Consider the following 121,896-nt stretch of genomic DNA (forward strand, 5'->3'; position numbering starts at 1 on the left):
ACCCAAGGGCTACTTTTATAAGAGCTTACCGAAAATCGGTAACACACAAGGGAAATTACAGCATGTTAACCTAATTCTGAAACAATTAATGAAAGAACAGTTAATTTGAGGCTAGCTTCACGTCTATGCGAACAAATAGTAAACAAAGTAAATAAATATTATAACGATGTAAATAATACGTTCTGCAAAATATTTTTAATCAACACAATTTTACTTATTATAAACCTCTTTGCTTCGTGGTTTCGGACTTTTTGGTGGCTTTCTAATAGTGAAATAATATTGTGGAGTTTTTGTAAAATAAAGTACAAATAATTATATTTAACAAATCAACTTAAATATACAAAACGTGTACCTGTTTAATATGTGTTAAGACACACCTTATTTATTGATATAACTAGCTGTTTCCCGCGGTTTCACCCGCGTAGTATGTCTTTTTTCTTAGCCGCAATTTTCCAGATTTTCTCACCGTTTAAACTACCTTCTCTAGACTGGTACGAATATTTCAAGACTAAAATTAGCCAAATCGGTTCAGTCGTTCTCAAATTTTAGCAAATCTAACGAACAGCTATTCATTTTTATATATAAAAAGAAGAAGATTTGTACCTTAATTTGTCTTAAAAACCTCTAAATTTAATATGAACTTGCTTTTTCTTGCGTCTTTACCCCAATCCCGAAGATAACACGTTCCGAACTAAAGGCAATCAACGTAGCTTGTACACTACTGATCCCCTATGTTAATGCATGCGTGATGAATATGTAGAGTAAGTAGGCTTTCCTTAATGGACACAGGATCTTGAAATCGAGAGACGTCCATTGTTGGACGTAATCCGCTCAAGGGAAGCTACAGTAAGCCGGATATTTCGCCATATTCAGACGTATATAACCTTACTATACTACACGCTATGTTCATCCTCGCAATATAAAGTTTGTGAGATTTTGAGACTGATTGTATTGATTTTTATTTAATTCTTTAGAAACAATTGCGCTCATAAATATATAAACATTTATTATAATATATACACGTCACCTTCTTAAATAACTATATAGTGAGTCTATTATATCATAATACTGATATTAATAAAAAGGTCAGTAGGCATTTTTATGAAGTTAAAACCATGCCTAATTTTCCAGCGAAAATTGTAATTTATGTAAATTAAACCATTTTTAAGGTGACGAGTTTACGATCTGTTTACGATTACATCCTATTTTTTTTTTCAATATAACTGCTAACGCATTAACAAATTTAATCATTGTGTTTCGTGAGTTTCACAAACATTCAAGTTAAATGCACAAAGACACCCAGACTCAGGACAAACATATTGATCACACAAATGCTTGTCCAGCGCGGGGCTCGAGCCCGCATCATGTCACGCGTTGTGACTTCAACCATTCGGCTATCCATACAGCCTTCACTTAAAAAGCATTTTCTCTTTTCATATTATAGAGCATTTTCCACGAAATATCAAGTACCATGCCATAATGTGGTTAATAAAATTGTGTCGTGTCGTTTTGAGACATTTAGCTCAGTGCAAATAGAATTTCGGCTGTGTTTGCGACAGTACCATGAATAAATGATACAAAGCGGTGTGTGTTTTGTTAAACAGTTTTGTTATCGTTAGTACCAAGGCCTTGTAGGAAGGCCGGCGATGTAAAACTCAATTTTCAGTCATTTGCTTACCGATGACTTTATGTAGGAAACCTTTTTGTTGATTAAATGTATGTAGAGCTGTTTAAAAAATTGCTTTGTTGTTTGCATTGGAAACGCGTCGTTAATGTTTAAATATTTATGAAAGTATTTTTTAGCTACCAATAAGTTTCAACGCTTTGTAGGGTTTAGTACGCTACAAAGCGTAGTCTAGTCAGTAGTCAGTCTAGTCAAGATAGAATAGTAGTCTAGTCTAGTCAAGATGGAACCCTATTTCACTGTCTGCTTGTCTGTCCGTCCATCTGTAAACAAGCTGTTTTTCAGTATATTTCAGAACAGTGACGGCTAAACAATTATTTTTTTTGCACATATATATCTCTCTCTGTTACTGCCATAGCAACAAATTATGAGCTAACACAGTGGTTGCCAAGGTGATAAACTTGACGGGTTTTTTTTTACTTTGGGAACATGGTCACAGTTTCAAGAAAGACTGAATTCAAAATGTGTGTTCCTTTCATATGTTTTCAAAGTTCAAAAGTACGAAAAAGATCGCTTTTTCAAATGCAAACGTCGCAAAAAATTAGGATTCCACGAAAAGAGTTCCGTTGCAACTTTACAGCTGGCAGCAACATGTTCCAGTTTAAAAAATCTGACCACGTTCTATTTTTTTGCTACAAAAATGCAACATTGTGAACTTTCGAATTTCAGTACGTGATAAGCTTTGGAATTTTATACATGCGAAAATGAGTCTTAAAACTTGGGAATAAAGCTTTAAGTGTAGGTATGTTACGTGTGAAATCAGTGTGTATTCGCTAGACCACAGAAGTCGATAGTATTTGTCATATTTTATATTGTGCGAAACCGCTATATTGTTGCGAGTTTATGATTTATTGAACTAAATTGTGTTAAGCTTAGCCCGGTTTTGTTAAGCGGTCGCTGCGAGGATGTAGCCAAGCTGTTTTATTTTGTCCCTGTGTTTGTTGAATAAACGTGTTTGAAAATGAAAAAAAATATGTTGGAAATATATTTTGAATTGTATTCCTAGATTTCGATGGCGTGAGATAGGGGAGGCCCATGTGCAGTGAATATGGGCTAGTCATGGATAATTAAAGTTACTATTTTGCTAATCATTTATGAGAGTTACGAGGATATAACATTTTAATTATCGCTGTACTCTTTTGTTTCTTGTCAACACGTTGTATCTCATGGACCGTGATGGCTAGACAGCTGACATTTTGACAGATGATGTATTTTTTCTGCTGCTTAGCATATAGCAACTAAAAATAAAGATCTAGTTACGTACATCTGTTTGTGGGTGAAATAAATTTGAGGTTTAGGACTACCTGCAAATTCATTTGTTTCCCTTCTGCCTATTTTCACGGAACCGTCAATGTGGCCATTAACCGGTTTTTTACTTTTGTCATTGTTATGAATATAAAACATCAATTACTTAATTATTAGTATCAAATATCAGTGATTAAATCGTCATAACGAAAGTAAGGAAGAAAACCACTTCAAACGCATGGGAATCACAGGAAATTACCCGAGCTTAAACATCCTCAACATACACGAATATCCCGAGCGAAACGCTCATAATTAAACATTCGTACGCCCGAGTACCACGACATTCCCATTCTAACCAACCGTTACATCCGTAAGAGAAATTACATCCCGAATCACGGATAAAAACATGACCGTATCCCGGGGGGGTGCTAACGATGCATTCACATTTAAGTAAGTTTTCCAACCTTTAACTTCGTACAGGCCGCCACACACATTCAAAAAGATATAACCTTTATCCCTTTTCGCTAAAGTTCTTTTTTCGGCTGTAGTTGCACGCTGTACGGTCGACCGTACCAAAAAGTTCATAGCATAAAAGAACACTGAATTTTTCTGTTTCAAAAGTCACATTATTTGGGACCTGCTTTCTAAAGGTTGGCAAACGTTTGTGCAGCTTTTTAATAGTACTCCTCGGTGCTACTTAGCCTTTGAAACTTTTACTCTGATTGTGTGTTACTTGGAATTCTTGATTTAAGATTTTTTTTAGATTCAGTGCTTAAATGTAATTACTTTAATTACTAGCGCGTTTTCCGTAAATTACTTTTGTTCGAAGAAAAAAATGTGAAAGAAAACCTCATTATGCGTTCCTGTCTGAGAAATGTTGTATTCAATTTCAATTGTTGTTTTAACAATTTCAAACATATCAAACCTTTTTTTGTATTTAATAATTGAATTGTAGTTTTGTAAACGAAAGATTGTTATCTAATTACAACGAACAAATTCGTTCGTTCGGCAATTATTTTATCATTTGTGACTCTGAAAGTTTAGAATCGATAATGATTATATTTATCTATCTACTGGCTGCAAACGTAAGTAGGTAGGTATGTAAATTTTTTTTCCTTTCCCTGCTTTTCTGATTTTTCCTTCTCTATTTGAGGAAAATAGAAGAAGTGTGTTCAGATATTTTAGAAATGTGCAAATAGACACGTCATTATTTTATCTAGCTCTCTGTGTCCCACGGCTGGGCAAAGGCTTTCCTCAAATCCTTCCACGATTCTCTATCCTGGGCCTAATTGAACCAGCTCGTGCGGTATCATTACATTAAAATAATAATTTATGTTAGGGTAACAAAAACAACAGCATTTTTTTATCAACATAACAAATACATCATAAATCTTTTACTTCATATATAACTCAATTCCTGTTAAAGACGAATCAATTCGCAAACTCTAACCAAGTAGTTTCTCTCTATTTACAGCGAGAATCTAAATCTCAACTGAAACACAATTGTATTCAATTTTCCGTATCTCATTAGTTACAATGTTCCGAGCAAGAAGTGATTTGCTCCATCGCCATCCCATTTCCTTATGTAATAAAGTTTCAATGTAAAACAAGGATTGCAAGCGGGGTTCGAGCAAAATTAATGTTCGTCTGATCCCGAGAGACAGCTGTCTTTAGCAATAATTAATTAGTTCTATAATATATCTTCAATAACTTGTACATTATGCATCTTGCATACTATGTGAGCTACTAGTTTTGCTCGCTAATAAAAATCGAGGGTGTCAGCAAAAGCAGACTTCAAATAAAATGAAATCAGTATTTATTTAAACTCTGCCGTATTTCAGGCATTTTTAATACGTTATAGTAGTGGAGTGACATATAGTTAAGTGGCCCAGTTTGTAGGCAATCACTCTGCGCGGTTACAAAACGTTATTCCTTTCGAAAAGAACCGAAGAAATTCCATAAGTAACCGTTAAAAAAAATATTAAAGTATAATCTCATTAATTGTTGTTTAAGTGATTTGATATTTCTGCGTTATTCCTATAGAATTGTGTGTGGTAAGCAAATACATTCTCTCTCAACTCTATTCAATGTTAAGAGAACTAAATTTGTAATTGAACAATACAAAGTTTCGTATATCGAAAAGCGAAATAAATAACTAATAAAGTATAAACAGAGCTCTTCCTCTCTCCTGCCATTATGCTGTATCCTACGGGGTCCATAATTGATCATTGTACCTAAAATTACCACCTGTAACTACATTATGGAAGCAATAAAGTATTGAGTATTGAGTACATTACGATTGCAACATCGTTTGATAGTCGGATTAAGTATTTAGCGCTCAGTTGAGTGTTAAGTATCTTTTGAGCGCTCTAAATGTGTATTATATGCGAAGCTTAGGCTGACATGTTGTATTAATGTTTTTCTAAGCGCAAATAAGTATAAATTTCAATGTTTTATTGTAAATAGTCGGCATCCCAGGCAGTATCTATCTTTTGTAAGGAAACGATCTAGGAATGTGTAATTAAATTTGGCCATAGTGAGGAAATTACTATCCAAATATGACGAGCATTTTTCAACATTTCTTATATTTTGTTATAAGTTTGTTTACTTAACCTATCGTCATAAAACTTTGCACACAAGTTCTAGGAGGGATTAAAAGAAACATAGGGTTTGCAGGATTATTATTTACAGCGATATCCCACGTGGGCGGAGCCGCGGGCTGCTGTTAGTATAACTATAATTGAATCGTTCTTGTCTGTTCGTTTTCAATCTACGATACTCATCTTGAACATTTATCTTAAAGAAAACACTTTTTAAAATATTTCATTAAATTTTAAATTGAAAAAATTATATGCAAGAAGGTACGTAATTATGTAGATATACATTGCATTCTATACTCATACGGCAATTTAATCACGGCAGAATAGTTTGTAACTGAAGCGTCGAAGTTTCTCATAATATAAAACATTTTATTTATGAAAGATTCTTGGGATCTCAAAAGAAAATTTCTGACATAATCTTGAAGGAAGCTCGATGGGGACACCGACTTGATTAACTTCGAAGAGTTTTGCTCTACGTAAATTGAAATAACAAGCTTATAGCTGCGGCATAGGAAGTTTTAAAAGAGTTCTTATTATTAAAAAGATGTGATTTGTTGTTGAAATACAGTAGCAGGCACTGAGGTGCCGCCGTATGGAGCTATCGTTTAAAGTGACAATGTTTCAAGTGTTTCAACTCATTGACTAGCTTTTAAAATTATCTCTATTTACATTACTTTCATTTGAAGAGACAAAAATGAAAAAGGTCACATTAATATAAGCTGAATAATTCGTTGTTGGTGTGAACGCGTTAATTTCGGCAACAACTGTTCTTAATTAAAAATTCGCTCGTTATGTAATGCGCTCAACATAATTAGCGCGTATTTGATAATTAATCAATTAGATAAAAGTTATATAAATTTAACACAAATATTTAATACCCATAATAATAATCAATTTGTGGTAAGTACGGTGGTTTGTAAACAATTTGAATTCGTTGATAATTTGATTTAAATATCGTATTTTAAAAGCTGTTCCGATTTGTAAACCACATTGTTAACAAAATGCTTATAAATATTTTGCCTTAATCATATATTCCTAGTTCCAACTATGTAGCATCACAACAGTGCTGAGCCGGAGGGTCTTTTCTTGGAGGCTTGAAAAGCTGATGCTTTCAACCTACGCCGAGGGCGTGGAGATATGCCGGACTCTCTTCTATTAAAATCACCCTGAGCCCTTACAGTTGCCTAAGCTAGAGTCACTTGATCGCTTACTCCTGCAAACCTTAGTCCTTTTGGTTTTCTTACCTTAACTTCTATATAGGTGGAAGCAAGAAACGCCTTGTCTCGCTCCCACAAGTACAACATTCTGAAATACGATGTTATGAAAAAAAAATTAACAAAGTTGATTGAAAATAATGAACAAAATCGTTTGTAATTTTATTTTTTTAATTCTAAATTTGATATTTTGTAATATAGTATCTTTTAAAACATTGTAACAGCGTTTGCATTGCATAATTGCAATATTTAGTTTAACTAGAGCACATGAAGCAATAATTTCGCTCACCATATGGCACGCCGCGCGCCGGTCTGTATTTTGTATTGCATAGGATAAACAACGATGTTATTACATAATTTGTAAGACAACGACAATTTTGCGTAAATTTGGAAGATGGCAAAATTTTTTTTGCAGTGTCCGTCTTGTAGTTATTTGTATAATAATGGATACGTATTTTTTTATTTGTCCTGCAAACATAAATTTACCAAATTACAGCGAATGAAACTTACGCGTGACGTCACGATTGAGTATAAATTTTACTCTATCGTTACGTCACAAGCCCCCTCTCCTAAATTTTAAAGCAGGTAATCTTTGTCGGTTCTAGTTTTTCTAAAAAAGGAAAAAATACGTGTCTCATTCTTTTCAATTATCTAACTGAGGGACTAATGAATTTTTTTCCTTTTATACCCAGTCATCATCCACATTGCACAAAGATTTTGACACAACGATTTCAAGCGACCGTGTTTTTTGCCAGTGACGTTGCATTATTTCTGCAAATCGGATGATTTATTTATTACCGTTTTTTGTTAAACTTCTTTTCACGTTTGTCTTAGTACTGCAACTGAACGTTGATAATCCTTTGTTTCGCACTTCTAGTTTTAATTTAAAAGATTCGATGAAATCGAGTCGATATCTGATTCAATAAAACTTTAAAACAAGGTTCGAGATTCCAGTTTAACATGACCCCCACTATAATCTGGTTGGTCGAAGGAAAAAATTCTATAAAGATAGTCAAGACATTCTTATCTATCCTAGGATGTAAGTTTATGGCCATATAACACATTTTTGAGTTTTCGATTTAGTGAACTCAAATTTAGTTTTTGACACGAAAATCAGATGATTTTAAGTTCCAACAACTTATGCAACTAAAAACTCAACTGATAAATTGAAGTCACACTGGTACATTTCGCATTCCCGTTTTTTTGTCTACGTCACTCGAGTATCTATCGACCGCCATCTTGAACCGAGGCTAAAGCGATAAGCCGCGAAAAGTCAAAAACGTAGCGTGGATTCATTTGAAGGAGGTCATAAGTATGCTAAATTGTTGTTTATGTTTATGATAATGTTATGGCTGTACTTGAGGCTTTTTGTGCCTTCGATTGCGGGCCTATTGAGGGCAGCAAGTGGCCTCACGCTCGTTGTTGCATGTAAATTGTGGACGTTTAACAATTTAGAACGATTTGTGAATATTTTTATATTAAGATGCGCAGTTTTCGTTTTGGTAAATGATTAATTTGATATGCTTAAACCTTTTATCTTTTGTTGAGATCTGTTCACTAAGTTAGCAATGTATATGTACTTGCATACAGTTACTACTTGTGTTTAACATACGTATTACGATTAGTTATTGTCATGACATAATTACGATAATAGAACAGACTTTCAAAAATGACGAATTTGTTACAAAATCTATTTCTGAAGTAATAAGATCATGAAAGGAGAGTTATGAAAGGTCAACATTTTTTATTCAGGTTAAACTACTTAAGTGTCGAAGACTTATTATAATATGAGCGTATTTAGGCGGTACGTGTGTGTAATTAGTAGCTAAATTAATAGTTGGTTACGTGAAAAGTATATTGTTCGTAAATTGTAGTGAATTAACTTTATAGGGTCAAACAGTTAAATATAGTAATTAGCTTATTATTTGTGATTTTTCAAGGGTTGATTTTCGACTGAAAAATATTTTATACACTAACTAGACTGCTGGTCTAGGTTTGAAAAAATTATCTGATAGTCCACAATTGAGTACCAAACTTTAATTTTTCCTTCTTAATGGAAACATTTGTCCTAAGATGATGTTCCTAAAACTCTTGTTTTAGACCTCTTCAATATAAATAGCGTTTATTTTCAGCCGACTTCAAAAAGGAGGAGGTTCTTAATTCAAATGCAAATTGTTTTTTTTTAATATTTGTTACTTCTGAATTTATGACTGGTTGAACGGGTTTTGTTGATTGTTTTTTTGTGTAACAATTTTTTCTACTTTTCCTCCATAAGTTTTAAATATTTTAAAGGTTTTAGAATTTTAGACAAAAATTTGCTAAATAAGTACATTATATTGAAAGTAGCGACCGAGCTATCTGGCTCGCTAGCCAGGGCGGTCGGTTCAGACTTTAAATAAAATCGCACGCCAACACCTTACCGTAAGTGCTTTCTTTACAAAGATTAATGGCCCTTATATGCAAAACGGTATTATACCGGAACAATTCTATAAAGAATAAGTTATTAGCGCATTTTCTACTTTTCTGTTACGTAAGCCAGTTTTGTGATGGCCACTTTAGTATAAGTGTAATTTATATGGCATTTTAAGATTAAATTAATTAAAATATGTGACACACAGTGAAGCACTAAACTAATTTGTATCTTGCAGGTTTACCTTATGTTCTTATTTAGACAAGTTTCTTGCCACAACTTTACTTGTAGATCAGTAATACTTTCTTTAGTACGTACCACATGTGCTGTTTAATTTATTATAAGGGCTGTTATAGCCAAAAGAAGAAAAAAAATATGTTTAAATTAATTTAAAAATAACTTTCGTCAGTATATTTTTTCAATTCCTTGCCAATGTAAAACAAATGGAGCCTCCAGAAGTCACCATCAGGCTCCATCACTATATTAACTTCATGACCTAATTATATTGCAGAATCTTTCGAAGGCACGTTAAATTATAGGTCTCGGCTGTTATTCATACATCTTTGACAGTTGTTTCAGGTAGTTAGAAGCTTGGAAGTCTGAAAACCAGTCTAACCAAGGGGTATCGTGTTGCCCAGGTAACTGGTTTGAGGAGGTCAGGTAGGCAGTCGCTCCTTGTAAAACACTGGTACTTAGCTGAATCCGGTTAGACTGAAAGCCGACCCCAACATAGTTGGGAAAAGGCTAGGCCGATGATGATGAATGTATGACGATGAATATGTATTTGTTATTTAGCGATCGGTGTAATTTCAGTTACTGTAGTCTAAACTCTATGGACTATCATCATCTTGTAACTTGTCAAATGTTTCGGGCATTCCGAAGGTACATTATAATGATGTTGAAGATGTCACTTAAGTGCTCGCTTGGGAGTTTTTGATACCCCGAAGTCTTGCATACCGTTTGGAACTCGACCCACTTACATATACATACAAACGTGTAATGTATCTTTACGAGCTTTAGCCCACAGATGAAAAAACCGGTCAATTGTGAGTCGGATCAAGAGTCAGTGAGAATGCGAGAGAGAGAGTGATTTGAGTTTGGTTTTGGTTTTACACCGGCAACATAAATACATCATCTGTAAACATTTAAACTGTCTAGCTACCATGGTTCCTGAGATTGTACCTAGTGACGGACGAACGGACAATCAGCGGAGCCTTAGCAATAGAGTTCCCTGTGAACGAAATTTAATAAAAATGATTTTGAAAATTAGGTCATTAGTAAAACTTCATTATTAAAAAGTGATAAGGCTACATTTGAGCCCTCTATTCTTAAGATATCAATAGCTATGCAGCTGAAACCGCAGGGTACGGCTCGTAAACATATCGGTATACCACAAAATTGTAACCAGGGAACTATTTGAAAATAACCTCATATAAAAAACAAATTCATGTTCTTAGCTATTTGTGACTTATTACGAAATAACACTTGACATTCCGATGTAACAACCAAATACGTCAGTCAACGTTTTCATTTCACATGAAAATGTGAACAATTACTATAAGGTTAAATTGAGTCACTGAATTTAGTGGCAGAAGTCAGTGTTAGTTCAACAGTGCTGTTTGAAGTGGGTGTGTGAGTTAAGATTTAAAAAAAAATGTTCATATAGGACTTGGATTTTGACAATCGTACGTGAATATAATCGTACTCTTCTTCTTCACCTTGATATTTCAGTGAAAAAGGTCGTGACCTCTTTGCTCTCTCGTTCCTGTTTGACGCGGAGTGGAGATCATGGATAGTTATGACGAGAGTGGTCTGGTTAGTTCAGTGTCTCGGGCTCAGCTCCGCGGTTTCTTATCCTCCACTTAGTCGGCAACCATACAATTTTCTTTGTCTTGTAACATGGCAGAAAATATGATTTTTTTTTTCGGAAAATGAAAAAAAACAATCTATGGGTATTTAAAAAATTGCGTAAACCATAGAAATAAATAACTTAAAGGTAAAATATTATAAACATTATTGTAATTACGTATTTATGGGGATATTCTTTTAAGTCTACCTAACCAAGTTTTTTAAATAAACATACCATTATACCTACCATTGTACAATCTTTTCCGTTTAATCAATAAATAAAGTTAGTAATTCAATATAACCACGCACTGAGCGTTGTAATATTGATTTATGATATCGTAAATTCCAATTTAATTGCAAACTACAAACAAGTAACATGAGCCGTCCGCCCTTACATAGATCATAACAAAGCGGTATTTATCTGCGCTCCATTAATTCCTGCAACGATTACACCGACCGCAGACGACAGGGTTACTACATATCTCGCAAAAGCAAACGATTAGCAAAGTTTGTACAAATATTACTGTTGCTATTTCATACTATACGTAAACGCTACGAAATGTTAAGAATAATATTGTTTTTATTGTATCTGTTCAAATTTAAAACTATTTGAAATATTTTCGCAGTCAATTGTTGTTTAAAATTGTAACTCAGTGGGTTAAAACAATGACATCATATAAAGGAAATTTGACAATTTATTTTGGAATTTTCATTATCAATTGCTGTGGCTCTGCTTTCCCAAAATACATAATACCATAGCCGGGTCGGAAAACATCCGCGCTCGTAATGACCTGGATTTATAGCACTAGATAGTATTAACTCCACTTGCGAGGAATGGTTAACTAGGGGAATGTATGTGTTTTACTTCCAACACCAGTGGATTTTGGACTTTCTAGAAATACAACCATATCAAAAATATATACTCCGTGATTTTTTAATCGTCTTACAAAAGCAGCCCAGTTCATTTATCCAATGACTAGAACACGTTCATGATTTAAATAATAGGTAATGAATAAATTTAAAATGCAATTTTTATTCAATATTATGATGCAATTCGTAGTGTTTTAGAAACACAGCTCTGTTGCGAGCGCGGTCCGAGCCTTGTAACAATGGTGAGGGGCGCGGGCGGCGGCGTTTTTATCATTTTTAAGAATATATTTCATATTTCTCTTGTTTAATTTTTCTTCGTACTTATTATCTTAGTTGGTGATATTAAAATAATAATCGCGCCTATTTTACGTCGGATACATGAACTGGGCTCCTTTTGTAAGACGACTAAAAAATCACCGTGTATAGATCGTCATAGAGGCTAGACCTCTATGACGTTAATGGATTTTTTGACTTATCAGATAGATTGTCGAAAAAATAACTACTTACCAGATTGATTTGGAGTTTGAATACTTAAGTTTAAATCTTGGCATTAATTTATTTTTATTACATTCTACAAAAGCGAAAATATTATTGCGTGCACTGCGTGCCTTTATTTTATTATGGAATTTAAATGTTTGTATTTTTAAATGTCATAACCTCCTTTACTATTGGATGTTTCGAATATAACGATATTGGACTTTCTTAAAGCATCAGACCTATGTTGTTAGACGGAGTTATTCTATAGCCTAGTCCCCAAAATATAGAACACGCAATATCTTAGCCTGCAATATCCACAATAGTTCCAGAAACCAAGTCATATTACATAATAATAATAATTTATGGAACATAACTTTTTTTCGTGTAGTCACGTGACTTAGACCTGTCAACGTTTTCAATTGTTTTATTTTTATCAACAATATAAATTGTCGAAATGTCACTTCGCTAAGAGCGTAATAAAATCACGAATCATTTAGCTTGTACAGACAGTTAAAACTCGTAAACGTTAGCTTTAAGTACACTATTAAAACGAAGACAAAGTGCATTTCCTTGCTTCTAGAGCAATCCTTCAAAAGTTTGCAACATTTATCAATAGTGTTAGGAACAGTCCAGTGGACGGCTCCAAACTTCGAGTACTTCGCCGTTCACTTTACTTAGTACTACTAGTTACGTTTCGGTATCTCTATCCATTGGATTTAACTTAGGTATAGGAATATTTTGTCGTATATTTCTTTGGGAAAATGTATGAAAACGTGATAGCTAGAAAGTTGCAACTTTTACAGAAGGTGTATTCTAGCTGCCTCTATTAAAAATCATAGTCGAAGTTAAGCAACGGGGAGAAAATAAATAACTGTCAATTTTTTCGATATTTTGTTTTTTTAGACCATTTAATTCATTGACCACGTTACCCTTAAGGAGAGAGGCACTTCGAGACAATTACTCGTAGTTAACAATTTGTTTATGATATATGTAAGATGTCAAGTGTTTTTTTTCATTTAAGATATTAAATGATCGTAAGTTATAGGTATAAATGAAGCTCACTAAGTGTTTAATACGGAATTTGAGGAACTGGATGTACCTCAAAACTGTTTATGTTATGTTAATTTAGTAGAGATTAAAAAGAGGGTGAGCAAGTTTATAATTTAAAATTCCAAAACACCTACGTATTAATCAAAAAATGCAAATATCACAGTGTGTCGTTAATGTAACCTTTTTAGAAAGTTAACCTCGGCACGTTTAAAAAGACTCTCTATTTGAATGAAACCTTCAACGATCTTTGAAAGAAAATTGGCATATAACGAAAGGAAAATTAAGCTCTCGAGTGAATGAAAAGGTGTGAATGATTCAGTTTCACAGTGCGCTTTAATTGCTCAGCTTTCAGGGATTTCAGATACTGACTCATTCTCACCACAGAAATAAAAGTCAGTAGGTCAACTCTGAATTGACTTAGCAAGTTTATGTCATGATATTTTAAGTGTTGTTAAAAGAGGTTAATTGCAATCTTTCCGTTTACATTGCCGCTAATGTCTTGTTTTTATATGATGCCTTTGCAATAATCATCTACATCCAGCATTTTCAGACGTACATGTATTTAAATGAATAAATACTGGAAGTGCATGAATTGTTTCATTCATAATTTATAATTTTTAATTTTTAATTATTATCTTACAAAACAATTGATTTGCGAAATGATTTAGAGTAATTCTGGTGCATTTTGATATTGAGTATTGAATATCAGGATAGACTCTTTCGTCGTTCAACACTCTTTATCTTTACATCTGAATGTATTTGGGTAAACTAACAATATCTTATCAGTACTACTAACAAATGGGTTAGTGGCTATTGTCAATTGTTTTTGAACACACAATGTATACCCTTATTCGTTTACATTAATATTATTACAAAACCGTTTCAAAATAGGTTAACTTAAAGGACATATAGTGAGCCCAAACAGCTTAAACATGTATTGTTCTGATTAAAAAATATTTTTCTTCGTTATTGTAATTATAAAAATGAAATGCGCCTTTTAAAAGCATATTTTTGTGGTATACTTGTAAAATGTCTGCGTTTAAATATTGTATCAGATTTTTATTTTACGATTACAATCTCTAACTCTCAAACTGCCTGAGCATAATGAGTCAAAACATGCCGGACGATAAATTAAAATAACCTTAAATATTAATTCATATTATACAAAAAATAATACTTACTGCAATTGACCTACTGCTTATTTTGTTCTGTGTCCCATCACTAACGAGTGACGGGCTCCATCGCGCGGTGACTCATTTTCATTTCGATTTTTACCGATGACGTCACTACCGATGTCACTCCAAACCTTTTACAATAATTGGTTTTCGTGTTAGTTTTCTGTTACTTATAATAATAATTATCGACTCATTTGTTATTGTAAGTTGTATTGGAAATAATCGTTTAGGTAACGATTTTGTGCGTCTAGTTTGTTAGTCTACTTATATTGTCGTCATAATATGCGTATATATCTGTAAAAAAGTAATGAGCCTAGCTATCACCGTTCATGAGATACAGTTTAGCGACAGGCGGATAGACAGCTATGATTTAGGATATAGGGTTCCGTTTTATCCTTTGGGCAAAGAACCCTAAAAAAGGGTGTTCTTTCCTGGTTTCATCGAAGATTATTTTGATGCTCGTTTAAAAAAAATAGCTTTGTGTGTCTCTTTTTTCAGTAAATAATAACTAGATGGCCTGGATCATATTAAAATGTATGAAAGTCGTGCTAAAAAAATATTGACATAAATTTATGTCTGCTCGTATTTTCGACTGCGTGCGTTCATGTTGCATGTAATTTGTTTAAGATTTAAATTATTCAAGATGTTTTGACAAATGTCAATTGTTCTGTAGGCGTATAATTTAGTGTGTTATTTATGTGTTTTTAACTTTCTTTCTAAGGTAAAAAATAACTACGTGCGTTTTTTTATTTAACCGATACCTGAATAAATTTGGGCTAGAACTTGGTGAGAAAAAAATCTATGGATATTATTGTATATTCTTGCAGAAACCTAGACAACGCACTACACGTAGAACGGCGTTCTCTTTCACTACTGTTATAATACTGCTTAACGAAGTGATGACAGTCCTTCGAAATTTAAAACAAAACACAAAACTCTTTTAAAAGGGCATCCATTTAAAAAAGTTTTGTTTTTCAAACGGTTTCTGAAACTCATGTTGTTACATTAAAAAAAAAGGAATAACTGAAAGCTTTTAATGAGTCCCTCAGTGAAGAGATGTTTCAATGTAATTAAATTGTCATTGGGTAGCGGTCGGCAGGGTATAAAAAGGTATTTCCGGACCTACAAGGTTCATTAATACTTTTAACGCATGTTATTACATAACTCCTTTGGAAACAAACAATGTTCTTTTTCGTATTTTTGTTGCTTAGTCATTTTTAACATTGTTGTAATACTAAAGATGTGAAAAAATATGTTTTTTTTTTGGAAAAGGAAACCGTTAAAGCGATGCCGACAGTTTTTATTCGTTTCAACAATATCTATTAAAGTGTTTTTCTGCTTTCAAGGACAAGAAACCAGGTTGACTCCTGATTTCTAGAAGGCTCATCAAATCCATTAGAAATTGTGAACTTGGCTACGAAAGTTGGCAACAAAAATCAGTAGATTATAATAATTAAAAACACAACATTAGATTTCCGATTTTCCGATAAACTTCTAAAGATGACGAAGAAGGCTGATATTATGATGGTAATATGAGCTTAAGAGGACTGCAGGTTGGAACTTAAGGAGGGGTTTTGACAGAAAAATTTATTTTTGTTAAGTGTCATAATAAAACAACAATACATTAACGACCAAATATAGTCGCATTTGTATTCATTAATCTTTCTAATAGTATAGAAACTATAGTTACCTACATAAATTAACCTTTAAAAGTCCACGGCTAAATATTGCCTTTTGATCGAATGCTATAATGAAAAGCCGGCGGCGAATATTGCCATAATTACGACGTAGGCAAACGTGTTGGAAGCATCATTAGAGCGAACGGTTAACCCGCAATACCAACGGGAAAAGAGAAGGGCCACGGGATATTGGGACCGCAGACCCATTTACGGAGAAACGTTTTAAAATCGACTAACTGGGATTGTAAAAAAGAAAGGCGTAATCAAAAAGAATTTCTATTGATTGATGCGGACACTCTCGCATTTTAAACATTGCACTTATTTAATAAATGTACGCGTAGAATTTAAAATCCATTTTGTTTTGAAATTGTTTGGAAATTAAAGTTCTGTTTACTCAACTTAAAACCACAAATCGTTATATGTAATTGACCAGTGTATAATGAACCGCAGTCAGTCAAAAACGCAATTTAATAAGGACATGTCAGTTTCGTTAACACGTAACGTACGTTGGACAAATTAGGAAACAATTCATTAATTTTACACAATGTTTACGAAAACGGTAGCTACTCGTATTTTCCAAAAAAAATCATCGTTTTCTATAGTTTTATTGAGAATTCATAATTTTTTAACAGAAACCTCTTTTTATTTAAAACATGGAACGAGTAACATACTTCTAAATATTCATTTCTTTTTTAAATCATAATTTACAATATTATCATAATACCTATATCAACTAATCAAAAGCCTATCGTAGTGTTAATTCGGAAAAGACAGTTTAAGAGAAAGGTAAATACTTTTTTAAATTCCATGCACATAAGTTATAGTTTAAAAAAACAATGGGTTTGTCCAAAAATAATGTGTAGAATATTTGTAGGTGCTTTGATATGATGGAATAAACGACAATTTAAAGTGGTTCTCCTTTTCTTGGACACCTTTTTAAGTCGTCTTCGTAAGTTGGCCCCAGCGGCCGACTGCTCAAGAAAAGCCTATTCATTCACGATGAATGAAGCGTTGAGTGAACGTTAGCAAAAGTGAAAGCTCCTCACGTTTAGTTGTTGCATGTAACACGTGAGAACCTTGGCCATAGACCTTCATAGGTAGAGATTATGGTGTAGAGCGCAGCGATAAGCGGAGCGAGTTTTAAATATTATAAGTTGGAATTTTTAGATAGTTTGGATATTCTTGCAGTAGTTGCAAGAATTTGCTTCGTAATATATTTCTTTGTGTTTTTAAATGTAAACGTTCTTCAAACTGTATTGTGAGACGATATCAGTTGATAGCCATAATTCGCATTTGCCAATAAAATCGAAGTTTTATTTACTAACTTACTTACTAGTTTTAATTACTGCAAAATATAATGAAACTCTTACCAAACAAAACATAAAATATGTTAGAATTAAACCAATCAAAATCAAAATAAGAGATAAAAATAATAATGATTACTGAAAATTCCTCCTTTTTTGTAATTATTATTAAGAAATAATTATTAGGGTAGAGTTGAAAGCGTAACCAACAAAGCTGTTGCAATTTGTGGAGTGACAACAATAGTCACGGGCGTTGATCTTGTTGCAGGGAAAAGCTTTGTAATAAGATCAGCGGATAGCAAATTTCTAAGTAAATTTTAATACATAACGTAAGGAATAAAGTTCGAACATTTTTACATATAAAAGTCATTTCTATAAAGCGCTATACATGAATTGCAAGATAAACAAATATGATAGTAAGTAACCAGTGCAGTGAGTTGATAAATGTTTGTCGGTCGGTATCGTATCATTGTGCAGTTTTCAAATATCTTTAAATTTGTAATCACGTAGCTTCGTAGCAAAAGCTCTTTAATGCTTTGTTAGTTATATTTTACAACTTTAAGTGCATCATTATGTGTACTTATTTACTACAAAGGGTCTTGATAATATTTGAGCTTTATTCAATAATCAATCTCAAGGGCATAGGTTTGACACGTTAAATCTGTGATTGAATCCTAAATATGAAAATACCAAAGTTTTGTTTTTGTGCTTTCTTTGAAGTTAAAACACCTCAATAAGCAATTGGTTTCTAAGATTATGATTTATTGATTTAATAAAAAAATCTATCATCACAGTCACCACACAACTAGATATATGAAAAGCGATGCATAAATCAGGTGGTTCTGCAACAGAGCATTCACATCTCATGTTGCTGAAGCGTATGAATTGTGTAACGAAGTCAGTAATACTGCGTTCTCCTGAGCATGCCCCGCCACACACGGTGTTTTCCATCTGCATCGGAGATAGTTCAATAACTTCTGCGATGTTTATTGGAACGAGAACAGGGATTGTAGTTACGTTATCTATTTCTTTTAAAGAGCATGAGCTATTTATAACAACCCAGTTATGTACTATTGCAGACTCATGTCGTTTACTTAATGTATTATTTTGTAATTGAACATTAATAAATGATAACTGGAACTATTCATTTATATATGTTTATATAATAAACGAAAAGTTTTATGACAAACTGCAGACTAAGTTCTGGTGTTAATAATAAGAATTTGAGGTACTTGTGTTCTTATTTACGTATGTATGAATATACATATCGATTTGACAATTCGCTGAAACAAATAAATTATGACTGTAATTTATTGAAGTTAGCCTATAAAAAAATATAAAAGCAAAATCGCTCCTCTCGTCGCTCTGCTACCTTCCTATATCCATGGTCTAATGTATGCAGGGGTGCCAACCGCGCGGCCCGTGTAATTGGCAGTAATAGACGGCCGTGCCTTCATTACGCGCCGAGCTGCCGAGCGGCCCGGTCGTTTGGCGTATCAAAAGTGAATTGAACCCGTTTGTGGTCACTCCTGATATGTTTATTTTGCTCTGATTAAATTAATTGAAGGGAAGCCTTTGTAAATTGAAGTTTACTGGTTGATGATTGCTTCTGATAGGAACAGGTTGAGTTTAAGAGAGTTGTTTCATTGTTTACGTATTTGGTATTTATTAGAGTTTCAAATGTAAAACAGTTTAGGTAGCTAACGAGGTTTTTTAATGGATTGGTTTTTCATCATTTTACTTTGAATTAATAAAACGTAGATTTTGCAATTCAATCTACTAGTAACTAATTGTCCTATTTGGGAATCGATTGATTAGTATCTACAATATTATCTAACAGTTACAGCAATCATTCGCATAATTTATCAAACATTTATTTGGCCATGCAGATATGCGTTAATTATAACAATTAATCAGTTCATTACACTTTTACGGGGAATGTAACGGTTACGTACATAAACCAATTGAACCGTTAAACTTGTTAATTAAAAGTAAACCGGAAAACGCTAATTTGTATACCCGGCTTGACGCTACAGCACGCTAAGCGACAAACATACTACGTAAAGCTGACGTCACGTTACTTGTAAATTAATGCAGTAATGGTTTTGTTCATTCCCTTTTGAAGTACCCCAATAATGACATCACAGTATGTCAAAGTGGGATTTTGGTGAAATGAGCTCGATTTTTCAATAAGACACATTATACGAAGGAGAAACTGTAATAAAAAATAAAACATTAAAATGAAATGATATTATTAGATGATAAAATATTGGCGAAAACAAGGGTTTGCATAAAAAAAGTTAATGTATCTACTTCTTAACTAAAGTAAAATTCGAATGGAATACATATTCAGAAAGTAAATGCTAAAAGTTCTCGGTTAGTTCGGGAAAGCTGCAACAGATGGCGTTAGCGTTATGAATGTAGAGGTGAAAAAGAAATGTTTTGAGTTTACAATCATGGTTGAACTATTTATTTATGTTATGCTAGTTTTTGTTGTTGTTACTCTTTAAATGGTTCATTTTCTAAACGTTGTTATTGGGTGTTTTACATTACATGTATTTTCAAATCGTGAGGTGGAAAGATAAGGATAGGACAAAGTGCAAATGAACGAGCCAAACGAAAAAAAAATCTGTTCGTCCATTCATCTGTCACCAGGATAAAATACGTATAAAACACGTAATAGCCAGATAGTTGAAATTTTTACAGATAAGATTCCGTAGTCGCTATAAGTGCTGTAACAAATACATAAGGTCATGCGTTTGATAGGTGACTAATTTTGTTTAATATTCTTCTTCACATATACTTCAGACCCATTTTTAAAACGCCCTTTAGTATCGGAATATTGAAGTGAGACGGTAGTGACAAAGGAATATGCTATGCACGTATTTTAATTTGAAAAAAATATTTTGAATTGTCCAGAAGGGTATATTTCTCGATAATTCTGTATCAGTCAACTTTAACCTATAGCATGATACTCCACCATACTCCCACGATTCGCCAATACTGGTGTAAATTAGTTACATTGTTACGATTCCATTGAAGTAAATCAAAGCCTCAAAATGAGGGTCATCGAACAATAGTGGTGTTTAAGCTGTTTTGCATGCAGCGTGGGACGTCAGTGACGCATTGATACTCTCGGTAAAGGTAGGTAGAAAGGGTCATCAGATAGTGTGTGAAAAACCTTTTTTTCCGCAGTAAAGGATTTAATCCTTGTGTCGCGGGTTTCACAAACAAACAAGTCACATGCACAAAGACACTCAGAACAAGCATTCGTGGATTACACAAATGCTTGTCCTACGCGGGGGTTGAAACCGCGACACGACGCGCACAGTGGATACTTGCGTTTTTTTAATTGTTTACTTATTTTATTTGAATGGAACAGTAAAATTAATTTCTTTACTTAACAGTACACATAAAATGTTCATTATTAACAAAATAATTGTAATTTATGCCTTGTAGAAACACAAATAAAGACATAAGGAATAAAAATAAAATAACAAATATTTAATTTGATATAAATGATAATTTCATTAATTTTCCTTAATAGTATTTTTTATAGTATTTTATTTTAAACGTCTGGCCTTTGTTTCGTGGTTGTAATTCGCTGGCTTTTTCTGTTAGATGCTCTTTTATTTCTCACAGGCATGATACTTATTAATATTTGATACTTTTTGACTGTCACTTGCAATAATAAAATTTATTGTTGCCAGTGACCGATGTCGTGGTACTAATGGTCGGATAATTAATTATAGGTAACTTACTTTATAGCCACAGCCTTTGTTTTTTAATATAATTAAATCTATTTTTAGCCGTAAACACACACACATACACTAATTCACACGCACACACACCCACATACAAATTATTCGTATACAGTATGGAAAAATGCGTGTATATTTTAATAGTGTTAACATATAATTTTACTGTAAATACCAACGTATATTGGCTGGTGTAACACAATTTTGTGTAAGTAACATGTGGCTTCAAAGGCTATAATTGAGGATTGGATTAACTTACCTAAGTGACATCCAATCGTAATTTTGTGAAGGTTGATCTGAAATATAATTGATTAACAGAGTAGTATTCCCATTCGCTACTGTGTGGCATCGCGAATTTTTTGAGAGAATAAAAAAAAAAGTTTTTTAGTCTATGGCAACTCACAACTAAACGTCACTGATTTAGAGCTAACCATGATTTTGTGGGTCCCATTATGCCAGGGTTCAGCTATTGATGCTGGGGTTGGGGTGGGTGATTATATTTCAGATCAACCTTCACAAAATTACGATTGGATGTCACTTAGGTAAGTTAATCCAATCCTCAATTTTATTTCATGTTGATCTGAAATATAATTGATTAACAGAGTAGTTGTTCAGAGATTGAGGCATAATGGGTACATCTTATAAGCCTGGATATGATGAATAACGGTTAAGGCTTTATAATTATTAAGATATATATTTATAGTGGCATATTATCCTAATATTAGTATCTATATTTGTTTTTATCCATATATTCTGTCATACACATTGATTATTGATCAACTATTAATTTTCATTTTTTATAAAATTAGTCTGTAGTAATTAACAAATTTTTCTCAATGCCAAATTTGTAAGCCAAAAGGGCAGAACATGTTGATGCATATATTGTCCTTATATTTTCACCACATCAAAAAATGTTTAATACATATATTCTGTCATACACATTGATTATTGATCAACTATTAATTTTCATTTTTTATAAAATTAGTCTGTAGTAATTAACATTTTTTCTAAATGCCAAATTTGTAAGCCAAAAGGGCAGAACATGTTGATGCATATATTGTCCTTATATTTTCACCACATCAAAAAATGTTTAATACATGTTTTAGGCAAATAAATACTTCTTTATCTTTGTTCTATTACTGAGATTAATGTAATATGAGTTTTTAAGTGGAACAATGAACAAATTTTATGTTATGTTACACATGTTTATGCAAATAAATATATCTTTATCAATTGTTCCACATATTGTGGAGACTGTGTCCACCAATTTCATGATTGACTATTAATTACCAATTTGTACTCTTTTTGACATCAATGTAACTATGACTTTTTTTAAGTCATACAAATTTCCTGCACCTTGTGCAATTTGATACTTAACCATTAGCTTTTAACAATGTAACTATGGATTTTGAGTAAGACACATTTCCAATACATAGTGATATTGTGTACAGTTTGATAATTAATAGAGATGCGCCGAATAGTGGTTTCACCGAATAACCGAATGCCGAATACTATTCGGTTTAAAGTTTACCGAACCGAATATTCGGCCGAACTATTCGGTTCAAAATTTTATTACAATTTTTTTATTTTAATTTATTAGTAAACAGGTTTCAACATGTCCTTAGTTGCCGCCCCCAAGATCAAATATAAAAAAAAATGATATTTTTTAAGTTTTAACTTAGTTTAGTTTCAGAAATTAATATTACTAGCTTTTCGCCCACGGCTTCGCCCGCGTCGATGTCGGTTATACCGCGTTTGCAAGAGAACTCTTCAAAAATCCGGGATAAAAACTATCCTATGTTCTTTCCCAAGGTCAACTTTATATCTGTACCAAATTTCATTAAAAGCAGTTCGGTGGTTTAGACGTGAAAGCGTAACAGACGGACAGACAGAGTTACTTTCGCATTTATAATATTATAGTAGGGATTATTATCTTGTTCTATGGTTGAAATATTTTGTTTGGAGGTCTAAAAGTATAATTTATGATTGAAGACTGATTAAAGCGTTTTTAAAATTAAAATAAATATTGACTAGAAAGTTGTAAGTAATGTGTTGTTGTTTAAGAAATAAATATGTTGATTTTTGGTTAAAAATAAACACTGAGTTAAAGTATTTTTGAATTCAACAATTTTTTTATAGTATTCCGTAGACTTATAACAGAATAAGTTATATCTTTTAGTTCTACATCGGGTAATGTGGCGGAAAAAAAAAGAACCGAATATATTCGGCACCAAACCGAATAATTCGGCCGAATACGAATAGTGAAAAAATTGCCGAATACGCCGAATACCGAATACCGAATAGTTATTCGGCGCATCTCTAATAATTAATTATTCATTATTAACAATGTAACAATAAATTTTTAGTAACAAATTTTCTACACATTGTGTTAATTGTGTCAAACAATTTGATAATTATTTTTAATTATTTACAATGTAATTATGATTTTTTTAGTAATACAGATTTTCTTCATATTGTTTTAATTTTGCCATAAAATTAGATAATTAGTTACTAATTTTTGCTCTTTTTTAGCGCATTAATAATAAGAGTATTTAAGGTACTGCAAATATTTCTTATTTATAAGCTATTAATAAGAAATAACAAGATGATAATGAGATATTCCATTTACTGTCAGTTGCAGTTTGTAAGTCACTCAATTATGATTAAAATTAAATTAAAATTTTTGTCACTGCAGTTGTCGGTTCCTAAGACATGAGCTATAAGGCCTTGCAAAGGTAGTAGAACCTACAACCAAACTACCTTTTTCCCTGATTAAACTCAAGAGCATTCCTGCTGCTCTTGCAGATGTACTGCTGGAGTGTGGGATACAGCTGTCAGCACGTATAAATTTGATACCTGATTAACTGTTTTGAAGGCCAAGGGTAAAACTTTTAATATGGTAAAGTTAACTTATTTCAGGTATTGGTTAAGGCTACAAGGATCTTTAAATCTTAGAAGTTAGCCATAATTTATGATCTTAAAAGTAAAAAGTACATTATGGTTCCTTTCCTTTTTTACTGAGAGTAAGCTTGGTTATCACAATTCTCATCTTATTAATTGTCAGGGTGTGACATGGGCTATGTTATTTAGTTTAATGTATGAGAGGGCGGCTAGTACCCATTGAGCAGCTATCCAAGCTAGGAGTTAGAAGATTTTTGTGTCTTGGTTCAAATAAATAACTAAATAATTCTGTGTCTTCAGATACAGGTGTATTGTATGTTTCATTAACATAATATATGTATGTTTGTGTATATTGTCAACAGAGTTATTCCTGTGCCATATAATTATGTTCTAGCCTATTTTGTCATCATGTTGCTTGTAACCAGTTGTTGCAAGTTCTATTTAATAACCATCTATACTTTCTTAACCGATAAGCAATATGTTTATAATATTGTGTTTTGAGGCAGCTAGCAGATGAGTTAGCTGGTTCAATACAAAATATGGGTTCTGGCTTTCTGTAATACAGGCAAATCTCAATCTGAGTAAGCCTCTCAGAAATCCTTTGTTATCCATACCTAATTCCTCTCCCATCTTTAGAGTCAATGCTGATTTGTGGAAATTTAGGGTTTTGAAGCTAGCTCCATTCTCTAAACTTTCTATTAATGTTTCCTAATTAATAAGGGTGAAGATCAAAATAGGATCCCGGTTACTGCTTTGTTGACACAGATGGTAACATGATGGTTAATGAGCTATCTAACGTTGGCTTCTAACTGCTTCCCTTAAGAGATGCTTTTTGTCAGGGCACCTAGTCTGCTCAGTGTGTGTTGTCGGTTAAAAATCCCAAAATTGGGTGAATAAGAACTTAGTGACTTTTTGCTTTGTCATTATTAATATTCTGAAACATTTAGTAAGGTAAACAAATGTTGGGAATGCTTAAAAAACATATTCATGTCCACTAAGTATTGATGCATATACATTTAGTGTTTAGTAGCATTAATGTTATTGGGTGCCTCACTTCTTAGAGATGTGTGTGTCACATTGTTTTTATTGCTATAGATAAACTTGTGGGGCCCAAAATCTATTGATAACGAAACAAGTATGGTTTTTTCGTTGACTTACATGTGGAACTGAGCACTATTTATCTTACTTATGTATTTGCAGCCATGTTACTCTGGCTGTATAATCTTGCAATGTGTTTTAATCCAGTTAATATTATGTTCTAATTGATGTATTAAATGCAAGTCATCATTCTAAACAAGGCACCACACTACAATTGTTTTCGCCATTACAATGTGTCACCATTCTATTAGAAAAGCTTTAGAAACTAGTTCTAGTATACATTTTCTATAATGTTCTTATAGTTTCGGATTATGTAATGGGGCCCCATCTTAGGTCAGTTGACAGCATCAAGATTGCTATTGTTATGCAACAAGGCTAAGTACTTAACTTGTTCTATTATTTTTTGTGTGTGTTTGAACATAACCTCTTGGGCAGGTTCACAGAAGGTTCCCAACAATCTTGCCAATTTGCTGATTGGGCAATGTTTAATATCATTGATATTTAGTATCTCTATAGGAGTTGCATTCTTGCTGTATTTCTGATGTTAACTACTCTCTATTCATAGTAAACCTAAAGTATTTATTGCACTAATATACTTTAATCATAGTTAACAATGAGGGAAAATCATTTAGATAAATGTGAGTGTAGCCCCTCTGTCAGCCAGACATTTATACTGATTCTAACCAATGGGTGGTCATTCAGACAACAGTGTGTTAAATTTCTAGTCTGTAAGGACTGTGGGTGCTGTACATGGACTACATGGAATTGCAGTAAATTTATATGACATTTTCAAACTCAAAGCGGATTAATTTTTCTGAGTTTAGGTGTTATTGAACCTAAGGAATCAGTTTTATCTTAAGACTGTGCAAGACATGTGATATTGATGGTCCAAGGTTCCCATATCCACAATTTGAAAACTATAATATTTTTCTATATATATTTTTGGTTTTCAGTTAAGAACAAATCTGATCTGTCCGTTGAGTTTGGTGGTCTTAAGAATATTTAATCTTTAGACATATATGTATATAGATAGAAATTTTTACTGTGAGTGCATATTTGTACAGCCCCTAACTCATGAGTTATTGATGGTCTGACACATATTGTTGATTTCATTTATATGTATATTGTTTATGTAAACAATGTTATGTTCAAGTATTTTAAGGTACATTAGTGGTGGTATGTTCACAACATGAAAGACAGATATATTACATATACCTGGTTGACAATTGCCTGCTGGATGCATGGCATGGTGTACCCTCTCGGGGCCACCCTTCCTGTGTCCTGTTCAGCGAGGGTGTCACAGTTGTATCATACCACTCTTGGGTCCACCTTGCTGTGCTAGCACTTTGGTTTGATGCCGGACCACTTATGTTTTCCACAGTCCTTGCTTAGGTTTAGAGGTGGTATTCGGTTATAACTTTTGTTATACATTCTTGATAGGTGCATTGGTCTTGTTTCTATCTTGAGCCTCGAATCCACCTCGAAGAGTGTCACCATTGGTTCCTGTGGTGGACTGTGAGAACCAGTGAACGTAGTATGTTCTTCATCAAAACTGTCGTATCTCGTACGAAGTTTTGATCTTCGAGCTGTCTCGCGTACAAGCTCGGTTATACTTAATGCATGTTGTTCTATCAAAGTTGCGGGCTCGCGTCCCGAACTTTGTAGTAATGCATGTTGTTTGTGTACCATCAAAGTTGCGGGCTCGCGTCCCGAACTTTGTAGTAATGCATGTTGTTTGTGTACTGTCAAAATTGCGGGCTCGCGTCCCGAACTTTGCAGTAGGGTTTATCAGAGCTACGACGTCTCGCGAAGAGCCCGATCTTCGAGCTAGAGTCTCTCGTACCCGCTCGGTTCATGCATGTCTTTAGTACTTCGCATCATCTCACATCATATTTTTGTCCTTGTTCACTGAACCTAAAATCAGAGAAAACCTCACCTGTTGGCCCCCCTCTTTGAGGTTATGGGTCAGTGTTCCATCGTTTATATTCCGTAATTTGGGGGCGCCCACAATTTAACATCGAGCGTGGAGCATCGCGTACTAGCTCGGTTATACGTAATGCATGTTGTTTTGTGTACTATCAAAGTTGCGGGCTCGCGTCCCGAATTTTGCAGTAGGGTTTATCAGAGCTACGACGTCTCGCGAAGAGCCCGATCTTCGAGCTAGTCTCTCGGACCCGCTCGGTTCATGCATGTTTTTAGTATTTCGCATCATCTCACATCATATTTGCGTCCTTGTTCGCTGAACCTAAAATCAGAGAAAACCTCACCTGTTGGCCCCCCTCTTTGAGGTTATGGGTCAGTGTTCCATCGTTTATATTCCGTAATTTGGGGTTCCATCCCACGGCGATGAACCTAGGGCAAGGGCTGCGTACACGCATCCTGCATTAACTCCGCAGCGCCTTTATAGTCTCGAAGATCACTTTTAAACATCTTGGCCAGTATTTTCAAGGCTTTTGTATCACTTGGCAATACTTTTTCGACTTGAAATATGCCAAAAACTATTTAAATAACGTAATTAAAGTGTAATTAACAAAATCACCACGATGCCGTTAAGTCGCGAAAAAAGAAAGTGACGTTTAGTTGTGAGTTGCCATAGACCAAAAAACTTTTTTTTTTATTCTCTCAAAAAATTCGCGATGCCACACAGTAGCGAATGGGAATACTACTCTGTTAATCAATTATATTTCAGATCAACATGAAATAAAATAGTGTTACTGTGATAGTTTACTGGCCCCTCGCCAGATACTACTATTAAGTGGTCACTGTCAGTGATTCACGACGTGATGCGAAAGAATTTTAGAGTTTGGCTGTGAACCTAGAAAAACAGTTTAATATTGTATTAGTGCAAGTGTGTCAATGTTTATCTTGTTTGCTTTGTCTGAAACGCATACAATTATTTCGCGTAATATTTTTTTTTTAGGGTAATTAGTAAAGTTTGGAGTTTGGACTGAATGCCGCAAGCTAATAATGCTAAACATTATTCCCGATAAGCTAAACAATCAGTCATAAAGACTACAAAATAATCACGAAGTAACAAAAATATTTACTTATAAAATAGCTATCATAAACAATTAGTTATCAAGAAAGTTAAAATGCTTTTTTGATAACTATCGTTTGAATGATTAATTATGAAATGATGCAACGGTTTACTCATGCGGGAGTGTATTTATCGGGAGTGCCCGACTAGTTTCAGACCCAACCGGAGCGCGCTGAATACGCCGCGTCCGCGTGCTTAGAAACTTGTCGTTCACTCCCGATAAATGCGCGAGAGAAAACCGTTGCATCATTTCAGCATGATAATTGTTTGTCAAAACAAATAACTCACACAAAGCAAATCACACATTTCAACAGTGTAAAAGTTTTCAGTGTTCCCAAACATAGCCTCTTTAATTTCTATTGTTATCTGTGGACTTACAGAATGTAGGAGTGTAGGAGTGTTGGGGTGAAGGCTACATGTGGCTTTACAGTGATGCAATTAAAGTTGATCCCGCACCGAGTCGCGCCTCGTTTGTCGAACTTACAGTAAATTAGGACTCAAAAGAGTTTGAAATTGCAGTTTTAAATTTAACGCTTTTCTAAATGGAATGTTTTATTTGAGAGTTTGGCTGTCGAATTGTATTTTATTGAATTGTATGAAGTAGTTTTTTTTTTGCATTTTGAAAAATTTATTCTAATATTTTCTGTTACTTTGAATTATTGAATTAATCCTGTTTTTCAACATTCTGAAGAAAATGACTTGAAATTATCTTATTTAAATGTTAAAGGAAAGCTTAAAAATCATCAAATAAATACGGGGCACTATATTCAACGGATTCAACTGAATTCACTTAAAGCATTCAGCTTTTAAGAGTTAAAAAAAGAAATACGCAATAAAATAACTTCATCTCTGTTTACTCGTTGAAATAAATGTCCAGAATATTTTAAAACGAGAATCGATTGACTTGTAGTAACATTGGCAAACAATAGCTGTGTTTGAACAAAAGCCGATCGCTTCGTGATCGACGATCGCCGACAACGTAACTCCACCTTGATTGATTGACTCAACTGTTGATTACCGAACCAAATACAGCATGACCCATTCTCAGTAAGCGATCTTTAATGTAGACGTGTCAAGCTGTATTGGACGATACCTTTTGTGTGGTAAAATAATGAGCAATGTCAGAATGTCTTTTGGAATTTTGCGGTGTATTGGTATAAATGCGATATCTGTAAGTTGATGATATTTTTAAATATAATAATAAGATAATTTTGCTTCTGAAAATAATATAAATATAAGTTAATGAATTAACCGAAGTCATTAACTTAGATTTAAATTACTTTAATGTGTTTTCGTAACATTCGTGAAGAAAATATACCTATAATTTCTGAATGAACTTGTTTTAAAATGCAATCGCAATAAAAACGCATGGGCTTTAAAACGTACATGGAAAAGCCAATTACACATATTGGGAAAATATCTAAATAGCGTTTATTCATAATCCGAACGAAACACATCACAAAAATCACACATCCATTTCCATAAAAACCGCGAAAGTCAAAAAGTTTGCGCCTCAAATCCACGCATGTGCTCACTGCTCATCAATATTCATCTAGGACATTCAAAAGCTTTTAGATTTGAACGAGAGCCCAATATTACATGAATACACAATATTTCGCGCCATATAAAATCAACTAGCTTGTCATTCATCACCGAGACCGGTGGTAGCTGACAAACAATACAGTTCGATTATTTTCCGCCAATTTATCTCTAAAACGGGAGTTGCATCTTTATTCCTTTAAAATAGAGTTTAGAATAGCTTGGCAGTATTTTGTTGATGTTTAAAGTAACATTGTTGATAAAACGTGCAGTGTTAACAGTGGAGCTTGATTGATGATGCATGATTGTTTGCAAAGCCTTTTAATGGTGGAGCTCTTTGTGAGGTGTGTTACTGGAAAATCATGATTTAGATACTTTTTCGGGTGCATTATTTATGAATACGCAGGTTTATAGCTGTTTATTAGAATTTACGTGATTATTTACCTATTTAAATAGTTTGTCACCAAGCTGCTATGGGAAAATCTGAATATATGTAATTTAGATTTTTCTTAGAGTGGAAAGAAGAAGTGGAATCTCTATTTCAATCCTTCAGATAAAACAAAGAAATCTTCTCTCGAATCAAATGTACAAACAAAACTTAACAATAATAATATAATGAAGGACTTTGGTTTTAGGTCAATTAAAAAGGTCAAACAGTTTGATTAGAGCCGAATAAATAAATAATGTTACAATGAAAGGTCAATTACTTAATTGACCTTTAAGTCTGGGGTTACCGGGTGGTTGTATACAATTGTCTATGTATGATTAGTTGTAGAGAGTTAATTAGGCTTATTATTTTTTCAATGGCACTTTATGATTGAGTTTATTTATTTAACAGAATATTTTTGAAAAATTGACATCTAGCGCTTTGGAAATTAGCTTTTAAAGCTGCTACCTAAATTCTTCTTTCAAAAGAACCAATGGTACCTACTTCGTATTGAAACCAAACATATTACCTACGTAGACAACTCTACAATGCGTTATAGATAGAGATTCTCATTACACACCAAATGAGGTTAGGATTTAACAATAACATTAGGTATTTTAGTTCCATGGCCCCACAATTCCACATGTCCAATCGCACATTTTTGTTACATCTTATCGCGTGATTTCGTTTGTCTTTTTTTGTTTTGATTGCGATATAAAATTCGACGCGTATTTCTCGCGAAAGACGTGCAATTGTGTGATCCGAAAATTAATACTTATACTAAGTCTGGGTGTCTTTGTGTTGGTGATTCAAATGTTTGTAGAACCCGCGCGATACAAAGATTAATTGACTCTAATGCATTTTTTATTTATTTATTGTTGCTTCGTGCGGGATTCGTTAATACAACTAGATATAATAAAGCTTGGTCTATGTACCAAGTTCAGTTTGTTTTCTTCACGTATTGATATTAAATTATTAAGTATCTATACAGTATTATCGTATTAATGACTAGCATTCCGTATTTGTTTTGGTTTAAACTGAATCAAATGAAAATCATGTTAGAAGTCTTCGGGTGCCTCCACTGTTTCTAGTTCGCGCCGCACGACATAGGTGGCGCTAGCTTTCTGTTCTATGTAAATAGGTGTTTATAATTTTTTTGATACATATGGTATTACTGTTTATTTCTGTAAGCATTTTATTGTATCGTTTACTTTAAGAAATGGATTTTGACAATTAAAAAACTCATTAATTGTCTTATGTCGATTAAGAAACTGGCTAATGGTTTTGCATGGATGCAAAAAAGGCAAAAGAAAAAAAAGTGATTTGTGTGATAATTATAAATAAACTTTCTTCGTGAGGTCAGATAGGCAGTCGCTCCTTGTAAAACACAGGTACTGAGCTAAAACCGGTTAGACTGGTAGCCGACCCCAACATAGTTTGGAAAAGGCTAGGCCAATGATGATTTAGGGTCTCTTGACTAAACATTGCATGCATAGATACTATGACTGCATTATGCAAATGTAAATTAATGCGAGAATGGACTCGTAACCAACCTTGTTCCAAGAAAAAAATATTTTAATTCTCTAATTATTGCAATTCATAAGAATGACGCTATGAATTAAAATTAGTTTATAATTGAATACAGCTGATATTACTTGCAATGTTCACATAAGTATCTATGTAGGAATTTATCCATATTCATATTGATATTCTTTATTGCCAATCCACAATGTAAGATAAGATGGTAATACAATTATGATGGAAACAATCGAGGACCCTGATGGGCACAGCAAATGGTAATTTACAAAATGAGTATGCCTCCACCTTTTCCCCAACATTGTTACAAAAGCTATGTTTACAGATTTCAGTTCGCAAAATGTGTTTTTTTTTTTCAATTGCAGCAATCATGATGAGGATTAATATCCTTAAAATAAAACCTGCCTAAATACCTAAACTAATAAAGAGATGGCTCTAGATAGTTTTCTCGATATAATTGTCTGCAAGGATACCCGAGTGGTTGAGGTCTCCACGCCAAACCCACTGAGCGCGAAATGTTGCGAGTTCAATCCTCGCGTAGGACCAACATTTGCGTGTTTAACGAGTGTTTGTTCAATGTCTTTTTCACGTGATGTAAATGTTTGTGAAACGCGAGCGATACACGGATTAAATTTTACATTGCGGGAGTAGTTTCAGAAAAATCCCTCCAATGGTACACATAAAAAAAAAAACATCATATATCACACGAAGCGACTATCTATAAAAGGTAGATAAAAATACCGCATCAATCAAATAGCCATCAACATAGCTTGTTCACAAGCTACCGTTAATATTCACTTGCCCGCCTCATATCGGCGCAAACATTATTTAATATTGAGCCAATTACTGCCTGTTGTCCGACACCGTATCAGCTTTGTCCGGCGATGACAACCGCGATCCGGCGACGATACGGGAATTAAATTATTGCTCGGTGTCTGTGTTATACGTAGACGCGAATCTTTCACGTTGTTATTCAGTAGTGACTAATAAATGTGTTGTCCTTAGTAAGGGTTCGATTAATGGGTATTTTATTCCAACTTTTCAAGATACTAACATAGTAAGGATTAAGTTTATAAATGCGAAAGTGTATCTTCGTTTTCAATTCGTAAAAAAATCTATCCATTTTCTTACGACACCTTGTACTTTACGTTAGAAATCGCTTAATTCCTGATACCTGATAATACAAGTCTCGATACTCGTACATGTAACCCTCGTCGCCAACAGATGGCGCTAGTGATCCGAGTTCTCAGGCCGATCCGTATTTATTATTTACTCGCTTTTAAGTAGACGGTTAACGTGTTTTGTTGTTGTTTCGGCTAAATTGTGTGTTTTTAAAATGACTCTTGGACCTACCCGGTGAAAAAAGTAACGTGAAGCGACTTAGGAGAGGATGACGACGATCTTTGGATTATACCTGTATATATTAAGATTATACCGTTAAAAAACTTAATAGTACGCTCAAACGTAATAGCTATTGAAAGTACCATAATGAGAAATTAAGGAACTTAGTCTTCACAAAGACACCCTTTAAACTGCAAGCTATCAGTACCGCAAACCTTAGTTAAAAACGCTCACAAACAGATACATATAGATAAATTAATCAATTAAATAAGGTTCTGCAAAACCCATAATCAGATTTCTTTTACTACAGCCCACGGTGAATGGCGTTGATTTTTTAACAACGTTCCACCGCTAGCCACCCCTGCTCGGTCACCTGGTTAGCCACCTTATAAGATTTTACAGAAGTTTTAGAATTATTTGATTTTTTTTAAGTGTGAATATATTTCAATTCTATTCTTCATTGCATACTGGTTGCGAATAGTTTAAAATGGTTGGCGATTTATATAACGCCTTTTTTCATTTTTCAAAATGATGTTCTTTATGTGAGTGATTATTGTTAAATAAAGCAATGTGTTGTTTATATTATATTATAAATGTTCATATGGAACATCACCAGTCTGGCTTTAATGGTACCTGAGATACAGTCTGGTGTCAGATCGACCGACAGACAGCTTATTAATAGGAATATGCTTTTACCCTTCTGGTAATGAAACTAATTAAATGTAACATTAATAGAGTAGTTCTTCTGAACAAAAATTAAACGTTGTTGTACCGTGTTCTATCCACCCCTTACTGATATACCGATGCATTTAAAATGCAATCGAGTTATACCACTCGGATTCGATTCCAATGAAACCGATACGCCCCCCTCGACGGAATGTCATTTTTGTCGCGTTGTAATGGCAAATGAAAAATTGTGTCATACGTGCGCTAAAAATTAAACGTCTGTGGTTCTCTTTTGTTCAATAAATCGATTTATTCATTGAGTCGTAGATTAATCGGATTGCGTTCTCTCTTCCGATTTCTAATTGAATCTCGGATGGGGGATCCTATGAAGTGGGTATGGCAAACTGTTTGAATGTCTATAGTTTACCATAATACTCGTATACTCTATATAGTTTATGATATTGTGAATTGAATGTTTGTGTAACTTCTGCAGCAAAAGTATTTAATTCCTGGATGCAAGAGTCGTTTAAAATAAATAATTTTCTCATGACAAAAATATTTTTGTACCAATTCAATGCACGTACAATTAATGTGCTGTATTGGAACAGGGTTTAAAAGGACATATATTCAGCATTATGTACTATTAACACACTGTTAAACTAATTTAACAACAATTTCTTTTAAAGCTTTATTTCCGTTTTATTGACTTTAAATAGCCTTGTAAAATACCTAAACGTAGGTTAAAAATGCAAATTAGAGGTGATTAGATACTTAAGTATAATCACTGAGGTAACAGTAGACCTTGACACCGACCGACTTGTGACGTATTTATCATAGTTAGGTTCTATAAAATAAGAGTGTTTTAATAAATATATGTAGGTACGAAATTGTAATATACATCTTTCTTCATAAAGCTATCGCAAAACTATAATGGCTTCGATACTTATAGACTACAGTAAATAAATAACACATTTTAATTAAATAGTACTTTTTGGACTGCTCGCTAAAAATGGAAAATGATCGCACAGGAACATAAAATCAGATAAAACTTAGGTATACTATAATGATAATCCTGGTTATAAACTATCTTTGTACCAAGTTTTGTCTAAATCCGTTTAGTGGCTTTTGCGTGAAAGAGGAACAAACATCCATACATGCAAACTTTTGCCTTTATTAGTTTTTTTAGCAGGATTTTCGTTCGACCCCATTTATTTATTCCACTGATAAACAAAGGCCTCCCCCAAATCCTTTCATATTTTATTATTGGTTTTAAATCATCCTAAATGACACAAATTTTATTTGGTAAGACAAACAGTATACACGGTGATTTTTTAATCGTCTCACAAAAGCAGCCCAGTTCATCGTGTATCCGACGTAAAATACCCCTAGGCGCGATTATTATTTTTTTATCATCAACTAAGATAATAAGTACGAAGAAAATTAAAAAAGAGAAATCTGAAATATACTCTTAAAAATGATAAAATTACCGCCGCCCGCGCCCCTCACCATTGTTACAAGGCTCGGACCGCACTCGCAACAGAGCTGTGTTACAAAAAAACTACGAATTGCATCATAATATTGAATAAAAATTGCATTAAATTTTTTTTCAAATCTCATAAATACCTATTTTTTATCATGAACGTGTTCTAGTCATTGGATACATGAACTGGGCTGCTTTTGTAAGACGACTAAAAAATAACGGTGTATAACTAACTAAGAGTAAATTTTAATAAAATTTTCACTTGTAGTCAAGTAAATTGCTGGAAAAAACAACAACTATACAACGTAAAGTTATTAACACATTAAAGTCCGTAATTTGAAAGTTACGGGGATATTCTGAAAGTAATGATGAGGTAAAACGATAGTTATCCACAAGCTTGGTGTACAAACTGGCCGTGATACCCTTCTCCCGAGACCTTCAATTATTCACCAGTCATTTTGTAGCCTCTACTAATGGTGTTTCTTTGAAGTGAGATAAATGTGAGTTGCTTTTTTATTTATCGCTCATCTTGCATCCTTAAGTTCTTGCATCCTCCTTAGTAGTTTTATATCTAGATAACCTTCAATTTTAATTACTTAGACGAACACATATTAGTAGGTAAGAGATATAGAAAAACATTTTTATTTATTGGCGTCCCTTGCTACTTGCTTACCTATTCTCACAATTCTATGTTTGGATTGTTTATTGTTAATATAACCATTTTAACTCTAGAGTTCAGGGATTTATAAATTTATATTTTTAAATATGCAAAATAATAGATACTTTCTCACTGTTAATCATAAATAATTCAAAACCTTATTGATTTCACCTCATGCAATTCTCACTTACAAAACATGAGATGAGATCTCGTAGTAACGACTCAACCCTCTCACGTCCCTTACAGAAATGGACTTGTATCCATAATTTTATAACTCAATTTAAATTTACTGAGCATTAAATCGCTTTATTTTGTGACGGAGCCATTAAGTCATTTGAATTAAACAGCGCGACAAATTGATCATTCGAGATATCCTCTATAATTCAACAAATGTGATAATAGGACTGATGATTGGGTACAAAACAAAAAAAATATATAGTCTCCCTCATTTAGATAATTGAAAAATAGACACATATTTTTTCTTTTTCTAAAATACAAAATATGACAAAGAATGCTTTATAGTTAAGGAGATATTTTTGTAACTGATTATTACAAGAAAGTCTTCGAGTGAAAATTTGGAAGGGGAATCTAGTTGCTGTTGTCTGCCTTCACTATACATTGCTAAAAGAAAAGAGGTTTTTACCATGGACTGAGACAGGTCAGTATGAACACTGATATCTTATCATTATTCACATCGTTTCAATCGTATAATGTAGCTACTAATTGAAATTAACGAGTAAACGACAAAAAAACGCGCGTGGAAATCAAAATCTGTATATTGTAGTGATACTAATTTAGTTACTAAGCTGCGGAATTGTACCGCAAATTATTTTCTATCCTTTATTCTATTTTAATTGCAATTGTATTCAACATTACACGTAACATTTCCAGAATGGACCACCTCATTCGTGTGAAGAATGTTGAATAATTAAACATTTCGCATTACCGGCCGGCAATTGTTTTCATCTTTTGTAAGGAATTTAATTTCATTAGAGCGGTCATGCCAAATATACTTTTGATACTTCTTACTTTTTTTTCGGAATTCCACTTTCGTTTTTTTTTTTACTTTTTTATGACTACATCAAATTAGTTTCTATAATGAATGCCGTGTGAAACATGGACGTATACCTAACATGTAATTCAGTAATTATTCGCTAATTATCAGGCGAACTAGAAATAATAAACTTTTTAGGCTACAAGTAGTTTTAATTTTTGTATGATGTAAGATAGGAATAAGATGGTTGGTTTAAGTGTATTAGGTTTTTTCATCTTTAAGTTGACATTTTCGCTTTGTTTAAGTGTATTTTTTTTATCTTTAAATTGTCATTTTGCAATAAGATATTGATTTAGACCCTTGTTTAGTCCTAGCTACCGCATTAGGTTAAGTTACCTGTATACCTAGAGTAGAGTGATAATAAAATAAATAAATAGTTGTTAATAGAATTTCTAAATAAGATTTTTACTGACAAACTATTTTCTAGACCAAGTACAATTTTTGAAGCTTTGTTCAAACACTAGTTAAATTCCCATCTTATCCAATTAGGCTATCTATTACCATGTTGCAGACGAATCTTCTAAATACCTATATTTAACCTATAAAATTAACTTATAGGTAACTCTATATACCATTGAGAGAGTGACTAAGCTTACTAAGCTAGCATGTTTATATACTTCTAGTGGTTAATTCTCCAATCACTTCCATAAAACTCATAATAAAACCTTAAACTTCTTTAATATTAAAATTGCACATAATCATTTGTTATAGAATGTATTATTATCCAAGGTGAATTGTCGTATGTCGTGTCCGAGTCGGTCACAATGCCGGTATTACGTCATCGACGTGTAACGCCCAAACTTTTTTCACAAATGTATTAGTGAAATTATTATAAAGTAGGGTAAGGCGAATAGCAAATTAAAAGTAGTCGATTAAAGAATAATTAGAGTAAAAGTGTGATGATTCTTCTGCGTAGTTTCTCTCAGTCTAATCTATTACAAGGTATTATAGTATATGAAAAACTTGTATATTTGTACAAGGCCACCGGCAATGTTGTCTGCGTGACAATGTAATATTCTGAAAAATATGATGTCATTGATCCTAACCTAACTATGCTGTCTTCATTTTTACCGTTTTGAGTGAGTTTGAAAGGTGATGCAGGTATATTTTCATTTTTTAGCTACTATGTTTATTTATATTTGGTAACAAATAATTTTTATCCATATAATCTTACGTTCTTAGACGAGGACGTATTCAATTTCGATTTCAATGTTATTTTTCTACCATGTACAATTTTATTACGAAAAGTTAAAAAATCACGAATAATGTCTTCCTTGTGGTTGTTACATATTTAACTCTCCTCCAATCTTCTTGTCCACTTTATTAACAACCAAAACCACTTCCAATACACAACGCTCTAAGAACACTTAAACAAACAAGATATTGCAACACGTTACGTATCGTGACGCAGAACAAATGAGTTCGGTAGCGTTGCACTGTTGCAGCTCGCCCGCTCGCTCCCCTGGCGCTCCCGTGTAAACTCGACAGCGAATTGACTTGAGGCTCCGCTAACCGGTTTACGAGCTTTCGGCTATACATTTGTAGAGTACAATTTGGGCTCACAAACGGTCATAATGGAATTACTTAGTGGACGTAACACTGTAAGGGATATGTCATGTTTGGGACGTAACTGCAGGCAGTTTCTCTAATTTCCTAAACGTTTTAAGAGCTTCTGTTGGTTTGTTACATTTAGTTTTGGTATGTTTGTTTAAGAGTTGATCTTACACCAGAATATGCTAGTACGTTGCGTAGTCATGTATGTAAAATATACTAGAGATTTCGACAAAATGACATAAAAGTGCATGATTTCCACTGTATATGAGACGAGTAGTAAGAATTTCGACAAAACTTTTGTTTTTAAATTTGTAGTTTTGTGGTTAATAATTGACCAAATACGTTTTAAATTTTAGTGTCTTTGTGCACGTGACTTGAATTTTCCTTAAGACCTTTACGACGCAAAGATTGAATTAAAACTCCAGGCGTCGTCCAAAAAGAAAAAGTTAAAAATAGAACACTGTCTCCATCAGCTTGAATTTTCAAAAACTATCACTAGTAGGAAGTTTATATCTCAGTTTAAAGAGAGACAGAGCTATACATTTGGCAGTCAGTTGTCTCGCTTCCACATTTCCAAGTCTTGCTTTAACAGGTGGTGTTAGGCTACAGATTTCGTACTGTTTGGATAACAATTTGAATCCTGAACAAAGTCGTGTAGTTTGTATTGCGGTCTCTTCGGATAGATAAACATTACCTGTACACGGTACTAACTAAATACACCTTTGGGACTGCTGTTTACAATTTTACTTATCAGCTTTAACTTAATGCTGGGTTTTATTGCAAGGTTTGTTTAAATAGTGTTTCGATTAGTAGGTAATTATTTTAGTTTTTTCGAAAATGCTTTTAGAATTTCACATTCAATTACTGAAAATCTTAAAAATCTTTATTAAAGGAAAAACTGCAGAAAAAGTACGGAGCCCTCAATGTCACGATTCCAACTCGCACATAACCGGTTTTTATGTCAATAGCACCTATGTTTACACATTTCAGGACTGTCCAACATAAAATTGCGTTTCAACAAACAAAAGGCACTAAATTGAACCGTTGGACTTTTTACATGCAAACCATTGTTATTTTAATAAAGTCTCGAACACGTCGACCAATATTTTTTTTAGCACAAATATCCCGGCAGCCTTGTATTGGCGCCCAACGTGGGGCAGTGGATCGCAATTTTTGAATTCAAGTATGAATAAAAAAAATGGACTTTGACTGACCGTGTACTGAAAAATGCTTTATATTTACCATATTGCTGCTGTGACGTAGTAAAATGAAAAGTAATAGGTTAACTACAATTTATAGCAATTTATACATACTTATAGGTTTTTTTTGCAAGGTTAAGGAAATTGTGTCTAGTTATTATACTTTGTATTGTTTTGATAAATAGAATATTCTACATATTTATGTTTTATTTTTATTTCAAATTATCATATTGGTTAGCCAAATAAGGAATTAAAATTGTTACATCTTAAGTTAATGCAATTTCATCAAAGATACGTTTTCTTTAAGAAACTCCTCACATTATGAAATAAAAAACACAAAATTCAACAAAATTAATAATCAGCATATAACGATGCTTTTAAAATACATACATTAGTAAAATTAATTTTTCAAACGTGGACTTTACGGAACAAAACAAATGCTTGAATACAAACATGCTGTTTGGGAACTCGTAAACTTCTCGCGCTCACTGACATCACCGCTAAAAGGCTGCCACAAAACTAAATAACATTCCACTTTCAACTGCTTTTTACTCACAAAGGGAACATCAGAAACATACTAAATACACTCCAAACATTTCAGCAAAATCATAATTATAAAAAACGTCCCAAAATTTCGCTTCACATTTTCATGAAAAAACTTTTTGTTTTATCGTCGCAACTTTGTTGGCAATTAAATTTTCCACGATCGCACCAAGCTTAAACATATTGTAGTTTATGAAATAGACTTAAATAAAAATGTTATTTGATCGTAATAGCTTGTAGTACACAGTAGCTTGGAGATTTGCCAGCTCACTGGTGTTTAAGGAGCGAGTCATGATACCGATGTAATGTAGATTTAAACTGTGTTATTTGCATATAATGTATGGCCACCTTCATTGCTCTTTCATTCGTGGCTGAATCGGATGAAATTATAGTTTCCTTTGCCAAAGAAAAAAATGCAATTTCAAATTAAGAGCAATATATTTTTCTTTCACCTGTACTCAGATTCTACCACAAAATCTTAAAGTAAAACCGTTGCATTTGTAAGAGCAAGACAGCGCACTACAAGGAGTAAAGCGATGTCTCGTTTCCACGCAACAGTCTTATGTTAAGAAGTGTCTGTAGGCTGAGCTATTATTTTATATTTATGTGGCGATTGCTAGTTTTACCTTCACGTGTACATAAGTGGAATACCAGTGCTTGGAAAATTGTGTAATGCATAGAATATTAGGTAGTTCCATGCATTGCTGTGCATGTGAATTGGTGCGAAGTCTTTTGCGACATAATACTGTTATAAAATGCATGTTACACGTATTTGATGGCTTGTTTTGCTATCTTGCGTATGATTTTGAATGCATGGTTAAGAGATAAAGAGGAAAATTCACTGTGACATCTTTCTTGAGAAGCGTTCTTTTAGTGAAAATATTTTTAAGGCATCTTAAATGTTTGCATTTCGTCAAATTTGTTATGGTGTATTAACAATGTTTCATTAAGTACCGTATTCTAAACAACCATGATAATAATAACCCACTTGATATCAATAAATATTATCTTCACGACAATCAAACTCAGTATATTACTTACACAAAGACTGGCAAACAGTACTAGAAATAAATTCATACCAAAAACCCAAACAGACGAAAACCTACAATTTTAAAATCCCGTTGCCAACTCAAACTCCAGATCACCACACATTACGCGGCATAAATTCGAAAGCTACACTACTTAAACAATAACAATAAAGCTAAACGGAGTTTAAACTGGCGTTACCGCCGTCAAACTTGTCTGCGAGTGTTGCCAACCTACGGCTATGAGTACCGGCTTGAAGATTTGGCATCCAACCTCACTATTATGAAACGTGATAGCGTTTAACTGTCTTGAGGTATAACGGTCGTCATGTACGATGATATTCGAGGTTATTGCTGTTTTATTTTGTTTGAGCTTACTAATTATATTTGAGATGTTGTGTTTGTAAATCAAAAGATTTTGTTGAGTTTTGACGTAATAAAATTAAAGTATGATAAATACGAAGAAAACAGGAAAATGGCATAAACCAAAGGCCAAAAGCATAATCCTAGCAGTGGTTTATTCAATGCTAATGATGAAAATATCAACCGATGGCTACAGAGGCGAGGATGTGCAAAAATCAGTACTGTTTATGATAAAATATCTGTTTCAAAAAACGCACCTGCTGGAGGACAAAATATCGTTGAGAAAGACCTTATGTTAGGTCTTGTTCAACAGGTACAAGTTAACTTTCAAATACGAAGCTATTGTAAACTAATCTCTAACAAACAAAAATACTTGCAAATATTCTAAATATTTTTATATCATTAACAAATACTGCCTTCTATTATCAAATGTGTTATAATACACTAGCTAACCCAGCAAACGTTGTTTTGCCTAGTAAAATATTTCTAGTTGTACCTATGTATTTTTTAATGCTATTATTAACAAAACTTTAATGTTATTTCCTTTATTTCATTTAAATACATATAAATTACATTTTTAAATATATATAAAAAAACAACATACATTTAAAAATATAAAAAATAGTGTCCAACCGGCAACGGGAACAGGGCCCAAGCTGCCGGTGGTCAGGGCTCCAGAGAGAGGAACCTCCTCACGATGCGCGCCGTGTCCAGAAGTACCGCATTCTGAATCAAACCCTTGACCCAGACGCCCAACGAGAGCCTCCGAAGATGTTGATCGAGGCTCTTGGCTATTAAGCCATTGGCACTTACGACTATCGGGACAATGATTGCCGAGTCCACCTCCCACAAGTCGACAACCTCGTGAGCTAAATCCAAATATTTCAATTGTTTTTCTTTTTCTGCTTTCACGAGGTTCTCGTCATGGGGTATGGTGATATCAACAATCATTGTCCGACGCTCTGATCGACCGATCACCACTATATCAGGCTTATTGGCAACAATAGTCCTGTCAGTGATGATAGACCGATCCCAGTACAGTGTGATATGACCACTTTCGAGAACTGGGTCGGGCACATACTTGTAGTACGGCACCTCATATTCCACAAAACTTTAATGTTATTATTATTACTTTAAAAAAAAAAACAAAAACAAGAAATTTCGTCCAAAAAATAAATTTGAGTGTGGGCAACCCTTGTCACTTAGGGGTATGAAAAATCTGATGTTGTCCTATTCTCAGACCTACCCAATATGTATACAAAATGTCATAAGAATCGGTAAAGCCGTTTCGGAGGAGTACGGTAACTAACATCGTGACACGGGAATTTTATATATTAGAAGAAGAATTTCCTTCCACACTTCGGACAAGTCGTATTACAAAGAACTTTGCGTATTCCTCAAAGATTTTATTTTGAAAATCGAACCCGTAACTTCTGGCCCAAACTTCAATTCTCTTGGCATGTGCGGTTACATTTTTCTCTTAAGTATTAAAGCTAAAGGTGAAAGGTGATGATCCATAAATTCAACGTTGGGGAAGGTCAGTTATACACAGTTTATATAGATAGTTATGTAAAGAGGTCGGATCCCCTGTTCTAAATTTAATGAGAATTTATGAAAGGGGCCGACCTGTAATCGTAGTTTTTAGTTGTGTAGGTTTTTTATGCTCAATCGTGTCAAAATAATTATGTTGGAAAATACATAAACATTTTATTTTACATATTAACGATATTGTTTTGATATTGTTTTCAGATTTTGGTATTTTTCTCCATGAATCAATATTTTTTTATGACAATCCCCATGAATGTTCAAGGGATAAAACTGTTGAACCCTAGTGGTTCAACAGTTTTAAGTAAAAAATGTTATAGGCATGTTATGTTCTACCCCTTAAACGAACACAGACATAAAAAGCCTTATCGAAAAATCTCTAATTTGTAATTTTTGAAAGTTTTAATGTTCACTACATTATTCGTGGGATAGCGTGTGGTGAAATTACTCATGCTTCCGTAGTATTGGCCTAATGGCCACACACACTTCCATTAACTAAGGGACTCGTCGAGAAGTTAAAAAAGTTACGGTAAGTGAAAATATGTTCCACTAACTTTACGCTAACGTCATCAATTTTAAAGTAGCCACACTTACTCCTTTTAACAAGGAATATTTACCTTAAAACGCTTTACCTTATTCAAAACATTCACACACTTATGCAAATTCTGTGGCACCATTATACGCTTTACAGCCGGTATTTACAGACCTGTGATAAGCAAATATGAACGGATACGAAAAACATCAAGGTCGGGACGAAGCAGGTCGATCGCTAAGATCCAAATTTTGCGTGATCGAAACCCTAACAAAATTCAAGCTGTCTACTTCGTCCAAAAGTGTCATAAAACATCTGGAATTATTACGATTACAGTAAAATGAACGTGCAAAATCAACGGTGGGTGACTATTCATGTGGCGTGCAGTTCGATCGTGGCGAAGCAAGGCGCGGAGGAAACGTCAGAAAAATCGAATTTCCATGCCGGCAGTCGAGGCTGAGGCGGCGTGGCGCGAACACCGCGCACACAGCGCCCGCGCGCGCCCGTGCAGACACACTCGCGCGCCCGACCCGCACGCGTCCGACCCGCGCCGCTCGGGCCGCACGCGGACAGTGCACTCCGCTCCCTACCAGGACACGTTCGATCCTCACGGTGGGCTAATTAAGGGATTATGGGTTTGGCAAGGGCTGTCCCAATCGTGGGTCAGTTCGTCGCTCGAACACATAAATTCGTGCTCGTTTCTTTCTTCATTAAAAGGTGACGTCATTCCCGCGGTCGATTTTCGTGTAATCGCAATAAATTCGCGATTGTGTTTGTGGATAATAAAAGTTTGTTGATGGTTTAATTGCGGCAAATTGTTGCATTGTCTCATGTTAGGTCGCGACGCTGTTGCGGACGTGGTCTTAGGATTGCGGCCTTCAATATATATTGATTATTAAACAATATGCATTCTATACGTTGTATTTAAATAAACATTTAGCTTTGTTATCTGCATTATGATTTTTTTTTAATTCTTTAGCAGTTTGGATTACGGAATTATGAAAAGTTGAACTTTGTTTTCAAGGCGCAAAAAGTTCTGTAGAAGTTAATTAAAAAGTGCAAACCTGTACAGATTATTCATTTTTATTTATTCATTTGTCATCGTTTATTGTTGTTTATTTATCATTATGCAGTGACGAATGATACTAATTTTGTAAAAAATCACCCGTTAAAAAACCTTCGGAGAACTGTACCAAAACAATCAAACAAAGAATGGATTTAGAACTATTCAAGACAACACAGACGTCTTTTTTACTTAACTTCAAAATTAGAATCGCTGCAAAACCAAACTTTTTTTTTTATAACAAATTGAACATCGTATCGGGAACTTCTGAGCACCATTATCGAAGTAAATCAATCCTTTTTATTATTATATTACAACAAGCAGAGCCATACACTCATATATCACTAACAGCAATAAAACATACGGATATATTAGTTAAGATAACAGTAATATATAGCTCTATTTTCTGTCTGTCCGTATATTTAAGCAGTATTTTTCTGTATACATTGATATATGGACTATTTATTAGAATTGCTAACTTGAGTTTTGGAGGTTCTTGTTGTTGCCACAAATTTGGACACAAACCTTTTTGGTTAAGAAATACATTGATGACTTTCAATAAAAGCAGTTAAAAAGCCCGATTTTAGTAAGCCATACAAATACCTATCGGAATTATAAAACTATTCTACTTAAAAAATCTAAACAGTTTTGCAACAAGTCGAAAATCTCGTTTCGTTTTCTAGACTTTTCTGAGATAAATGTCCCTTCAAAAACTTGCATCTTCCGTTACATACGAATTATTCGTGTCAGAAAACTTTCGCCCATCCAATGCAAACATTCCAAATAAATCTTCTTTTCCTGATACAGGTGTCAAAAACATATCTTTAAAGTTATTTTTTTAAAACCAGGTATTTATAACTCCATTCTCTATATAAAAAGATGTATAATTTTAAAACAAATATAGTTTTCAAAGTATTAAAACCAAATAAGACACGTTAATTGTGAAAATATTTTTTGTACAAAATTGTGTCAGATTTTCACCAGTATATTAAAAAAAACATCGAGTATACAGTGCTCGTTCGTTAAAACATTTTATTAATTAAACAAAGAGATTGATGAAGTTAAAAATAATAAAAGGATCGAACATTTCGAAATTACATTGGACTGTGTCACTGATTTTATAAAGCTTAAAACTTTATTCAATTTTAAAGGTACTGAAATATTTTCCGAAAAGTCTGTGCATTCCATTTGGTTTGGAAAAATCCGGTGAGCAAGTCAATTAGTGTCCGAATCTATGGATTCACCGAAATTCAGTTGTCCGAAACTTTTAGTGAAACAAAAGTGCGATGTGCGGGCTTCCAACTCAATTAATTTGATTTCCTAATCCTTTGTTCATGTGGATGTGACCTTTGGACACTTTGCTGTCGTTTTTATGTGCTGTTGATATGTACCTACTTACGTACAGTATAGCTATGAATACAATGTATTGGTTATTATTGACTATAAGTGTTTTATTATTTCACGGCAAATAAAAAAAAATAGAATAGATTCCATCCTTTCCTTTCATTAGGTTCTTGATGGCAAATTTACTACAAATATTTTCAAGAAACTCATTTTTTGAGCTTTATTTTCTGGCTGGCAGTTTATCTTCAAAAATATAATTATCCTTCTTATAAATATACCCTTCATAAAAAAACATATTTAAACTCTATACACCGTCAAGTGACAAAACAAAACCCGGTAAAATCACTACCGATCATCACTCAACGAACCGTCAAAGCTAATGATTTTTACAAGGTTTTATTTTTATAATCCATCACGCCGTGTATTCATAACACCCTGTTAATGTACTCCACTCAATTTTTATTTATTTTCCTCGTAATTTTGTATCTAATCGCTTCTCGAACGCGTTTGGGTAACTACAGGTTGTTGACTTTATGACAGTTGATAATATCGGAGTTTTAACTACATGACTTAGTTTATTTACTTATCTGAACCCACCAAGTTTTTTTTTCAAAATTTGAATATAGAATCGATATACATACTTCTTGTTAAATTTATGAACTAAAAAGTTTCGTCAACTTTCATAAAAATATGTATGTGTAATATTACCGATTGAATAATATTTCTTTATTTTTCAAGTGTTTGAATATAGAACAATTTAAAGTTCAAAGTGTAGTGTTGCGGTGATCGTGTTGTGCTTATGGATTGAATTACAATATAAGGTAAAAACATAGATTTTATAATTAGTTTCACAGATTTATTTAGATTTTACTTAAAACGGTTTAATATAACAACTGAAAATGTAGTTCAATAACAACAATTTAGTTTACACTGAATCTTTTTTTCTTTTCATCAACTAGTTTTTTTGAAAATTATTCTAAGTCTATATTTGGTTAGTGATCTACTTAGAGAAAATTATGTATTTTTCCTGTCTCACTTCCTTTAGGAGTACTAAAAGTCAAAGCAATACATTTCGTACCTTATTTACCTATCGTAATATGCATTTTATATGTTATTTAAACTATCATAAATAATGAAACAGGAAATGTGTCTCTGAGCCGCCATGTAATGAAAACTCATTTTCAAATAACATCACCCTTATGGTGAAGACTTTAAAGCATATAGTTACTAAGTAAACACAACGCATTCATAACAGTACAATTCGGGTACAGTCGGGTACAATTTTCAATATATTACCTAGCATAAAGGCGATTCACCACAAACGTACAATCGATTTCAAATAAAAACTACGTTGCAAACTTGCTTAGTTTATTATGATAATTAACAAATGACAGCTTTATCTCGTTAAATGGAAATATTCAACAAAACTGGTTCATCCAGTCCGAACGTCTTGGGAAGCTCCTCCCTTTTATAATTAGTTCATAAAAAGACCTTTGTATTTTCAGAAAAGAATTAAAAACAACCGCCTTTAATTATTTAGGTCAGAACAGTTCCGAATAAATGAAGCCGTTCATTAAAACACCCTGTAGAGCCCACGTATAACCACTATGTGTGCATCAAACACAGCTTTACGTCTATAGGTCGGTGTGATTAAAACCACATTACACGCCTGAGGTATCGACTTGAGGCCTTTGTATTTGTCGCCTTTGTGGACGCCGACGATTGTTTTAAAATCTTTTTGACACTTGTTGTTTTGTAAAAGGATTTTTTGTCGTTAAGTTTTGTTGAAGGATGTTATGTTTACTATTTCAATGTTCTTTGTTCTTTTTGGTTTGATTCCTTATGGTAATAAACTAAGCTAGATGCATTTCATAAATCTTGCTTAGATTTGAAACTCCTCCTAATATTTAGTGGCCCGTGTTCATGCACGGGTCATAAGAGGAAAATTTGTCTCTCTTTGGAAACATCATGATTTGAAATTATCATAGACCTTTCTTTTTTCGCTAGGGTATAACAATAATTAGGTACAAGTAGATTTACAGCAATCTCTTCCTCAACTATATCCATTTTCCAACAACATCCTAATGCAATATCTTCAACAAGTACAGCATACCTAATAATAATCCAATCTTTGTATTACATTTCATCAGGAAACGTATCGGAAAAATCTCCATAGAATACCTGTATCGAACACAAAAGCACTTGTATGTACTCCTCTATATTGCACGCTGTATGCAATATTGTTTGAAAAATAAACTCTGCTTCGTACAAGCCCAGTTCTTTGTTGGTCCAGAGTAGAAAAGCCCCACGTAAATGTTAAATCAGACTAGGATTGTGCTTACTTTTAAATTCAATAGTGCACGAGTGTGGACTGTGTACGCTTTGGGTCGGATCGCAATCCTGTATTAATATTGCTACAAAAACGTAGGCAGGGTTATGGCAAGTCGAATATTGCACGTATGATGCTCGCTTTGTTGTGAAATGAATTCTCATACTGGTGGTATTAGCTATGTTTTTCTATGGCAACGAAATTGAAGGGTCGGTATACACTAAAGGATATCCATATATTGTAACATTAATTTGTGCAACACCACTTATAGCCGAGTTGTAAGGTCACCACGTCAAAACTACAGTGCACGACGTGGCCCGGGTGCAATACCTGCGTGTGTGTGATCCATGAATGCTTATCCTGAGTCTGGGTGCTTTTGGAAATATGACATGACTGTTTGTGATGTTTCCCGAGCCAGAACTATTAAATTTTTACATCCTTAAAGTAAAAAAAGAGATTTTTGGAATGGTAGACGTTATTTTTAGAGAATTTCTTGTATCATATCGTAGTAGCTTGCGTTCACGTTTTGTTTAAAATATCTCTAAACCTCCCTTGAATGCAAAGTCTCAAATCTCAAATGTTTGATGAAATGTTACACCTAAACATTAGTTAGTTCAATTGTGGTGTTATTCCTACATCTTTGACAGTCGTTACAGGTAGTCAGAAGCTTGAAAAGTCTGACAGCCAGTCTAACCAAGGGGTATCGTATTGCCCAGGTAACTGGGTTAAGGAGGTCAGATAGGCAGGCGCTCCTTGTAAAACACTGGTACTTAGCTGAAACCGGTTGGACTGGTAGCCGACCCCAACATAGTTGGGAAAAGGCTAGGCCAATGATGACTTACAGTCTATACTCACCCGAATATTGCAGTCAGGATTCTCCTTTGTTTTGTAATGAATTCCCATAGTATTACAAATGTGTTCCTCTAGGTATTGGTATCAATTGCACGAACTAGGATTTATTAGGTATTGTTAAGGTTGTCGTGTAGTTTGTGAATTATGGTGTATTGACGGTTGATTGAATCGATTTTATTGTTAGTTTGAGTTATTCCATCGTTATAGTATGAGTCTTGACGATAAATGTTTGTTTTGTTCGGTCGTTAAGCTGAATTGGTACAAGTTTTTAAACACCTTATTCACTCTTTCACGTAAAATAAACATACTAAAACTCATTGGCACGCTTAATGTTAATATTTAATAAGATGAAAATCTTTACAAAACAACAACAACACACTCATGAAAATAAATATAAAAAAGTATTCTAAAATAATGAAATCAACGAAAACCCATCTCAAAGAACATTCGTGACCTATAAACGTGTCCAACAAACAACTGTGCCTACAAAACAAACTGCCGGTTAAAACAATTGATCCGGCCTGTCAGATGTTTGACCGTTTGACGTGTCTCAAAGGGCACTGTCTCGATGACGTCACTCACCCATTTCGCAGGTCACTATAGCCCGGCGGAGAGTGGCTTTGAAAGTCACTGTAAAGTTAATTAAAAAGGTTTACAGTATTAATATAAACACAATATCATGTCACAAAAAAACTGACAATTATTTTCTTTCTCTTGTCCCTGATTGTGAACAGAGTGTATTAAATGCCTTGTATTGATATAATTGATTTATTTATAAGTGATAAATTTTCTAATTAGACATTTACGTTTATTGCTATGTTGCAAGGTTAGGACGACTTCCGTTAGTAGTTTGTTTAGTGGCCACTTTTGTAGAGAAAAGTTTTTATCAGGTTTTCATCATGATACGAAAATTACATAATAATACCTACTATATGTACAGATCCTACATAATCATCTGAATTTGATCCGTTAAATTTTTTGCTCCAGTCAAACTTATTGTTGAACTAATTTTAAGTTACCATTTACTCAATCCACTGACCCACTAACAGAAAGAACAACATGCAGCATTTTGTCATGCTTTTAAAATCTTCGGAAATTACACAAACAACGCAGTTCAAACATAAAATATGTCAATTGTCTGCACGTATTGCGTTTGTTTTTGTTTCGAGTTTGCGATTTGAATTTAACTTCGTAGTTCACTCTGCTGGTTAGTTTATTCAATTTGCGGTTATATGTCCAGTTTCACTAATTTATCATAGTTTATAACTAATTTCGTTGTCATTTCGACAGTGATTAATTTAATATTTTGAATATTGCGTGTTTATTTAATAACGTAGAACATAATTAGTAGTAGAATACTGTTGTTAGTAAATGTATTCGTTTTATTTACAACTATATTACTTTGACAAATTCTTGCAGCTACTCTTTAAGTAAAAATGTATGGAATAGTTTTAAGGGAAAGTTATAATGATCGAGTAATAAATCCATAATTACTGTTGCCTATTGATCAATGTACAATATTCATGTTTGTATGAGAAGTTTGTTTCTTATTATAAACAGCTTCTAGCTGTTGCGCCTAGCCTTATTGCATGCTATGAGTATTGGTGTCGGTTTTCAGTCTGCATGAGACGTGAAGACACTGAAAAAAAAACACTTTTTAATGGAATAACACCATCCAATTGACAGAAGATAAGACAAAAATTGGATAACACTAGTAAAAAAACGAAGGCATTAATTACCCAAGTGCAACAGTTGTTGACAGGGCTATTAGAACGATAGCTTCAGTTTATTTAACAATCGATGGTTACTTGGTTAATCGAGAGACGGTTGGATCGATTTCAGCCGTACTGCTCGACTCAGCGTACCGACGATTGTCTGAATTGAAATTAGATAGCTACAGTTGTATAATTTAGTCGGTAACTAATGGTATACAAATACAGTCCGAAGCAAAGCGAATCACACAATGTTTGTATAAAGTTGTAGCATTCTTCCCTCAAACACTTTGTTTGCTAATTGAATTAATTGAATTATTCTAATCTAGAAATAGGTTTATTTTTCTATAATAATATCACAATAATTCTTGTGGCGCGTATTCATAATTATTTATTTGAAAACGGTATGCATATTTTTAATGCGTTTCAGTAACATATTATGGAAGTGAACATGGCGATTTGATGCATCTTTTATATTATGGTTAACTAATAATTGAAAGAATGTTTTTTTGATTCTATTTGTTTAATTATCACTAACTTACGTTACGTATTTTTAGGTATTAACGTTAACAAACTTCGCACTGCCATATAAAACGCATAATTTATTGCGACCTACAAAGAAATATTAAGACTCATTCCTCTTAAAATTTTCCAAACTAGGTCCAAAAATAAAATTTTAAAACATCTTTCTTTAATTTCTCGACCAGTTGGCTAAGCCATTAATATTTTAAAATTTAACAAATAGCAATAAAACAGTTCAGTTACGTTAATGGAAATAGAAAAGGCATTTAAAGATATTTAAAACAATCTGGCCATTATTTATTTATGCGTGAGAGTAATAAATTTAATAGCTCGGGCAAAATATAGCTATAGTAAATTTTACCGGGTATAATTTGAACGAATTAGTAGGATTTATGGCTACCGCCTATATTAACACGAACATAATATATACGCCAACTAGTAATATAAGTTTTTAATTGGATCTAATTTATATCGAGAGAAGCATTTTCACTTCAATATGAACTCACTATTGAAGTCACTAACTGACACAAACTTACAACATATAGATCTATACAAATTAATGTCCAACACGAGAAATTTCACTTTTAAACAAATAAAAAGATCATCACAAATCATTTAATACAATATGTTCATCAATATTTTAACAAAACACCAAAAAAAAATCTATTATCGTTATTTATTTACGCTTACTAGAAAATAATATACACTCGTATTGCTACGCACTTGCTACGCCGCGGAGCTGTAGCAATTTCGTAGCATTGCTACGCCTGCTACATCGCATCTGTGTTGACCGGTTTAATAGTCTAGTCTAAACGCCTTATAAATATTAACCTGTGTCTAATCATGTTACTGAATTTGAATTTACAGGATGTTTTAAAGTTGAACTATTAGCCTTTAATCTTATTTCATTTTGACTGAGAAGCGCCGTCACGAAGTTTGTGTTATCGGTCAATCTAAACGTTCTTTGAACTTTTACTGAACTATACAGCTATAAAGCTATTTTGAATTCCAATTCAGTTCCTAACGAAATTATGAAAATGACTTTTGTTGCGTAACGTCGGTCGGTACGTAGAAGGGTTTCGTACTTCAAATTGTACAAACACAGAAATACGATCAAATATTATCGCGACATCACTTTCACAGTGTATATTCTAAATTATGAAATGTTCACTCTTAATTTGCAAAACTAACACAAACAAAAAACTAACTCAATTAGCACTGAAACAATTTACCTTGTAGAGGTAACTAACATCTTAACTCGCACTTAATTGAAAAGTAAAACACACACAATTCTGTACTTAATTAATTTCTACTTAACCAGTAACTCAATTACGTGTACACGCTGTTAATTTGTCAATTCATCACACTTGTATGACTCTGGGTCCCAGGAGTGTGCCAAGGAGTACCCCGGGGAATACCAGGGTTCTCATGTACTACAACATTCAGCGAACGCTCCAGCACACCATTAATTACAACTTCTAGTTAAAACTATTACAAACTTGAGAGTACGCTAAACCACACATGTAACAATCGTCCTCGAATATAGACTTTAAGTCTTCGACATAGAGTCTTGCTTGTTGTAATGTATTATTATATGACTGTACGTGTAAATATTGGACTGTTTGGTTTAAACCCTTTTGGTGTGACCTATAAGGTTAGTTGTGTAATTTGAGTGTTGTTCAAAAATGTCTGTTTTACTGGCGTAATTTTGACTTAATGAGACAAGAGAAAATAAACAGTTGGAAGTAGAAACTTTTTTCATATTTCTTTCAGTAATAGGTATAGGTTTTTAGAAAAGTATACTCTAATGTATTGAACTGAAAAGTCCAAATCCCGTTGTTTGTTGAAGAGAAATGTTGTTCCCATGAATTCAAAGTGTTCTGTTTGCGACTACGCTAACGGCTTTTAACATTGTTTAGAACAGTAAAATTTCGTTTTCGAACATACACTAAGCATAAGAACATTGCCAATACTAATCGCAACACAAATCATCCGTAACTGTACGAGATCTCGGGCATTGTACAAGATACGGCATCGCCTTACTCGGCGCATCATTAATTTAGATTGGCGGCCCTCGCTTCGATTGTTTATTCCATTAAACTTATATCGTTGTTGGGAAACCCCTCGCAGTTTTAACTCTGCAGTTGTTGAACGTTCTCTACCAGACTGCAGGATGGGGTAGTGTTGATAGAGCCTCCGTTGTGAGGAAAAAGTATTTTAGAGTCGTTTATTAGAGGAAAATTACTTATAGTATTTTTTGTGATCCCGTATCTCATAAAATTTTCTTGAATTTAAGGAGTAGTTTTTTACGGAATATTTGTGTACTTGAATTTTTCTGTTAATCTGGTCTTATTTTAGCCTAAAAGCCTTACGTAACTAGAAGACCGCACTGTTGTTTCTCTACTCCCTTTTAACACGAAAACACAAACTAGCATTACTGTTATACTTTAAACATAATGTACTTACTAAAGGTGTACAACACTGATATATCGAAGGTCCCCGGGGTCTAAAAGGTTTATTCTCCTTCATTATGCACCAATACTTGACCCGGCCCGCAAATCAAATCTCTACCCTCACGCAATCCGTTGCGTGCCGGCTTGACCGAAACGTAAACATCAAAATTATTATAAGAAATTCATTCAACGAACTCTACATTTTCGTTTGTATTAAAAATAGCCAGAATTTTCGTAGAAATGAAATAGAAATAGATTAATTATCTCTCCGCGCGAGTTGTAAAGTCATTTGAGAGAATTGAGGTCATTTGACTGCGGGCGATGGGCGACCAACTTAACTAATCGTATGCATCGATGCAGTCTGAATGCCGGTTATTTGTAATTGCTGTACTTAAACTGCTGTTAAAGACCTTCACTATTTTAGAACCGAGTTTAGTGTAAGCTATCCTGCAAGGTCAAAATGCGATTTATGTTTTTCTACTTTAATCAATTTCTATTTTGTTTGTAGTTCGTTCTTCTTTTGCTTGTATCTTCCACGCAAACCCAGTTCAATGAGAACAAAATGCGTGATGGGTTTAGGTCATTTTTGTTGACAGTTATCCTAGCTGAATTTTAATAAGGCTTATCATAAGCGTGCACCAGTTCAATCAACTAAAAAGCGAGGAGGTTCTCAATTCGTCGGTTTTTACTTACCTCAGATTTTGTTGAGTATTTTCTCATTTAACATGAAATAGCATTTGGTTCCATAAAAAAGTTATCAAGTTTGGCTTAGTAGCTTTTTTTCAAGTCGGTTGTACGGTTTTGTTTTTTCGAAAAATATTTTTAGTGGGTGTATCGACTGCAAGAGGTGGAAATTGCCTTTCCAAATGTTCCATTCGTTTTGACGATGACATTCCGTTTGTCATCCAGAAAGTCTACGTTTCATAAACTGCTTTTGTTATTTGCACTTTAGTTTTAAAGGACATGTCACTTTCAGAGTGCAGTGTAAACTTTCACAAAGTTACCATCGAAATAGTTTTAAGGTTTCCGGGAAAATGGATTCTTTTCTTGAGTCAGAATAATAAAGACTTTCAACCGACTTCAATAAGGAGGAGGTTCTCAATTCGTCAGTATTTTGGTGTTCTTTTTCATTTAACTTGAATTTGGTCCCCTAACAATTTTGTTAACTTTGGCTTCGTAGTTTTATTCGAAGGCGTTTTTACGTTTTTATTCATATTTTTTTTATCTGAAAATCATATATTTTTATCTTTTTTATTTAACTATCAGAACGTAGAGAGTACGTGTAGAATAAATTTCTTAAACTATTAGTTGCATTATTCACTTGAGTCAATTTATTTTAGATTTTAAATAAATAAATACTGTTTTGTTACTCGCAAAATAAATTCAATTATTCTCGAGTAATTGGAAATTGATTTCTATTTAACGGTAATTTTATTTAAACTACCCACACACGATATTTGAAAACGAGCCAAATGGGTTAGCCGGTTGGTCAGTTAAATTTAATTCGTTAATGGAGTGCGTTATTGAATTACATGTAATTAAAATTATTTAAAATCCATTGTGTGAAATGGATTTTAAAAACTTTTTATTTGAACGAGTTATAGCATATAGTATTTTCAATGTTCATTATTTAAGGAATATACACCGTGTTTTTTAGTCGTCTTACAAAAGCAGCCCAGTTCATGTATCCACTGACTAGAACATGTTCATGATAAAAAAATAGGTATTTATAAGATTTGAATAAATTTAAAATGCAATTTTTATTCAATATTATGATGCAATTCGTAGTTTTTTAAAAACACAGCTCTGCTGCGAGCGCGGTCTGAGCCTTTTAACAATGGTGAGGGGCGCGGGCGGTGGCGTTTTTATCATTTTTAAGAGCATATTTCAGATTTCTCTTTTTAATTTTTCTTCGTACTTATTATCTTAGTTGATGATAAAAAAATAATAATCGCGCCTAGGGGTATTTTACGTCGGATACATGAAATAGGCTACCTTTGTAAGACGACTAAAAAATCACCGTGTATTACTTGCAAAGTCAGGTTCTGCTCATGTGTTGATCTCACTTCGTTATTACAACGAAAAACAACAGAAATTGGCTAAAGTTGTCTTAAATTACTTTGCTCAGCATTGGGACATCCACAATTAGCTATTGTTTAAAACATGGTTTTATTCCTTCCTTGAAAAATTTGTACTATGGTTAGGCTGTTTTTAATTCTAACCTCATTATCATTTCTCTGCCCTTACCCCAATTATTATTTGGGGTCAGCGCCATTTTTAATTCTAGCCTCTCCGGTTTAAATGCAAAAATCACACTTCTCTACTATTTTGCTTTTACTACATAACTTATTATTAAATAATTTGAATTCTTGTCGTTAAATCATGTTGTCTCGGATTTTAGGGTGCTATGCGTTTGCTTATATGAATGTATTACTTTAACTTGTGCTTTATTATTATTATTATTCACAACTAATACTGTGTATCACCTAGCAACTAACTCTTGCACATTAAAAAATATGTTAAAAATATTTTTTTCTATCTCTGACAATTTATTCCTTCCACTTATAAACAATTTTAATATCTAAACGTTTCTATACGAAGAGTTGTTAATGTATATTTTTAATCTAGAACTTGAGAAATGTGAGTATCAATTAATTTTACAATTATCTTCTTTCAAATTTCATCAATTAACTTTTTAAAAATTAACACCCTTTCTTACATTGGTCCCAAGCGACGTTCTTGCTATCTTGAATTTAAGAACTTAGCCCTTTTACAATAGAGTCCATTATCTATTATTGAAGTAGTGATGGTGTTGTAGGTATCGGTGAGAAGCCCGGATGCGGAGGCGTCGCGCGCGCAGCCCGCGCGAGGTAGCGATGCCGCGAACTAGCTGAACGCCGGCGCCGGCGGTGCATGTACGCGGCGGCGGGCGGCGCCTCGCTCGCGGGCCGTAAGGTATGTTAATCTCAATAGGTTAATATTTATTTTATTTGTATAAGCCACTAGCTGTCAAAGGAAAGGTTGATTTGCCATAAAACAGAAAAAAAAAACTTAAAAAGTCAATCCCAGAAGTATCGAATATGTGAACAAAATATCATAAGAATCGATCCAGCCGTTACGGAGGAGTCCAATCGAGTCTCTTTCGAACATTAAACTAGTTTGAGAAGGATGAGGTTGGAAACAACTAGCTATCTTATCGGAGACAGCAGATATTTCACATAAAGACAGGCTAATAGATCTCAGACCAGGTGACAGGTGACACATCGTCTATGTGATAGGTTATTATGATGGCAGGATTTCTTCAATAAAGTTTTGGTTGTTGCAGGCGCGCCAGCACGGCCGCCAGCCCGCGCCGTCGAGCCCGCGGCCGCACAGCCCGCCCCACCCCGCGCCCACCGGCGTCCGCGCCTACTCCTGCCAGCACTGGGAGTCGCGCCTCGCCGCGCCGCTCCGCCCGCTCTCCGCGCCCCCCTCCGCCCCGCCGTCGCCATGCGAACTCATCGAGGTACATGTCTGCTGCGGTACTCGTGTTGAGACCTGATGGACAGAAGATAGAGCATACTAACGAACAATGTCGTTTGGGAAATTTCCTACGACATTTTCTAATCAGAATGATAAAAATAAAAATTTAAAATCACATCAACCGGCAGGTGCTTGTCGAAATCCGCATGCTTTGTTTGGTTCACTTTTTGTGCTATTACAAACTAATAGCTTTTCCTAATAAATGACTTCCAAAATTAGGTATAACAAAACAAAAAATGACTGAATAGCGTGTTCTAGACAATTATGATCGTCTAAGTGTAAGTATTGTTCGTTCGACAAAGCTCTACAATATCGCGACTCGGTTAGTTCCGATCATCGCCGATAATCTCTTTCTTCTGTCCAACGTTTCTCATTCCTTGACGTGTACTGTGGATATGTGTTACATGTACACTAGCGTAAGCATGGTATTGGTATATTATATATGTTGTGTATGTAAAGAGGTCCCTCTAAACCTCGTTACGATATGCTCTAGCGGTAATATTGTAGCAGTGTATTTAGCGACTGCGCTCTTAATTAGGTATGTATTCAATGTTAACTGTATCGTATAGCTAGTCGATGTAAGCATGTATAATTATGAGACAATGCAACGTTACGGAACCGTCACCTTTGTATCGACGTCGAAATATAACCTTCATTAGCCGCCGTCCTAATACAATTTTGTGAACAGCGCGTTCCCGAGACTGTGTAATATGAGTTACTGTGAAGTGTTATTGAGTGCAGTGATCAAAGTGGGCCGGCCATGAAACAGCGACATCTAGTGGACACTAGCGTCCGATGGCAGGTGTCGAAGAACCAGAGACTGCGGCTCGACGTGCGGAACGAAACATGAGCGATGCCCAAACAAAACTGTGACAAACAATCAGAACAATAACCAAAATAAAAACAAAAATAACGCCAAATTGCGCTTGCTTCCATAACGTATTCTCCTTCACTCAAAACATATCGTAATCTAAGATCGACCACTATTTAATATTAAATTTAATTAGATTTAAATTATAAATAGTATCGCGCCTTTCTTGTGCCTATCTCAACCAATTCTAAAGCATTCTATAGTGAGATAAATCGAAAGTAATTATTTCTGTGATGGGACTAACATAAGAGTGATTCGAAGTTCGACGTGTAAATAGAGTCTTTATATCTCAATTAGATCTTTATACCTAAATGCTAGTTAGGAGTAGAGTAGTCGCGCTAGAAGTAGACCTTCGCTGTTAGAATAAAAATAAATCGGGTGTGTCGATTCGCGGAAATCGCGGAGTTCGCGAAATTCGCGTCAACTGAACAAGTGCGTGGGCTGACGTCACATACGTAGTATACGTAGCCGGTGAGCTACCGCGGGCCTTGGCCTGAGTTTTGTGGCAGAGCTCACCAACGGCCACAAACCTGGCAAGTATGCAGGCAGCTCTTATGCTAAGATCCAAATCGCGGGAGAGAAGAAAACAGCGTCTTAAGAGAGGCTTCAAGCATGAACTGCCGAGCAATGTCGCCACCAAGTCGATCGCTCCGTTCCCGAGATACCCTCCTACGTCATGGGTATGTAATCTTCCTTATTAATGGTTGCATGTTGAATGGTTGTAGAGTAGTCAATAAATGGAGTGCGTCCAAGATCAAAAAAAAAAAAAAGAACAAGGGTAATATTAAAGAAATACATTACTGTTATTGGATTTTCGCTCCATCTGTTCTCTATTCTGTTAAATAGTTGATGTCATGTATGTAAGCATGAGGGTAACATGTTGGTGTATTGCTTCCTAATTGTGAGGCATGTGTGTCGTAACAAAATTGGTAAAACTTTATTCAAAGTTTTGAATGTCTTGATACGTTTAATACAGTGTATAATGCTATGTTCATCACAATAAACGTCACGGGTGCACCAAAACTTCAAAAGACAGCTGAGTACCCTAGATGTTCAGACAACTATCTTAAAAGCCAGCACAGCTATTTTGAAATATTGGATAAAAACACACACTTAAAGAATTGGATATTACTAGGAATATAACCCAACCGAACAGTATAATAAGGTATTAATATTTTTATGTTTAATTTTCAAAACCTCTGCTACTCAATACAATTTTTTTAATATTTGAACCATCTCGTTCTAACCGAGAATGCTACACAAAGCACAAATTTTGATTAATAATTTTGCAATTTAAACCTTCTAGAACTATACTAACTTATTCGACAAGTTCTCGATATTAATATTCCGTGAAAACTGCGTCATACCTATTACTTACTGTTCAAGCGGTATGTTAAGAACTTGAATTAATGTACATTGCTCATATTAAGACACCGTATAAGGTACCTTCTATAACATTTTAAATACATGAAATTTGTTAAAACAACAATTATCGTAAAAAATATCAATTTATTTAAACGTTCACTAAACGGATATGTAGGTCATCGCCTCTAATACATTTTGTGACGTATATAATTCTTGCTACTGAAAATGCTCTGTTCTTACTATTTATTTCAAGGAACACGAACATAGGAATTAAAAAAAACCTACATAACAGCAACACAAGCCATTCATAAAAAATTGCAGCAAAACCACCTTAAAACAATTCCGCCACATAATTATATTTGACAGCCGATATATTCAAAGTGCTCGGCTTACGATGATAAAACACATAGATTTGGAGCGGGTAGACGATAAAAATGACGAATGGCTGGCCACTTAGTATGTACAGCGAGTGCCTCGGCCATTTATCAAGCGTTGTCCGCGCTCGGCGCGTGTTCTCTCTTTGTTCCAGAACTCGCTCGCGGACGGGACAATACGAATATTGTACGTTCTACGTTTGAAGCCTTTTGGATGTGATGTCCTACTTTCTTTGATGCACTTAGGAACAGTAGGGAAGGGTAAACAATATGAGCAAGCAGGCTGGAGTGACTTTTAGGCTGCGAAAAGGCATAGTATACTATGTTTATCTTAGTTTGAATGTTTTGAGTGTTTTTTTATTGTTTTAACAACGAAAACATACAACGACTTCAAATAATAATTCTACTGAGCTGAATTGGCGATGAGCACTTTTCCACTTTGAATGAAAAAATAATCAACAAGGACCGAAATTCTGAGGTAAAGTCATTCGGAAAAACTGAGAACTTCCTTTTGAAGTTGATTGAAAATATGGACACGGTAAAGAGAAAGAAACTGACCGAAAAATATAAATAAAAAAATGCATTGAAATTGTCATAAGCCTATTCGTTAGTTTAAATATCGTGATCACCAACACCACTGCTGTAAAATTAGAAAGTCTTATTTCGTTCTGCAATCTCTCCAAGAGATAGATAATGCTTTTTCTCTGAACCGGGGTTGACACCATTCTGTGCGAACGCACATAATTATGTAGGTAAGCAGGTATATACGCTGCATAGCTGTATGAAAGGAAGGACGTGCACTCCGTTGCATATTCCATCAGGCGAAATGAGGGCGAGTAATTAGTGAGAGTACATTCTCAGAAACGTTAATTTAATAAACTCATATCTCATAGTTTTGGCACGAAGAGCAAGCAATCTGAAAGAAAATTAAAAATGCTACATAAATTTGCCAACATTTTGTTATATTTTAAGCTATTATTACTAAATTATTGTCCGTTGTTAATGGCGCTTAACTAACTGCCAGACAGTGATCGCGGTTTAAACGTGACCTTCGACCTCGGTTGCTCTGTACCTGGTTTCAAATGGTACCCCTACTTACGAAAATATCTCGTAAAACCAAAGCGAATTTGGCGTACCGAATTACAAATACAAAGCTTTGGAAATACGGATAATGTTTCCTAAAGAACTACACTCGTAGATAATACTATAGGAACACTTTGAATATGCGTCATAAACCCTAATTACATCTTTGCTTCGTGCCACCCCTAAATACATGTACAATGAAAAATCATTCAGTTTGCAGCGAGTTTATAAAGCAACCGAGTGCTGTCAGGGCCCATTCAGCTATCACGAGGAAGCTATTATCGCTCTCGGCCCCCACAAGCGCTCCTTCCACCACACCATCAGCTAGCAACTGTATTTCAAAACACGCCTTAATACACAACTAGTAAGGTGTAAAGTTCAATGTATCTGAAATATTGATGAACGCCAATGATAAAGTCGACTCGTGTTAGGCGAGAATGATGCGGCAGAACTTTTACTTACCCGCTGACTTATTTACTGGGAAGTACCTTTTTGCAAAGGAAATGACAAAATTATTTCGTTGAACAAAAAATAACGAAATTCTCGAGCTGTTTATGTTTGCGAAGATATTTAAAATTGATTTTGATATTGAATAGAATGGAAAGGAGTTTTTATCAATGTATTTGAATTTGTGGAAAATGTGTTTTATGATTAAATGATGTAACGGTTTACTCACGCGTATTTATCGGGCGGGATCGCGAGTCGAACTGTTGAACAGTTCGACTCGCGATCCCGCCGCGTCTGCTCATGATTAAGGACTCCGGTTGGGTCCGAAACTAGTCGGGCTACCCCGATAAATACGCGTGAGTAAACCGTTACATCATTTAATCATAAAACACATTTTCCACAAATTCAAATACATTGATAAAAACTCCTTTCCATTCTATTCAATACCAAAATCAATTTTAAATATCTTCGCAAACATAAACAGCTCGAGAATTTATATCCCGATAAATACGCGTGAGTAAACCGTTACATCATTTAATAATGAATCATTCTCACGACGCGACAGTTACTATCAAAATATGTGTTTTATGGATTATTTTTATTACACGGTTTATGTGTTGTGTATTAGAATATTAATTACATGTTCATTATATACATTAAACATTTGAAAGTAGGTAATAGAACGTATTAGACAACTGTTTCGAATTATTCTTTCATTCATTGCCAGTACCATAAGTACTTAAATAGGTTTTACGGCTGCAAAAGATATTCTAATTAAGTAAATAGGGTTAAGACAAAATCTAATTAGTCCAATAGGTAGGTTTCTTCAAAATACGGTTACCGGTTATACGGTTACGCATAATATAGGAAGAATTGTGCAACATTTGGAAATTGTGCAATGAACATATGCTAATAATGTAATTTAGCGCTAAAAAGTGCCCCGATAAGTGACGTCAAACGAGATTAAACATTGCATTTTATGTTTTCGCGATGAAAAAAAAATGTATAACCAATATTTTTGGAAATGTAGGTATCTAATTAGATTTATAGTCAAATCCCAAATTAATAAAATTCGCCATTTTACACCAACTCGTCTCGGTAATATAATTATTATAATAAGTAGCATCAAACTAGCTAAGTTAACACAAAGTTAAAAATGAAAGAGAATATTTGTTTACCAACTAATCAAAGTTGAGAAAACGTCTCGTTTATACAAGATGACTCGAGCACAAAGAAGCCGCATTCGTCGAGTAATATGAAAGCGCAATTTTTCCAAGAATTCCGCTCAAAGCAAACACGACTAATTAAATTGCGGAAAATGCAATTTGAAGTGCAAAATGTTTACAGAACACAGGTACTGTCAGGAACAAAAGACAGTGATAAAATTACGTTTGCGAATGTGTTTGTATATTTGTACAACACTTTTCAGCGTAGGCTGGTAACATTGTGCATACATACCGTTATTGTGCATGGAAATAACGACATTCAAAAAATTCAATTCAGCCTTCACAACTAATTTTGCTCAGCCGATGATAAGTTTGTTTGTTGTGCGAGGCATTTAAAACGAAAAATATTTAATTAAAAAATGGTCGGTTTTTGTGATAATTTTAAAAATGTATATAATGCAACATTTGCTTCGTCAGATAGACAATTAAAAATATCGCACACGTTTTTTGCCTTTTTGCGAATATATAAGTTTTGGAGATTTTAATTAACGATGCAAATTTTTTGTATTACGTGACGTGTAAATTTGATTCACTCTTACATGATGTTAAATTTGATGGCAGAGTTTTGTTTGCAAATATTATTCCTTAAAATACCTAAGGGGAACATTGTAAAAATAATTATCGTCATCTCTTTTGGTAGGCAGCATTCAGTACACTTAAGTAGACTTAGACAAGTGACATTTCTCGAAGTCTTATCGCCGACAGAATCAGTTAAATGCGTGAAAGTGACAAAGCAATTTCCATACATTAAAGCGATTGGTATCATCGTAAACGCCTCAAGTTCCTCTTACCTTGTCTCTTGTCAAGATGATCTTGTTTTCGTTTCAACTTATTGCACTAGAGGAAAAGAGATACATATATGCAGTAAGTCATCTTATCTATAGGGGCGTTACTTATTTTATAAACGTGATATTTTGTACTAGAGATGCACCGAGTAACGTGTACCGAGTTTTACTCAGATCATTTCTTTTTTCAACCGAGTCACGGCCGAAGAAATGTTTTTACTGACTATACTTTTTTTATAAAAATGTTACGTTAATGTCAATTATTTAACCTTTGACTTAAAGTGATAGTTCTGGACATAAGTGAGTGTAATAGAGCAATTATATCGTGGTGTTATAACGGCCGCGGCCTGATTGTTTGATGTAGATACCGTCGTACAGTCGAGGTATCTCGTAAATATTGTACTTATTAACTTTGATGATCGTGTGGTTTATTTTATAAATTAGTAGGTTGAAAATGAAATTATATAGTGGTATTTTTTATATGAATCTATCTTTGATATTAATCAGGGTATCTTTATGTTAATTATCCACGCGTCTCTACAAATTTAGCGGTAGTCGCTTGGAGTTTAAAATTGTAAGTTATCTTAGGATTGCTAGCGTCGTTGCCACATTTGCAAAGAAAGGGTTATTGTTATTACTTTGGTAATATATGCATATTTAGCAAGCAAGAGTTGTGAAAAACTTGGCAGTTTTTATAGTAGTACGAATGAAAAACAGCAATATACTCGAAAACCATAAATCAACAGCTTTATGCGTTTAGTTTCTATAAATTTCTTCAAGGAAAGAATTAAAATTAATACGCTACACGGCGGCGCGACAATAAACCTAAATGCATATTTTTGAAATGAACGTAATTTATTTAAATAAAACTACTTGCTAATTAACAAACTTTCCTTATCAGCTTTACACATAAAGTGAACCCATACCACACATCACTATTTATCTATTAAAAAACGCTTAAATTTAGTCCATACTCGGATAAATAAAAAAGGACATAAATGAAAATCAGTTTATTTTTTTACTATAAATAAAGTAGCCAGTAGTAGTAGGTTACAGGATGTCCTAGAAGTTACAGTAATTGCAGGGCAGAAGACGCGTCTGATAGGACCTTTGAGTTATGTTCTGTTACTGCTTTATGAAGCTGTATAACTACAGACTTAATATCGCCATAGATAATTATTAAATCAAAACTGAAGAGAGAGCATTTTATTAAAACAAAATTAGCAACTTTTAACCCCCACAACTTTTAATGGCTTTGACCGATTTTTATCAAAAAATTCAAAGAACGTTTACACATTATTCACCCTTATCCGTTCGAGAGCTATGATGCCACGGACAGACACACAGACAAGTTAGTGTTACGACACTTATAACACCCCTTTTTTGCATCGGGGTACTAATAACAATCAGGTCAGCCCTATTCCAAACAAATAATGCTTGGTGTTATAATTGCACGGTCATTGAAGCACGCTACGTAACAGATGATAAAATATTCACATGCTCAATACGAAAGCGAGCATAGATTAAATAGAAATCTGACAGCTAGTGTAGTGACACGGGGCGTCGTGTCAAGGCCTGCCTATGCAGATATCGACGCGATCGATGGCATGACTAGTGACGTTGGGCGATGACGAACAATAAAATTAATTGATTAGTTAAATATGAATCGAGTGTGTTTTGTTTTTCATTTGTCTTCTTTCTGGAGGGTCTGTAGAAAAGTTGTAGGTATTTGTCCAAGCGCAAAATGATTGAATCGTTCCAAAGTATTTCTTTTACTTTCTATATGTATATTGTATGTGGCCAATTCGTTTTCGATGTATTATTGTCTATCTGAGCGCTTGGATTTAGGACTTCGGTTAGGTCCGAAACTAGTCTGACAATCCCGATTTAACAACTTTTCCAAGCTATGTTATAATCGGCTTTTTCATTTAAACTGACTAATTGTTATTAATGATGAGGTGTTCATATTACAGCATCGAGAAAAAAAATATGGGTGTTCAAAAGAATAAACAATTGAAACGGTAATGAAAATGACTAAAATAAAAAAGAAACTTCTGATCCATATATTCCAGTAAGTACATTTAATAAACGGCTCAATGAATTACTAGAAAAGACAAGTTAAATAGAAAACTAAATGGCGCTTTGTTAAATGCCTACAATTGGTTATTTCCGAGAAATATCATGAATAAAACAATGGTAGCTAGGTAGATACTCGCTTTAAAAATATGAATAACACTCCTTATACACGGCACACATTATATACACGGAATTAATATTACGTCATTTATTTACGGTGAACTAATTAAGTCACATTAATATTACAAATGCGAAAGTATGTGTGTTTGTTTGTTAACTCTTCATGCCCAAACAGCAGTGCAAATTTCGATGAAATTTGGTTTGGAGGTAGTTCACACCCTAGATTATCACGGGACTATCACGTGACCCCTTCTGTCCGAAACTAGTCAGGCAATCCCGATAAATATGCGTGAGTAAACCGTTGCAGCATTCAATAAAAATAGCATTGTCGCATAGGTACATTTATATTTAATTATTACAACAAAGAAATTCCGTTGTGATTCACACTCTTATTTCCTTTTTAATATTCAGCGGTTGTGGAAATTAATATTCGTAGAATCAATTCGTGTGATTTTATCGCAACATGCAGGTGTAAAACTAATTGCAATTATTGTTTTGTAGGTGTAATATTTCGACTCAATATTCATGTATCTAGTAGTATCTACTATATCATAATGTGGACAAGGTAATCAAAGAAACCTAAATAAGTAAGGAGTGACTTTTCCCACGTTTTTATACACTCACCTTTCTTGTTTGTCGTTCCGGTTGGATTGTTGTAACTCAATTTTTAGGCACTTCCCTATAAGCTAGAAACCTGAAATTTTCAGGGTATCTTCAAACCCGATGGCAATATAATTTACAACTATAAAAACGGCTGGACCGATTTTGATAAAATTTGATTGTAGTGACATTTAAAAACTAAGGTCTTTAGATTTTTTTAAATCTATTAATTTTATATGTTTATATTTTATGATAATTCTGTTAAATTTTTAAACACACAATATTACTTTAATTTACAAATTTCGACAGAATTTGTAAGGAGGTAGCTTACACCTAAGATTAACACATATGCTACGCCGACCACATTAAAGATTTTTTGCAGCTATAACCAACTTAAAAACGAGCAAAAGCCAGTACAGCCATAATTTTAAATTACTTAAGCAGCTAGCCGACACAATTCTCAATAATATAATTTAAAGACATTGACCTACACGATATTTAATGCTATTACTTAATTACTACTCACAATTCAACGACGTTACCAACTTGAAAACGACAAAAGAATTTCGCTCAAACTTTAAAATAACAAACATTAAACAAAAAGTTTGATTGTCATTTGTTTTCTAGAAAAAGGCAGACATTATATCGCTCGGTGACATGTAATGGAAGACTGTTTGAAATCAGCTCATTTAAATGTCATCGAACCGCAAAAACAGTCGCGCCTGCAATAGTTAGATGTAAATGTACCGTGAAATTGTATTAATGAAAGATAGTTAATTTGTTAAACAGAAGACAGTTGAGAGAGAGTCGTGAACCACGTTTTGTAACAACTTATAATAAATAAATAAATGCGGACAACATCACATACATTGTTCTGAATCCAAAGTAAGTTGCTAAAGCACTTGTGTTATGGAATTCAGATACAACGAAGGTACCACAAACACCCATAGCAGCGAGTTTTCTATAAACACTAAGTTTATAGAAAACAAAATTAACAGAGATGTCAGTTATTATCGAGCAGGCGAAGATACATATATCTCGATAGCGTGCAATTGGGAAGCCTATGTCCAGCAATGGACAAAGGGCTGAAATAGTGATGATGACTAAGCTGTTTAACTGTAATGCAATGACAAATACGTCAATTAACCTGAAAATAGAAGCTCAAATGAAATGTTTTATATTTTAAATTCAATAGTCAATTTCTTAGTTGTCGTAGAGCACATAATATTTTAGAGTAAATTCGCTTGTGGTGAATGTGGGAGTAAGTTCCGCTCTGACTATGGAACTAAGGAATACCGTGATGATGCCAGCCACAACTCAGTTCACGATCTATTATAGACATCGATTTCCCGCAACACGTGTAACGAGTATAGCTTCTCAAATATATTGTTACACACCATATTTTGGTTTTGTTTGACCGCTATGAAAACTAGGCTGCACAGTGCACATCTAGCCGAGTGGTTGCGGTACTCATTGTGCGTATCGTCTCGCGGGTACGATCTACGCGTAGGTAAATCCTCTGTGAAATCCATGAATGCTTGTCCTGAGTGTGGGTATCTTGTGCTGATATAATTTTTTGCTAAATCCCCGTGACACAAGGATTGAATTCTTTAGGGTGGGAGTTTAAAAACAAACGAAATACATAAAAATATTAACTAACAAAATCCCAAAGATTTGTAGATACGAGTAGATACTGAGATAAGGTATCCGAGATTTACATCGCCACGTATCCATCGCCTAGTAATGCTACGACATGTATACGTATTTTATTTATATACATGCCCTACACGTGCTTATCCTCATATTAATTGAGTGAAAGAAAATAGCTTTTTATCCGGATCAAAATGAATTGAAAATAATATATTACGCGTCAGATTTTTCCACAGGCCTAGCTCAATGTAATGCAATTAACTCGGTCCCACACAAGATGAGGTGTCGTCGGATAATTAATGTTCGTGTATACCCCTCCTTACATAAGTATTATAGCAGAATATGGTTCGTTATGGTTATTCAGATTGCATAAAAAAAAGTTGGCCCTCCACACTTACATCTGGTCGTAATTTGTTGAAGATAATGTTTTATGGATTCTTTTAAATATCGGCAGGACCATTAGCAAAATCTGTATTTTTAATGTTCAATACGGAACTATGGCAACAAACTTGATGATATTTTTATGGTACTAAATTATAGCTATTTCACATTGAATTAAATAATAATCAAGCAAATCGGATTATCCAGTTCGTGGTTCTGAGGGAACAAAAAACAAAACGAAAACAAGTTGAGAACCTCCTACTTTTTAGGAAAAATATGACACACTTACATAATTCTTCTTCTTCGTCTTTTTCAAAAATTTCGTTATACTAATGTGTTTATTTCATCTCGTTCAGCATTTTCTATACTTACACTTGTATGGGATTTGCGACAAATGCTATCATTCCGACAATCTACATCTTACATATAAAGGGATCTACAGACATACAGCGGGATTGCACGACTTACTTATATGTATCTTATAATATATATAAATCTCGTGTCACAATGTTTGTCCTCAATGGACTCCTAAACCACTTAACCGATTATAATAAAATTCGCACACCATGTGCAGTTCGATCCAACTGGAGAGATAGGATAGTTTAAATCTCTAATTATAGTCGCAATTTTAATTTATTGCTAATTATTTGTCTGTTATTATTTGACAGTCACAATTATCTGTTAACTCCAAATTATTCTAACAGATGTCGATACCTTTCGACTGGGTTGAGTAAGTAATCAATAGATGGCGCTGCTATGGTGAACTAACTTATCTATATCTTCTATACTAATATATGAAGCTGAAGAGTTTGTTTGTTTGAACGCGCTAATCTCAGAAACTACTGGTCCAAATTGAAAAAATCTTTTTGTGTTGAATAGACCATTCATCGAGGAAGGCTTTAGGCTATAAACCATCACGCTGCGACTAATAGGAGCAAAGATACAATGGAAAATGTGAAAAAAAAAGCAGGGCAGGTATGAATCATAACTTATATCTCCTAACCACGCGGACGAAGTCGCGGGCTACAGCTAGTACTCGTATATAATATAACAAGGTACATTGTACATTAGGTACATATACATAATTGCGTACAGTGAGTTCATACTGACAGACGAAGGTTGAGTATAACCAATGATTTAGACGCGACGACTTAACTGGATTAAGTGATATAAGGTTTCATTATAGTCTAAATAGTTTTCAGTCTAGTCTGATTGACGTTGTTGTTATGTCGAACTTGATTTTAAATATGATAATCAGTTAGAATGAATGAATTTTTAACCGTAATTTTGATGATAAATATAGAATAATTTGAAATATTTAGAATGAATACTTTAATTAATAAAAATGCTTAAAATTAGCTTTCCAAGTAGTGGAAAAGTGGATTTCTGTGATTTTAGCTAACTCACCTAATTTTGCTTAACAAAATAGTAGTTTTGTTCGTTTTAGCGAGTTTTAGTGTTTTTTTCTTCTATATTTAATTCCATTGTACTAGTGTATCTCACTGTTCTCTTCCTAAATGGCTGGTCCGATTTGAATGACATTTTGTATGTGTTTGAACTAAGAACAAAGTTCACCGAATCAGCTAGTAAAGTACAAAATTGGAATATTCATTGCATAATAACACCATAGATTGTACACCATGATTACATTGTAAATTGTGTTACTAAGGCAACTACGATACCGTTGCGGCTAATACAATCATTATGTGTGGAAAAAAATGCCAATGTAATATTAGCGTGACCAGCCTGTATACATCAAAGAACGAACATTAACAGCAATATATTATAATTTAACAAAAACTCATAAAAAATATTTTAATGACATAATAAATAAGCGTTTGAAATGACCTCTGACGAATCAATAAAGCCTTTATACTGATACGAAATAAACTAAATCACTTGTTGATACTGGCTGTTGTTTTGAAGAAAGTTGAAGTCTCCAATACATTAGTCGTCATTTTTAGTTTTTTTTTTTGTAAATCAATTGTACTGAATACAATTACGGGTGCCTAATTCTCTCCTTAGTAAGTTTTAATTTAGGTGAATTGCATTAATTTATATATCGATTAAGTAAAGTAATTTCTGAACATTTAGTGTAAATTAAGATTCCTAATTACCTACGTATGTGTCTTAAAATATAGATTTAAGAAATGCTGCTATTAAATTCTTTTAATATTATGCCGTAGAGTCAACAATACACTGGTTTAAAACGATACAAAAAAACTCACACATTTAAACAATTATAGTATGTGTGTGTTCATATAATATACACACATCACAAACGTTCATCACCAAAGAGGCTTTATTCATCAATTCAAAACCTCTTTGAACAGAGAGGGTAAAGTTCATAGGTTGTTTACCAGGTGGTAATGTTCCCGTGAATGTTGCTATGCCGGCGACCGGACGTGCAGGCGCGCGCCTCACCGGAATCCATTCATTAATTCATTACCTGTGCCTGCGTACCTTCCACATGCCTAGAATATTGTGTGTCTAGCTTTTACTGTGTAAATTGCAGTGAATAACGATTTTACTGGATTTGACAGAAGTTTTTGATAAGAAAAACTAACATAAACGTATAATCATGCTCGTGATATATGTATGAATTAAGTTTTCTTGTCTATATTCAATTTATGTCTATATTCAAAATGCTCGTGATATATATATATAAAAAATTGGCTTTGTCAGTCACTGGAGAGCACACCAGCGAAGCTCTCAAAATTAGGCGTAGATCCAAGTCGCTGTGGCCGAAATCGGTCAGGATATATATATATGTATGACTCTTGGTAAAGATAATGGATAACGAATGTGCTTTTATAAGGCATACTACTCTTCCAGTATAGGGATTATATTATTAATTAATAAAAATAATCGGTCATGACAGTAATGTCTAGCGATTCCGGATTATATATGCAAACAAGGATTTTCATAATATTTTCGTTCGGTACGGTTTAAAATAGTAGGAGAATAGGAGATAGCTCAGAACAATCATCAATGTAAGTAATGAGATAGAAAAAAATCGAGTCAAACATAGTAGCTGCATAGGATAAAATTTACACAATTATAAAAAATACTGAAGAAATGTACGAATCATTGGGTCGAGGGAAACAAATATATTTAGGCCCTTAAAACTATGTTTGTAAATTACTAGTGCCGAGTATTTACAAACCTGTACTCACACTTGACCGGTTTTCGTAGAAACGTCTGACTACAGCAATAAGCAGAGGAGACAGTGAAGCGGTCAGCGTGCTTTATCTCCCATCTTCGTTCTTATCGCGATTGTTACCAGCTGAAAAACAAAAGCGATTCAGTTTTGAAGGTGTCAAGTCTTGGTGAACCAGTTTTAAACTTCGTCTTAAAAACCGAAACCAAAATATATACGAAATAAATATAGTAATATCAATTTTGCATGATAGATCTCACAAGGAACCAGTTGATTTCATGAAAAGGAATAGTAATATTGCATATGACATCAAAAAAAATACCACATGCAGACATTGGACGAAACACAGTAAAAACTAAAATATTTTTCAACAAATCATTATAAATTCGTCCCTCAAGTTAATATAATAAATTGAATGTAGACAAGAAAACTTTGTTTATCTTAAGATATGTACAAGATTCATAACCCTTACTGTACCAGGTCAAACGTAAAACAAGCATCATATTTTAAAAGTTCCCACCATTTTATCCTCATCGTTAAAACTTTCTGAAATCTGAGAGTTATAGAGAAAGCTGTTACTGTGTCAGTAGATCAAAGCGTAGCCGCGTTGCCGTACACAACAATATCGGTGACCTGAAGAGTCAGGTCAATCGGCAGCGGTCCATTCATTTGCATACATAATGCGAACATAACTACCTGTTTTACATAGCTTGCTATTCAAGTACCGTTATTTCTCTCGGATGCGGTTCGAACTATTCAATGGATGGATGTTTCTGCGATACAGCAGCGTCATAAACGTTTTTCTGTAAAAAGTTTTGCTTCACATTAAGTTTAAGGGGTTTGTATTTATGCTAACGTTATCGTGAAGCTTATCTGTTACACGTAATGAAACACGAGAGTTGGGTGTTATTGCTTGGAAACACGTGGATGATGGAAAAATAAAGAAGATTCTATAGGCTGCAGAAGGCTGGTGGATTGTACTTCTTAAAGATTCAAATGTGCATTAGGCATATTGACTGTTCTAAGTTGTAAAAGGGTACTCAATATAATATTTAAGAATTAGATTCCAGATGAGGTGGCTGATTACATGAAATTGTGTATTTAAGCGCCTGTCCCTAAACCGCGGGGTAGTTTTCTATCGCTGTTTACATTCAAAAATGAGTCCGGCAGTAACAATTTCGCCAGCTTAACTATTTATAAAACTCACATATAACATATCAACTAAAATAAATCAAATAATTTATATTTATTGAACCGTAATGATATAATTTAGACATGCATAAATAATTGCCTAATGATTCTGCGGAATGGATTACACAAATTAATTGGTAATACGAAGCAGAGCGGTGCCGACTGATAGGTTTACACAACAGTTAGCAGCGGTTAAATTAATTATCGGTGAACTGTGAGATAATGTTTGTTGCATTTATTTAATTCGTGTTTTTTTATCATGGAATTGAAATAAAAATCAAATCGAATACTTTTTAAATCCTCCTTCTGTAAAGTAAATTTTTTGATGCTTGATGAATCAAAAAACCATGTTATCTGACGTCTGGCTTCTAAAACACTTAAAGGTGTAGTAATTAGTCCTCATTTCATTACAATATACTATTAAAGTACTTTTAATACTTTAATGTAATTAAGAAATGAGTTTAATGAGAATCTTAATTTGTACATTGGTGTGCAAGAAGAAATGAGTATGCAATTAAACAACAAGTTATTGAACGAAAGAAAAAATTATAACTTAATATATCATTTGAAGAGATTGTTGCGTTACATAAAATACTTCATCAGCTTCAAATTAATTAACATTCAACTATATCTGCGCTACATTTATTTAATTGCATCCATTTGGTACAACCCTAAGACATCAAACAAATAAAATAACACACACACTAACACACTTTGTCGCCAGTTTTACGTGTCCTATCGATCTTGATACGATTTGCAGAGTCGCGCCGTGCTGCGTCACCGCCTAAATGTCACTGACGCGGAGCTTAACCTTTCCAGTTGTAATGTACCTTGGAATACAGCTTTCTGGAACCGCTCTCGTTTTCGTTATATCGTAATATCACTGGGGATTGGTGTCCCTTTTGCTGTTGCTAGGCAAGATTTTCTTGGATAATGATTCGACGTGGAATATGTATTGATACGTAAATGTAAAGTTGTGTTGGAAGTTGTGCATAGATTGTTGTGGACGTTAGAAGTTAAAGACGGTTTCGTTTTCAAATTTCCCGGTTTTGGATAATTATTTCAACTATCACCAAGACTGTATAATGAAGTCGCTAATACTGTTTTAGTGTTAACTTATTTTAAGTTTGTTTAAAAAAAAAACGAAGCCGCTTAATGCACAGATTAGTTCAAAAAATTTGTGTCAGTTTTGGAATTCACTTAATCAGGAAATTAATAAAATCATTGACTTCGAATGTTTTTTTAACATTTGTAAAGTTAGAAATTCATTTTACTTTAACAACAGCTGATGCTGAGGGTCTAACCCAAAGCGGGAGGAGTAATTTGCCAATTTCCATTCTAAAAAAGGCCGTCAGTTTAATGTAAAATCCTCTTTGCTCTTCCTTTTATTTCTCTCTGCCTTTTTAAGATCACAAAGCGTGAATCATGAGTGACGCAAGCGCATGGAACAGTGAACATTGACGTCCAAAACGCAGTGGTGTGTTCGGTCATCGAACATTAATGTTTAGGCATCAATAAACAATTAAGCCAAACTCGCAGTATATGCCTTTGTTCTACATAGTGAAGGGAATTTCGGGGAAAATGTGCAGTTGTGTGTTTCGAAAGATTTTCATTTATTTATGTTTTACTGAGTATTGGGTATGTATATTGCAGGTCTGAGCAATTAGTTTGATGTGGTAAAAGATTTTTCAAATGCCTTTTGGAGTTTGTTTTGAAAGACCAACAATAGAGTAATGCTAGTGTTTTTTTTGGATGGCAATCAGTGTTCGTGATTCTTTGACGGGTTGTTTGGATTTCACAATCACAAAAAAAATACAGAATTTTCATATCACAAAAATCTAGAATAAAAAATGTTAGGAATAATCTTAATCGCTCTCCTACAAGTTCAAATATGCCTAGTGAAAGTTCGAAACTTAATTTTCTTTGCTTCGTGAATTTTTAAAGGAACGACATCCGTAGGCGGGTTCATTAGCATATTTGCCTTCCGTGTCGAAGATTTTAACTTATTAAACTTTTAATTGCAAAATAATGTAAACAAGAAAATCTCTTTCACACCAACACAAGCAAAACAAACATTATTCGTTCTGGTCCACAAATGTACTAACTAGTTTTCAAGTTAATTATCTAAAAAATCTTGTAGCACATTAAAACGATAAAAAGATAGAATTCTTACCTCGCCGTTAGTAAAATTGTAGCTATTTAAACATGAATCGAGTTTTTCTTTAACCATCGGTAGTTACTACCGTTTCCACATCCTGCCTTTGACCCGACTTTTACGTAAAGGAAGCGAACTGTAGCGGTGCGGTGACTCGCTACGCTATAATCGTAGCGAAAAGCGTAGCAAATATTTGTGTTCGAAATATGCTACGACGTGCTACGGGAATATGAATTAGTAGCCGTCGTATAATTTACCTATGTATACGTCATGTGTGGCAAATAATGTTTTGTAAAATTGGGTCAAGGTGCGTTTTTCGATGTTATCTACACTTTCTTGGTTAAAATAAAGTACTTGTGTTCAATAAATTTTAAATGGTACCATTTTAGATACATTTAAGATAATTTTTAGTGTAAGAAAAAATATAAAGCTTAATACAGTTAAATACAGCTTAATACATTTCTTAATAAATGGCATGTTTCATATACGTGTTTGCTAATCTGACAAAGAATTATGAACCGTGGCAGAACTAAGTACAGGGCGATAACCGTAATGAAAAAGCGTGTCGACATGCTCGCGAACTATTGTACTTGAAAACATAAACTTATTACTAAGAAAAAGGAAATTATTTTAAAATTTGTTAGTACACTTTAATTGATTATTAGAGCAATACAATAGGTAATTATGCAGAGGTTTTTATACCATTTGTTTGTGAGGTTTTTATTTATAAAAGTACCTGGGGACACTACACTGCAGTTGTGTTAGTGAGCGATGTTAAAGTTATTATTTCAGTTCGTGATGGGTTCGTAGTCTTTTGAATCTTTGAAAGTAGTAACACTGCTTCTGATAAACCTTGTTTAGAAGTCGAATTGGCATTCGTATATGCAGCTGCTTCAGCTTTACTTAAAGATAAATTCTAAGAGCCTCAGAATATGAGATATTAAATATTCTTTAGCTAGTTACTACTCAAGCCGTTTCGTCATAGAGGCGAAATAATGATTTAAATAATAATAATTTAGTGACGCGTATTTATCGGGATAGCGCGACTAGTTTCGGAGCCAAAGGTATTCCTTAATTAAGTCGAACTGAATAGCGTCAACAAATATAGGCGAATTATTTAATTTTATTTATAAACTTTGTAAGCTTTTGCAAAGTAAATCAATTGGCCATGAATGACTCATATGAAATGCTGTAATATCGACAAAGAACTTTTAACTTCCTTCGTTGTTTTACACACACCACAAAATATTACATTACGTTCAATAAATGTGTTAGTACCGCTGACTGGCGTATTGAAATCTTGATATAATGGGTAGATAACTATTTCCTTCTACTAAACGACGGAAAAATAAACTTTTATTATCCATAATTAAAGGAATGATAAAGAAGGCATTAAACTCTACTATCGGGGCTTTACCAAGGAGCCCATTACTTATTGTTCAATAGTATTGTTGCAGAAGTAAAAAAGAGACATCGCTCTACAGCTGTCGCATGCCGTCTCTGTTCCACAGATTAAACTGAAATACTTTTTGGTCGCTTCATTTTACAAAGAGGTGTTGGTGGGGTCAAGAGCCATTTTGTTTATTGATTAGTAAGCCAAAAAACAAGAACACTTGTATTCTTTCTATAATATAATTAGCACCTCGCTCGATGAGAACCCTCACAGGGTCTACTTGACAAACAATGCTTGTTGAGAGGAGAGCCCTGATCTTAATTTCGTCATCGCTTTTTTGAAATTCTCTTTTGTCAATAAGTGTCTTTCTATAGAAAATACGTTTTATGGATAGTACGCTTGAGAATAAAATTTAGTCGCATAAGGGGTGATAGAGTTGGTATAGTATAAAATATGAAAAAAATCCTTACCATACTTTGAATGGCTGCAATGACAAACGACACAAAATGTCGGCTACCCAGTAACTGCTAAGTAAGAGAGATTACTGTAAATGATGCAAAGGTAAAAATAAAATAAAAATCCAGTCCAGTTGTTAAAGTAAACATAATAAAATTTACGTCGAGTTCCAAATTAAGTCGTGACTAATAAAAACATTTGAACTACTATTTTATTACTTCTTCATGCTAAAGAATATGCAAGTGACTTGATTTATAGTCGAAGACTTTTTGCTAACCAAAATGTATAACATAGTTGAACATATTTCTGCATGGACGGCTTTCACCATGCATGCAATAAAAACGTGAATATTTTAACGTTAGCAAGCGTCGACATAACGTAATTAATTTATTACTCTTAGATGCAATCGTCGTTCTTGCTTCAAACCTGCAGCTGATTTATAGGAGTAAAATATTTTATTTACTCAATTTAAGAGCTTTATATTTTGGACTCCAGCTGCCTTTTATCGGCCCAGTAAATGTTTTTAAAATTTTGTAGTTGCCAGATAGTTCAACCTTACATTTTCCCTTTAGAGACTTTTAATACATATCGAGGGCTAGACTAAAGGGGCGTTGTAGTAATACCACAACTATTGCTTATACGTCCCTGTGGCTTTAAGGCCTTGGAATATTAAAATTGCAGTTACAAATGTTTTGAGAAAAAGATTAGGAGGGAGTCAGCCGCGATTCTCTTCCTATTGCAGTCTGAATAAAAAGTTGACACGTTGGTAGAGACATTAAGTTTTCTTCTTCATTCAATTGATATTAATTAAAACATGGGTTATTTATAACAGTTACTCTATACAGCTGCATACTACATAATTGTTTTAAAATAAAAGTAAAAACATTAAATCACAAAACCACTTTTTTCTATACATGAACTCTACATAAATACATCAAACTAGATATGAATATGAGAAAACTTTTTTTTGTAACAATAGCCAGAATACAACATCAAACAGTTTGTACCGTGCTCGCGAGTTTTTCTGAAACAAGCAATCATATCAGAATTGTTTACAATCCAACAAAAGCGCTACAAAGTCACCTCGCCTAGTTTTGATACGAAACATTCGATTCGAAATAAAATGACGATGTGTGAAAAACTACATACATTTTTCGGTTTTCCAAAAGTTTTTATATTATATTGTGTTGCGTTTTGATTGGGATTTTCGTCAGCTACATTGTAAATAGTGTTCGTTTATTGAACTGGAATATAGCGATACAATCGAAGGTAGATCTCGATGGCGTACAATTAGAAAGGCCTATGTCCAGCAGTGGACGAATATGGGCTGATGATGATGTTGACAGGGTTATTATTTTATTAATTTTTGCAAAACATTTTTTCATTATATTATAATTCTTAAAACCAGTCTCAATAGGACACTGAAGTACCAAATAAAATGGATTAGTAGAGTTCACAAGGACAATCGCTCTGTATAAAATACGTCATGCAACTAGGTCGAAAATTCAACATTCTGTGTCATATAAGACACGTGGTCAAGTAAAGTAGTTGCATTTGTGTTGCCTTGCCGTCTCGATTTTATAATTGTAACTTTAAGAAATAGGTAATCCTTGAGCAGTTTGTAAGCCTTTATCGCATAGCCCGTCAAACTTAATTTATAACACTTAATAAATAATAAGCCAATAAATCTTTGCTTTCAACAAATATTAATAGGAGTGCACGTAAGCCACAGCGAGTCCTCAAGTGGCATTATAGCGTGTGTGGGAGAGAGATGCCACTCTACATCGTGCAGTGCGCTCTCCCGCTTCCACCAATGCTATAGAATTACTTTAAGACGTCTTGCCAGCCAGGCTGCAATCACCGCCATACATAATGACTATATGCCAAACATGAATAAAACAAATTGTCGAGAAATAATGGCTGCTTTACACAATTAAACCACACGTTGCTATTAGTATAGAGATATCCATGACCTAAATACTCTCGTTTATTAAACACGACCCTTCCTAATTACTGAAAAAATCCGTTTAAGCTCGTATGTTAATATACTCGTTCTCTGCTTTTTTGGACGAGTGCGTGAGTTTCTTTTGTTTAATGAAAAATTCTTTCAGGTTTTTTAGTCAGGTGTGTTCAAAGGCGTGATGAAGAATCGGTGTTGAATTAAGTGTTCTAGTGCGTGTTCGAATTATTTTATGTATGATTTTAGTTGGTAGAGCCATTTAAAAGTTTTTGGGTGTGAAAGTCGTTTTACATGGTGTTATGGTGTGGCAGTTAACCTGAGCACGGATTAAGGCTCCTTCTCCAGACCTTAATAAGTAAACAAGTACCTAATTACATGGCAAGTAACTAATTTAATACCACACCTATTACTTTGGTCAGTTTACTAAAATAAATAATAAATAAATTGAAATACACAAAAGAACTGAAGCTTGATACGAAAACTTTAATACTTTTCTTGCTAAAATAACGTGCAGCGGTGCAAAATTACAGGCTAGCTGTATTAACGTTCAAATTGTGACGACATAATTTACGACGTCTAACGTGTATGTACAAAGGGAATAAGTACCAAGTTCTAGAAGCCACCTCACGTCAGAACATGAACCAGTGTAATTTTAAAACATTTAAGTCACATTTGCATGACGAGGTGGCGTGAGCCGCGCCCACCGTGTAATAACATTTTTGTCCACATAAATCAAGTTGTAATAATTTGCGCAAAGACTTCAAATTAACATAATACGGGCTTCGATGTTATGACGCAAATTTTCATATTTAGCGTTAATCGTTTCCAGTGACATTTATATTTGTGGCAATATAACATTAAAAAAACTGAATGTTTTTAATGCTGGGCTGTTGGGCAAAGGCCTCCTCTAAATCCTTCCACAATACTTTGTCCCGGGCCGCATGGAATCATCGTGATTTTATAATAGTCAAAACGTGAGCATGAGCATCTTAAATAAAAAAAAATGTAATAATACCAGTATTGCCTTGCTGTCGTGCATAAACTGAACAAATTGCTTGTCGGTATAAGCGTTTGTACCAGAAAATAATAGATCGTGGTAACAACAATTTATCGTGCTATGTATAGGCTGAGTAAACAGAAGCAAAAATTTCACTGTATGTCTCTTATTGAACCAAAAACAAAAGATTTTCTGTAATGTTAAATACCTAAAAAGTCTGAAAAAAAAACAAAATTTCTCATTTATTTATGTTTTTTCTAAGAGCCTTTACTTATTTTTTAAAATTAAATACACGACAGGTTTAAAAATAATGATAAGGTTTCATCGAAACACTTTGTTCAGATACAATTGTTTTTAATGTCAATGTCTCGCCATATTCAGTTTCCTTTCGTCGTTTGTACCTTGTTTATGACCTCTTTTACAGGATTTTTATTGCAGTCAGTGTTTCCTTGTACCGACATGATATATCGCCCAATACCCCTGTTATATGCTCTCAGATCCACTGGCTATTGACTATATGTCCTCATTTTCTGTTTATGAGAATCGTGACTTGTATCAACAATTTTTATTGGGGAAAGCCGCTGTAATGTATTTATTGGTTCAGTATCGGATTTAATTGTGGAACTGTTTTGGAAGGTAGGCTCTTTGAATATGTATGAGTGTAGTTTTGAAGTTATCTGAAGTGGAGCTATAGAGATGAGACATGAGAGGTTGAGATAAGAATTAACGAAGAAATCTGAAGAAGAACGTATTTCTAATCAAAATAGCTTAATTCTGTTAAAAAACAATATAATATAAGAATATTGAAAGTCGATCGAAATATGTGGCTCCCGACATTGCCTTGTAATGCACCGAAAAGAACGCATATTTAAATCTAATACCAAACGTAGATGTCGTGGCTACACAGTATTTACGACCTCCGAACCATGATAACCTTTTTCACATAGTGTGACTATATTGAATTAAGTTCGCAAAACCAAAAGTGATGTCGCGTGCGACTGTCTGTCGGGTTATATTGGCAATTCATGCTTTTTCTATTAAACGACAGAAAAAGTTTTCAGTTATAGCAGTTGACGGTTTTGTAAGAAAACGTTTTGACGAATAATTCTTGTGAAACGTCAAAAATTCTAGCTCTAAGGTCCAGTTTCACCATACTCTGTTAAATATTTAACGGTCTGTTAAGACAGATAACGGACTGTTAAAGTTATCGAGTGTCCCACCACGACTAAACGTCTGTTAACTTCGCTTAACAAGGCATTAAATCTAATCACCGGTCAAGACGTCTGTTAGACACTAACAGATTGTCAAAGTCACGTCAAAATGGACGCTGCATATAATTTTATTTTTGCAAATAACATTTTAGAAAATTTAGATTGCTTAGATGGAATTGTACGACGTCCCAGAATTTTTAAAGATCGTCATTGCTATTTCGAAGAATACGATGATGTCGATTTTTGTACCAGGTTTCGTTTATCAAAAGATATGACCCTTGATATTCTCCAGTTGATCGAAGATAAATTAGAATATCCATCAGATCGGTAAGTCGTCTATTAATTAATTAAGACCATCATGTACGTTATGAAATGCAAGAAATCATTGAGTAGTATTTTTATGCACTTATACAACCCATCTTATCATGTGTGATATTTTGATTAAATCCACCTACAACCTTATAACTTTACGAACACAGATTTACATAATACAGGTAAGATTTATAAGGCTTATTCAATACATGAATGTTTTATAAAATTAATCATTTATTTTGTTTCAGAAACGAATCAATTTCACCCATAAATCAGCTTCTTTTGACTTTGAGATACTATGCGACTGGCTCCCAACAAATATCAGTTGGTGATTATTGCGGTATAAGTAAATCGTCATCTCACAGAATCATACACAGAGTCACTGCTGCAATAGCCTCATTAAGCCGCAATTGTATCAAGTTCCCAGACACAGTGGAAGAGATAAGGAAAACTCAGTTGAATTTTTATAATATTGCAAAATTTCCAAAAGCTTTGGGTGCTCTAGATTGTACACATGTACGGATTCGTTCCCCTGGTGGGGTAAATGCAGAATATTTTAGGAACCGGAAAGGCTACATGTCCATAAATGTGCAAGCGATTTGCAGTGCAAATTTAGAAATTTTAGATTTGGTGGCAAGATGGCCTGGCAGTAGCCAAGACCAAACTATTTGGAACGCTTCCTACAGGAATGCTTTGTTCGAAAGCGGCAAGTATAGGGATGCTGTATTATTGGCTGATAGTGGGTACATGAATCGGCCTTATATCATGATGCCACTGGACAATCCACAAACCCCAGAGGATATACTATATAATGAGGCTCAAATCAGAAGCAGAAATCCTGTTGAACGCATGTTTGGGGTGTGGAAACGAAGATTCCCTGTACTTGCCTTGGGGATGCAGATACAAGTGAAAAAATGTCTTGCTGTTATTGTTGCAACGGGAATACTGCACAATATTGCAATAAAGGGAAAGGAAGAGTTACCACCAGATGATCCTGAACTTGAGTTAATTATGCCATGGGAAGATTTGTTCCGTCAGGGCCATATCAGGGAACAAAGAAATAATGGAGTTATGAGAGATATAAATCCTAAGCGAAGAGAGCTAATAAATAATTATTTTAAAAGTTTACATTTAAATGCATCTCATAATTGATTTATAATTATTAGTTGTTATGATGTCTTTATTTTAACTGCATTAAATTTTATAGACCGAAAACAGTTAGTACCTTAAGTACAAATGAAAAAATCTTAAGTACAAATAAAAACATGATTCATAAATGTAACTAAAGAATAAAAACATAATGTGGTGTATTAGTTTAATTAAATTCGTTTGTAAAATAAAATAAAAAGTCGAAAATCATATATTTTTTTTTAACATTTCAAGTTCCATTTCCAATTTCTCCGTTCTAATTTTTTCTTGTTTTAACTGTTCTCGTAAAATTTCTTCCTTTAGGGCAGCTTCTTTTTGGGTATTTTTCAACATGTTCTCAATAAGTAATAATTTGCTTTGCAGGACTTTGTCCTGCAAAGAAGTCTTTGGCCTTCTTCGGTGCAGCCATGTTGATGTCGAAAGTTCTTTATTGCCGGAAAGTGTAGTCGACACTTTAGTTTTCAAATCTCTTGGAGTCCAACTGCTCACCTTTTTATTTTCCACTTTCTAAAAAAAAATAGAAAAATTATTTTAATTAATTATTTCATAATTATAATGGCCATAAAAGCCACTTGTCTGCCAGTACCTACATAAATATTTTTACCCACCTCAGTTGGAATAATGCCTTTGTTTTTCTGAGACATACTGGAATCTTTAAATATTGGTGAAGAAGGCGCATTGGCATTGAGTACTGTCTGTGATCCCAGAACGACCCCAGACTCGATATCATCCTGGTAAATAAATAAAAAAATTACCTCGTATAATATTATGTTAATTAAAGTTACTATAAAAATATAACACATAAATATACTTTTTTATTAAGAACTTCAATTACAGTATTTGAATTACGAAGTTCCTGATCTGAGAAATGTATATCAGAGTCATAAGGATTATCAAGTCCATCCAAAGTTGGGCCAAGTAACATTTCCACTTGTCCTTGAAGTGGTCCTGGTGGTGGAATGTCAGGCTTGCCTCCTCCTGCAAAGAAACACAATACTTAGCACGACTTCTCGGAATAAATCTATACACTTTTCTTTTTAAAAACGACTATTGCTCTAAGGAATTTAATCCCTGTGTCGTTGGGTTTCACAAACATACAATTCACATGCAAAAAGACACCCAGACTCAGAACAAGCATTTGTGAATCACTCAAAATAATGCTTGTACTACGCGGGAATCGAACCCACGACACGCGGCGCACAGTGGGTTTGGCGTGATGACCTTAACCACTCGGCTATACCGTACAAGCATTGGATGTGCCTAGCTGTAGCATATTGTGTTCTTCTTGTTTTCAGGCCTAGCTAGTTCATGTTTTAAAACAAATAGCTGTGTCACCTACCAGTTAAAAAAATATTTTTTTTGGCAGCGGCTTTGTCTTTCCTTGTGGTGCGTTTGATGTTGTCCCAGCAGGTTTTTAATTGCTCAACGTGACGCACGTGAAAAGAACTTAAACAATTAAATTCTTCTGCCAGTTTCTTCCACCCTTCATTTTTCGTTGCACTGGTCACGGCATCCGTTTTTTTATTTTCCACGATATCCTTATGCCGTGAAATTAATTCTATCAGGAGTTCTTTTTCGTGTGTGGTAAAATTCGGTCCACGTGTCTTCTTCGACATTTTTTTATTTCAAAAAATCGCGAAAAAATTACACCGCAACAAACCGAACACAACTAATCAAAACGTAAACAACACCTAGATACCTTGACATTTCATTTCAAACGACGTATTATACGACTATGTAAAATGTCGTCCAATTCCATATAAATACACGTCGGAAGCGAGCACTTCAATCTGGTTGCTTAAAATAAGAGCGAATGACTTGCCCGTCATTCAGTTAAATGGCAGATTTACTAATGCCTTGTTAAATTTTTGCCGTGGGACACATGACGACATAACAGACCGTTAACTATTAACAATCCATTAGTAAATGACCGATTATGATTTAACAAACAGAGTATGGTGAAACTGGACCTAAGGATTATAATTTAGGATTGCGATTATTTATTGAGTGAGTCTGGGATAATTTTCTCGATTGCAATAATTCAATGTTTTAATTCGCTAAATAAATTTAACATGTCATGTGCGAATAAACAACATAAAGAGTTTCTAACAACATCCAGAAAGTTAAATCAAAATCAGTTTTATTATCAAATCGATTAAAGAAAAAAGTACAAGTTTTTACAAACTCCCAAAATGCACACTCAGAGTCTTAATAACCCGTCAACCCAAAACAACATGTTTATTTGTTAACTTATATTACTGACTGTGTATTTAATTATACGACAATGCAAAAAATACATATGACCAAAAGCTTGATAACTTGTGTTGTGTTCCAGTGCGCGGCAGGGCGCGCGGCGTGGGCGGAGGCGGCGGCGCTGTCGGTGGGGGGCGGCGGCGCGGGCGCAGGCGGCGCGGCGCGGCGCTGCTCCGTGCTCGGCGACCACCCCGGCGCGCGCAAGGGCCAGACCGGCAAATGGCACAGAAACAACCGGGTATACACACTCAACATTCAACCAGAAGCTGGAAACAATGCTACATTGATTTAAAATGAGGAAACGCATAAAAACCTTCAAATGAACTATATTATTAGTTGTTTGAAAAAAACTCTACATGCCGAAATCAGAATCGAAATCGAAGCAAAATTTGGTTTGCTAGCTAAATAAGTAGAGAAATTTAAGTAGGCTATGCTAGTAATCCATAATACGACACATATAGTTTCCGTATACATAAAAACAGAAATATATTTAGAAATAGTGATGTATGAGTGAGGTTGACCTGCAGGTACGAGACGCCTCGTACGGCTCGTCATCGGACTCGGACGGCGAGCTGGACGGCGTGCCTGGAGACACGTGGGGGGTCGCGCGCCTGCTGTACGCGGGGCTCGGCACGCTCGCGCTGGGACTCGTCGTGTACTTCGTCGGCACCGGCGACAAGGTAAAACCACTGAGAGCCCTTTTTCCCATGTTTTCCACACGTTTTCAAACTCTTGTTTGTATGTTTATCGTTTCGGTTGTATTTTTGCAACTCAATTTTGCGGCACTTCCCAATAGCTGGCTAAAATTTTCAGGGAGCTTCAAACCCGATGACAATGCAATTTACAGCTATAAAAACTGTCGAAATTTGATAAAATGTGACATTTAAGAACGTGGACATTTCGATTTTTTTAATCTTTTTTGTGTTTGAATACTGAATAAAATTAATGTCTTCGATACCTCATACACTACTAATTTAATTTTTCACTTGTTCTTTCACCCGTAGCATCGAAAGCAACCCGAAAAAACGGTGACGCTTGGGAAAACCGATATGAGACACTTTTTGACCAAATTTTCATATGACTTCGTTCAAAACGCGAAGAAAAAAATCCGTGTTTGTATTATGTGTCAAACCCAATGAATTTAGAATCTCATGACGTCATTATTCACACATTTCCAGGGTTTCAAGACTCCGGCACTTCGGCTTGTTGGTCCGTCTCTCATTATTGCTGGACTTGCATGCTGTGTGCTGCGAATCTTCTTCTGCATATTTGCGAAACCTTGCTGTCGACGTCGAACCAACTACAAGGAGAACAGAAGGTGAGTTGGTGAGAGGAGACAAAAATGCTGGCAGATTCCATTATTTTAGATGGAATATTAATTCAATGTAAACAAATCTAAACCCCATAGTGTTTTAGCGGAGCTCTTGTTGGCCACAAGAGCTCCTTCCATCTCTAGCATCAGATCAGCTCTATCATAGATCGTCACGCTGTATTATTATGTTGTCATAATTTCAGAAACCGGAAGCCTGGAGGCTTTTTTTTTATAAGTCCGGTGAAGCAATCAAAGCCTGCGCACATGCACATAAAAACAAAAGAAAGATGTATGCATGAGCCACTAGAAAGGTGTTGTAAGACTTTAAACACGTTAGTTCTGATTTTAGACTGTCTGGTTGCGTGGAGGGCGAGGAAATGCCGCTGGCAGGCAGCGCGGCGGCGGGGTGTGCGCGCGCCGGGCCCGCGCAGTGCTCGCCCGCGCGCCGCCTCGACGCCTCCTCTTGCGACGTGTCCTCGCTGTCCAGCGGCGAGGAGGACGAGCGGCTGCGGCGGTATCGCACCGCCTCGCTACATCCCCCTGTACACCAGGTAACAATAGGCTTTCGAAACTCATCATTCCTCAGATAAAGTCGTATGACGGAACTCGTTTTGAGACCCCCGTTTTAAAATCTCGGTGGCTCATTTGCCTCAATATAACCAGGGAAGTTTTGCTCCAAGAGCAACGTATTTATTAACGTTGGCCGAGGCTGCACGTACTCAAGATCAAATAGCGGGCAGCTGTCACCGAGGACAACCCTGTTGTTTTCCCAACCTTCACTATTACGCGACCGAGGACACAATGACACCTATTAGTACCAAAAGACTAGAACGTTTACTAAAGTCTAGTTAAAATGTTAGGTCACCGCCCATCACGGCACCAGTGCGGGCGGCAGCGCGCAGCAGAGCTCGCTGTCGGTGGCGCCGGCCAGCCCGGGCGCGGCGCCCAGCCCGCCGGGCCTGCACAGCGTGGCGCCCGCTCCCGCGCGCCGCCCTCCCCCCCGCAACGTCTCCTTCGCCGGAGGACCCGACGGCGAACTCGTGCTCAGCCCCGCACAGCTGCGCTCCTAACCCTTAAGCAATAAAGGTTGTCGCAATACCCTATTTTATACCCAAATACTGTCCGGACGATGTGACTATATCGAGACGAACCGGCTCGGTTATGTGATAGCGTGAGACTTTGACAGTTTTAAACGTTTTTAAGTGAATTTTCTATTCGATAAGCTACGAGGTCGTTGATTATTTGCACGTTTGGATATATTCTCGCAAGCTCCTATCGATACTCGTCAATAATTTTAAGTATAATTTGCTAAGACTAACTTGACTGTTTGGGATTGCCTCCTATTTATGTATGTCACGTGTAACAAAATGGCTGGCGACAATTAGTACTCAAAAAACATTTTTTTATTGAAATAGTTGCTGAATTTTATAAGAGTTATTACTATGTTGCAATATAAACAACTGGCCCAAGAAAGTAATGTAAGCCGAGTAATGTCGTGCGGTCAGTTTTGTTACTCGTCACCCCTCTAAGTTCAGTTTCTGTGGCAAAGTGCTTAGACTGCATGTTCATTAAGCAACGAGTGTGTAAGGGGCTGTCAGACTTAGCGCAGACTGGGTTTTCCTAAAGACTACCACCATTCGAACACCAGTCTGTCAGCACCTTTACTATTTTTACCGTAGTACTCGTATCATATAACTTTAAGCGTTAATTCTAACTTTGTAGCTATTTAATACTGAATGTGCTAGATCCATCCATCTTGAAACCGACTAGTAGATACCACGCTGCACGAGGTGTGGCTTTGACCACCAAATTTTAAATTTAAATATTCAAATGTCATAGGGGTAGCCTTTAATGGCGCTTAAAAAATCTTCATTTTCCTAAAACTATTGTACTTTCTACTTTTTCGTTAGTTTGGTCATCGGTTGGCAAACAAGTATACAGAACCATCAGCTCCGCCATTGTTCGCTAGTTCAAACTCTCGATTGTACTCGATTTGTGTATGGCCAGTCCTAATTCCTTAACAAGATTCCTATAATTTATTCGACAGCTATAAATATTTACACATATTTTTAAAGAGATTAGGAAGGTTTATAATACTAAATATGTTCCTAAAATGTACGAACGTTAGGTGAAGGCCAAATGTTGGCCGAGTATCCATCGCGGAATGAAAACAATACGTGATAGTCCATCCAGATTTATGTAAGACGTTGTTAGAGCGACCGTGGAAACGTAGCATCCGAGACCACACCTCGTAGCGGTATGGAACTAAATAGTGAATATTATAAACATAATTGTTTTAAAACTGCCTACAACTAGATGCGAATTTATACTTAAATATATAAAATTCATAAAAATAGATTTATAACTGACAATAATGATTGTTAACTGATGTATAAAATGTTATGGCGTATGTGCGTTGATTTTATTTTGATTATGTCCAACAAATCGTGAGTAGTTCAAGCGCCGAGTACCCACGTTACGTGCAACGCGTTGCTGCCGCAACGGGTACCGCAACACGTTCGCAGACACGACTGCGGTACGCACTGACGCATGTACCTTACTTTGCGGCTTAATTAAGCAATTAATTTTTATAAAGTAATAAAATAACTTGGCGTGTGAACTACGTAGGCACCAAAGGATATAATAATATAGTTAGCTAATTACATAAAGGTTGGTGTATAGCGAGTGATACTGTCTAACAGTAATGTTTTTATGTGTAAGTTACTACGGTAAATTAAACAATACATACATGTGTGTTACGCGTGCATTGTATATGGCACAATATAGTAAATACTGTTTATAAATATATAATATATTTTAGAAATATTTGCACCTTTAGTAGTGAAATATTAAAATGTATATCGCAGATTTTAGCTAGAATATTGTGGATGACACTAAAACGAGTGTCACAGAACATATTTTGAAAATTGAGTTTCTGTAGACGAAACAGAAATTATTCTAAAGGTTTTTGATTAGTTTTTGTCAATTATATATTTGTAATCAAATTAAAGTGTAGTTACTTTGAATTGTTTAAATCTAAGGAGGGTCAATTACTTACTGATTATGTTTGTGATAAGGTTAGCTTTGTTTTACTTGCTATCAGTAACGAGCACCTCACGTCCTAATACTTAGATATCTCCATTTGATTATACTGTCATCGAACTGTTGATAGCTTCAAGCCTCCATTGCTTAATTCAAGATCTTTAATATAAATGATTTCCTTCATATGTTTGCTGATATCCATATTTGTTTAAAACGAAATTTATTTATTACTTAATAAATATTAAAAATCCACAACCTGTTGTCCGATTTACTACGAATGAATTAGGCGAGCGCAAAAGACGCACGTTAAAAATATGAGCATTGATAAATATTTGCCTGTATTAAATTTCAAATAATTAATGTTTTAACATCAAAATAATAAATCATAGACGTACATAAATAGATGTTAAGAAAAATATGAGCTTCGTTTAGACTAACTGGCTTGTGTAACAAAGTGTTGTGTACATTATCGAAATAGATGGCCATTATAAACAATGTCACTTGCATCGTCATACTAACTCGTAGTAAGTTTTCTCGGTTAATTTAATATCACCTGAACATGGTTTTGCTTCACTTTTGATTAATACGATCTAAGCGCACATAAAACTGGTGACAGGGTTAATTTATTTTTGTCTACCAGCAGACGAGTTTTCATTTACTTGTTAGAAATTACATCACTTCTATTTTACGAAAGGGAATTCGTCTGCTCATTTACGTATATAAAATTATATAGATCGTTTTATAGGAAGAACTGTAATATCGTCATATGAAATCTTCGATTCACCGTTCGTACTGAAGACACCAATGTTTAAAGTTAAGAACTTAATTTTCATTTTAATAAGGTCATGTAAATAAGCAATATAAAGGTCGACTTAGTGCGTTTACGTTATTGTAAGCGCGAGGCTATACATCAATAGAAATTATGTTCCTTTAGATGTAACTATAAAATAATCATTTGCGCCAATCGCTGTACACCAAATTTTCGTTCAACTTTGTGAAATAACTGATGTTTCGTGAGTACCAACCCAAGCAATCGCTGCCGAAGCAGGAGCTCTACTAGTGTTGAATGATGTTGTCGTGAAAACGGTGTGAAGGGCCGGGTCACCGACAAAGCTGCAATAAGCAGGCGCACACAAAACTAGAACAAATGCGAGACCCCGGTACAAATAAGAAGTGTTTCACATGGTTGACATGTTTTAGTATATGTACGTGCTTCCATATAAACTTGCAATAAACTGCTTCATATTTTCAGATGTGAATGGCGATGTTTTAGGTTTACTAAATGAGCTGATTGCTTATGTTCCAGGGCCTAATTCTAAATGCGTCGTAATGCCAGTCTGTACATTCCTTTAAGATTAAAATGCGTGTTCAGATTTTAATATTATAATGTAAACATGACTGCCACATTTCACTTGTTCCTCGCATCAAATAATAGTAATCATAATGGAACCAGTTGTTTCAAAGGTTTTGTAAATATACGTACCTGCTTCAAGGTGTACTAACCAAACGTGAGAAGCAATTAATTATGAGTGACCGCTGTCGTCCTTCGTACTTGCATTTGTTTTCATTCGAGACTTCATCAAATGTGTGTTAGATTTTGAGATATAATAAATCATCTGTCTTCTATATTCTAAAAAATGTTCACTTATCAATACCTAGACATATTAAATATTTACTTTAATTTATGTTATGTGGGTGTTTTAAACAAGATAAATCGCTGTTACCATTTGAATAACAATTTGACTATCTCCTTTAAAATCTGTGTTAGATACTCTCGCTTATAACTTGCTAAATTGTGATTATTTTGCGACGGCTAAACAAAACAGAATGCTATAAATGATGTGCTGTGTTACTAACTTTATGTAGTGTAATAAAAACTACTTTGATTTATGCAATTATTGTTATAATAATTTATTTAAGGTGTAGATTAACATTTCCTAAGAATCTTTTTGTTTTCTGCTCTACTTAAGTTTGGGTATTAGGAAATCTTAGCGTTGAACGAATGCATGGAACAAGTATAAGTCACGTGACATATTGAAAAATAAGTCGCATTCATATATTTCAGTTATTCGTTCATCGTCAATGCTAGAACAAACGTCGCTTATTTAGGAGTTGTAATAAATGTTATACAAACGCAATGTTGTAAAAATATTATGGTGGTATATATTGGTCTTGATTTGTTTATGTGAGAATGCAGTCAGGTCCTAAGTAAGTAAAGCTGTGAAATCTTCGACACTATTCCCTTCGAAATTTTTCAATATTCCAGGCCGGGCCTTCCGCTGCTTCTTAAAGTAAGTCTGTCGCCCTTGTAGAAGTGAGACGGTACTCTGCGCCGTGTGTCGCGTTGTCTGACTCCCACAACAGCCAGGTTTACTTTGTAAGTCAGTGGCTGGCCATCTGCTTGCGAATTCTACTGTTTCCTAACATAGGAAAGTAATTGGGGTGTAAAACACAAAGGATAGAACTGTGATTTAATGTTATTGTTAAAAGGAATTGGATGTCATGTCGTACTTAATGAATGGTAATGTTTACTTCCAAAGGATTTTGAAATAAATATGAAATAGCTCAAGGATAACCGTAAAGTGAATATTATAGACTTTTTGTAAAGAATAATTGTTTTATGAACTTGGCTCCGACTCGCTCCGGTGTGTCTAGATTGTCTTTTTTTATTGTAAATAATTTGTGACATAACCGGTATTGTTCATCATCGATTTGTATTATTTATAGGCATTGGTGCATATCATGTGTATAGAGCAGATGATTAATCAAATAAATTAGAACAAAAATATAGTTGACGCTGATGTTTTATTTTTTAATAATTAATTATTACAATGTCAACCAGGAATTGCAGGTAGAAAATATTGTGAATTTAATTTGGTAAGTTTTTTTAGTTGATACTGAAATTAATAAAAAAACTTTATATATCTACAATTTAAATTTGGTTTAGCTTCCCGTTCAAGAATTTTAAGGATTCCAAATGAAACTAAATAATTGAGAATATTTTGATGAATTTAATGTCTCTTGAAAATCATTGAAACATTACAAAAAGCTTACAAACTAATTATTCCTAATTATGGGTACGCGTTGAGTTGCTCCTAATAAGAGTGAAGGCGCTGGGCTCGAATACTTGGTTTTGTCAATGCTCGAAAACTATCTGAAATTGCAGTCAGGGTTTTCTTTTTCATTGCTTGGAAGGTAAAACATCAAATGACCATATTTGAAAGCAAGACCGCGCGCGGCGGTTTCAAATCAAAATTCCAATCTTTCTTCAACCTTGTTTGAAAAATTGAAAAAGACCGGATAGGGAACATTTACAAATTGGTTAGAATTATATTCCATATGTGTAGAGGAGCTCGTGGCTAAATAACTGCATATGTTGATCGATCACAGGTACAGGAAAGCTATGCTTGACACGGTCGTTCCGTGAGTCAGAAGTTAGAAAGTGTGACAAGGTGTATGCCCAGGTAACTGGGTTGAGAAAGTGAGCTGTATGCGGGTGGGCTGAAAGACGACCCGACCATACTTGGGAAATGGATGACAGATGGTTCCATTCAGAAATTGGGAACTACGGCTCGTAAATCCAACGGCGGGGCGGGTGACGGTGGAGCCGGACCGCCCACATCTCCAACTGTGGGTAGAGAGGCGATACGATGTTTTAACGTACCTTTTCACACAGGTACTGACCGGACACGGTGACCGTCTGCGGGTGTGACCCACTGTGGTGGGCCGCCTACGTTGCTATGGATATGGTCAAAATATGAGCCGAGGAGGCCTCGACACAACTCGAGAAAGTGACCCGCCGGCCCACACTACTGGCCGGTGGAAGTCCTCAGTTGGTGTATGAAGGATTGCAACGCAATGAAATACACCGAAACAAAAATGCGGTTGAGGTAGCACGGCGGTTTATGCAGATATATAATCCGGAGTAGTAAACGTTCTCTTCTTTGTTTTTGGCCTCGTCGTTCTCGGTGTCGTTGTTGTTGTTGTCGTTGTTGTTGTTGTCGTTGTTGTCGTTGTCGTAGTAGTCGTTGTCGTCGAGGTAGTGTCTGGTCTTTGGTCTTCTTCTCTAATGAAAAAAAATTGTAAGTGATAGAAGTACTTTCTGTAATCGGTAAATAATAATACACCCTCATTTCCCTTTTTGACTCCAAAACTTCCGACCCCCACTAAACGCTCATTAAAGAATAGTCCAGCGCCGGAAGAGACTCCAACAAAATGTTCCACATTTAACACACAGATAAAGTTCCCCCAAATCAATGGGACCCATTCACTACACTCTGTATACACTTCTTCGAATTCATATTCTGCAAGTTCTAGCTCAAAGTTTTGTCTTACGTGACGCTTGTCAATGAAACCAAAACCAACGTAAGAAAACCTCCCAGATGAGTCAAATGTCGCATTTGGGTCCATAGCAGGACAATCGATTGGAGTGCGAGGGCCTTTAAATAGTTTAATATTTTGGTTAGGTGAAATCAGTACTATGTCATGATGCGGTGCGTGACGTTTATCATAACCGAATGTCTTCCAATGACCTCCCGTAATTCTTTTCGCTTGGTCTTTAGTTACGCTGTAAACGGAGCGAACTTTTTGACGGTTGAATGCCCCGTCAATAGTGTGTATCTTGATTCTATGGAATTCGTTTATTCTTTCTATTGGGTTTGCAGAAGTAATTATTAAATTTTCGTCTAGAATCGTACCCATGGAAACTGGTTTACCATCTACAGATATTCCCACTATGCAGTCGTATTTGTCATTGTTCTCCAGCCAGCTGTATTCCACAAATGTTTCACCACAACAGCTACTCATTATGAGAATGATTATGTAATTTCGTAACCTGAAAATAAATAAAATTGTAGGTGCATTAATTAAAACCCAATCGAGCTGTTGTACACAGAGGTTCCTACTATGCTTACTACCGACGCACAGATGAGTCAAAATAATTGCATGTCGTACTTTGTCAACATTAAAATTAAGATAACAACCCTACTAAAAATCTGATTACGATTGACACTATTTAAAATCGAGGGATTCTATCAAAATCAATTAAACTACTTACATGACAGTGAAACTGGCTTTCATTATCTACTCGCGCGCCTGGTATCGTTTTCGTACACGTTATGTCTGACCTGCCTTCGTCGTATGACTGCAGCTGCTGCAAACGCTTAGCTGAAATAGTGTAGTTGTTTGTATTTAAAAACAAAATCTGTTACCTGCTTCGAAACACAACAAATATTAAATGATAAACAATCAAATAACAGGTGAAGTATTGTTGTATCATTTTACAAGCATAATAAACTATGTTTGTATTTATTTTATGGAATTTAAAGGGATACAATTGATAATATTGCTCAATACCATCTCGGTTCCAAACATTTGCTTTACAAGTTGAAACCTTACAATTATCAACCAGGTACTTTTCTGATAACCGTCTACAGATGTAAAAAAAGAAAAACATCAAAAAAAAACGGTTCAGTTGTAGTAGCAGTAAAAATATGAAACATGAATGGAAATGAACATTTAACGTATCGAATAATATCTATCAATAGCCCGAATTAGCTTTATCCCCATAAATTATTATTATACAAATTACAATAGTTTTGTAGCTACCTTGGGCCGTCCATATCTGTTCTTATAATAATATAGGACGAAAATATATGCCCCCTGGTAGATACCCCATCACATTTCAAAGTTTTCAACAAGGCCTATGCATGTTGGACCTGTGACAAAAAAGGACCGGGTTTCTTCAAATGAAGTTAACCCGTATAGGAAAAGAAGTACAAATACTCATAAACTAACTAAAAATCTACACAAATACATGTCATAATATATTCGATAACGACGTTCTAATTATAATATAGGGACCACCGCAGTGATAATTATTATAGAGAAAATGACTGATGGATATTTAAATTATAATTCTATCACATAATAAGATTAGATATAGACTCAGCAAGGCAAGCTATCCTAAATTTTCAAATACCATTATCACTAAATATTATATGACTACTAAGCTAAACAGTTTATTGTATCACTTCTAGAATTTTTTCCGTATCTAAGTAATAGAAAGTCTGTAGATATTGTTACCATTATATTACACTTATTTATTTAAGACACTATTTAAGCTTACACTACATTCCTTGAGCAATCTGTTATAAATATAAATAAGGTCTTAGAAAAAATATAAAGTATGTTAGTAAAAACATTTTTCCTCTGAGGGTTAGTGCTAACGAAATCCTTTCTTCTCTTGCCGGTACCGGTACCGGGCCAATATAAGGTTTACTGGATTAGTATATTTAGAGTAAATAACGCACTGTGAGTACTTTGCATTCAATGTGCAACTGGCGTGTAGGAAACCTTAAAGGACGAATGGTGGTGACGTTCAGATTTGCTCTTTGAACACGTTCTAGAGGCAAGAGATAGGTTTAAGAGGCACCAACCCATGAGTTAATACAGTAGGTAAGAATGAAATGTCTGAAATGTTGCTTAAGTGTTTAAAGACAAAGATTAATTTATGTATTCTGGTGCATAGTCAGTCATGTGTACACACCTGTTTTGACACTTAGATATTAATTATGATCAGTTTTTACAAATGTAGGGCAATCGCTTGCGGTGTCAGCGGACGTACTCGTATGACAGTGCCGTTCTAAAACGGTAGGTCCACCAGCAGTGGGAAGAGCTCAACGAATGATGTTTAATAGGTATATGCATGACGCGGTATACGCCACGCGCTACTGCTTTATCGATTTGTTTTATGTGAATTTAATGTTAGGAGATTATTATAAATCCAATTACACCATTTTCGGTTTTTTTATTTGACCACAAAGTAAAAATATTTTGGGTATTTTGATAGATCCATTCTTTGATTTTCCTGTGAACACAAGTCATCTGTCACAGTCACAAGCTGTGATCACCATATGACATAATAAGTCAATTTTGCATGGACAAGCTGCACAGGTAATTGATGTTAACTTGGAATAAAGTAGGACCCAATATAGTACCCTGAGGAATTCCGTAACTACTGTTTTTAGTTCTGAATTACCACACTGAAAATTTTTACACACTGCTGGGATTTTTTCAGATACCTAAGTCGATAATATGGTTGGCTGTACTTCTTATTTACCAATTTTTTCAAGTTTCTAGAATAATAGAAAGCAAGCAATGGTATCAAATGCCTTGGCAAGGTCTAAAAGAATATCGCAATTGTGTACATGCTTCTATAGACTTCATAGGGTTTAGCGTATATAATTAGTAAGCTGATTTGCACCGCGGACTACCTGCAGAAATGTTGCTCCTTCAGAATGTAATCCATCCAAGAGGTTGTCTGTAAAAGATCGCTTTTGGCCATAAGACCTCCCATTTTGGCACTATGTAACTATTTATTTGTATCCAATCTTGTACTTATGTGGTGTGCAATAAATAATATTATCTTCTATCTTCTACCTAGGAAATTTATTATTATCTAGGCACCGCTTGGTTAGTTGATATAAAGCCAAATTGACTATCCGAAAACAAAATATTGCCCTCAAGATATTTAATTAGCCTAACGATAATCATTTTCTTCCAAATCTTTGAAAAGTCTTATAGTAATGCAATACAAAGCAAAAATCAATTGATTCGATTTTGATTGTTACTTTTAACAACTTTACATGTGAGCTTACTATTCTTTCCGGCTTTTTGTCTTCGAAATTTGTCGTTTTGATGTACAGATGATTAGATGACTGCTATGACCCTTATGGTATCAAGACAATATTTTTTGTTTTGGATGTCTAATCCTGGCCTTATCTTATACTGTACTGACCGATTTTCACAGGGGGGGCTAGTTTCGCAGGATACCAGCAGCGATATTTATTTATAAAACGCACACATCCTTCGAAAAGCCGATGCGTGCCTTTGGATCGAACTCAAGACCTTTGATTTGACAGTCCTGTGGTTTTACCAATAGCCACTAGGCATGAATTTGATGAATTTTACATTTTTTGTTTTGATCCCGACATGTTTATTTGAATTCATAGTAAGTTATTTCATAGTAGGTACCTAATGTTTACAATGCAATCCAGAAGACACCAAATAAATATTTTTAAACCTTGAGATATAATTAAAAGAATGTGTCGGAAGAAAAAAATTAACAGGAGCATAATATATCCAAAACATCGAAGAATAGCAGCAAGTTCGCTCCTTGGGCGATTTCTTATAATTACATCGTGTCCTATTAATTGCAGACTATAAATTAAATTGAAGATACATAGAGCATATAGCTTCCATGTTGGAAAATAAAGTCAAACACTTTTAGTAAACTGCATAGTAAACTCCTTGTTTCGGAAGGCACGTTAAATTGTGGGTCCCGGCTGTTATTCATACATCTTTGACAGTCGTTACAGCTAGTAAGAAGCTTGAAAGTCTGACAACCAGTCTAACCTAGGGTACCGTATTGCCCAGGTAACTGGTTTGAGGAGGTCAGAGAGGCAGTCGCTCCTTGCAAAACACTGATACTTAGCTGAATCCGGTTAGACTGGAAGCCTACCCCAACAAAGTTGGGAAAAGGCTAGGCCGATGACTTGCATTAAACTGCCTCGACACAAATATTTTGTAAGTATGTACATCCCTACTTATATTATAAATGGGAAAATAACTCTGTTTGTCTGTCTGATACGCTTTCCCGCAACATCTCCACCGATTTTGATGAAATTTGGCACAGACCATCTTTAGACCCTGAGAAACAATATAGACTACTGCTTTTCATTGCAAAAAAAGGGGAATTTTATTGGGAAAAAGGGGAAGGTGAAGAGGTTGAAATAGAAGTTGAAAGTTTGTATGGGATTTCTTAATTTTAAAAGATAAAGCCATGAAACTTTATATTAAAGCACTTGATAAGAAATAATTCAACATTTGTTCTATCGTTTTTGAAATTTCGACCTGTTTGGGGATTAAACAGGGGTTGAAAGTTTATATGAAGTTCGTCATTTTTGAAGATAAAAAATTACATGGTGTATTTAGGCACTAAATGAGAAACAACAAATCGTTAGCATTTTGAAATTTTTGCCAGTGTGTGGGTGAAATAAGGGTTGAAAGTTTGCATGGGTGTTCGTCAGTTTATTCTTGAAGATAAAAGCATGAAACTTGGTACGTAGGTATGTCTCTAAGGATATGCAGAGGGTTTCCCACATTTTAACAAATAATAACAAAACAGTAAACGTTGCGTTGGGTACAAACGTGTTTTTGAATTAGTTCATTTTAAAATATTTTTGTACACAACGTGACCCTGACCCCTGTAAGTGTCTTTTAAACATAAGGGACCAATAAATTTTCTTACAGATATCTTTCTTTTTTTTAATATACCTTCTCTCTTTTAACCAAATGCTATACCCAAATCTATACCGTTCTCTGTAATCCATAATATTCGACTTAAAAGTGCGCAGACGAAGTCGCGGGCACCAGCTAGTAATATATTATATATATCATAACATAGTTTATAGTGCACCTAATTCGGGTACCTATATCCTGAATCCGCGTCACTCACTTTTTAAAGATATTTCGTGATAATGTCACGAGAGGGTCGTCATTCGCGCCGCAGACACAGCCCACTGGATCCAGCACCGCACAGCACTGCAACACATTACTCGTTCCGCTGACTCAATAGTTGTAAATTAACTCGTTCTCCGATTTGAATGTTTGAAGGAACCTTAGACTTCGCATGGCTTTGACTAGATTTCATTACTTTTGGAGAGTCTAGTCTTATCCAGATTTTTCCTTTAATTTTATTTATCAAATTTTATTTATATGCTTATTAAAAGCGGAGAGAAGGCATCAATAATGGGACGCTATAGGCTAGATTAAGTTTGGAGATGTGATCCTCTATGCTGGATTTTTGCATCGACAGTCGATTTTTTTATGTACCAGTAGCCTTGAGAATTAAGATATTCGAACACACGGCCGACAATGTACTCCTTAGTCCTAGAGGCATCAGCCACTCGACAACCAAGACGTTTTTTACTATTTTAAAATATAGGTACTCAGTCGTCTTTTGATGAGAGTTTCAACCAATCTAGTAGCCAAGTCATTGACCGCTCGAGATGCAAGGTCAACGACATTAGCCGGTTGTTACAGATTTTAACGATCTTTGGATTCAAAATGTTTTCTTGAAAATTTTTTTCTGAGGTGAAACTCTAACGACTTCAACCCACGCCGAGGGCACGGCGAGGGGATATGTCGGACTCCCATCGCCTAAAAACACCCCAAGCCCCTTCAACTGCCTGAGCCAGAGCCGCGAACGGTCGCGCATGCTCAGTGCGAGTCTGGCCGGCCGATGTCCTGGTTGGACATCCACATTGTTGCCAACCCCTCATTCCTCGTAAGAGCGGACGTGCAGGATGACACGTCCGTCTCCTTCTTGGTCTGTTGGCTGGTCGGATGGCAGGGTGCCCTCCCTGCCATCTGCTGGCCCGACCTTTGGTAGGACGGTAGTCGCAGGTCGTTATGTCTCACAGAGCGCTCTCGTCTTTTGGCTTTCGCGCGGAGAAGAGGAAGGTTTATTACACATAACATGGAATAAAATAACTTAATTTCTGAGAATAATTTTATTGTATTATGCAATGACACAGGTGAGTTGAATACAGCTTTGCTGTAATGCCCTCGATAGATCAAGCTTCTTTATATGTTCATGCAAATTTGAACGAAACATATTTTGATAATTGTTGATAGAAATATATTTTTATTGCTAACCTCTCGTTATGAAAAGCGTAATGATGAGTAAAAAGTATGCTGTTCGGACATCTCGTTCATATGCTCAGAAAATTGCATCAAAACTGTACCAGTACTTTCCGAGATCTTTCTGAATATACATATAGACAAACAGACAAAACAATAACTTCCTTGGCTTTGAAATCGTTTGGAGATGACGCGGCGATTATTTTTGAAACGAAATATTCAATGTACAGTTTTCACTTTTCTATGATTTCATTATATGTATTAGAGATGGACCGAGTAATTACACGGTACTCGGCGGGATTTTTAATACTCGTACTCGGCCGTTTTAATACTCGGAATATACTTTATTTAAACAAGCAATGTGTTTACATTTAAGTGTACGTAATTAAAACAACAGCGTTCATCAAAAAGGCTTTATCACTAATTTAGGAAATCTTTGACGATGTCAGATATCCAAATCAATATTATTATAGAAAAAGAGACGTTCACGTTTACGTAAAATTGATATTTGATTGAACCAAGTTATTCGGCCGAGTGTTCGGTGATAAAAAGGTGAGCCTAGTAAAACTGGGTGCCTACTCATATATGTATAGATATTTTGTGACATAACCGGTTTTGTTCATAATCGTTTGGTTTTCTTTATAGGCATTGGTGCATATAATTTACCTATAATAATTTTGGCATTTAAAGTGAGGGTTCGTAAACTGTTACTGGAAAGTCTAGCTGAGTTGTCCCTACAACCTTCATCTTCCTAATTCTTAAATTTAAGTATGTGTATACACGGTGATTTTTAGTCGTCTTACAAAAGGAGCCCAGTTCATGTATCCGACGTAAAATACCTCTAGGCGCGATTATTATTTTTTTTATCAGCAACTAAGATAATAAGTACGAAGAACAATTAAACAAGAGAAATCTGAAAATACTCGTAAAAATGATCAAAACGCCGCCGCCCGCGCCCCTCACCATTGTTACAAGGCTCGGAACGCTCTCGCAACATAGCTGTATTTCTAAAAAACTACGAATTGCATCATAATATTGAATAAAAATTGCATTTTAAATTTATTCAAATCTCATAAATACCTATTTTTTTATCATGAACGTTTTCTAGTCATTGGATACACGAACTGGGCTGCTTTTGTAAGACGACTAAAAAATCACGGTGTATAATATATCTTATGTACTTGTATTATTTTCCTTAGTATGTAAATAAGTAAGTCTACATATTGAACATTACGTATGTTTAATTAGGATAATATACGTGATTATATTACGACCTTTATTTATAGGCACACCTACTTCTTGATTTCTCTGCATCACCCTATGGTTGACTGGTAGAGAATGCCTCGGGCATTAAGTCCGCCATTGTACATTTATTGTATAAAAGTGTAAATAAATAAAAAATAAGTAAATAATCTAACGATAATAAATTAATTGGTAAATATATTACAATATACATTATATTCATAGTAGGGAGTTATACATAAAGTCGTTCTACCCTTTGGCAGTTGTTTTCGTTGTGGTCGCGCTAGTTAAGTGTCTGGTTTTTGGAATTGTTCTGGTAGATAGTAATATTGCATACTTCGGGGGTACTTTCTGATGTCAGTAAATAGTAATATACCCTCATCTCCTTTTTTGACTCCAAAACAACCGACCCCCACTAAATAGTCGTTATAGAATAGTCCACCGCCGGAAGAGACTCCAACAAAATGTTCCACATTTAACAAACAGATGAAGTTCCCCCAAATCAATGGGATCCATTCACTACAGTCTGTATACACTTCTTCGAATCCATATTCTGCAAGTTCTAGTTCAACGTTAAGTCTTACGTGAGGCTTGTCAATGAAACCAAAACCAACGTAAGAAAACCTCCCAGATGAGACAAATTTTGCACTTGCAAAAGTACATTGGATTGGAGAGCGAGGTCCTTTATATAGTTTAATGTTTTGCCTAGGTGAAATCAGTACCATGTCATGATGCGGTGCGTGACGTTTATCAAAACCAAATGTCTTCCAATGACCTCCCGTAATTCTTTTCGCTTGGTCTTTAGTTACAGTGAAAACGGAACGTTCTGTTTGACGATTAAATGCCCCGTTAATAGTGTGTATCTTAATTCTTCTGAAATCATTTACTCTTTCTATTGGGTTTGCAGAAGTAATTATTAAATTTTCTGATAAAATCATACCCATGGAAACTGGTTTACCATCTACAGATATTCCCACTATGCAGTCGTATTTGTCATTGTTCTCCAGCCAGCTGTATTGTGCTGTAATGTTGGTTGCGCTGCACCAGCTCCTCGTTATGACAGCGATCACGTACATAACAAACCTAAAAAGTAAACATATTTAGTGCATTGGAAAGTTACATTAACCATGTATTTATCAGACAAGATTTTTTTGTGTACATCAACTGTGGTGAGCTTATGTTAGTTTGTCCATTTTTGTGATGTCGCACAACTGGAGGACTTATGTGAAGCATCGTTCAATTTTGCATAATTGTGGTAATAACATTTCCACAATGGCGCCCCAATGAACAAAAAGAGAGGGGCATAAGAAAACGTATGTGTCTGTCTGGGGCATCGTAGCTCCCAAACGGATAATCCGATTTTAATGCGGTTTTTTTGTTTGAAAGGTATATCAGTCGAGAGTGTTTTTAGCTATGTTTTGCGAAAATTGGTTCAGGTCTTCAAGGTCATCAGGTCGTTAGTTAGGTGTGGTAGGAATGTTACACGCTCAGTTTACTTGCAAGGATATGTGGGATCTGATACTTGAAACACTAATGTTTTCTGGAACCACTGTGCGGGTCTGCTGTTAGGGCTCGAAGATAGGAAACGTAACCCTGGACTGCCTTTTAGTAAAGCCATCGAGTGTAGGCTCGTTGGATTTGTCTTAATCTTCACGTCTCTAATTGACAAGGTCCTGATGCTGGAAATGGGATGCGGTGGATGAAACCCCGAAATGCCGGAATGAAACGAATTTTCGGATGTCTTTTCCAGTGGTTCCATAATTCAAGTGGTAATTGCGTTCTTTTTGGGTCGGTGGTTTTTTAAATTTAAATTTAATATGTTACTCAAGATGGCGGTTCACATCTACCAGCCCACGTGTACTGTTGACTTTTGTACGAACTAATAAGCATAATCTTTCAATATTAGAATCGACCAATGACCACATCGCTATGCCTACTATGTTACCGAGTTCCTTCTACTGGCGACTCAAAATAATCGCATGGTTTAACTCATAACTTTATGAATGTAGTGTACTGATTATACCGGACCTTATACTTATGTGGAGGAAATAGCACCGAATGTAAAAATTATAATCGTGGTTTATAATAGAGCACGATAGTTACACAAATTATGTAACGGTTTACTCACGCGTATATATCGGGGGTGCCGAAAAAAAAATTGTAAGAAAAAAAATGTAACCTTTTTTGTGGGGAAGGTATAGTGTTGTATTAGTCGTAATAAATAATTATAAATCTCTTTTTATTTATATGATATCATTGAATATAAATATATGAGATAGTAAGAACATGTATATAGTTAACATTAAAATTTTTCAGAAAGTCAGATTATGGTTGAGACTATTTTTTACATAATTAGATAATATAAGTACGTACGTTAAACTGAAAGTCACTTTCATTTTCTACGAATTATCGCGCCCGATGTAGGTAGTGTTGGTATGCGTCTGACCAGCTTCGTTATACGACTGAAACTGCTGTTAATATTCAGCTAAAATAAATATTAAATGTGGTTGTTTGTATCCGAAAATGAAAACAATTGCATGCATTAAATAAACAAACAAATAACAGGAAAGATTATATCATATCTATGTTTCATATTTATCCAAGTTTGTGTCATTTTTACTTGACTTTCGAGTACTTATGTAGGTAGTCAATTTCTAGTTTTCACACGACTTACATGTCAAAAACCGCGTTATTTCAACGATAAGTAAGTATTGTATGGGCCTCCGTTTACTGTCGAACGACAGTTAGTCGCCCACCAAGCTTAATACTTTGTACCAACTGCCACCCAATTAGGCTTAGGATGCAGGCTCTACGGTTTTTTCACGCAAGCGGTCAACCAGAAACTGTCGTTATTTTAGAACCACAGACTACGAAGATATTCTAGCAACGTTTATTTTATGAAAAGTAAATTTAATTAAGTTTTTTCTTAAGTAAATTTAAGAAAAAACATGGTAACATTTTTTTCATCTACTATCGGAAATGAATAGCGAGTCAAAGAATGCAGCAGTTGTTGCGTCAAAAGTAGTGTGACCGCGTTCATCACTTCCTTTTACTCATAAAAACCGTCGGTTAAAATACGTTGTGGTTCAACCTGAGTGTCGCCTAAGCCTTAAACGAAACTTCGGCGGTCCTAGGGACGACCGATATTCATTAAGCAGATATAATCAATGTGCTATAAACATCGGTGTAAAAAAGTCTGTTATAAATCAATCGATGTGAAACACAACTTCACCAGAAGATCTAGAATACACAATACAAGAAGCACTATCCGTCTTGAACCCGACCCAAGGGGTCTTCACCGTTCTTTGTTTGAAATTCAGATCAACTTAGGTCAATACCAGGGCCCCGATTCTGCTATTTACAATGGCCGATGAATGAATTGCAATTGAATTAAATTTGAAATTGTTAATGTTCTCTTCAGCATTATGCCAACACAATAATTGAAAATTCATTGTATTGACTCGAGTGTACCGTCCGAATGTACCGAAAAAATGCTTAAGAGAATGCGAAAAGTGTCTATTTAAGCCAATTTTCATTAATTCATGGGCCATTGTACAAACATAGCAGAATTGGGGCCCAGGGTGGCTAAGGATACGCCTCCAACCGTCCCGGTCGCTGCAAGTGAGGTTTGAATCTTGCACGGTGTTGTCGAGAATTGTTTCCGTTACAACTGAAATGGCTAAACTTGGTATTGGGGCCTTATTCATTTTGTTTTGAATTCATATACCTAGTGGTTTCTTAGGTTTACGCGAATGTTAGACATTGAAATGAAACTACTTTTACGGATTTTATCGCGGTTTAATTTTAGATTTTAGTTCCCGACTAATTAGTTGTGGTCGGACCACAAATAATTAATTAAAATATGAAGGTAGAACGAGCAACATCTTCTGTCAAGACGAACGCCATCTCAGTCTGCCCGTGACCATGATACCTGCAAAGGTTTCGAAACGTCGGGAACTAAAATCTAAAATTAAACCGCGATAAAATCCGTAAAAGTAGTTTCATTTCATATACCTAGTCAATAGTTGAACTATAGATATTACGTCGTAAGTCGATTTCATAATAATTTGATCATGATGACTTGTCACGTCTCTTGGGTTTAGGGTTTTTAATGGTACAGACACACGTTGTTTGCTTAAAAAGGATTAAAGTTTGATCCGATTCTGACAAAACCACAGACGACGCCTTTTTATAGCTTCAGTTTTCATACATTTTTAGTGTTCATTTCGGGGCCGGCTGAAACCGGACAGAACCATATCGCTCCGGGCCCCGATTCTGCTATTTACAAAGGCCGATGAATGAATGGCAATTCGATTAATTTTAAATCTATTACTATTCTCTTCAGCATTTTGCCAACATAATAATTGGAAATTCATTATAATATCGACCATCAGTTTTCTGCCCCGTACTGAATTCCCAATTATTGTTGTGTTGAGAAAATGCTTAGAATAGTGTCAATTTAATTAATTCTTGAATCCACACATTTCCACACAATTCATCGGTCATTGTAAATAGCAGAATCGGGGCCCAAACTAGCAACTCTTCCTAGTTGTTTTATTTTTTCCACAGGAAGTATGGTATCCAGACAACTTGGTAAAAAGTCGAGGAGATGTGGATGAAAATTTTAATAAAACCACTTGTATAAATGTAACATGTAATATATTTCATTTCAACACTACAATATTTTCATTAAAGAACATAAAAATACATTTATTTACATCATATTATTGCGATTCTTAAAATAAAATTAAATCACAACATAAAATTTCTTAATTTCTTCATAGGATAGTAGATCTGTTTCATATTCATACTCAATCCGGTATTTGTGGCTACCATTTACCAAAAGTTAAAGAGGAATGATTTTATAATTGTGTAACATTTTCGACGTCGAATAGTTACAGTCAAATTGGTTTGCGTAATATCAAACTCACGTTCAAATAAATAATTTAGTAGTAGTTTAAAATATTAAAGAAAGCCCGTACAAAAACTAAAATTTCACATACATAAGTAGGCACATAAATACAAAAGGGTAAATGAACTACAGATATTATGACTATCAACTATATACTGACAAATGCATCAATGCACCTTATTAGGTATAGTCAATAGTGGTATTTCTCCTGTTAAGGACGTTAAAATCTGACTGTCTGGCTTGTTGGTCTAGTGGTTTATGCCCTGACTGCTATACTGGAGGTTGTGGGTTCAATTCCCACCCAGGACAAACGTTTGTGTGATGAGCACGATCTTTTGCCTCGTTTGGGTGTAATTTATCTATATGTAAGTACTTAGAAGTATATAAGTATGATATCAGTTGTCTAGTACTCATTATAGAAGCCAGATGACAATAAAAATAACATTACAATGGTTGAAATAATTAAATTTGAACACCACAAGTAACATATTCACATATTGATGCAATCGCCTGTTTATACACACAAATACAAAATACTATATATAAATATTTAGATACATTAGGATATATATTTATTTTGTTTCTATCTAACTATGGAGTTTGCGTTACTATATATATGACTACAATTCTAATGTCAGTGAATTAACTAACAATACTGTGTAGTGGTTAACTGTTTATTTGGTCAAGGTAATTGATATATTCTATTAAATATGGTACAAAGGAATTCATAGGTAGCTTTGAGTACAGTTTGCATATAAATGAGTAAAGGTCAAATTCCCAGAAAAGAATGGTGTTACCATAACAAAAATATTAACAACACGTAGCTGAATAAATCTTTTTCAGGATTGACAGTTGCAATCTTAAGAGAAATTTCCTCATCTGTATGGGAAGATATTGTTTATAGCCACATATGTCCGATAAACCTCGTATATAACCTAGTTTAAAACTTAAATTGAACGCAAACTCCGGTTCAATAGCCTCACACATATAGACAAGAACCCACTGGCATCCAAACTATTTGTGTGAAACTTTTTACACTACATGGACGTAACAAGAGATCCATTGCGTTAAGTTTTAAAAAAATAACAACTATGAATTCTCCTAAATTTATTTTGTGTTTTAGTTAACTATCTAAGAGTTAAATGCTAAATGTTTATATACTTTCAATAGCTGTTGAAGCTTTTTCATATAAAATATATTTATTCTGATTTCATGCCTCGTTTAACTATGATAGTATTTAAACATTATATGGAAGTATCGATACGAAGATTACTCTATAAAAATAATGTTTAATGTCAATGTAAGGTCTCAATCAAAGAGGTTTGTATTCATCCTAAGTTTGAAATTGATTTTAGTTTTTGGCAAGTTTTTTTAAGTGCAAGGTTAATTAAAACGGCTGTGGTTATCACATCTAAATATTGCATTATGATTGTAGTGAACCAATTTAGAATAGAATAAAAGTGTGAACATTGAAAACCTTTCATTGTCAAGGTTATGATATGATGCTACTTGATGATAAAAAGCGACTACTAAATAACAATATCTTGAGAACCTAAAAGGATTGATCTGCTATAAGTTTTAGTTCAAAACGCGGGTTATAGATTACTTTTTCGTAAGCGCGACCATATGACAGTGACATTTTGTAAACGTCACATTAGTTAAGAGTTACAACAAACTGTTTTACCGACTGAGTTCCTGTTTGACCGTCGGTACCAATAGTTATTGAGTTGTTTTACAAACAACAGGAAGTTTGTTAATCCTCGCACATGGCATGCCATATTTCTAACCTAGAAAACGGAGTTATTGTCACAAATAGAGAAACGATGCACTGTTTCTACTTTAAAATATTTATACAATACTCCATAGGATAATCATTCGCGCGTACCAACTTATTTTTTTCGTAGCATTCCATATCAACCGTAAATTATCACAGAGCCAAAAAGTAAGTTTGTTTGTAAATAAATAAAATTTAAGGTCCAATATCATTGGACTGATAACTTTTTACTAACTGACATATTACACAAATTTACAAAGACCGTCACAGGTAAGTAAAAACTATGGGTTCGCTTCGAGATCAAAATAATAAACTTTCTTAAAAAAAGTGTGAGTAAAATTAGGTACAAATCACATGCTATGGTCAAATAAATAATATATTTTCAGCCCATAGCTTTTACTTTTCTGGACATACTTTCAGAAGGAAGGCATCGTGACCAAATACACATTTTAACAAAATATTTCGTCAAAATTCATCTCATTTCCTTTACAACATTCCGCTGCTCAGTATCGTAGACATCATCTATTCTCTTATAGCAGTCAAAATCTATATAAACCACCAAATCCATCACGCATCCACATTGTCGACCATTCAGTTTATTTGAGTGCTGCCATCTTGCGTTCACAACGCGCAATTATTGACTGTCAACTTTTATTTGATTGTAGAGAGCCAAGTAGGTTTGAAGCCATGCGGTTAGATCGAGGTTTACTGACAGTATGAAGTGTACTGGTTTAGCGTTCTAGTCTCGTGGGGCGTGGCTGACTTAATATCATATGGTCTCGACGATGCCCTTCCGTTTGGGTCGTGATGGCTCGCTCGAAATGAACGAAGTCTCTTCAGACGAATTGTTGGCTTTCAGCAGAGGGGACGATGTGCTCGGCTGGCTCTAAACAATTATTGGCCGTTAATAATGAAAACATTATTACTAATAACCCATTTAAACAAAGCGGGAAATATCATGAGTTTTACTTCATAACTGGCAATGGTATTATCACTTGATACCAAAGCTATTAATGTATTGCAACTCGCACCATATTTCTACTGTCATCTAAATAAGCCATGAAACATAGTCTATGTTCCCACCGATAACGCAGGAGGAGTGCCAAATGCCAATGAAAAAAAAGCATTCTAAATACAGTTATTTTTTCCTCATTCAGAATTTAGTAGGTATTTTGACGAGCAGCAATATTACTTGCTCATTTTTGGAGTTGCTTCATTAACTTCACTAGCCTGATGGCTAGTAATTTATAATAGGTAGGCATTTACAAAAAAATAAATTTATATTAGTCTAGCATCAATAAAACAAACTTTGCTTAGTTTGATACTAGATGGCGTTGTGTAAAAGAAGTAGGTTGAGAAAAAACTGTTGTTACCTGTTGTACAACCGGCGTGGCAGCTAAGCTGGAAACTACGGCATTCCGTTTGATGTCTTCCATTGGGATTTCTTCGGAGCGCGACCGCGGCGAACCTTCCCGTGACCCTTGGGCGCTGCTGCTTCGTGATACACTACTATGAAATAGAAACAAGGATTATCATCAGCTGAATCGGAGGAGCCCGTAGCTGAGCTATAACCGCATAAGTGATTCGATCACAGGTTAAGCTATGCTTGACGCGGTTGGTCCGTAGATGGGTGACCATATTTGTCATAGCGTGTTCCTCCGTGTTTCGGAAGGCACGTTAAATTGTGGGTCCCGGCTGTTATGCCTACATCTTTGACAGTCGTTAAAGATAGTCAGAAGCTGAAAAAGTCTGACAGCCAGTCTAACCAAGGGGTGTCGTGTTGCCCAGGTAACTGGGTTGAGGAGGACAGATAGGCAGGCGCTCCTTGTAAAACACTGGTACTTAGTTGAAACCGGTTGGACTGGTAGCCGACCCCAACATAGTTGGGAAAGGGCTAGGCCGATGATGATTATCATCAGTTGAATAAAAACTAAGATGGGTTATTGAAACTGTGTACCCTTTTGTCTGATGTTACAAAAGTAACTTTTATCTAAGGTTTACTTGGATGATTTGATGATGTGTATTTTACTAGTTAAGGACAAAGTTCGTCGTTTTATTTAACAGTTACTCGTTTACGAAAATTAATGCAGAACTTGTTTAGTATGTTATGTTAGTTCCTATTTCTGGAACATTTTAATGTTACCTCTCTCTGCTAGTTGTGCGTTCTCTATAGACGACGATACCATCCTTCAGCATGTGTCCGCTGGGTCTGCGAAGCCGTCGCTCCGTGTCATCATCGCCACCTAGCGGAGAAATATACAACTATATAGTGCTCATCTTCACATGAAGTGTTCACACATATGGTTAAAGACAGACGGACCGCATATCCACCGCAATTCAACTGCAAAAGTGCAGTAGAGCCTAAATTAACCACAACGGGTTTCCTTACGACACTTGTATACAGTCTTACTAAACTATATGCATTAAGTGCATCTTTTGTCTATTCATTTTGTGTGTTATTTTTACAAGTCAAGAATTGATGACTACACGGCTAAGGTCAGTCGACAAATCCACTGTGCGCGACGTGTTGCGGATCAATCCCCACGTATGACAAGTATTTGCGAGATCTACGAAAACTTGTTTTGAGTCTGGGTGTTTTTGTACATGTAACTTGAATGTATGTGAAACGCCACGCGAGGATTGAGTTGAAATAAAAGTTGAGAGAAGTGGCGGTAATTTTTCTGGTCAGCTGTTGAGCCAGTTACATATAAATAGTATAAGCACAAGTGTTCCATACCAGTGGCCCGCCGCACCGTGGCGAGCGCGGGCCGCGCGAACAGCGGCCGGTGGCGCGGCGCCAGCGCGGGCGCGCACATGCCCGACACCTCCAGCAGGCGACCGATCTGCTGCATCTTCTTCTGACGAGATTTTGTGCGACCCTGTTCAACATAAACAATTAAACAGGGCAGCGAAAACGAAGGGATAGGTATATTAAAAAAAAAGATACGCAAGGATGGTGGTTGAGGTTATCATACTAAACCCACTGTACGCAACGCATTGCGGATTCAAAATATAAAAAAAAATACGAATAGGCCTTTTTCCCGGCACTTAAAACGTTCCCGTGCACGGTGTCCAAATTGTCATTATTATAGTGAAGAGCCGGCAAGACTCCATAAGATACTCGATAACCACAATCCGTATACTTCACATACAAACGTTTATGTGATCCTCGAATAATTATCCTGAGCCTAGATGTATTGATTATATTTCGATTATCAAGTAAATTAATAAGATCAAATAGCATATGAGATACGATGTATCTGACACTGGAGACAGAAAATACGAGACGTGTACCCATATTTTCAGACGTATGCGAAAACGTCTTAAATGCTAATCAATTTGGACGGTATTCAGGGAATATAACTGTAATTACAATAAATACGGCTGTAAATCAAGTATTAAAGCTTCAGTACATTATAAAGGAAAATATGAATACCTTTGTAAGCCTCTGTTTGGCGGCCATGCTTCGGATATGATCATCGAACTTGAACTTGGCTCGCAATAGCACAGTACGTGGTAACGCCCCGCTGGCCCCGACGCGCGGCTTGTGAATAGTCAGGTGTAGGCAGCGGGGGTCCTCTTTGTCACCTTGTATCTATTGATGATACATTAAAATATTAGCCTTCGATTTTAAGCTTAATGTTAGCCAAAGTGTAATCGATAATCGATTGAACCAGTTACTTTTATTGTTGTATGTTTGTAGGAGCAAAATCATTTAAATATAAAATCGAGAGCTTAAATCATTACAGATGGTAAGGTAATTTCAAGGTAAGATCATGCAATTTGTTTAATCCTTTCATAGCACGTAAAATTACGTTAAATAGTTAAATTAAAATCAGAAGAAAAGTCAGTGATGAAATTAAGAAAGGACAAGGCGAGAAAATCGCATCAGATTTAATAAATTGCGTAGCCTCGCAGCTCCAGTATAAAAACTGCATTGCCGGCTATGATGGACATAGCCGGCAATGTATCGGAAATCACACGAGAAGTCTTGCTTCGTCTGTCTCCAAATGAACCCAGAATCAAAACTCACTTCTAAATCTTGTAGACTTCCAACAAGTTTCGCGACGCCCCAACCAAGCCGTTGTTTGTCGGGCTCGACCAATATAATCTGTATGTGGTCGACGGCCAAGAAACGATGTTGCCAAGTCCCGTCCTTTTGTATTATATCACACGAAATGAGATCAGAATCATCTGGAATTAAGAGGAGATAAGGTATTACTCTTTTGTTTAAGTACTTTAATCTTCTATAGAAAAGTAAGTCAGCAATATTTTGAATGCCTTAGATAAAATGAGATCACGAATAACATAAAGAGACAAACCCACATTTAGAAACCTTAATAGTTAGAATTGCATTTGTAAAGTAAAACCGTAAGCAAGAATGATAATTACATTACACTTAGTGAATTGTCGTTCCAAAATATCTATCTCTACTTTCATTTCATTTGGCAACGACAGACTGAAAGCTAAGGGCAACAATTTGCTGTGCGTCGTTATTGTATATGGCAGTTAGATAACGGTATTTACCGTGGTGGCCTAGCGATTCTGTGTAAGGATTTGTATGTACGAGATGCAGGTGCGATCTCAAAACAAGGCAAGTAACAATGTGACTTTTTAAAGTTATAAGTACTTCCTAAATTATACTTAAAAAACGGCCACAGTTTAAGCTACGCTTGACGCGGTTGGTACGTAGATGGATCACCATCTTCTCCGTGTTTCCGAAGGCACGTTAAACTGTGGGTCTCGGCTGTTATTCATCCATCTTTGGCAGTTGTTACAGTTAGTCAGAAGCTAGAAAGCTAACAACCAGTCTAAGGGGTGTCGTGTTGCCCAGGTAGCTGTGTTGAGGAGGTCGGAAGCCGACCCCGACATATTTGGGAAAAGGCTAGGATGATGATGATGATACTTACTCAGGTCCAAAACGTCTCCGACTTGGACGAAGGGCGCCGGGTTCGATAGCGGTAACTGTGTTTCAGACTTCCCCGTTAACTTAAGGTATAAGTCCCGTATTAGAAAAAACGTGCGTATCGCTCGACGCGCTCGCTCCATCTGTTTTAAACAATGATATATTACTACAGCGGTTAAATGGTCCATCGTTGGAGAGAAGGTACGAGCGAGTACCGAGCGGGTTCCGTTTATTTTTTACCCTTTAGGCAGTAGGGAATGGTAAAACAATTATGAAGTTTTCTGCTTGGTAACGAATACCGATAAGGTTGAGTAAGGTTTTATTTTATCAGGTCCTATTTACCTCTCCGCTTGGCAACCGTTTAGCAAACGCGATGCCCGACATCGGTGTTCGCGTGGGAGGCAGCAATATCGCCGCGTCCATACACAGCCACTCCACATTTAACGGACGCTTGCTAGTTTCACAGTATCTGTCAATGAAAATTTAAATATAATGTACCCGTAAGTTAACAGTCTAAAGAAACAAATCGCGTTTAAACTAAACTTGGAGGACACCAATGACAACGGTGAAGGAAAACATGGTGAGGAAACCTGGTTTCCAAATATTGGACATAGCCAACCTGCAGTGAGCTAGCTTGTTGATCAATGCTCAACCTTTTCCTATACGGGAAGACCTGTGCGAAGCGGTGGGACGTATATATCTCTCCTTCTATTATTAGCTAGAACATATGTACGAGTGTACTCAAATAATCATCCAACTACATAATATGAAAGTCGAAAAAGCGATTTTTATCAAAAACTGCTTAAACAACCAATAGAGATATAAACGTATGACTTTTACGATTTCGATATCGATATGACAGAATATTTATCATACCTACTTCCTAACGATAAAGTGTAATCCAATATATTGTGATGTGTCAATGATAATTATAATTTGTAAGCCATGTAGCATTTATCTAGATATTACAGTTGAAGTATTAACATCGGATGTTCACGGTATCAATTAATACAATGGATGTATCATACTACTAGACGGATTAAAGTACGTAATGTATGTTTAAGTAGTATGTGATTGTAGGGGTGAGTGAAAATCTAGGGAAGGAACACTCTTTTTAAGCCACCGAATTTTTTTCAGTATTTTTCTCTCATGTTTGTTACTCAAAATTTCGTCTGTCATTTGGTCCATTTACATAATCAAGTTTTTTGTTTAAAAACGATTCAATAATCAATCAGACTAAAAAGAAAATCATAATTAGAGTTTAAATCGCTCTTGGCTATGCTCTTGGTTCGGTCTACATTCCTTTGCCATGAACTTTTCATCCGTTTAAACTTCTAAAAACTATAAAAAATACTGAAAATAGTAAACTTACTCATCCTCAAACATGTCTAGGAATATATCGTCGCATTTGTAAAAGTTACGCGCGAGGGCCGCTGCGCGCGCCCGTAGCGCGTCCGCGGCGGGGGCGTGGCGAGCGCTGGCCCCGCCCCCCGCTCCGCACATTGCTACGCGCATCAGGGTTACGCTCAACTCTAGCGTTACCAGTCTCACTTTGGATGCTACGAAAAAACATTACATTACACGCTTACAATCATTAAACCACCAACAACTGATTAAGCGTTTCGAAAATAACATGAAATATGTTAGGCAGGACTTGGTTGAAGGCAGACAACCAGGTGTTTAAGTGCCAACCGACAGTGAACGGCGAAAAAAATACTAAATTTTCTTTAGCGGATAGACAACACTAGGTATATCAATTAAAACAGTTAGTGAAAGTATCTTTTATATTTCGTTTTTCTTAAGATTGCCTCCGACCATATCTCTTAACATAAAATCTCAAGCGAATCTTACCCGGTTTACAACTCAAGTTCGTAATGGCCATCAACTTCGAAATGAGTAAGGCATTAAAACTTTGCAGTGGTCGTTTCGGTGGCGGCGATGACATTTGTGTGTCGCCAGAGGGCGGTACGGTCGACGCAGCCCCTGACTCCTGTGTACTTGACGTTATTTCATCTTCAGGACACAAAAGCGTATCTAGAAGTTCTGTATTCACACCTAAAAAAACAAAGATGAAGTTTTAAAATGTCATGAGAAATTATATATGGACTCGTGGAAAAGAGTGCAAAATGGAATGCATAAATGTCGAATGACAGTCATATTTTTTACACAATCAAAACCATGCTATTGCATACCCATTGATTACGAAGAAGTTATAGTTTAGGAAACTTACCCACTAAGTCCAGAGAAAGCGGAACAAAGAAAATAATTTTGATTAAAATGTAGATCACATAAAATAACAAAAACAAAAAATATATTTAATTTATTATCTATTTGAATTGCAAATTGTTTAACCTTCAAGAGCAAAACAATCTTATTTTATGCAAATCTAATTACAGGTCAACAGCACAATAAGGATCGAATATTGAACCGGTTTTGATAATTTATTTACAGACCGGTAAACACATGTTTATTTACGTACCTTTATTGTTTATCAATGCAAACAGCAGACAGAGAGCGAACAACGCTTTGTAATCATTCTCACTGCAGTCCAAGGAGTCTAGTATAGTTTTTAAGAAAGGCCTTTTCTCTATTTCTCTACTTTCTCTTTCTATCAGACTTTCTAAGGTCACAGCTCTTTCAGCAGACGTGGTCGGTATCACACCTAATAGCTTCTGTTTTTCTTCATCAGTTATGTTATTATATTCGTTCGTTTTCGAAGAACTCGAGTCAATGCCAGAATCGGGCAGAGGCGAGTCTGGCATGTTCTCCTTGATAGTCGTCGCACTCATACTTTTGACAGGCTGTATTTGAGTTACCAAATCCTCGGTCGAATCGTGACCGATGCTTGACGACTCACTTATATGAGATGTGGAGGGAAGGGAAGTCGAAACTAACTCGGGATCGAGATCGCAACTCGATTGATCGGTATCGTAACCGAAAGTCTTCGGACCACCGTATTCAGGTGTCGTGTAATCCCTCTCACTTGACGTATTTTCCAAAGCCTTCTCCAAGCTTAATTGAGGTTTGGAGAACTCTAATTTCACATTGGACTTTGCATTGCTAATATACATCTCTAGTATCTTTGTCGCGCCGTCCTCGAAAACTGATAAGTCCGATTGTAATATGATCCAGGCCAGAGCGTGAACAATCGGGCCGTGAGTAATGATGAGGAATACTTGTGATAACAAAAACAGGGAGACTACGCACGATACGGACGGTTTCATTTCGTCCTCAGATTCCATTCTTTGTCTAGGAAAAGTCATTCTTGACGGCGATTCCGTGTGTTTTCCTTTTAATATGGCTTCTAAATTTCTTGTTATAGCTTCTATACTTTGTATATGATCTCTATTGTAAGGCGACGATGCTGCCAGTCGTCTTACACTTTCTGATGTCAGTGAATATATATAGAGCGGCACTAGCAGTTTGTGTAAGAGATGCTCCGTCAAAACATCGTTCAAGTCAGGTATATTCAGACATAAAATATCATTAATATAATGGAGATGGTCTAAATGTTCAGCAACTAAATCATCCAGCTTCTGTTGCGACTGATGGCTGCAAAAAGACATTCTGCAATTTGAGTTATACATATATCTTTATTACATTCTGTACGACTTGATAAAGAATTTTGTGATTTGGTTCGTTCCGGTATCCTGTTAATCATGTTCAGAAAATACATAAATACCATAATATAAGAAAATAAAAATGATAAAACAAAAGATAACAAAACAGACCAAAGCAAAATCAGGTGAAGTGTGATATAATCGTATAACTTACTCAGCATCGTTTCTGACACACGCGTCCAGTTCTAGAATGTGTTTGCCGATGAACCAAACTAGATTACTGAAGTACGGGGCCGCCGTCCTGTGGGACGACAAACTGTGTTAGCATATTGATGAGAATATTAATCAAATCACTAACATCGTTATACGTGTGGGTACAAAACTAGCTAGAACAATATGTATGTTATTTTGAACTAACTCCCGTGTGACCTGAAACTCAAAAAAAAAATCTGCTGACCTCGAAGACTAAAAAACTTTTTGTACACATTATTTACACAAATCACACATCTACGAACATTTCACACACACTACTTTATAAAATAATATTTTTAAAATTAAAAAGGACGTACGAAATAAGAGATGGAATATTTTTGTCATCCAAAAATATGTGCTTCATATTTTTCTTGTCTTTCATTCTATTTTTTTTCTTTATCACCAACATTAAACGTTCACATATCAACCAGATCGGGGACCAGTAAAAATATCTTCGAAAGTTTAAATAAACCTTGTAAGGCGAGGTCTACGTGAAAAGATGGAATGAGGTTTCACTCGAGTGGCATAGCCTGACTTCACAATCGCGACAGACAAACCAAATACAGAGTGTTTATTTCGCGACCGCGCACGCGATGTTACGCGTCCAAGCCTAACTTAGACCTAGTACATAAATACAGAGTTCAATGTCAATAGGTTTCTATCACGCCCACAATTTAGTCTAGTTTTCAGTGGATACCGGTGCGAAAGTAATATTTTAGTTCTAAACGACTTGGAACTGTTTATGTGTACGATCACATGCCCTTGAATGCAGTATGTCTGTTCCCATAAACTGGAGTGATATTATATGGAGTTATAGAAAACGTATTGATTGTTGTCACCTACTTATGTCTTACTGTTCTATACTGTGTTTTTGTTCTGCTGTCAGACTTAGTAATTGCACCCATATCATTTTTTATATTGTATGCTTTCAGAATTTCCAAAGAGGAAATGCCAAGACGAGCCAAACCCACTAGGAGCGACGTGTAGCGGGATTGTTCCCCGAGTAGGACAAGCATTTGTGTGATCCACTAATGTTCTGGGTCTAGCTGTCTTTGACAAGTATCAGAGTTGTTCTTTAAAAAAAACGGTATTTTGTGTCATCTTCAAGACTTGCATACGTTTAAACCCATTAATAGCAGAAATAATCCAATATAATACTTACCTATCTCTAATAAATCTGAGCATGCTGGCATCCTGCACTCGGTAGACGTTCAGGGTCAGCGTTCTGACCGCGATCCGGACCATAGACTCGGAATGATTGAAGAACTTGATCGCCTCCGTGTACAGCGGAAAGTCCTTTGTGTGCTGCCAACATTGCGTTAAAGGCGATTTAGACGGTGCGAGAAATGTTGTATATCGAGATAATACATCGCCGACGTAGATATATGACTTTTGATAACAGAGCCAGGCAAAATAAACATTATGGTAAACGAGCCATTCACGAGAGTCAGGATCTGTAATGAAACCAAAGAAAACCACCGAAACAATTAAGCTCGGTATGCCCTAGAAGAAAAGATTGCATTGGAACTCACAACTAAAAAAGGTGAAGCAAAGAAAATAGATTGATGTCAGACACCACGGATAAAAACTAACGAATTAACGGGACCTACAATTAGCTAATATTTTGATTCCAATAACAGGTATGGCAAAGGCAATTTGCTCTGGTGGCAACGAGACAATATATTGCAATTCGCACGATATTTCTGTAACACGCAATACTTGATTAGCTCTTTGCGTTGTCTAAATAAGCCTTTACATTACCGCCAGTGTACCACGCCCTTGAGCTTCCGATTTAGATTGAACATGTCGTGCAAATGCGTGATAACAATAACGCTTTTAAAATAATGTTTCGTGATTTCTATCGAACCACGTGTAAAATAAAGGTGAATTCGGTAATGTATAGTTATTCAAGTTGCTAGACTTTTTTGGAATGAAATATTTTCTACATAGCTCATAGTTTAGGAATTGATAGACTCAGTACAGTATAAATATATTTTATCGTAACGTCGTTGTTGTAAAATGTATGTATATAGTTCACGACCTAATTAGCTATCAGAAATTCCTTTCTAGTTCACACAAGTGTAGAAAATCATAATTTATTCTCAGTCTGATTCATAAATATAAAACTAAATGATGCTCACTTATTTATCTTCGTTACTTCATTGTTTCCTGAGAGTAATGAATTGCCTTTTATTGTTTTTAAAAACAAACCTGGATGTAAGATTATATTCAGACACTAAGATAATAGTTGTGACCTGATTTATTTATTGTAAACATACAGTAATTAATTACAAGGTGATAAAGCAATTGAGTGGGAAAGAACTGAGTATCTGACATTAATAACTGAATTATTCTCTTTTAAATTTGATACGAATGTTATCAAATACAGGTTTTTGTTGCCAAACATACGAGTTTCCATTTCGATTGATAAGAAGTAATTGTATTTTACACAATCGATTTTATTATGTAAACCGTCTGTAGTTCTCTTAAAATAATATTTTTAACAATTGGGCTCTATACGTCCCACAGCTGGGCAAAGGCCTCCACTCATATACTGTGAGTTGTCAGTTACAGATTCAATATTTTTAATATACACAATGTTTTACTTGTCTGTTTGGCGGTCGTATCTAAGAATAAAAATAACGTCGAAAATACATTTTGTTTCTCCCATCGAACCTGCACCTCGAGATAATAAAACTATACCTACTTAAAACCGCAAGGCTACCACGACAACAAACGTTTAACAATATGAAATGCAAAATCACCTCTCACATTTCTTGTCCAGTCTGATATTATGTCATTGGTGTCAGATACTCAGTTATGTTTTACAATACATGACAGAAATGGTTGTGTTTATGTGAGATTAATAAGTCAAAACAAGACATTTATGAATGTTAGTCATTTCCTTTACATTCAACTGTTCAAAGTATACATAGTTGAAAAGTTTTTTTACTTCCTTTAAAAACCAACATACCATACCTTATATTTTTCAAAAATAAATTAAAAGTTATTTCAAAAGGAAATATGAAAACTACTTAAAAAAATCTGAACATGACTATTTCAACAAAACTGGCTCTTATTCATCATAATATCAGTCAGACACAGATTTCAGACGACCACAAGTAAAGGTGTTTTGAACGCCAAATCAGATATTTTCAATTAAAAATCTTTTAGTTTAATGGTGACATAATGAAATCTTACCTCATTATAGAAGAAGTGTATTGTGTGGTTATTTAACTTCAGGCTAAGCGTCTTTAGGAAGGAAATATAGTAAGCCATCACCTCCTCATCGGAAAAGTCAAATTTGTGCACTATTATCGAGTTCACATGGTTATTGCTCAACAAATAATCTGGAACAAACAAAATTAATTAAAATTAATCATAAGAAAAACTCTTTTAATTTTATTTACAGGTGTTTTTCTAAAACAATGCATAATATGGACTGAAACCATTTCATAACAATAATGGGACTGACTTACAATGAGAAACTCTACTTTGTAACTCAATGGCCTTTCAAAAGTATTTGTTTATAATATACTAGCTTTTCGCCCGTGTCGAGGTCATATCGCGTTTCCAAGAGAACTCTTCAAAAGTCCGGGATAAAAACTATCCTATGTTCTTTCTCAAGGTCAACTCTATCTCTGTACCAAATTTCATTAAAATCAGTTCAGTGGTTTAGACATGAAAGCATAACAAACAGACAGACAGATAGAGATACTTTCACATTTATAATATTAGTAGGGATTATCTACCATAATTTTGACTCAAGGTATCAACATCTATGTTCTTGGCCATGAGTTGCTGAAGGTTATAACAATAAAAATGTACTCACACAAAGATGTTTCATTCCTTATATTCTCAAACAGGATATTGAGAGTCTGAAGTAGTTGTACGCAGACATATGATGATCCTCCACATTTCTGCCTCATTATCTTCAGGAAGTAAGAAAGCATGTTTTTCTCTAAGAAGAAGCTGTAAAGAAAAGTTTTATTTAGTTTATATATAATTTGTATTACAGTATAAATTATTTACATAAAAAAGAGTTTGCTCTGCCTTTATTAATGGTTTCTGGTCCAAATAATTTAATTCTTGTGGTGCAGGGTTTGTACAAAGATTCAAGTCACATATACAAGGACACAAAGACGCCCAGACTCTGAACAAGCATTTGTGGATCGCACAAAAGCTTTTGATATGGCCCAAGTGTCTTCTCATAGTAGTTACAATTATTATGTATTAATTTAATTGTCCCTATTAGCAACTACCAAGTAAATTATAGCAAGTAAATTATAGTAGGTAGTGTTGTAAGTTGTGCTTTACTCTTAAGACCACATATTTCCTGATTAAGTTAGCTAAGTATGTACTTTACTAAGATATTTATGTGATTTTTTAAGCAATATTTAGCCTACATGTCATTTTTTTTTATTAATTATAAGAAGAAGTGATTAATTGCTTAATTGACAATAATTATTTTAACGGAATTATGAATATACATTTTTCAAATATACAATTCTTATCCATTCAAATATAGCAACATGACTAGACAGTTGAAACGTTTCCAACTTTGAACTTGTTTGGTAATCATGTCTAATTAGGAAACCATTGTTTACATTATAATCCAATTGTTATAATCATACTTACTCAAACACAGAGCTATCATTCTGGTCACCCCATATTAATATCTCTGCTATACACCTGAGCGACTCCACCAACGTACCACGATTACTCTCTGACACTGTTGTGTTTTTACACAAAATGTTATGTAAATATTTCAATCTTTCTAAGGAATGAGGGTTTTTTGGGCGTCCCCAAGAGGCGCCGAACCAACTTCTGCTGCGAAACATGACGACAATTATATCCACCTCACTTGTTTTAAAAAAACAACACCTTTTCCATTTTTTTTAGTTCATTAACGCACGTCGTCACACTAAACCATTTTAAGCATGTTCTTGTGTTTGTTATGATGAAACCACTAATTGCTTTTAAATGGCATTATGAACCGTACACGTGTCAACTTATAAATATATTTTATTGTATATTGTGCAGAACAATTATATTTTAAAAATATTTTTGTAATTTATTACTTGTACGATTTGCTTGAACAAAGTAATTTTGACAGTAGTGAATGACAGCGCAACTGCGTTTTGTTACTGTACTCTACCCAACTTCACACCGAACTGAATCGGATAAAATCGTCTATTTTGTCGTACTTTTTAACAGATTAAATTACACTAGTAGCTATATTGTAATAATACAAGTCTAGTTTTACACCTCAATAATATCATTACATACGCATCAGACTTTGAATAAGGATTAATTTGAGTTTTAAAAACTAAACGCATAAACGTTTTGCGAAGTAAGTCATGACATG

General features: G+C 34.9%; 3 protein-coding genes across 4 annotated transcripts; 1 reads left to right on the plus strand and 2 right to left on the minus strand.

The window, feature by feature from the left end:
- The first annotated feature begins 59,019 nt into the window (after positions 1 to 59,019).
- On the plus strand, positions 59,020 to 91,973 carry LOC113495123. The gene is made up of 6 exons (XM_026873720.1): positions 59,020 to 59,160; positions 84,907 to 85,062; positions 85,352 to 85,504; positions 86,003 to 86,142; positions 86,486 to 86,687; positions 86,997 to 91,973. Exons 1-6 carry the CDS (start codon positions 59,020 to 59,022, stop codon positions 87,204 to 87,206), a joined length of 1,002 nt encoding a protein of 333 aa, XP_026729521.1. The 3' UTR covers positions 87,207 to 91,973.
- Positions 91,974 to 101,288: 9,315 nt separating this feature from the next.
- LOC113495077 lies at positions 101,289 to 103,645 on the minus strand. Its single transcript, XM_026873672.1, has 2 exons — positions 103,498 to 103,645; positions 101,289 to 102,207 (listed from the first exon to the last, which is right to left on the minus strand). Exons 1-2 carry the CDS (start codon positions 103,518 to 103,520, stop codon positions 101,412 to 101,414), a joined length of 819 nt encoding a protein of 272 aa, XP_026729473.1. The 5' UTR covers positions 103,521 to 103,645; the 3' UTR covers positions 101,289 to 101,411.
- A 4,139-nt stretch (positions 103,646 to 107,784) lies between these two features.
- On the minus strand, positions 107,785 to 121,653 carry LOC113494775 (protein CLEC16A homolog). Of its 2 annotated transcripts, none has more exons than XM_026873238.1 (16): positions 121,167 to 121,653; positions 120,361 to 120,500; positions 119,730 to 119,878; positions 117,691 to 117,833; positions 116,491 to 116,577; positions 115,196 to 116,268; positions 114,568 to 114,771; positions 114,089 to 114,275; positions 113,059 to 113,185; positions 112,721 to 112,859; positions 111,844 to 112,004; positions 111,247 to 111,405; positions 110,548 to 110,689; positions 109,954 to 110,053; positions 109,184 to 109,319; positions 107,785 to 108,696 (listed from the first exon to the last, which is right to left on the minus strand). In XM_026873238.1, the coding sequence occupies exons 1-16, from the start codon at positions 121,367 to 121,369 to the stop codon at positions 108,580 to 108,582; spliced, it is 3,267 nt and encodes a 1,088-aa protein (XP_026729039.1). In that variant the 5' UTR covers positions 121,370 to 121,653; the 3' UTR covers positions 107,785 to 108,579. The 2 variants fall into 2 exon arrangements, with proteins under 2 accessions (XP_026729039.1, XP_026729038.1); XM_026873237.1 differs by having other exon boundaries at positions 115,196 to 116,283.
- Positions 121,654 to 121,896: the final 243 nt, after the last annotated feature.

This window comes from Trichoplusia ni, chromosome 6, assembly GCF_003590095.1.
Source record: "Trichoplusia ni isolate ovarian cell line Hi5 chromosome 6, tn1, whole genome shotgun sequence".
Taxonomy (NCBI): domain Eukaryota; kingdom Metazoa; phylum Arthropoda; class Insecta; order Lepidoptera; family Noctuidae; genus Trichoplusia; species Trichoplusia ni.

Coding starts and splice junctions, on each gene's coding strand:
- LOC113494775 (XM_026873237.1), bottom strand. CDS start 121,369: ATGTTTCGCAGCAGAAGTTGGTTCGGCGCCTCTTGGGGACGCCCAAAA. Junction 114,276..114,567: donor GAACTTGAGTTGTAAACCGG/GTAAGATTCGCT, acceptor GTTTTTTCGTAG/CATCCAAAGTGAGACTGGTA. Junction 112,005..112,720: donor CGGAGACGTTTTGGACCTGA/GTAAGTATCATC, acceptor TCTTAATTCCAG/ATGATTCTGATCTCATTTCG.
- LOC113495077 (XM_026873672.1), bottom strand. CDS start 103,520: ATGAAAGTGACTTTCAGTTTAAC. Junction 102,208..103,497: donor AAAGTGACTTTCAGTTTAAC/GTACGTACTTAT, acceptor TTTACTTTTTAG/GTTTGTTATGTACGTGATCG.
- LOC113495123 (XM_026873720.1), top strand. CDS start 59,020: ATGCAGGCAGCTCTTATGCTAAGATCCAAATCGCGGGAGAGAAGAAAA. Junction 59,161..84,906: donor GATACCCTCCTACGTCATGG/GTATGTAATCTT, acceptor GTTGTGTTCCAG/TGCGCGGCAGGGCGCGCGGC. Junction 85,063..85,351: donor AATGGCACAGAAACAACCGG/GTATACACACTC, acceptor GTTGACCTGCAG/GTACGAGACGCCTCGTACGG.